This window comes from Anomaloglossus baeobatrachus, chromosome 11 (assembly GCF_048569485.1).
Source record: "Anomaloglossus baeobatrachus isolate aAnoBae1 chromosome 11, aAnoBae1.hap1, whole genome shotgun sequence".
Taxonomy (NCBI): domain Eukaryota; kingdom Metazoa; phylum Chordata; class Amphibia; order Anura; family Aromobatidae; genus Anomaloglossus; species Anomaloglossus baeobatrachus.
This window is the reverse complement of record NC_134363.1, coordinates 103,951,837-104,096,015: the sequence shown is the minus strand read 5'-3', so window position 1 is coordinate 104,096,015 and position 144,179 is coordinate 103,951,837. Positions and strand designations below refer to the sequence as shown.

General features: G+C 49.9%; 2 protein-coding genes across 2 annotated transcripts in view; both read left to right on the top strand.

Moving 5' to 3' along the window:
• Positions 1-26,326: 26,326 nt before the first annotated feature.
• ARCN1 (archain 1 coat protein complex I subunit delta) lies at positions 26,327-96,493 on the top strand. The gene is made up of 10 exons (XM_075328693.1): positions 26,327-26,480; positions 59,269-59,532; positions 60,206-60,385; positions 76,821-77,032; positions 77,142-77,306; positions 77,431-77,596; positions 85,840-85,987; positions 88,594-88,702; positions 93,768-93,972; positions 95,824-96,493. Exons 1-10 carry the CDS (start codon positions 26,478-26,480, stop codon positions 95,911-95,913), a joined length of 1,542 nt encoding a protein of 513 aa, XP_075184808.1. The 5' UTR covers positions 26,327-26,477; the 3' UTR covers positions 95,914-96,493.
• Positions 96,494-120,616: 24,123 nt separating this feature from the next.
• The window catches only part of PHLDB1 (pleckstrin homology like domain family B member 1), a 365,610-nt gene continuing 342,047 nt past the window's right edge, over positions 120,617-144,179 (top strand). The window contains exon 1 of the mRNA XM_075328263.1: positions 120,617-120,692. The gene's annotated coding sequence lies outside the window, so the exon portion shown is untranslated. The remainder of the gene's footprint in view (positions 120,693-144,179) is intronic.

Here is a 144,179-nt window from a genome sequence, read left to right as displayed (position 1 = left end):
CTTTCCGGCTCCTCCTCTACAGGGGCGGGGTTTTGGCCTTCGTGCCTCCACTACTTGAGGAGACGCTCGAGCGGGAATTTTTCGCACCCAAGATGGCGGCATCTCCAATTTTTCGGCCGGACACCTCCGGCGGTAACAAGGCGCACCTCCACCAGACGGCAGAGCGGTAAGATCCTGTTCGTGACGCCAAGTTGTCGCGGGCGGAGGAGGGGACGCTGCGCTCTCCCACTGCTCGGGTCCAGCCGCTGCTGTTGCGGCTGCTGCTGCTCGGTGGTGGCTCGAGCGGTGGGCCGGATCCCGGGGACTCGAGCGGCGCTCCTCCCCCCTGAGTGAAAAGGGTCGGGATTGGATTGTGGGGATTTGGTTATTGTCCGTGACGCCACCCACGGTTGTGGTGAGATTGGTGACACCACCGCTGCTCTGGACGGGGATCCCGGGAGCGATGACAGGGAGCAGCCTGGATGTTAGTTCTCCCCTCCGTGGGTAGGGGGTTGGTTGTCCCGGGGCCCGGTGATGGGGTAGAGATGGATGGCAGGCGGGTTACGGGGCCTGGCGAGGTGCAGGGTCGCGGGGGCAGCGCTGTGCCGCACGGCACGGTGGTACTCACTCAGCCAATGATGAGGACACAGTTCCCGGTAAAACACACGGCTAGATGGACAGGTCCCACAGACGGCTGCGGTGTTTCTCCTCCGGGCAGGTTGATGGTGACTGCCTTTCCCTGCACCTGTGCAACGTGTACGGTTCCAATGGGTTCCCACCGGTAACCCGCTCCCCAGCTTGGATGAGTGCTGAAGGAGCCCCTTTTGCCCGCAGGCTCTGGCCCTGGGAACTTTAACCTTGGCGGTGACTGTGTTTCCCTCTCTCGGTTGGACTGTTGCCTTCTGACGGGACTTGGCTGCTGGGAAACCCAGGAGGTTCTCTTCGCTAACGGATTTGGCAAATTCACGGCGACTCTTAGCCTTGCCGGGGTCCGTAAGCCCCTGCCGGTTGGTGCTGGCTTCTCTTTGCGTACCGGTCCGGTACCGCCGGGCCACCGCCCGTCCACGGTCCTTACGGTTAGCTCCAATAGGCCACTCCTGCAGACAGTCACCACCGTCTGCCAACCTTGCTGATCTGTCCGGGCCACACACCCGGACCAACTTCAGGCTGCTTAACTGCCACTTTCCTCCTTCCACTTTCACCTTCAAAATTAAACTGCCTCTTTTCCTGCCTCCAGGACTGTGAACTACTCGGTGGGCGGGGCCAACTGCCTGGCTCACCCCCCCTGGTGTGAACATCAGCCCCTGGAGGAAGGCAACAAGGGTTTGTGTCTGACTTCGGTGTGCCTGACCGGGAGTGTGGGATGTGTAGGTGTTGTTCTTGTGACGTCCTGGCTTGCCCAGGGCGCCACACCAGCAATGTAGACTATACCTGATGAAGGCTTTTGTTAGCTGAAACGCGTTGTCCGTAATTGTCCGTTTTTTATTGAACTTATTAATAAACCCTTGTTCTTGAAGTTTTTGCAAACTTGCACTGATATCCCATTTATCCTCCGGAAGCGCCGAAAGGGATTTTATCTTTACTCCAAACATGTGCTATAAGAAGAGCTGAAAGAATTGAAAAGCATGTGGTACATTTGGAGTCAGGCAGCCATCTTGGATACTAGAAAGTGAATCTTACTGTGAATAAGTTTTTTAATTTAAAAAGTGTATATGAAGTGAATAAGTGATAAAATGATCGTAATAAATAAATAAATAGTGTAAATGTTTATAGATTTCTAAGTAATATAATAACACTTTCTCAGTTATTTGATGTCACCAACGTTAATGGAGAATGGAAAAACTCGGAGGATAAAGAGCTCTACCTGAGGTAAGTTGAGAATGGAGGCAGGGTTGGTTATTCGATGCTCAAACAAGCTCCTTTGGAATCAATTCATCCAAGAAAACAAATCTGACTATCAATATTTCAAGCTCAAGCCAGCACTTCGCAATCCACACATGATACTGTCTCTGAATCTTTACCCGAGACTCCAAAGCCAACCTCTTCTTCCGCTTCATCTTCTCCTGAACGCACACCGATAATCTGCGACACGGCAGCAGTAAATACTGGTCGTTTGAACGGGATTGTAACGCTGATACAGGATGATGTCTTGAGAAAGGGCTTTCAGAAGCCACAATACATTGGCTGTCAACACCATGTACTCGACCTCCTACTGAAGCACGTCATGAATTTCCTTATTCCAGAGTCAACGAAGAAACCAGAACTCAATTATTTCTTCATTGACAAATTAACAGAAAACTATGCCTCACTTCAGATTGATTACCACCAAGTTGCAACAGATGATGTCAACACAGGCGATAATCCTGGATGGCGAGATGATTTTAAGTTCTTATATGAACTATGTCAGGCATATCGTCATTACAAAACAATATCACGTTGGCCTCGAATCAGTTGGAAGAAACTCCCAAACCTGCACATGGCAAGATGGAACTCGCGAGCTGTATATGCTGTTATAGCATTTTTTCTGATACCAGAGTGGCGCCGCGTCCTCGGTATAGCATGCGACTTCATCTGCTATGAATGGGCAAATGCCTGGTCCCAGTCGCAACACTACAACGAAGCATCTTTCAATGAACTGTTAAACTCACTCACCAAGACAAAGTGCAAGAAGGCAATTAAGTGTTTGAAGGCGCACTGGTTGGTCGAGGAGTCATTAATTGACATTCCCAGATCTAACCAAAATGCTGAACGTGCTGTAAAACTGATAGAGGAACTACATGCGAAATCGAAAAAAATTGAATTTTTGAATCTAAAATTCATAGGAAAAAATAATTTTTAAACACTTCTTCTGTACATACAGTTAGGTCCAGAAATATTTGGACAGTGACACAATTTTCGCGAGTTGGGCTCTGCATGCCACCACATTGGATTTGAAATGAAACCTCTACAACAGAATTCAAGTGCAGATTGTAACATTTAATTTGAAGGTTTGAACAAAAATATCTGATAGAAATTGTAGGAATTGTACACATTTCTTTACAAACACTCCACATTTTAGGAGGTCAAAAGTAATTGGACAAATAAACCAAACCCAAACAAAATATTTTTATTTTCAATATTTTGTTGCGAATCCTTTGGAGGCAATCACTGCCTTAAGTCTGGAACCCATGGACATCACCAAACGCTGGGTTTCCTCCTTCTTAATGCTTTGCCAGGCCTTTACAGCCGCAGCCTTCAGGTCTTGCTTGTTTGTGGGTCTTTCCGTCTTAAGTCTGGATTTGAGCAAGTGAAATGCATGCTTAATTGGGTTAAGATCTGGTGATTGACTTGGCCATTGCAGAATGTTCCACTTTTTTGCACTCATGAACTCCTGGGTAGCTTTGGCTGTATGCTTGGGGTCATTGTCCATCTGTACTATGAAGCGCCGTCCGATCAACTTTGCGGTATTTGGCTGAATCTGGGCTGAAAGTATATCCCTGTACACTTCAGAATTCATCCGGCTACTCTTGTCTGCTGTTATGTCATCAATAAACACAAGTTACACAGTGCCATTGAAAGCCATGCATGCCCATGCCATCACGTTGCCTCCACCATGTTTTACAGAGGATGTGGTGTGCCTTGGATCATGTGCCGTTCCCTTTCTTCTCCAAACTTTTTTCTTCCCATCATTCTGGTACAGGTTGATCTTTGTCTCATCTGTCCATAGAATACTTTTCCAGAACTGAGCTGGCTTCATGAGGTGTTTTTCAGCAAATTTAACTCTGGCCTGTCTATTTTTGGAATTGATGAATGGTTTGCATCTAGATGTGAACCCTTTGTATTTACTTTCATGGAGTCTTCTCTTTACTGTTGACTTAGAGACAGATACACCTACTTCACTGAGAGTGTTCTGGACTTCAGTTGATGTTGTGAACGGGTTCTTCTTCACCAAAGAAAGTATGCGGCGATCATCCACCACTGTTGTCATCCGTGGACGCCCAGGCCTTTTGAATTCCCAAGCTCACCAGTCAATTCCTTTTTTCTCAGAATGTACCCGACTGTTGATTTTGCTACTCCAAGCATGTCTGCTATCTCTCTGATGGATTTTTTCTTTTTTTTCAGCCTCAGGATGTTCTGCTTCACCTCAATTGAGAGTTCCTTAGACCGCATGTTGTCTGGTCACAGCAACAGCTTCCAGATGCAAAACCACACACCTGTAATCAACCCCAGACCTTTTAACTACTTCATTGATTACAGGTTAACGAGGGAGACGCCTTCAGAGTTAATTGCAGCCCTTAGAGTCCCTTGTCCAATTACTTTTGGTCCCTTGAAAAAGAGGAGGCTATGCATTACAGAGCTATGATTCCTAAACCCTTTCTCCGATTTGGATGTGAAAACTCTCATATTGCAGCTGGGAGTGTGCACTTTCAGCCCATATTATATATATAATTGTATTTCTGAACATGTTTTTGTAAACAGCTAAAATAACAAAACTTGTGTCACTGTCCAAATATTTCTGGCCCTGACTGTATATGCAAATTGCCATTAGAAAAACTTAAGCAGTAGACTTTGTAAAAATTAATATTTGTAGCATTCTCAAAACTTTTGGCCATGACTGTACACGTACAGTGGGTTGCCCTCGCCAATGGGGACCGGCCAGGGTCGGGTCACAATAGGGGGTCAGTACATCGGTTGGTTTACAGGACACCACCGCACCAGAGGCACCAGACACCACTGGATCTGGGACTCAGAGTCAGGGAGAAGCAACCACCAGTGGGAGTCAGGAGCACACAGTGGGAAGAGCAGGTTGACCTAGTGAGAGTAGTGAACCAGACGGTGGCAGCAGCTGGGGGCAACAGCTTGGAACACACAACACAACTGCAACAAAAAGAGAACAGCTATAGACACAGAACAGAGCGGCCGTGTCGCAAGGCAGCTCTGTGGGCCAAGGCGTTCAACACGGCTGCTGGGGAGAAGCAGGCGGCTGCTTCCACAGGACCGGAGCTGACAGGGTACAGAACCCTAGGGCAGGCATACTTCACATTTGTCTACCAACTCTGCAAGGGTCGCGGGAACAGCTAGAAAAGTCTCCGGACCTGTCCCACCGAGTCTGGAGCCAAATAGCATATAGGATCTGGGGCTGAGGTCCTCGACTGGTCCCACAACGGAACCGCGCTATCAGCATACAGAACGGGACACTTTACTGACATCGGGATCCCCAAGTGCTTCACGCCACGGGGATCCGATACTTAGTGCATCAAAAGAGGAAGGGCCCATAGGCTGACACACACAGGACTTGACCTTCCACGGATTCAGGATCGGCTGGAGCCTATCGTGGTGGAGACCGGTACTCTGGGGCAGCGCCTCTACTACCTGTTAGTAAAAAACTGGATCCGCAGCCCCTGCCTCTGCCTCTCATTTGCCGTCGCCCAGTACTGCGACACCAACGAGGACTACTACCACCCCCATCTGTCCTCCATCATACTCCCCGAGGTAACCCCGCTCCATCTGTGGGAAGTGACACAATCCCGGCTGCGACCTTTACCATCAGCTCCAGAGAGCAGCAGCGGCCCATCTCTGGCCGCAGACCACAGGTGGCGTCACAATCTAAAAAGACTTTCTTAACTGTAACTACCACCCCCATCCGCCATCCTTCCTCCCGTCCACCACCTACCCTCCCTCCTGTACGTCTTGGGGTCACGAACTGGGCTAGGCCAGCCCGGGACGACGCAGTGGATCTGCACCCCCGGCCCAGCGATGTGTCGGTTAAAACGCCTCGACCCCATGGTGTTACAGGTGCAGAACCCTATGTGGTAGGATCTGCAGAGCCCTATGTGGTGAGGGTGCAGAGCCCTATGTGGTGGGGGTGAAGAACCTTATGTGGTGGGGTCTGCAGAGCCCTATGTGGTGGGGGTGAAGAACCCAATGTGGTGGGGATGCAGAACCCTATGTGGTAGGGTCTGCAGAGTGTAGCACCCAGGGATATGGGGTACTCGGTTCCGGGCAGTGCACGTCTTGGGAATGTCACGATTGTGGCCATTACCCGGTTCCATGCCCTGGGCCCTTTTTGTAATGGGGATATTTACAGGGGATTTGTGTATAAAGTTTATTCGTGACGCCACTTGCGGTGTTGTGGCTAAGTGTAGGGAACTGCCGCTGCTGAATGTCTGTACTGGGGCTGGTGGTATTAGCAACTAGTATGGTAGTCCCTTCCCAAGTAAGGTTTTGCTCCAGCGGGTGTATGGTGCAGTGGGCGTCGGAGGGAGTCCAGACAGGTATTCACTGCAACTGGTTTACTCACTTGGGATGTTAACTGGTTGCCCGAGGCCAGCTGGTTTCGCCTCCAGGTCCCCTTCATCCCAGTGCCAGTCTGGTTCTCAGGTACCTTCTTCTCCTGCACATGACTCTGGTAAGTGGGTCCCCATGGTATGGAACACTGGGGGTCCCCGGTCTGTGGTTTGTCCACTTCTGTCCACCTGATGGTAGCGTGAACCCTGTGGGGTTGGAGTCTCTGTTCCTGTCCCCGGTTCTTACTTTGCTACTCAGTCTTCGGATTCTTTAGGGTCAGCAAGGTCCTTGATGGCCCCCTTAGCTGTGCAGGTGTTAACAGGTCGGCTTGAAGCTCTTTCCTGTCCTAGTTGTCCTGTACCCTGTCATAGCGTAGTTCCGGGAGTCCTCCACCGTACTCCACCGGAAACCACTTCTTCTGGGTACCAGGTCACAGTCAACCCGAGTCAGGCATTGCTCAGTCACACCTCCACACTTCACTGTCAACTCTAGACTGACTGACTCTCCACAGTCTTCCCCTCCCACCTGGTCAACTAGTGGACTGGAGTGGTTCCACATCTGGACAGCCATCCATTGGTCCCACCCTAGCTAAGTACCATTGTATGGGGGAATATTGGGAAAAACAGTGATTACCTGGGATTTTGGTGGTACCGGTGTGACGCCCTGGACTAGTCAGGTCGTCCCAGGTAGTCCCATGCACACACACCCCCTTCCTGAAAAGGTGACAGCAGCCAACCAAGAAACCCTTGTCACCACCCTCCAGGTTTAATGTCCACACCAGGGGGCGGAGCCAAGCAGTTGGCTCCGCCCACCGAGGAGTTCACAGGCCTGGAGGCGGGAAAAAGACACACAAGTTCTAGTGCAGTGTAGAGAGTAGTCTTGACAGTGGAGGGAGGACGAGTTCAAAGCCAGACCTGTGACCTGGCCTGCCAACAGTCTACTCAGGTGGCTGGGTCGGAGCCAAGTCACCTTTGGCAAGGAAGCAGACGGTGGTGGCCGCCTGCAGGAGCTGGGATTACAGCCGGTGGAACCGTAGGGACCGGGGTCGGGCGGTGGCCCGCCGGTACCGAACCGGGGAACCGATTGGAAACCGGAGCACCAGAAGGGGTACTCAGACCCAGTACAAAGCCCCGAACCGACTGGGCCGAGTCAAATCAACTGACTGAGGACTGGACTTAAGGACCTATCCCACACAAGACCCGTTAGAAGACAAAAGCCCAACCATACAGGGTAAAGCCACCGGCAAGGCATAGAGACCCAAGGGGCCAGTGTCTGCGGGCATACAGGGCTCTTCCGACAACCAGCAAGCCGGGGAGCGGACTACCGTTGCTTAGGCATAGGAGTCAAACATTCATATAACAAGGTGCAGGAGAAAGGCGGAACCCACCAACCCGTTCAGGAAAAAGCTGCAGCCGACTGCGGGTTTTTAGGCCACGCCCCTAAACACACCCATTTTACAAACGGCCACACCCATATCCACTCCCCATATACACCCATCCAGCAAACTGAAACTGCAGAAGCTGTCCGTGATCACTCTGAGCCACCACAGATCAGCAATGTGCAGAACAGGCAGGGAGTTAACTACAGGGTGTGCAGGCGGCTAGGACCCAGGAGAAGAGCTGAACAGGGTGTGCAGGCGGCTAGGACCCAGGAGGAGAGCTGAACAGGGTGTGCAGGCAGCTAGGACCCAGGAGGAGAGCTGAACAGGGTGTGCAGGCAGCTAGGACCCAGGAGGAGGACTGAACAGGGTGTGCAGGCAGCTAGGACCCAGGAGGAGAGCTGAACAGGGTGTGCAGGCAGCTAGGACCCAGGAGAAGAGCTGAACAGGGTGTGCAGGCAGCTAGTACCCAGGAGAAGAGCTGAACAGGGTGTGCAGGCGGCTAGGACCTAGGAGGAGAGCTGAACAGGGTGTGCAGGCAGCTAAGACCCAGGAGGAGAGCTGAAAAGGGTGTGCAGGCAGCTAGGACCCAGGAGAAGAGATGAACAGGGTGTGCAGGCAGCTAGGACCCAGGAGAAGAGCTGAACAGGGTGTGCAGGCAGCTAGGACCCAAGAGGAAGGCTGAACAGGGTGTGCAGGCAGCTAGGACCCAGGAGGAGAGCTGAACAGGGTGTGCAGGCAGCTAGGACCCAGGAGGAAAGCTGAAAAGGGTGTGCAGGCAACTAGGACCCAGGAGGAGGGCTGAACAGGGTGTGCAGGCAGCTAGGACCTAGGAGAGCTGAACAGGGTGTGCAGCTAAGGGTATGTTCACACATCAGGTTTTTGCTGTGCGGTACAATCCGGCGCCTTGCGGGAAAAACGCATCTGGTTTTTTTTTTTGCCGCCGGGTGTGGTTTTTCCTTTTGATCCGGTTTTTGCCTGATGCGTCAAAAAACGTCACTCTGGCGGCCGCACAGGACGCAGAGAGGAACGTTTTTTGCCAGCGGCAAAAAAATGCATAGCTCCGGGTGCGGCGCTGTGCGGCATGGTGCATAATGAAAGTCTATGCGAGCCGGATTCGGTGTCATGCTTCAAACGCCGGAAGCATGTACCGTATCCGTATTTTATATAAATTCATTGCTTGTCAGAAAATCAATCAATCACTCTCAAACTCTCTCACTCACTGACTGACTCACTGACTTATTCACTCACTCTCACCCACTCACAGATCACCGGCGCAGGGCTGCACGGCTGTCACACTGCTCCGACGGCTTCTCCTGATTTGAAAATGCCGGCCGCTCATTATTCAATCTCGTATTCCCTGCTTTCCCCACACACCGGCGCCTATGATTAGTTGCAGGCAGACATGCCCCCACGCTGAGTGACAGCTGCCTCACTGCAACCAATCACAGCAGCCGGTGGGCGGGTCTATATTGTGCAGTAAAATAAATAAATAATTAAAAGAAAAACGGCGTGCGGTTCCCCCCCAATTTTGATACCAGCCAAGATAAAGCCACACGGCTGAAGGCTGGTATTCTCAGGATGGGAGCTCTACGTTATGGGGAGCCCCCCAGCCTAAAAATATCAGCCAGCAGCCGCCCGGAATTGCCGCATCCATTAGATGCGACAGTCCAGGGACTCTACCCGGCTCTTCCTGAATTGCCCTGGTGTGGTGGCAATCGGGGTAATAAGGGGTTAATCATGGCAGGCGTCTATGAGACACCCCCAATGATTAACCTGTAAGTGAAAGTAAATAAACACATACACCCAAAAAAATCCTTTATTTGGAATAAAAGACAATAAAACACCCTCTTTCACCATTTTATTAAAATCCCCAAATACCCCTCCAGGTCCGACGTAATCCACAGAGGTCCCGCGACGCTCTCAGCTCTACTACATGAAGCTGACAGGAACGGCAATAGAACACCGCCTCTCTCTATCAGCTCCACGCAGCAACTGAAGGGAGTCGCGCTGTCAGCGGTGACGTCACTGAGGTAATGCCGGGTTGTGTGCGGTGAAGATGTGTGCAGGGTAGTGCCGGCGTGTGCGGTGATAATGCGTGCGGTAGTGCAGGGGTGTGCGGTGATGATGCGTGTGAGGTAGTGCCTGCCTGTGCGGTGATGATGCGTGCTGGGTAGTGCTGGCGTGTGCGGTGATGATGCATGTGAGGTAGTGCCGGTGTTTGTGCAGTGATGATGGGGTCTCGGTCTCTCTCTCAGCATAACAAAAAAAACAAAAAAAAAACAAAAAACGGATCCGTCGCATCAGTTTTTTCACAATCTGAGACGGATCCATTGCATAAGGCACAAACCAGAGTCTGCCTGATTGGAAAAAACTGATGTGTGAACTTAGCCTCAGGCTGCTTTCACACATCCGGTTTTTGCCGTGCGGCACAATATGGCGCTCTGCAGGAAAAACGCAACCGTTTTTTTTTTGCCGCCGGTTGCGGTTTTTCCTGCATAGACTTACATTAGTGCCGTATTGTGCCGCATGGGCTTGCGTTCGGTCCGCTTTTTGCTGCATGCGGCAGATTTAGCCATGCGGCGGCCAGATGGAACGGTGCCTGGCATGTTTTTTTGTCCAACAAAAAAAAACGCATTGCGCCGCATCCGGACGATGCGGCGCGATTTGCAATGCATGCCTTTGGACGCCGCATGCGGTTTTTTCCACTGCGCATGCTCAGTAGCCTGCCGCAAGCGGCAAAAATCGGACGGGCCGCATGTTAAAAACGTATGCAAAAGGATGCGGTTTTGTCGCCGCATCCCTTGCATAGGTTTTAGTGCCAGATTGGCCGGCTCTGCAAAACCGGAGGTGTGAACTTAGCCTAAGATGCAGCAGCTCTGCCAGGCAGGAGATCAGGTGGTCGGTAGCTGATAGAAGCATTGGCAATGCTTCTATCTTTGCATATTACCGGCCAGTGCTGTGCACCTGCAGGAGAGGACACAAGTGGTAAGTACACACTGTCTTCTCCCCAATGTCCTGATCTACCGTGGTGTGCCTGCAGCATTGAGAAGCAAACACTGCACACACGATAGATCAGAGAAACAGCTGGAGGAGCACAGGCTCCGGAGCGGAGGGGAGGGAGGAGGGGGGAGGGAATCAGCTCTGGGGACATTCATTACCTTAGCAGCAGCAGCAGCACAGAGACTAGCGTAGCGTGCTCTGTTCTGTAATGCTCAAGACACGTGTTAGGATGGTAGGAGGGAAAAGCAGCGAGGCAGGGAGAGAGTGGCTGGGCGGAGCCACGGGATAAAGACCTCCCGCCCGTGGCAACGGGACAAAGTCTGCAAAGCGTGATAGTCCCGCTGTATCCGGGACGGTTGGGAGGTATGCTTGTGGGGATGCAGAACCTTGTAGCACCCTGATGGTCTCAGGGGTGCTACACAGAGCCCTATGTGGTGGGGCCTGCAGAGCCCTATGTGGTGGGGCCTGCAGAGCCCTATGTGGTGGGGCCTGCAGAGCCCTATGTGGTGGGGCCTGCAGAGCCCTATGTGGTGGGGCCTGCAGAGCCCTATGTGGTGGGGCCTGCAGAGCCCTATGTGGTGGGGCCTGCAGAGCCCTATGTGGTGGGGCCTGCAGAGCCCTATGTGGTGGGGCCTGCAGAGCCCTATGTGGTGGGGCCTGCAGAGTCCTATGTGGTGGTTGTGCAGAGTCCTATGTGGGGCTGTTATTTCCAATGTTGGAGTGATGAGAGGTTAGTGCTGGGCAGAATACTTACAGGTAATTAATGTGTAGAGGGCGGGTCTGGACAGTGAGGCCAGGCAGTGCCAGCTCTGACTGTGATGTTTGACACAGCAATATGTCATGTTTGGTTGAGCTGCATGTAAACAAAGTGTGTGCAGATAATAAAGGGATAATTCAAGAAGAACAAAAGTTAGAAAACAAAAAAAAAGTGTAGGGGTGTTTTATATGACAATACAGCACAGATTAGAGTAAAAAAAAATTTGAGTTTTTCTCAGACAACTCCTTTAATTGATGAGAGGTGCAATATAATATCTAATAGGTGGGTCGGGTTTTGCTAGTTATTCACGCCCCTGTCTGCCTGCCTATCCTTTCTCCCTCCATCCTCTCCATGTAATAACAGACAGGGAGTGAAGAACAGGCAGGCATACAGGGGCAGGAATAACTAGCAAAACCCGACCCACCTTATGGTATCCTGCCACAACCTTCTCACAATAGTTGGTAGGAATTTGGGCTCATTCCTCCTGACAGAACTGGTATAACTGAGCAATGTTTATAGGTCGCTCTCACCGGCCTTTTCAGATTTGCCCATAAATTTTCAATAGGATTGAGCTCAGGATTTTGTGATGGCCACCACAAAACATTGACCTTGTTATCCTTAAGCCACTTTGTAACCAATTTGGCAGTATGCTTTGGGCATTGTCTATTTGGAAAACCCATTTCTGCCAGGCTTTACGTTCCTGGCTGATTTCTTGAGATGTTGCTTCAGTATTGCCACATAATCGTCTTTCCTGATGATGCCATCTATTTTGTGAAGTGCACCAGTCCCTCCTGCAGCAAAACAACCCCACAACATGATGCTGCCACCCCCATGTTTCACAGTTGGGATGGTGTTCATAGGCTTCAAAGCTTCTCCCTTTTTCCTCCAAACGTAGCAATCGTCATTATGACCAAACAGTTCAATTTTAGTTTCGTCAGCCCACAGGACATGTCTCCAAAAATTAAGGTATTTGTTCCTGTGTGCATTTGCAAACATTATTCTGGCTTTTTTATGTTTCTTTTGGAGTAATGGCTTCTTCCTGGAAGAGTGGCCTTTCAGCTACTCGTTTCACTGAAGATAATGGCACAGTCTTACCAGCTTCCAACAGCATTATCACATGGTCTTTTGCTTTTGTTCTTGGGTTGATATGCTCATGTCTGACCAAAGCACATCATCTCTGGTACATGTGCCTGAGCGGTATGATGGCTGGACATTCCCATCTTGTTTGTACTTGCATATAATTGTTTGCACAGATGAAAGAGGTGCCTTCAGGTATCTGGAAAATTTCACCGATGATGCTAACGACGCCGGATATGCGTCACAAACACCATGACCCCGACGATAAATCGTTAGCGATGTCGCAGCGTGTAAAGCACCCATTAGTGTATGTAAACTTTTGACTTTGCAGAAAGTAATAAAAATGCCTTAAAACATTCTCTCTCTCTCTGTCATTGTTCTAGCATTTGGCAAATATAAATAATTTTGGTTCCTAATTGACCAAAAACGGGGAAGGTTTATTCTGATTTAATGTCAGATAGTGAGAAAAACCTGCAAATGTGTGTGACGCCCCTGGACTATCAGGTCGTCACAGGGTACTGCACAAACTGTCCTTCCGTGCAGTATCCAAGTCCCTCATGGTTCTGGGTCCCCATCTTATTGTGTTGCCTCCAACAGCAAATCAAATCCTAGATACACCCTGCACCACACCCCCCAGACACACGAGTGGACAGCTTAAGCGGAATAGAGTCGCCCACCTGGGGGGTCAGGGAGAGGAGGTGAGGAGTGTAGTGAGTAGTAGTTGTTAGTGAGAGGAGAGAAGTGAAGTCCCCCTCAAGCTGTGAGGAGCTCAGAGGAGGTTGGGAGCGGTGGCTCCCAGGAGAAGCTGTCTAGGTTGCAGACGGTGGCTGGAGCTAGAGGAGTCGGACCCCCAGTCATAGGGAATTGCGTCTAGGTGCCTGGACCTGTCAAGGAGGGCGATCAGCAGCCTGGCACTGTCACTGGTCCGGGGCCGAAGGCACGGCGGGGTACACGGACCCTAGGTCGGGGAGAAGCTTCAGGCAACTCTACAATTAACCTGAGGAGAACGGAGCCTTTATGATCTCTTCCCACCCACTCCAGAATCGGGGCACTAGCGCAACGAGGGGGATAGGGCCTTCCAAACAAGCAGCCCAAGAAAATCCCAAGCGTGAGCCCTGAGAACAGGCTCCCACACTTAGCCACAGTGGGGAGCGGGGCCCGGCATGTTTCAGACTACTGGGCCACTACGTTGAAGTTAAACTTTGTGCCAGGAGGCAGGTCACGGATCACCAGGCAAGGCAACACCATAGGGGATGGGACCCGGACGTGCTCCCCTCTGAGAGACAATGGCAGTCAGAGACTTGGTTTACCCGGTTGTCAGCGTCTGCTTAATGACTGAGTGAGTACCTGAGTGACCCCTGCATTCCACGGCTTCCCACCGAGTCCCGGGTAATTCCCCCCTACCCGTGGAGGGCAACGACACCTTGCTGTCCCGTTCTATCACCCTGGGCACTCCCATCGGCAGCGGCGGTATCCCCTTCCTTACCGTACACCACGGGTGGCGTCACGAACTACAACTCCACTGTAAATAGTTTCCCCCTTTTACATTTAGAGTGGCCCCAAGCCCCCGGGTCCAGAGCCCTTCAAGCCACAAGTGAACACCCCGGATCCGAGCGGTTCGATACGCTGCAGGGGCGGCCCATGTGTCTTTTTAGATAGTGTATATAAACTTCTGGTTTCAACTGTATGTGCACACAACGTATTTTCCAGGTGGGTTCCCAAGTAACCCGCTTGAAAATTCGTTAACTAAACCAGCGAAGGACAGAATACATGCATCGCTATGTAAAGTGTACCTTTTTTGCACATGTTCAGGCTTCTGAGCATTTTTTAACCACTTCAAGCTGGCTAAGATACCAAGAGGTTAAAATAAGTGACGGGTCCATTTTTCTGGGGTTAATAGGAGGCCTGAAAAGATGTCTGGAAGGTGCATCAAGTCTTCTTGAGCATTTTGTCAGCATAACTGCTTTAAAAACTCGTATCAGTTTCTTCATTGTTGAACAGAGTTTGAACAAAAACAACAGCCGGAAAACACTAAAAAAAATCCCTAAAAAATGACAAAAATGGCTAAAAAATCAAAAAGACTTCAGGAAAAAAGAGAGAGGGAGTTTCCTGAAGATTCTCCCTCTATGAAAACTCGCTCACTGGAAAAACATGTGCACTTAAGGCCCCGTCACACACAGAGATAAATCTTTGGCAGATCTGTGGTTGCAGTGAAATCATGGACATATTGTTCCATTTGTACACAGCCCCAAACCTGGCACTGATTGTCCACACTTTCACTGCAACCACAGATCTGCCACAGATCTGCCACAGATCTGCCACAGATCTGCCACAGATCTGCCACAGATTTATCTCTGTGTGTGACAGGGTCTTTAATCTTAGGGGTACTTTGCACACTACGACATCGCAAGCCGATGGTAGCAATGCCGAGCGCGATAGTCCCCGCCCCCGTCGCAGCTGCGATATCTTGTGATAGCTGCCGTAGCGAAAATTATCGCAGCTTCACATGCAGTTACCTGCCCTGCGACGTCGCTCTGGCCAGCGAAACGCCTCCTTCCTAAGGGGGCAGGTCGTGCGGCGTCACAGCGACGTCACACGGCAGGCGGCCAATAGAAGCAGGGGAGCGGAGATGAGCGGAACGTAAACATCCCGCCCACCTCCTTCCTTCCTCATTGTAGTCGGGACGCTGGTAAGGGGATGTTCCTCGCTCCTACGGCTTCACACACAGTGATGTGTGCTGCCGCAGGAACGAAGAACAACATGGTAACATCAGTCCTTCCGTAATTATGGAAATGACCGACGCTACACCGATCATACGATTTAGACGCTTTTGCGCTCGCTAATCGTAGTAAAAACGATTCACATACTCCGATGTCGACAGCGTCACTTTCGATTTAAACCCACCGACATCGCACCTGCGATGTCGTAGTGTGCAAAATATCCCTTAGGCCTCATTCAGTTGTCAGGTTTTTTCAGTGGCCGAGTTTTATCAGTGAATTTCCTCAGTGTCCTCAGCTTTTCTCGGATGAGAAATAAGGGGGAAAAAAATTCTCCGCCTTCTCCTAACAGTCTGTGAAATATGGACAGCACACAGGTGGCATACTGAGGGCTGGCTGATTGTTTTCAAGGAGTCGGACCCATTTGGACCTGGGTCCCCAACAGCATGTTGGTCTAATGGACAATGATACTGTAATAATGTCATCCATATTGGCCCCTATCCTGTAATAATGTCATCCATACTGGCCCCTATCCTGTAATATGTCCTTCATCCTGGCTCCTATCCTGTAATAATGCCCTCCATCAAGGCTCTTATCCTGTAATAATGTCCTCCATCCTGGCGCCTATCCTGTAATAATGTCCTCCATCCTGGCGCCTATCCTGTAATAATGTCCTCCATCCTGGCGCCTATCCTGTAATAATGTCCTCCATCCTGGCACCTACCCTGTAATAATGTCCAATAATGTCCTTCATGCTGGGCCCCTATGCTGTAATAATGTCCTTCATATTGGGCCCCTATCCTGTAATAATGTCCACCATCCTGGCCCCTATCCTATAATAAGGGCCCCCACCCTGTATCCCTTCCAGTAATAATGTCCTCTATCCTGGCCCCTATCCTGTAATAATGTCTCCTGTCCTGTTATAATGTCCCCTATTCTGGGCCCCTATTCTGTAATCTATATATATAATTGCCTTATTCTGTCTGTCTGTCTGTCTGTCTGTCTGTCTGTCTGTCTATCTGTCTGTCTATCTGTCTGTCTGTCATGCTCCGAAATTGTGTCCTTACGGTGACACAAAGCTGATTGGCCGCTGGGCTCGCCATGGCCCCGCCCCCCCACACGGATTGGCCTCTCGCCCCGGCTCTCTGCAGGCCCCGCCCCCCTCACGCAATGCACGCTCGCTCTGGCCTAACTGACACGGGGCTCCGATTCCCAGGTGAGTACACACACACGCATCAGATCACACTCACCTCACACATCACATCCACACATCACATCCACACATCACATCCACACATCACATCCACACATCACATCCACACATCACATCCACACATCACATCCACACATCACATCCACACATCACATCCACACATCACAACATGCTGGGATATCGCTTGCTTCTACACCGGCTCCGTCAGGATCCCGGCAGCGCCACACATAACCTTGCGATGCTGGGATCTTAACGGAGGCCGTGAAAGCTGGTAACCATTATACACATCGGGTAACTAAGGTCCCTTAGTTACCCGATGTGTATCATAGTTACCAGTGTACACCGGCTCACACTCACTCTCACACACACACATCACATCGCATCCACACATCAAGGTCCTGCAGCTGCGGAACATACATAACATAACAGCACACACACATAACAGCACACACACAAATCAGATCACACTCACACATACCTCACACATCACATCGCATCCAAATACTCACAACATCCTGGGATATCGCTTGCTTCTCGGCGGCGATATTGTGCTGTGAGCTTCCAGGACCTGACGGAGGATCACATGGCCAGAAGCATGTGATATCCCCGGATGTTGTGAGTATCAGCGCGTATGTGCAATATCGTCAGTGTCTGTGTGTGTGAGTGTATGCGATCGGGTGTGTGTGAGTGTATGCGATCGGTTGTGTGTGTGAGTGTATGCGATCGGTTGTGTGTGTGAGTGTATGCGATCGGTTGTGTGTGTGAGTGGATGCGATCGGTTGTGTGTGTGAGTGGATGCGATCGGTTGTGTGGGTGAGTGGATGCGATCGGTTGTGTGGGTGAGTGGATGCGATCGGGTGTGGGTGAGTGTCGGCAGAGGAGCACGGCGTGCTGGAGGAGGCTGGGAGCAGAGAGGCTGATCTTGGGGAAGGCTGGGAGGGGGAGGCTGATGCTGAGGGAGGCTGGAAGGAGAGAGGCTGAGCAAACGTGCTCCATCCGCCATACTGCGCACTCCCCATCGTGCTGCATCCCCCATGCTGCGCACTCCCAAACGTGCTCCATCCGCCATGCTGCGCACTCCCCATCGTGCTCTATCCGCCATGCTGCACACTCCCAAACGTGCTCCATCCGCCATGCTGCGCACTCCCAAACGTGCTCCATCCGCCATACTGCGCACTCCCCATCGTGCTCTATCCGCCATGCTGCACACTCCCAAACGTGCTCCATCCCCATGCTGCGCACTCCCAAACGTGCGCCATCCGCCATGCTGCGCACTCCCAAACGTGCTCTATCCGCCATGCTGCACACTCCCAAAAGTGCTCCATCCGCCATGCTGCGCACTCCCAAAAGTGCTCCATCCGCCATGCTGCGCACCCCCCATCATGCTCCATCCGCCATGCTGCGCACTCCCAAACGTGCTCCATCCGCCATGCTGCGCACTCCCAAACGTGCTCCATCCGCCATGCTGCGCACTCCCAAACGTGCTCCATCCGCCATGCTGCGCACTCCCAAACGTGGTCCATCCGCCATGCTGCGCACTCCCAAACGTGGTCCATCCGCCATGCTGCGCACTCCCAAACGTGGTCCATCCGCCATGCTGCGCACTCCCAAACGTGGTCCATCCGCCATGCTGCGCACTCCCAAACGTGGTCCATCCGCCATGCTGCGCACTCCCAAACGTGGTCCATCCGCCATGCTGCGCACTCCCAAACGTGGTCCATCCGCCATGCTGCGCACTCCCAAACGTGCTCCATCCGCCATACTGCGCACTCCCAAACGTGCTCCATCCGCCATACTGCACACTCCCCATCGTGCACCATCCGGCATGCTGCGCACTCCCAAGCGGATGGAGCATGATGGGGGGTGCGCAGCATGGCGGATGGAGCACGTTTGGGAGTGCGCAGCATGGCGGATGGAGCACGTTTGGGAGTGCGCAGCATGACGGATGGAGCACGTTTGGGAGTGCGCAGCATGACGGATGGAGCACGTTTGGGAGTGCGCAGCATGACTGATGGAGCACGTTTGGGAGTGCGCAGTATGCCGGATGGTGCACGATGGGGAGTGCGCAGTATGGCGGATGGAGCACGTTTGGGAGTGCGCAGTATGGCGGATGGAGCACGTTTGGGAGTGCGCAGCATGGCGGATGGAGCACGTTTGGGAGTGCGCAGCATGGCGGATGGAGCACGTTTGGGAGTGCGCAGCATGGCGGATGGAGCACGTTTGGGAGTGCGCAGCATGGCGGATGGAGCACGTTTGGGAGTGCGCAGCATGGCGGATGGAGCACGTTTGGGAGTGCGCAGCATGGCGGATGGAGCACGTTTGGGAGTGCGCAGCATGGCGGATGGAGCACGTTTGGGAGTGCGCAGCATGGCGGATGGAGCACGTTTGGGGAGTGCGCAGCATGCCGGATGGAGCACGTTTGGGAGTGCGCAGCATGGCGGATGGACCACGTTTGGGAGTGCGCAGCATGGCGGATGGAGCACGTTTGGGAGTGCGCAGCATGGGGGATGCAGCACGATGGGGGGTGCGCAGCATGGGGGATGGAGCACGATGCGAGGTGCACACCTCCCCCCAACACACACACACACACACGCGCACTGCACAACACACACACACTAGGAATCACAAACAACGCCCTACACAGACACCCACACACACAGACAACGCTGCACACACAAATATACGCACATACTGCACAACACACACATTGCTCAAAACATACCTCCCCCCAAAACACACCACACACACACAAACCGCACAACACACACACACACACACAACGCTACAGACACACAGCGCTCCACAAACAACGCAACACACGCAACACACATACAACACCGCTCTCACCCCCCGCGACACTCAGAACATGTACAGCGCCTACACAAACACTTGGTAACTACACACAACAACATATATATATATATATATATATATATATAGAACAAAAATCATACATGAACTACACAATACGTAAATTCTAGAATACCCGATGCGTAGAATCGGGCCACCTTCTAGTCTATATATATAATTGCCTTATTCTGTCTGTCTGTCTGTCATGCTCCAAAATTGTGTCCTTACGGTGACATTGTGTCCTTACGGTGACACAAAGCTGATTGGCCGCTGGGCTCGCCATGGCCCCGCCCCCCCACACGGATTGGCCGCTCGCCTTGCCTCGGTTCCTCCCCCCGCACGGATTGGCCGCTCGCCTCGCCTCGGATCCGCCCCCCCCGCACGGATTGGCCGCCACTCAGACTCAGACTCAGACTCAGACTCAGACTCAGACTCAGACTCAGACTCAGACTCAGACTCAGACTCAGACTCAGACGCACACGCACACGCACACGCACTCAGACGCACTCAGACGCACTCAGACTCACACTCAGACTCACACTCAGACTCACACTCAGACTCACACTCAGACTCAGACTCACACTCACACGCACACGCACTCAGACTCACACTCAGACACACTCACACTCACACTCACTCACACTCACACGCACACTCAGACTCAGACTCAGACTCAGACTCACTCACACGCACTCACACGCACACGCACTCACTCACACACTCACTCAGACTCGCACTCACACGCACACTCACTCACTCACACGCACACGCACGCACACTCACTCAGACTCACACTCACACGCACTCAGACTCACACTCAGACTCAGACTCACTCACACGCACTCACACGCACACGCACTCACTCACACACTCACTCAGACTCGCACTCACACGCACACTCACTCACTCACACGCACACGCACGCACACTCACTCAGACTCACACTCACACGCACTCAGACTCACACTCAGACTCACACTCAGACTCACACGCACACTCACTCACACGCACACGCACGCACACTCACTCAGACTCACACGCACACGCACACGCACTCAGACTCACACTCAGACTCACTCACACGCACTCAGACTCACACTCAGACTCACACGCACACTCACACGCACACTCACTCAGACTCACACGCACACTCACACGCACACTCACACGCACACTCACACGCACACAGACTCACACTCACACTCAGACTCACTCACACGCACTCACACGCACACGCACTCACACGCACACTCACACTCACTCACTCAGACTCACACTCACACGCACACAGACTCACACTCAGACTCAGACTCACACGCACTCAGACTCACACGCACACTCACACTCAGACTCACATGCACACTCACACGCACACTCACTCACTCACTCAGACTCACACGCACACTCACACTCACACTCACACGCACACTCACACGCACACTCACTCACACGCACTCACACGCACACGCACTCACACGCACACGCACTCACTCAGACTCACACTCAGACTCAGACTCACACGCACTCAGACTCACACTCAGACTCACATGCACACTCAGACTCAACGCCGCAGACACACAACACCCAACACACAAACACCGCGGCACACACAAATATACGCACATACCGCACAACACACACATTGCACAAAACATACCCCCCCCAAAACACACACACACACACACACACACACCCACACAAACCGCGCAACACACATACACAACGATACAGACACACAGCGCTCCACAAATAACGACACACAACGCAACACACAAACACCGCTCTCACCCCCCGCTACACCCAGACAACACCCAGAACATGTACAGCCCCTACACAAACACTTGGTAACTACACACAACAACATCTATATATATATATATATATATATAATATATATATAAACAAAGATCATACATTAACTACACAATACGTAAATTCTAGAATACCCGATGCGTAGAATCGGGCCACCTTCTAGTAATCTTAATAATAGTCTTCTGGCATGTGCTGCATGTCACTGTCAAAGGCTACCTGTCACCGTCATATGCTGCCTGTCACTGGCATGCACTGCCAATTACTGTCATGTTCTATCCATCGTTGTCATTTGCTGCCTGTCACTGTCATGTGCGGCCCATCGCTGTCATGTGCTGCCTGTCACTGTCATATGCTGCCCGTCACTGGCATGTGCTGACCGTCACTGACTTGTGCTGCCTCTTGCTGTCATGTGCTATCCGTCACTGGCATTTGCTGCAAATCAGTCATGTGCTGTCCGTCACTTAGTCATGTGTCGGTGTCACTGGCATGTGCTGCCCATCGCTGTCATGTATTTTCCGTCACTGGCATGTGCTGCTTATCGCTGTCATGTTCTATCTGTCGCTGTAATTTGCTGCACGCCGCTGTCATGTTCTATCTCTTGCCGTCATGTGCTGTCCATCACTGGCATATTCTATTCGTCGCTGTCATGTGCTGTCCATCACTGGCATGTTCTATTCGTCGCTGTCATGTGCTTTCCGTCACTGTCATGTGCTGTCCATCACTGGCATGTGCTGCCCGTTGTTGTCATGTTCTATCTGTCGCTGTCATGTGCTGTCCATCACTGGCATGTGCTGCCCATAGCTGTCATGTTCTGTCCGTCACTGGCATATTCTGCTTGTCACTGTCATGTTCTATACGTCGCTGTCATGTTCTATCCGTTGCTGTTTTGTGCTGCCCGTCACTGGCATGTTCTATCCGTCACTGGCATGTGCTGCCCGTCAGTCATGTGCTGTTCGTCACTGGCATGCGCCCTCTGTCCATGGAATGTGTTGCCCATCGCTGTAATGTGCTGCCCGTTGCTGTCATGCTCTATCCGTCGCTGTCATGTGCTGTCCGTCAGTGGCATGTGCTGCCCATTGCTCTCATGTTCTATTTGTCACTGTCATGTTCTGTCCACTGCTGTCATGTGCTGACCGTCGCTGTGATGTTCTATCCATCACCGTCATGTGCTGTCCGTCACTATCCTGTTCTAGCCGTTGCCGTCATGTGCTGCCTGTTGCTGTCATGTGCTGCCTGTCACTGTAATGTTCTATCCGTCACCATCATGTGCTGTCCGTCATTTTCATGTTCTATCCATCGCTGTCATGTGCTGCTGTACCGCCCCGCGAGTTCGGCTGCGACCACCGAGCCGCTTGGATCTGTGCTCACACTGCGGGTGGAGGCTCGAGCCTCTCACAGACCCGGGGGTCACGGCGCTCTGCATGGGAGTTGGCGCTACATGCGGGGATGTGGGGTGTTTGGATTTGAGGTGATAGTTCATGACGCCACCCACGGGTTGTGGTGATTGTGGACACCACCGCTGCGGTGAAGGTATGGGGACCCCCGGGAGCGGTGTAGTGGCGCAGCTAGGTGTTGACCCCTCCGTGGGTAGGGGATGTTGGTCCTGGGGTCCGGCGGGCCGAGGCCCGGGTGCAGGGTTGCGGTGCAGCGCGGCGCAGTGCCTGATGGCACTGGTGTACTCACTCTGACACAAGACACTGGAGTCACTGGTAAACCAAACGGAGTGATGAACGGGGCCCGCAGCCGGCTGCAGTTTTCCCAGGTTAGGTTGGTAGTGTCCGCCTTTCTCCTGCACCTCTGTATGTGAATCTTGACTCCTGTGCCTAGGCACCGGTAGTCCGCTCCCCAGAATGTATCTGTCGTAGAAGCCCGTTTGCCCGCAGACGCGGGCCCTTTGGATCTCTGGCCCTTGGCAGTGGCACTTATCCAGAATGGTTGGGCTGTTGTCTTCAATCGGGACTTAGGTGGGAATGAACCCCTGAGGTCCAGACCGCAATCAGTTAATTTGACTATGGTGGTGGCTTCTAGCCTTGTTCGGGGTCTCAGTACCCTGCCTGGTGCTCCGGTGTCCAGTTGGCTCCCCGGTTTGGTTCCGGCGGCCCACTACCCTGTCTCGGTCCCTTACGGTTCCACCGGTCGTATTCCCGGTCTCCTGCAGGCGGCCACTACTGTCTGCCTCCTTGCCAATGGTGACTGGGCTCCGACCCAGCCACCAGAGTAGTCTTTGGCAGGCCTGAGCACAGGTCTGCTTCTGGACACAACCTCCCTCCTTCACTGTTAAAACCACTCTCCTCACTCACTTGACCTTGACTACTGGGTTCCCGCTTCCAGGCCTGTGAACTCCTCGGTGGGTGGAGCCAACCGCCTGGCTCCACCCCCCTGGTGTGGACATCAAACCTGGAGGGTGGTGACAAGGCTTTTAGTTTGACTGCTGTTACCTAACTGGGAAGGGTGTGTGTAGTGTTGTTGTGTCTACCTGGGACGACCTGGATAGTCCAGGGCGTCACACTGCCTGTTGCTGTCATGTGCTGCCTGTCGCTGTCATGTTTTATCCGTCGCTGTCATGTGCTGTCCGTCGCTGCCATGTTTTATCCGTCGCTGTCATGTGCTGTCCGTAGCTATTGTCGCGGGCGGAGGGGCCGCGCTCGCTACCCTCGGGTTCGCGGCTGCTGCTCGGTGGCTCGAGCGATGGGCCGGACCCGGGGACTCGAGCAGCGCTCCTCGCCCACGAGTGAAAAGGGGGTGGTTTGTTTGGGGAGATAGTCCGTGACGCCACCCACGGGTCATGGTGATAATGGGCGCCACCGCTGCTGGTGACGGGGATCCCGGGAGCGATGGCAGGGAGCAGCTAGGATGTTGGTTCCCCCTCCGTGGGTAGGGGTTGGTGATCCCGGGGCCCAGAGGTGGTACGGGGAGGCAGGGTAGCTGGGGTGCAGGATTGCGGAGGCAGCGCGGCGCGGTGCCGGATAGCACTGTTGTACTCACTCAGGCACAGATTCACACAGAGTCTCTCTCTGGTAAACCAAACGGCTGGATGGACGGGTCCCGCAGCCGGCTGCAGTGTCTTTGCTCTCCCCGGACAGGTTGCTGGTGGCTGTCTTTCCCTGCACCTGTGTAGAATGTGTTGACCCCGATGGTTTCCCAATGGTAGTCCGCTCTCCGCTGACTTGCACCACCTCCTGCAGACGGCCACCACCGTCTGCCGACCTTGCTGACAGTGCCTGGGCTCCTACCCAGACACTTGCAGTTTCTCCACTCCAAACTGAACTCCTCACTCCACTTCCACTGAACTCCAAACTCTAACTAACTGCTTTTCCCGCCTCCAGGTCTGTGAACTCCTCGGTGGGTGGGGCCAACTGCCTGGCTCCGCCCCACCTGGTGTGGACATCAGACCCTGGAGGGAGGCAACAAGGATTTTGTTTGACTGATGTAGACTATCCAGGGGAGGGGGTGTGTGTGATGTTGTGTTTGTGACTACCTGGCTAGTCCAGGGCGTCACACTATCATGTTCTATCCATTTCCGTCATGTGCTGCCTGTCGCTGTCATGTTCTAGCCGTTGCCGTCATGTGCTGCCTGTCGCTGTCATGTGCTGCCTATCACTGGCATGTGCTGCCTGTCGCTGTCATGTGCTGCCCGCTGTCATGTGCTGCCTATCACTGGCATGTGCTGCCTGTCGCTGTCATGTGCTGCTTGCTGTCATGTGCAGCCTCTCACCGACATGTGCTGCCCGCTGTTGTGGCGCCCTGGCCTAGCCAGGTCGTCACAAATAACATACAAACACCCCCCACCCCCACTAGACAGGAACACCAGCCAAACAAAAATCCTTGTTGCCTCCCTCCAGTGTCTGATGTCCACACCAGGTGGGGCGGAGTCAAGCGGTTGGCTCTACCCACCGAGGAGTTCACAGGCCTGGAGGCGGGAAAAGTGTCAGATAGAGTTTGAAGTGAGAGGAGTGAGCACTTGGGTGTCTGGGTTTGTGGCCCAGGCACTGACAGCAAGCTTGGCAGACGGTGGTGGCCGTCTGCAGGAGTGGTGGAGCAACGCGGAACCGTAGGACCGGGGAGCGAAGTGAAGCCAGCACATACAGGCAGGGCCATCGGACCTCGACCAGGCTTGGAGCCGCCGACGATAGTCATATCCGAATATGACTGGAACCCCAGGGGTTTCATAACAGCAAACGTCCCGATTGAAGGCAACAGCCCACACCGTGAGGGTATACAGCTACCGCCTAAGGCTAGAAACCCAAGGGCCAGCGTCTGCGGGCAAACGGGCTCCTCCGGTACCCATACACCGGGGAGCGAACTACCGTTGGGAATCCATAGTAGTCAGAAGGAGAACATCAAGGTGCAGGGAAAGACAGCCGCCATCACCTGTCCGGGGAGAGACACATCAGCAGACTGCGGGACCCGTCCATCCAGCTGTTTGGTTTACTGAGGACTTTGTACCTTTCTTGCTGAGTGAGTACACCCATGCCATCCGGCACCGCGCCGCGCTGTCCCTGCACCTCACCAACCCTGCCTCCTTGTCACACCACCGACCCCTACCCACAGAGGGGGAAAACAACATCCCAGCTGCTCCCTACCATCGCTCCCGGGATCCCCGTCACCAGCAGCGATAGTGCCCATCTTCACCACGATCCGTGGTTGGCGTCACAGACTAAATCCCCCAAACCAACCACCCCTTTCAATCACGGGCGAGGAGCGCCGCTCGAGTCCCCGGATCCGGCCCACCGCTCGAGCCACCGAGCAGCCGCAGCAGCGGCGGACCCGAGTGTTAGCGAGAGCGCAGCAGCAACGGCGTCCTCCCCGCCCGCAACACTGTCATGTGCTGCCTATCACTGTCATGTGCTGCCTGTCACTGGCATGTGCTGCCTGTCACTGGCATGTGCTGCCTGTCACTGGCATGCTGCTGTCTGCTACTGTTCTGATTGGCTGGCACTATGTATTGTGGTGCAGTGAGCAGGGTTACCAACTCTAGTTTTGATTTTTTTCTGGACAGCTTATGAAAAATCAAGGACAAATCATGTTTTTACAGATACATTGCAAAACCATAATAAATCCTCATGACTATCAGTGATCGGTATCTACAGCCCATAGATGTGATGTGACGACATCAGCTGCAGTCACTGTGTTTTTTGTGCGTTTGTCCACGTGTGAGATATCGGGGCTGCATCATTCTCTGGCCGGACTCTGCCCCCTCCTCCCGCCGGCGGTGACACATCAGCTTTGGCAGAGGAAGGGCAGATCCCATCACAAAGATGGCAGCTGTCGCCTCCTCCCTCGGACGTGCCGCCGCCTGCCTCCTCCCGGATCTCACGTTGCTTCCTGTTGAAGACGTGGCTCCGGTGCTGCCATATTGAGTGGAGGACCGTCTGAGGCCGATCAGGAGGACAGGCCCGGTACCTGGCACTATCCCCCGCAACCATGGTGAGCGGTACAGGCGGCGGGCACAGTGGCGGAAGAGGGGAAGCGGTGTGTACGGGGGACACGGGTCCGGTGCAGGCGGGCGGCGAGGGGGCGGAAGAGGGGAGATCTGTGGACACTGGGTCGGTGCAGGCGGGCGGCGAGGGGGCGGAAGAGGGGAGATCTGTGGACACGGGTCCGGTGCAGGCGGGCGGCGAGGGGGCGGAAGAGGGGAGATCTGTGGACACTGGGTCGGTGCAGGCGGGCGGCGAGGGGGCGGAAGAGGGGAGATATGTGGACACTGGGTCGGTGCAGGCGGGCGGCGAGGGGGCGGAAGAGGAGATATCTGTGGACACGGGGCCGGTGTGTGCGGGGAACACGGCAGCCCGTGTGTGCGGTGTAACCGGGGGCACGGGGGCCTGTGTTTGCGGTGTAAGCGAGCGGTACGAAGGCCGGTGTGTGCGGACACCGAGGGGAGAGCTGTGGACACGGGGCCGGTCCCTAATGGATCTCCTAGTGCGCCGTTCGCTCCCAGCTGGTCCCCTCGGGACCTTTCCCCCGCAGACCCTTCCCCCATGTCCTATGCTCCCTGTTATATACATAGGAGACGTCTGACTTGCCCCAAGGCTATGGGGTACTCTGTCCCGGGCCGTATATTTACGGTGACAGTTCACTGGGTGGCCGTTGCCCGGTTCCGTGACCCTGGGAGTCGCTTGAATGGGTTTATATACAGGGGAGTATTTGTAAAGTTTATATCGTGACGCCACTTGCGGGTTGCGGTTATGGTGACGGAACCGCCGCTGCACAGTTTCTCACCGCTGGGGCTGATGTTAGTGGCAGCCTGGATGTTGGGCCCCCCGCAAGTAGGGCTGGGGCCCCAGGGGGTAGGTGATGGCGTTGGGCGCGGAAAGAAGGTAGGCCACACAAGGGATTGCAGTGTAACTAGGTCCTTTAGTCACAGCAGTTTGGTGGCTGGTACCCAGAGGAAGGCTGGCTCTCACCAATGGTCCCCTTAGTCCCAGTGCCGGTTTGGTGACCTGGTGGCTTCTTTCCCCTGCACCCTTCTCTTGTTGGTGGGTCCCCGTGGCTTGGAGCATCTGGGGTCCGCTCCTGGTAATCTTTCAGTCTTTAGACCGTACGGCGGGCAGTTTGAACCCTGTAGGGTCGGTTTTCTGTTCCGGTCCCTGGTTCTCCCATCACTGCTGATTCCCCGGACTTTACGGTCAATGAGTTCCTGGATGGTCCCCTCACTGTGCAGATTGTATCAGGTCTGCCTGGAGCGTTTGCCTGACCTAGGGCTCTGTGCCCTGTCGATGCTATGGTTCCGGGAGTACTTCGCCGGCAACCATACGCCTGGGTCCTCAGGTTACTGTCATACTCTCCTATCAGTGTAGTTACGTCCGTCTCCTCTCACTTCCACTTACTGACTCACTGTCCCCTCCCACCCGGTTGTTGTCTAGTGGACTGGATCAGCTCCACCTCTCGGTGGCTAGCCATTAGGTCCAACTCTAGTCTGTCACCAGTCCTTGGGGAAGGAAAACAGGGATTAGATTGTGTTTTGCTGTTACTGGCACTGGTCTTCCAGGTACCTGGGGGTAGGCCCTGCATCTTTGACAGGATGCAGTACCTTGTAGCTCCTGATGGGTTCAGGGGCGCTACATTCCCCCTTGGTTAATTCCAGCACGTCCTCGGGCTGCAAAGGTGACGCAGGTTAACATTTTTTTAATGCAGACTTTTAAACATTACCGTTCTTCCCATGCAGTGGAGGCATATTCTTAAACGTTTCTAAACCTGGAGTACCCTTCCCATCAACCACCACCCAAAGCTCCTGGTCCCAAAACCCCTAGGAGGCATGTCACCAGTTTCCATGGTGACGGGGCCACTGCCGCAGACCCTTCCTGCGACCTTTTCCTCTCCTTACCTGTGGTGTCAAAATCCTTTTTTGTAAGGTTGTACTCTGGTAGTAGGCACAACTGTTGCAACTATTTACAGGCTAAAGTTTTTACTGCTGCCAGTCCTGCAGTTGTGGTCCATCTTTATCAAACATTATTTTTGCGAGAACAGGTTAATGGCAAAAATCAACATTTCTTTGTCGCTCCATTGGGAGACCCAGACAATTGATAATTGGGTGTATAGCTATGCCTCCGGAGGCCACACAAAGTATTACACTAAAAGTGTAAAGCCCCTCCCCTTCTGCCTATACACCCCCCGTGCTCACGGGCTCCTCAGTTTTTATGCTTTGTGCGAAGGAGGCAGACATCCACGCATAGCTCCACAGCTTAGTCAGCAGCAGCTGCTGACTAGGTCGGATGGAAGAAAAGAGGGCCCATAACAGGGCCCCCAGCATGCTCCCTTCTCACCCCACTTTGTCGGCGGTGTTGTTAAGGTTGAGGTACCCATTGCGGGTACGCAGGCAGGAGCCACATGCTGTTTTCCTTCCCCATCCCTTAATGGGCTCTGGGTGAAGTGGGATCCGGATCGGTCTCCAGGCACTGGGACCGTGCTCCCTCCGCAGCCCCTGGGAATCTGCTGGATAGGAGCCGGGTATCGTCAGGGACAAGGCCCTGCTACTGTGAGGTACTCTGTGTCCCCGTGGGGACAGCGCATGGAGCGCTTGTGCCATACACTTTCCAGCACTGCTGGGTGTGTTAGTGCGCCGGGCACTATCGCGCATGGAGCGCTTGTGACATACACTTTCCAGCACTGCTGGGTGTGTTAGTGCGCTGGGGACGATCGCGCATGGAGCGCTTGTGCCATACACTTTCCAGCACTGCTGGGTGTGTTAGTGCGCCGGGCACTATCGCGCATGGAGCGCTTGTGACATACACTTTCCAGCACTGCTGGGTGTGTTAGTGCGCTGGGGACGATCGCGCATGGAGCGCTTGTGACATACACTTTCCAGCACTGCTGGAGGTGTTAGTGCGCCGGGGGACTACCGCGCGGCCGCGCTTATTGCCGGCCGCGCTTATAACTTTAGTCCCCGGCTTCTGCGGCCTAGTGTCGTTTATTCCCGCCCACAGGCCTGCCAGCCAGGGGAAGGGCGGGACGCTGCACAGATCGTCAGCGCCGAGGGCTGGAGCATACATTTAGTATCCTCCTCCCTCCTCACTCAGTACACTGGGGCACTAGATTCCCGCACTTTTCTTGGGCACGCCCACGGTCCCCTCCTCCCCACAGAACGCCGGCAGCCATTCCTGTCAGCGATTCAGACGCTGGAGAGGAGAGACAACACAGGGAGACCCAGGCAGGGAATCTGGTGATCACACAACCGCTCTCAGCGGTCGGTAAGCAGCACCTGTGGTGCTGGCCCCACTGAGTGCCGAAGTGTGTGTATGTATGTGTGTATATATATATATATATATATATATATATATATATATATATATATATATATATATATATATATATATATAATTTATTTTATATATTAATATACTTATAGGCTATACATTTGCACTGTACGGTCGCTCTGTTGTTTTTTGGCTATATACCCTCCTGGTTGTTCTCAAGGAGACAACATGTCATCCGCAAAAAGCAAGGGTGCCAAAGCACAGGCGTACTTTGCAACCTGTACCTCTTGTACAGCTGTCCTACCGGCAGGTTCCACTGACCCTCATTGTGTGCAATGCTCGGCCCCTGTGGCACTTACTCAGCCGGAGCCTCTGCGACTGGTGGCCCAGGTGGAACCACCTGCTACCACTGTCCAGGTGACAGGGACCGGGTTTGCAGCCTTTGCTGACAAACTGTCTGAGAGTATGGATAAATGGTCTGCTAAAATACTAGAAGCATTGCAGTCCAGACCGGTGATTCAGGCCCCGGACACTGTCCAATCCTTGACCCCTGGTCCCCCTCATTTGGAACAGCAAAGTGCCCCTGGGGTAACCCATAGGTCACAGGGTGAGGTCTCTGACACGGACCGCAGTCCCAGGCCGCCCAAGCGGGCTCGCTGGGAAATTCCCTCCACCTCATCACACTGTTCAGGGTCCCAGCAGGGGGACTCTCTGGAGGATGAAGCGGAGGTATCAGATCAGGATTCTGAGCTTGAAGCCGCTCTCAACCTAGATACACCTGAAGGTGACGCAGTAGTGAATGACCTTATTGCGACCATCAATCAGGTGTTGGATATTTCTCCCCCAGCTCCCCCAATTGAGGAGTCTGCTTCTCAGGAGAAATTCCGTTTCAGGTTTCCAAAGCGTACATTAAATATGTTTCTGGATCACCCTGACTTCAGAGAGGCAATCCAGAAAAACCGAGACTGTCCAGACAAGCGTTTTTCCAAGCGCCTTAAGGACACACGTTATCCCTTCCCCCCCGAGGTTGTTAAGGGCTGGACTCAGTGTCCTAAGGTGGATCCTCCAATCTCCAGACTGGCGGCTAGATCCATAGTTGCAGTGGAAGATGGGGCTTCACTCAAAGATGCCACTGACAGACAGATGGAACTATGGTTGAAATCCATCTATGAAGCTATAGGCGCGTCTTTTGCTCCGGCATTTGCAGCCGTATGGGCGCTCCAAGCTATCTCGGCTTGTCAGGCGCAGATTAATGCAGTAACACGTACATCTGCCCCGCAAGTGGTGTCCTTAACCAATCAGGCGTCGGCGTTTGCGTCCTACGCCATTAATGCTATCCTGGACTCTGCGAGCCGTACGGCGGTGGCATCCGCCAATTCGGTGGTACTCCGCAGGGCCATGTGGCTACGTGAATGGAAGGCAGACTCTGCTTCCAAAAAGTTCTTAACCGGTTTGCCATTGTCTGGCGACCGCCTGTTTGGTGAGCGATTGGATGAAATCATTAAACAATCCAAGGGAAAGGATTCATCCTTACCCAAGTCCAAACCAAACAGACCTCAACCACGGAAGGTACAATCGAGGTTTCGGTCCTTTCGGACCGCGGGCAGGTCTCAATTTTCCTCGTCCAAAAGGCCTCAGAAAGGTCAGAGGAACTCCGATGCATGGCGGTCTAAGTCACGTCCTAAAAAGACCGCCGGAGGAACCGCTCCCAAAGCGGCCTCCTCATGACTTTCGGCCTCCTCAAACCGCATCCTCGGTCGGTGGCAGGCTCTCCCGCTTTTGCGACACCTGGCTGCCACAAGTAAAAGACCGATGGGTGAGAGACATTCTATCTCACGGTTACAGGATAGAGTTCAGCTCTCGTCCTCCGATTCGTTTCTTCAGAACATCTCCGCCCCCCGACAGAGCCGAGGCTCTTATGCAGGCGGTGGGCACCCTGAAGGCGGAAGGAGTGGTGATCCCTGTTCCTCTTCAGCAACGGGGTCACGGTTTTTACTCCAACTTGTTCGTGGTGCCAAAAAAGGACGGATCCTTCCGTCCCGTTCTGGACCTAAAACTGCTCAACAAGCATGTGAAAACCAGGCGGTTCCGGATGGAATCGCTCCGTCATCACCTCAATGTCCCAAGGAGATTTCCTGGCATCAATAGACATCAAAGATGCTTATCTCCACGTACCGATTGCACCAGAGCATCAGCGCTTCCTGCGTTTCGTCATAGGGGACGAACACCTTCAGTTCGTGGCACTGCCTTTTGGCCTGGCGACAGCCCCACGGGTCTTCACCAAGGTCATGGCAACAGTGGTGGCAATCCTACACTCTCAGGGACACTCGGTGATCCCTTACTTAGACGATCTCCTTGTTAAGGCACCCTCTCAAGGGGCATGCCAACACAGCCTGAACATTGCTCTGGAAACTCTCCAGAGTTTCGGGTGGATCATCAATTTTCCAAAGTCAAATCTGACACCGGCCCAATCACTGACATATCTTGGCATGGAGTTTCATACTCTCTCAGCGATAGTGAAGCTTCCGCTGAACAAACAGCGTTCACTACAGACAGGGGTGCAATCTCTCCTTCATGGTCAGTCACACCCCCTGAGGCGCCTCATGCACTTCCTAGGGAAGATGGTGGCAGCAATGGAGGCAGTTCCTTTTGCGCAGTTTCATCTGCGCCCACTTCAATGGGACATTCTCCGCAAATGGGACAGGAAGTCGACGTCCCTCGACAGGAACGTCTCCCTTTCTCGGGCAGCCAAAGCTTCCCTTCAGTGGTGGCTCCTCCCCACTTCTCTGTCGAAGGGGAAATCCTTCCTGCCCCCATCCTGGGCGGTGGTCACGACGGACGCGAGCCTGTCAGGGTGGGGAGTGGTCTTTCTCCACCACAGGGCTCAGGGGACTTGGACTCAGACAGAGTCCTCCCTTCAGATCAATGTCCTAGAGATAAGGGCAGTGTATCTTGCCCTAAAGGCGTTCCAGCCGTGGCTGGAAGGCAAGCAGATCCGAATTCAGTCGGACAACTCCACAGCGGTGGCATACATCAGCCACCAAGGCGGGACACGCAGTCGGCAAGCCTTCCAGGAAGTTCGGCGGATTCTGCTGTGGGTGGAAGCCACAGCCTCCACCATATCCGCAGTTCACATCCCGGGCGTAGAAAACTGGGAAGCAGACTTTCTCAGTCGCCAGGGCATGGACGCAGGGGAATGGTCCCTTCACCCGGACGTGTTTCAGGAGATCTGTTGCCGCTGGGGAATGCCGGACGTCGACCTAATGGCGTCCCGGCACAACAACAAGGTCCCGACATTCATGGCACGGTCTCAAGATCACAGAGCTCTGGCGGCAGACGCCTTAGTTCAGGATTGGTCGCAGTTTCAACTCCCTTATGTGTTCCCTCCTCTGGCACTGTTGCCCAGAGTGTTACGCAAGATCAGGGCCGACTGCAGCCGCGCCATCCTCGTTGCCCCAGACTGGCCGAGGAGGTCGTGGTACCCGGATCTGTGGCATCTCACGGTCGGCCAACCGTGGGCACTACCAGACCGACCAGACTTACTGTCTCAAGGGCCGTTTTTCCATCTGAATTCTGCGGCCCTCAACCTGACTGTGTGGCCATTGAGTCCTGGATCCTAGCGTCTTCAGGATTATCTCAAGAGGTCATTGCCACTATGAGACAGGCTAGGAAACCAACGTCCGCCAAGATCTACCACAGGACGTGGAAAATATTCCTGTCGTGGTGCTCTGCTCAGGGTTTTTCTCCCTGGCCGTTTACCTTGCCCACTTTTCTGTCCTTCCTTCAATCCGGATTGGAAAAGGGTTTGTCGCTCGGCTCCCTTAAGGGACAAGTCTCTGCGCTCTGTCTTTTTTCAGAAGCACCTAGCCAGACTTCCACAGGTACGCACGTTCCTGCAGGGGGTTTGTCACATCGTCCCTCCTTACAAGCGTCCGTTAGAACCCTGGGATCTGAACAGGGTGCTGATGGTTCTTCAGAAACCACCGTTCGAGCCAATGAGGGATATCTCTCTCACGCCTTTCGCAGAAGGTGGTTTTCCTAGTAGCAGTCACTTCACTTCGGAGAGTGTCTGAGCTAGCAACGCTGTCATGCAAAGCCCCTTTCCTGGTGTTTCACCAGGACAAGGTGGTTCTGCGTCCGGTTCCGGACTTTCTCCCTAAGGTGGTATCCCCCTTTCATCTCAATCAGGATATCTCCTTACCCTCTTTCTGTCCTCATCCGGTTCACCAATGTGAAAAGGATTTGCACTTGTTAGATCTGGTGAGAGCACTCAGATTCTACATTTCTCGTACGGCGCCCCTGCGCCGCTCGGATGCACTCTTTGTCCTTGTCGCTGGCCAGCGTAAAGGGACACAAGCTTCTAAATCAACCCTGGCTCGGTGGATCAAGGAACCAATTCTCGAGGCTTATCGTTCTTCGGGGCTTCCGGTTCCCTCAGGGCTGAAGGCCCATTCTACCAGAGCCGTGGGTGCGTCCTGGGCTTTGCGGCACCAGGCTACGGCTCAGCAGGTGTCAGGCGGCTACCTGGTCGAGCCTGCACACTTTCACGAAACACTATCAGGTGCATACCTATGCTTCGGCAGATGCCAGCCTAGGTAGGCGAGTCCTTCAGGCGGCGGTTGCCCACCTGTAGGACGGAGCCGGTGGCGGCTCTATTATGAGGTATTATTTACCCACCCAGGGACTGCTTTTGGACGTCCCAATTGTCTGGGTCTCCCAATGGAGCGACAAAGAAGAAGGGAATTTTGTTTACTTACCGTAAATTCCTTTTCTTCTAGCTCCAATTGGGAGACCCAGCACCCGCCCCTGTTTTTTGTGTACACATGTTGTTCATGTTGAATGGTTTCAGTTCTCCGATATTCCTTCGGATTGAATTTACTTTAAACTAATTTATAATTTTTTCCTCCTTCTTGCTTTTGCACCAAAACTGAGGAGCCCGTGAGCACGGAGGGTGTATAGGCAGAAGGGGAGGGGCTTTACACTTTTAGTGTAATACTTTGTGTGGCCTCCGGAGGCATAGCTATACACCCAATTGTCAATTGTCTGGGTCTCCCAATTGGAGCTAGAAGAAAAGGAATTTACGGTAAGTAAACAAAATTCCCTTCTTTTCACACATTAACTTTCAAAGTTTATAACTCTATTTACATAAGTACACCGCCTTATAAATTTTTCTGTTGACACCTATTCTCTGTATCTAAGTGGGGGCTGACCCAAGTTGCTACGGGTTGATCTGCGTAACTCTAGTGTCTCAGCTGATCCCTGTTGTGTTCTGGTGTCTAATGCAAGTGTCTCCCTACTGGTTGTAGGTGGACTAGGCAGTTGTCTGTGTCTTCTTGGTGAACTAATGGATCCACTGTTTGTTTGTAGACTCTTCTGGAACTTGCACTGGTTCTTCCACTTGTGGGAACGTTATAACTGGCACGATTATGGCTCCATTGTACTGAGGCCAATTCTCAGGAAAGTCTTCAAGTATTGTATGTATCACCTTCTCTTTCTTTTCTGGAACTTGAGGTGTACAGGGTACTTCTTGAAGATTCAATTGTTCTGGGCATCTCTTCAAATGATCCCTCGAGGTTGTTGACGAAGTTTTTCCTTTTGTCTTTGCTGATTAAGCAAGTTTTCCTATTGTCAGAATTGGAAGGTATCATAGTGTAAGGTTCTGCTTCCCATTGATCGAGTTTGTGCACTCTTCTTTTCCTTTTCAGAACGACTTCTCCAGGTGTTAAGGAAAGAGCTTGTGCATTTTTGTTGTAATCCTTCTTCTGCTTTTCTCTACTTTGATTTAACCCCTTAACGACCGCCGATACGCCTTTTAACGGCGGTAATTAAGGGTACTTCTTCCGATCCGCCGCTTTTTAACGGCGGTCGGAAAAAAGGGTCTAGCGCCCCCCAGAGTCAGAAAATTTCCGGGGTCTCAGCTGCCGGGGGTAGCTGAGACCCTGGAGATCATGATTCTGGGCGGTTTTTCCGGTCCCCGCTCACCTGATGACCGGTATACACCGTATACCGATGATCAGGTTACAGTAAATGACAGCGCCGGTAAAAAATCATTTATCTCCCATCTGGCATAAACAAACATGTCAGATGGGAGATAAATCTTTTTCCCGGTTCCCTCCGGTCCCCTCGGTATCCCCAAAGTGCCCCCCCGACCCCCAACCCCCTCCCGAAAATCCAAGATGGCCACGCGCACCGCCGATCACAGCAGCGCGCCGGCCACATTCACACTGTTCCTATGGTTTCTGTCGCATGTGCCATCACACATGCGACAGAAACCTGCTCCCCAGGCCCTGCCGAGTCCCCCCCGGTGTTCCCCGGTGTCATACATACCTGTCGGAGCGCTGATCCCCCGTGGCCCCCTCCTCCGGCTCCTTCTCGGCAGACGCCGGTCACATGTGCAGAGCGCAGCTGTCAGCTTCCTGTGTTCAGGACGCTGGCTGCTGCTGCTGCTGCACGGAGTCTGCAGCTGTGACCCGGGGAGGGTGGGTGCAGATTCTTTGCACCCACTCTCCTCAAATGGAGGGTCTGCCCTCCTAGAAAATGGGGGATACGTTCCCTGAACGTGTCCCCCATATTCTAGAAGGTCCAGAGTCGACGTGGGATGTCCAAATGGATTACAGTGGATTTTTTTTTTTTTCTTTTCAATAAATTGGTCAATCGGGGAATGTTTTGGGGAGTGTTTTTTCAAATAAATTTTTTTTTTGTTGTCAATTTTTTTTTTTATTACTGTCAATTAGTTATGTCGGGTATCTGATAGACGCCGTGACATAACTAATTGCTGGGCTTGATGCCAGGTGACATTACACATCTGGTATCAACCCCATTTATTACCCCGTTAGCCAACGCACCAGGGCGCGGGATGAGCTGGGGCGAAGCGCCAGAATTGGCGCATCTAATGGATGCGCCACTTCTGGGGCGGCTGCGGCCTGCTATTTTTAGGCTGGGAAGAGTCCAATAACCATGGCTCTTCCCACCCTGAGAATACCAGACCCCAGCTGTCAGCTTCACCTTGGCTGGTGATCTAATTTGGGGGGACCCTATGTTTGTTTTTTAATTATTTATTTATAAATAATTAAAAAAAAAACCAGCTTGGGGAGCCCTCCAAATTGATCTCCAGCCAAGGTGAAGCTGTCAGCTGTGGTTTGCAGGCTACAGCTGTCTGCTTTACCCTAGCTGGCTATCAAAAATAGGGGGACCCCACGTCATTTATTTTAATTATTTTTTTTTTCTTTTTGGGCTAAATACAAGGCTAGGCACCCTTTAGTGCCACATGAAAGGCACTAAAGGGCGCCAGCTTAGAATATGCAGGGGGGTGGGACGTTTTATATGTTTGACATCTATCCATTGTAGCATTTTAGGCTATGTGCCCACAATCAGGGTTTGCAGCGTTTTGGGCGCAGATTGTTTTCCCTGCGTCCATAACGCTGCGTTGTGCAGTAGAAGCACAGTTGAAGGATTTTTAGAAATCCCGTGCCCACTGTGCTTCTTTTCTCCGCAGCATAAACCGACCTGTGGCGCAGCTTCCCGAGCCTCAGCATGTCAATTTATGCTGCGGAGATGAGTGTGCTCTGCAGGTAGCATAGAGCTCCACAGCAGCCTGAACCCAAATCGTGGGCATGGGCAGCTGCGTTCTCCCATGGACAACACTCACATCTCTGCAGGAAGGCTGACACTGTGTACTGGACGCCGTGTCGCTGGATCATGGCCACATAGCCTAAAAGAGAGAAATTTGTTGCTACAGCATCATTTTTGTGAAGTACCTGTGGATTCAAAATGCTTAGTATACTCCTAAATAAAATCCTTGAGGGGTCCAGTTTCCAAAATGGAGTCACTTGTGGGGGGTTTCTAATGTATAGGTACCCAACAGGCCCTACTAATGTGACATGGTGCGCGCAATTTATTTCAACTTTTCCAAAATTCAAATGGTGCTCCTTCCATTCCAAGCCCTGCCATATATCCAAACAGAGGTTTTTGGCCACATATGGGGTATCCCTGCGATCACAAGAAATTGGATAACAACCTGTGGGGTATACGTTTTGTTGTTGCCTCTTGAAAAAGTGAGAAATGTGATGCTAAAGAAACATTTTTGTTAAAAAAATGAAAATTTTCAATATGGCAACCTAAGCTTATCAAATTCTGTGAAGTATTCGTGGATTCAAAATGTTCAATATACACCTAGATAAAAGCCTTGAGGTTTCTTGATTCCAGAATGGGGTCACTTGTGGGGGGCCTCCACTGTTTAGGCACTTTAGGGGCTTTCCAAATGCGACATAGCGTCCACTAATTATTCCAGCCAAATGTTCAGTCAAATTGCACTCCTTCCCTTCCAAGACCTGCCGTGTGCCCAAACAGTTGATTTCCACCACATATAAGATATCACCAAACTCAGGAGAAATTGCAGAATACATTTCATGGTGATTTTTTTCCTGTTACCCTTGTGAAAAAAAAGCTACCTGGTTGAAGTAACAATTTTGTGGTTAAATTTTATTTTTTTATTTTCATGGCTCAACGTTATAAACTTCTGTGAAACACCTGGGGGTTCAGGGTACTCACCAAACATCTAGATAAATTCCTTGAGAGGCCTAGTTTCCAATATGTGGTCACTTGTGGTGGTTTTTTGCTGTTTACGTACCTTAGGGGTCCTCCAAATGCAACATGGTGCCCGCAATCTTTTTCAGCCAAATTTCCTTTCCAAAATTCAAATATTGCTCCTTTCGTTCCAAGCCCTCCCATTTGTCCAAACAAAGGTTTCAGACTACATGTGAGGTATCACCGCGCTCATAAAAAAGTGGGTAACAAACATTTGGGTCAAATTTTTGGAATTACCTCTTGAAAAAGTGAGAGAATTGATGCTAAAGCAACATTTTTGAGAAAAAAATTACAATTTTCAATATGACAAAGTAACGTTATCAAAATCTGTGAAGTACCTGTGGGTCCAAAATGCTCAGTATACCCCTCAATAGACGCCTTAAGGGGTCTAGTTTCCAAAATGGGGTCACTTGAGGGGGGTTCCTGCTGTTTAGGTACCTTAGGGGATCTGTAAAAGCAACATGGTGCCCGCAATCTGTTTCAGCCAACTTTGCTTTCCAAAATTCAAATATTGCTCCTTTCATTCCGAGCTCTCCCATTTACCCAAAGAAAGGTTTCTGACCACATGTGGGGTATCGGCGCGCTCATAAGAAAGTGGGTAACAAAGTGTGAGGTCCAATTTTTGGTGAAACCTCTTGAAAAAGTAAGAAAATTAGTGCTAAAGTAACATTTTTAGGTAAAATGTTAATTTTTTATTTTTTTTCATTCCACATTACTTTAGTTCCTGTGAAGCACCTGAAGGGTTAATAAACTTCTTGAATGTGGTTTTGAGTACCTTGAGGGGTGCAGGTTTTAGAATGGTGTCACTTTTGGGTATTTTCTGTCACCTAGGCCTCTCAAAGTCACATCAAATGGGATGTGGTCCCTAAAAAATTGGTTTTGTAAATTTTGTTGAAAAAATGGGAAATTGCTGATGAACTTTGAACCCTTCTAACTTCCTAACCCCAAAAAATTTTGTTTCAAAAATTGCGCTGATCTAAAGTAGACAAGTGGGAAATGTTATTTATTAACTATTTTGTGTGACATAACTCTCCGGTTTATGGGCATAAAAATTAAAAGTTTGAAACTTGCAAAATTTTTAATTTTTTTGTCAAATTTCAGATTTTTTCACAAATAAAATAAAAAAATATCATCCTAAATTTACCTCTAACATGAAGCCCAATATGTCACGAAAAAACAATCTCAGAATCACCGGGATCCATTGAAGCGTTCCAGAGTTATAACCTTATAAAGTGACACTGGTCAAAATTGCAAAAAATGGCCTGGGCATTAAGTACAAATCTGGCTTCGTCCTTAAGGGGTTAAGCTTTTTTCAACACATTCTTGTATCCTTTTATACTTGACAATTAGAGTCCCAATCAGCATCAGACGAATCAATTTCTGGAATAACAACTCCCATTTCAAGATCTACTGGCAATCTTCCAGGTCTTGCTCTCATCAGGTATGCTGGTGTGCAGTTTGTGGAACTCACAGGAATGTTATTGTACATGTGCACTAAGTCAGGTAACTTTTCTGGCCACATATTCCTTTTTTCTAATGGCAATGTTTTCAGCAGGCTTATGCCTAGATGATTCATCTTCTCACACATACCGTTAGTTTGTGGATGGGTCATTCCACATCAAGTGGACCAGTTTTAAAAATCGTCCCCACTCGACCTGCTTCGATTTTGGTGAAAATTTATAAGGATGTACATGTATGTTTGAAAAGAGGTTCTGTAGGGCCATATGTCAAATACATTGGGCACTGTTGACCTTTCACTGGAGGTCCCACCAAGCCTGCGGCTTCAGCTAAGAGGATTTTGCAAACTTTGGCACATAGCCATTACAGTTCTATACTGGTTGTTATGCTGAAATTTGGCAAACTAGCTCAACTTTTGCTGCTAAACACGATACAATTACCGGCTATGACAAAACAATATTTCTTCAGCGCTCTATTGGGAGACCCAGACGATTGGGGTATAGCTACTGCCCTCCGGAGGCCACACAAAGCACTACACTAAAAAGTGCAAGGCCCCTCCCCCTCTGGCTATACCCCCCCGTGGTATCACGGGTTCTCCAGTTTTAGCTTTGTGTGCGAAGGAGGTCAGACATCCACGCATAGCTCCACAGATTTTAGTCAGCAGTAGCTGCTGACTATTTCGGATGGAAGAAAAGAGGACACATATAGTGTCCCCAGCATGCTCCCTTCTCACCCCTGGATGGTGTTGTAAGGTTGAGGTACCTATTGCTGGTACGGAGGCTGGAGCCCACATGCTGCTTTCCTTCCACATCCCCCTGAGGGGCTCTGAGGAAGTGGGATCCTGCCGGCCTCAAAGCTCTGACGCCGGGCTCCATCCACAGACCCATTTGAACCTGCTGGATACGGAGCTGGAGTACCGTTCAGGGACATGGCCCTGCACCATTACAGGTACTCTGTGTCCCCGGACACACAGGCACAGCACACTCCAGACTTGCTGGGTGTGCTAGTGCGCCGGGGACAGTAAAGGGTTACAGTCACTGCAGCTTTGCTGAGTGACTTTGTGTTTTGGGAACTACCGCGCCGGACGCTCCGGGAGCGGCGGCGCGGCTGGGACTTGTAGTTCGCCGGGGACTGGGCGCCGACCGCGCTTTTACGGCGGCGCTTATAACTCCAGTCCCCGGCTTCTGCGGCCTAGTGCCGCTTCGTTCCCGCCCCCTCCCTGTCACTCAGGGAAGGGGACAGGCGCTGAGCAATCAGCAGCGCCGAGGGCTGGAGCCTTTTTACATGCTCCAGCCCTCTCACTGCACTCTGTCGGACGCCGGATTCCCGCTCTGCCTTGGGGGCACGCCCACGGCCCGCCCCTACTCACACGAGCTGGGGAAGAAGCCGGCAGCCATTACTGCAGAGCTCGGGGCACCAAGGCAGGACAGTGGCGATCATACACCCGCTTATAGGCGGGCGGTAAGAGGCACACATAGTGCTGACCACGATATAACTGCAGTGTATACATGTGTTGTTTTTAACTACATAGGTCGCTATATGCCCGCTTGGGGAGCGACACATCAGCAGCAGGAAAGCAGGTGTGCTAAAGCACAGGCTTTCTAGGCTGCTTGTTTTGCACGACTGAGGTGTTCATTTGTGTTTATGCTGATATGCTATACATTGCACTGTACAGTCGCTAGTCTTAGCTATATTCTTCTGGAATGGCTAGACTACAGCAGCAGAAAACCAAGGGTGCTGGGGCACAGGTTTTTTTCTATGCTGCTTGTATTGCATGGGCTGCAGTGTGCATTTGTACTTGTGCTTGTATGCTATACATTGCACTGTATGGTCACTCTTCTGGGCTATATTCCCCTAGATGACCAGTCTACAGCAGCAGAAGAGCAGAGGTGCCAGGGCACAGGCTTCTATGCTGCTTGGATTGCATGTGCTGCAGTGTTCATTTGTACTTGTGCTTGTATGCTATACATTGCACTGTAGGGTCACTCTTCTGGGCTATATTCCCCTAGATGACTAGTATACAGCAGCAGAAGAGCAGGGGTGCCAGGGCACAGGCTTCTATGCTGCTTGTATTGCTTGTGCTGCAGTGGTCATTTGTACTTTATGCCTGTATGCTATACATTGCAATGTACGGTCACCAATCTTGGCTATATACTTCTAGATAGCTAGTCGGCAGCGGCAAAAAAGCAACACAGTTTTCAGTGCTGTTTTTACTACATGGGATGCTGTTCATGACACCGTCCCATTGTGTGCATGCTCCCCTGTAGCACGTCGTCTGCCGGGGTCTCTAGCACTTCGTCTGCCGGGGCTCTACTAGTTGTGGCCAAAGAAACCTCCTGTCAACCCTGTCCATGGACAGGGACGGAGTAGTCATAATATAGAGACTTGCACCCATGGGCAATCTACTTGAACAAAAGGCAGCTCTTCAGGGCTTTGATACTGACATCGCTCTCAATCCGGATACACCGGGTGGTAACGCCATACGGAATGATCCTATACCGTCCACCAATGGAAGGTTGGATCTTTCTCCCTCAGCTCCCCCAGTGGACATAGGAGACGAACAGGAGAAGTTCCTTTTCAGTGTCTCACGCAGATATTGAGTATTTTTCTGGCCACGCTGACTTCAGAGAAGCAGTCCAGGAGCACCACGCTTACCAGATAAGCGTCTTCTCCAAACGTTTTTAGGATACACGTTATCCCTTTTTTCCCCTGACGTGGTCAGCGCTGGACCCAGGGTCCAAAGGTGGATTCTCCAATCTCCAGGCTTGCATATAGAGCCATAGTTGCACTGGAGATGGGGCTTCACTTCAAGATGCCATTCACAGACAGATGGACTCTGGTTGAAATCTGTCTAGGAGGCTATCGGCGTGTCGGTTGCTCCGGCATCCACAGCCGTATTGGCAACCTAACCTTTTCTGCTGTTCTTGCGCAGCTGACCTTGAGCAGGGACATCTGTACCGCAGAGGCGTCCGTAACCCCGCAAGTCTGCACTGCGACTTACCCTGTTAATGCTGTCCTAAAAGTACAGTCGAGGTTTCGGTCCTTCCCAAGCTCCGGCAGGTCCCAATTGTCCTCGTGCAAAAGGGCTACAAAACCTCAGACGGGCTCAGATTCCGGCCGGGCTCAATCTCGCCCAAGGAAGGCAGTCGGAGGAACCGCTACCAAGGCGGTCTCCTCAGGACTCTCAGCTCTCTCTCTCTCTCTCCGCATCCGCGGTTGATGGCAGACTCCCCCGCCTTTGGCGACATTTAGCTGCCACAGGTCACAGACCGGTGGGTGACGGACATTGTGCTCACGTGCACAGGACAGTGTTCTGTTCTCGTCCTCCGACTCCATTCTTCAGAACGGCCCCACCTCTCCACCGAGCAGATGCCCTGCTGCAGGCGGTGGACGCTCTAAGAGCAGAAGGAGTGGTGATCCCTGTCCCCCCTCAGGAACGAGGGCGAGGGTTTGTACTCCAATCTCTTTGTGGCTCCAAAAATGGACGGTCCCTTCCGTCCTGTTCTGGTTCTGAAACTGCTCAACGAGCATGCGAACGCCAGGCGGTTCCGGATGGGATCCCTCCGATCCGTCATTGCCTCAATGTCTCGAGGAGACTTCCTTGCCTCAACAGACATCAAAGATGCCTATCTCCACGTGCCAATTGCTACGGAGCACCAACGTTTTCTACGTTTTGTGATAGGAGACGAACATCTTCTGTTCGTAGCTCTGCCATTCAGTCTGGCGACAGCCCCACGGGTGGGCACCAAGGTCATGGCAGCAGTGGTAGCAGTCTTGCACTCTCACGGACACCCGGTGATTCCGTACTTGGACGATCTACTCGTCAAAGCAACCTCCCTCGAGGCATGCCAACGCAGCCTGAATGTTACGCTGGAGACTCTCCAGACTTTCGGGTGGATCATCAATTTGGCAAGGTCAAATCTGTCTCCGACTCAATCACTAACGTATCTCGGCATGGAGTTTCATACTCTATCAGCCATAGTGAAGCTTCCGCTGAACCAGCAGCGTTCACTGCGGACAGAGGTGCAGTCTCTCCTTCAAGGCCAGTCGCACCCCTTAAGGCGCCTCATGCACTTCCTAAGGAAGATGGTGGGAGCCATCGAGGCAGTTCTCTTTGCGCAGTTTCATCTGCGCCAACGGCAATGGGACATTCTCCGCCAATGGGATGGGCAGTCAACCTCCCTGGACGGGAAGTCTCCCTTTCCCTGACGGCCGAGGACTCTCTGCAATAGTGGCTTATTCCCACCTCATTGCCATAGCCCCCATCCTGGGCAGTGGTCACGACAGATACGAGTCTGTCAGGGTGGGGAGCAGTTTGTCTCCGCCACATGGCTCAGGGGACGTGGACTCAGCAGGAGTCCACCCTTCAGTTCGATGTGCTGGAAATCGGGGCAGGGTATCTTACCCTATTAGCTTTCCAAAAGTGGCTAGAAGGGAGCAGATCCGAATCCAGTCGGACATCTCCACAGCGGTGGCATACATCAACCACCAAGGAGGGACACGCAGTCAGCAGCCTTCCAGGAAGTCCGGCGAATCCTCATGTGGGTGGAGGACACAGCATCCACCATATCCGCAGTTCACATCCCGGGCGTAGAAAACTGGGAAGCAGGCTTCCTCAGTCGCCAGGGCATGGACGCGGGGGAATGGTCCCTTCACCCGGACGTGTTTCAGGAAATCTGTTGCCGCTGGGGGGGGGGCCGGACGTCGACCTAATGGCGTCTCGGCACACCAACAAGGTCCCGGCATTTATGGCACGATCGCGCGATCACAGAGCTCTGGCGGCAGACGCCTTAGTGCAAGATTGGTCGCAGTTCCGGCTCACATATGTGTTTCCACCTCTGGCACTCTTGCCCAGAGTACTGCGCAAAAATCAGATCCGATTGCAGCCGCGTCATACTCGTCGCACCAGACTGGCCGAGGAGATCGTGGTACCCGGATCTGTGGCATCTCACGGTCGGCCGACCGGGGTCACTACCAGACCGACCAGACTTACTGTCTCAAGGGCCGTTTTCTCCATCGGAATTCTGCGGCCCTGAACCTGACTGTGTGGCTTGTGTGTCCTGGATCCTAGCGTCTTCAGGATTATCCCAAGGGGTCGTTGCCACCATGAGACAGGCTAGGAAGCCCACGTCTGCTAAGATCTACCACAGAACGTGGAAGGTTTTCTTAATCTGGTGCTCTACTCAGGGAGTGTCTCCCTGGCCATTTGCATTGCCTATCTTTCTTTCCTTCCTACAATAGGAGTTAGAAAAGGGCTTGTCGCTAGACTCCCTCAAAGGGCAAGTCTCAGCACTATCCGTGTTTTTTCAGAAGCGTCTAGCACGTCTTTCTAAGGTGCGCACGTTCCCGCAGGGGGTTTGTCATATCGTACCCCCGTACAAGCGGCCGTTGGATCCATGGGATCTGAACAGGGTTCTAGTTGCTCTCCAGAAGCCGCCTTTCGAGCCTCTGAAGGAAGTTTCCTTTTCTCGCCTGTCACAGAAGGTGGCGTTTCTCGTTGCAATCACATCGCTTCGGCGAGTGTCTGAGCTGGCAGCTCTGTCATCCAAGGCTCCCTTCCTGGTGTTTCACCAGGACAAGGTAGTGCTGCGCATCATTCCGGAGTTTCTCCCTAAGGTAGTATCCTCGTTTCATCTTAATCAGGATATCTCCTTACCGTCCTTTTGCACTCATCCGGTTCACCGGTATGAGAATGATTTACGTTTGCTAGATCTGGTGAGAGCACTCAGAATCTACATTTCACGCACGGCGCCCGTACGCCGTTCCGATGCCCTTGTCGCTGGTACGCGCAAGAGGTTGCAGTCTTCTAAAGCCACCCTGGCTCGATGGATCAAAGAACCAATTCTGGAAGCCTACCGTTTTGCAGGGCTTCCGGTTCTTTCAGGGCTGAAAGCCCATTCAACCAGAGCCGTGAGTGCGTCCTGGGCGCTACGACACCAGGCTTCGGCTCAACAGGTGTGCCAGGCAGCTACCTGGTTGAGTCTGCACACTTTCACCAAACATTATCAGGTGCATACCTATGCTTCGGCGGATGCCAGCTTAGGTAGAAGAGTCCTGCAGGCGGCAGTGACATCCCCGTAGGGGAGGGCTGTTTTGCAGCTCTAACATGAGGTATCTCTTTACCCACCCAGGGACAGCTTTTGGACGTCCCAATCGTCTGGGTCTCCCAATAGAGCGCTGAAGAAGAAGGGAATTTTGTTACTTACCGTAAATTCCTTTTCTTCTAGCTCTTATTGGGAGACCCAGCACCCGCCCTGTTGTCCTTCGGGATTTCTTGGTTGTTTGCGGGTACACATGTTGTTCATGTTGAACGGTTTTTCAGTTCTCCGACGTTATTCGGAGTTAATTTGTTTAAACCAGTTATTGGCTTCCTCCTTCTTGCTTTGGCACTAAAACTGGAGAACCCGTGATACCACGGGGGGGTATAGCCAGAGGGGGAGGGGCCTTGCACTTTTTAGTGTAGTGCTTTGTGTGGCCTCCGGAGGGCAGTAGCTATACCCCAATCGTCTGGGTCTCCCAATAAGAGCTAGAAGAAAAGGAATTTACGGTAAGTAACAAAATTCCCTTCTTCAGCTGCAATTTTGTGTCAAAGTAGCTTGTAAAACGTGTCGCATAAAATTTATCCCTAACTTTGCCCATATATAACTCAAGACCAAAAACCAATAGTAACTGGTGCTTTGCCCTGTACACCAAACATCTACATGACTTTGCATTGCTGCAATATCACGGTCACAGCATATGTATTTGTGGAAAAATTCACACCCACATATGATGACAAACTTAAAAAAGCCGAATTTTACCTATTTTTAGGTCAAATTTCTCAAAAAGGGTACACCTAAAATATATTATTTCAGATATCATTAGAAAGAGCACATTTTTCTCTACAAGGATCATTGTTTTTTGTTTGTTTTTTTTTTTTTTGGAGTCTCTCAGTTTAAGAAAAGAAAAATGCCACTGAACATGGTGTTATTTATTAATACGCAATGAATGGTAACTGCACTATTCAAACCCTTGCGTTGGTCCATGGTGGTTATACCACAACCAATTCCCTAAGAATTGGTCTTATAATCCTATTAAGAATTGTAATAATGCTGTCTTTCGAGAATTGGCAGCCCCATCGCCTAGGAGCCATGGCCGATAGCCGTGCAAGGCCAGCCGCGGGCGGTGTCTTTATCGCAGGTTCCGAAGCCTGAGGGTGGGTGTCTTTGCCTAGGATCCCAAGCCATTTAACTTCACCATTTAACTCCTTGAAGTAAATTACAAATGGGTGTACTGTAGGTTGACTATTTTCCCAGTGGAAACCTTGAATGACATCTTGAACAATAAATGAGTAATTTTCAGCAAAGTCCATAAGGATCACAAGCTATCCAGGTCTCAGATTTGCCTTCAACGATTTCAGATAGCAACTTTGATGCTTGGCGATGTAGTGATGGCTACAAAGTTTAGAAATTTTCAAAACCAATTCTTCAATGAAATCTTCTATAGTCAGTTGTTTGGTGATAAATGCCCGGGTCCTGCAGTTTTAAAAGAATTTCTAGTCAATGTGTTTGTCAACAGTGACCCGGAAGATGTTATTGAGTTCAAACAATGGATTCACACTGATCGAGACACGCTTGATACCAAACAACTGACTATAGAAGATTTCATTGAAGAATTGGATTTGAAAATTTCTAAACTTTGTAGCCATCACTACATCGCCAAGCATCAAAGTTGCTATCTGAAATCGTTGAAGGCAAATCTGAGACCTGGATAGCTTGTGATCCTTATGGACTTTGTTGAAAATTACTCATTTATTGTTCAAGATGTCATTCAAGGTTTCCACTGGGAAAATGGTCAAGCAACAGTACACCCATTTGTAATTTACTTCAAGGAGTTAAATGATGAAGCTAAATGGCTTGGGATCCTAGGTAAAGACACCCACCCTCAGGCTTCGGAACCTGCGATAAAGACACCGCCCGCGGCTGGCCTTGCACGGCTATCGGCCATAGCTCCTAGGCGATGGGGTGCCAATTCTCAAAAGACAGCATTATTACGATTCTTAATAGGATAAGACCAATTCTTAGGGAATTGGTTGTGGTATAACCACCATGGATCCACGCAAGGGTTTGAATAGTGCAGTTACCATTCATTGCGTATTAATAAAACCATGTTCAGTGGCATTTTTCTTTTCTTAAACTGAGAGACTCCAAAAAAAACCCCAATGATCCTTGTAGAGTAAAATGTGCTCTTTCTAATGATATCAGAATTATTATATTTTAGGGGTACCCTTTTTGAGAAATTTGACCTAAAAATAGGTAAAATTAGTTGTTTTTTTTTAAAGTTTGTCATCATATGTGGGTGTGAATATTTCCACAAATACATATGCTGTGACCGTGATATTGCAGCAATGCAAAGTCATGTAGATGTTTGGTGTACAGGGCAAAGCACCAGTTACTAGTGGTTTTTGGTCTTGAGTTATATATGGGCAAAGTTAGGCATAAATTTTATGCAACACGTTTTACAACCTACTTTGACACAAAATTGCGGCCGAAATATTGTTTTGTCATAGCCGGTAATAATTTTATCGTGTTTAGCAGCAAAAGTTGAGCTAGTATGCCAAATTGCAGCAGCATCATAGCCAGTATAGAACTGTAATGGCTATGTGCCAAAGTTTGCAAAATCCTCTTAGCTGAAGCCGCAGGCTTCGTGGGACCTCCAGTGAAAGGGCAACAGTGCCCAATATATTTGAGATCTGGCCCTAAAAATTTACAGAACCTATTTTCAAACATACATGTACAGCCTTATAAATTTTCAGCAAAATCGGAGAAGGTCGAGCAGGGACCACTGGTCCACTTGACATGGAATGACCCGGATGGTAAGGTGTAGTGCGAATCTTTTTACAGCCATGCAGGTTACAGAAGTCTTGAAACATCTCCGCTTCAAAGGCTGGACCTTGATCTGTTAATACCTGCTCTGGGTATCCATGAGGTCTACAAAAGTAAGCCTGGAAGGTTTTTGCTGCAGTTCTTGCTGTAAAGTCCTTCACTGGTACGACCACTAAAAATCTAGAGTAATGATCCACCATTGTGAGAGCATAGGTATAGCCTGTTCGACTCTGGTGTTAACTTCACATGGTCCAGGGCTACAATGTCCAACGGCTGCTTGGTAACAATGGGTCGCAACGATGCTCTTTGGTTGTTAAGATCTTTCCCCCTCAGAGTGCAAGGACCACACAGTTTCTGCACCATTTTTTAGGGTGGGTCCCATTCCAATCCAGTAGAACCGATCCCGCAGTAACTCTCCTAACTTCTTCATCCGAAGTGTTCTGCTCGATCGTGGTACGTTTCTAACACCATCTGGGCGTGGTTTTTAGGTGTTACCACTTGACATACCCTTTTGTGGGTTTTACGATTGGTAATGTTTCTGCACAGTTTACCTTGATGGATGTACAGCCTGCTCCTGTCCTTCCATAGATGTTGAGCTTCTGGTCAGGTCAGGACCTAGGGACGAACCTGGTTGGGTTAACAGTTCTTTGACAAGTCTAACCGCAGGGTCACTGTCCTGTGTTTGTTTCCATCCTTGATGAGGTAGTGGATTCAATGCAGCCTCCTGGTGCTTGCTACAGGACTGCTGGTTTAAAGAAGCACTGTGGTGGTAGAAAGCTGGCAACTCGGATCTCCTCTAGTTCATCTATGTCTTCTCCCTCATTTGATAGGTGAGGTATCCTGGATAACGCATCTGCGTTGGCGTTCTTGAGACCAGCCCGATACTTGATAGTGAAATCGTAGTTCGCTAGCTGAGCCACCCAGCGTTGCTCCAATGCCTTTAGCTTTGCCGTATCCACATGGGTCAGGGGATTATTGTCCATGAAGACCATGAACTTCGCGGCTACCAGATAATGTTTAAACCGCTCGGTGGTGACAGCCCAGAGCAAGGCCAGGAACTCAATCTTGATGGAGCTGTGGTTTTCAGGGTTCCTCTCGGTAGGACGGAGGTCCTGCTTGCATAGGTAATCACTCTTTCTTTGCCATTCTGCACTTGAGATAGCACAGCTCCCAGTCCCACATTGCTGGCATCAGTATACAGCACAAAGGGTAGATTATAGTCAGGATACGCCAAGATCTCGTCACCAGTCAGGGCCCACTTCATCTTTCTGAAGGAATTCTCCTCTACTTCACGCCATTCAAATGGAGGACCAGAAGTCTTGCCCTTTTTGCCTGGCCTACCGGGAGTTCCTGCAAAGGCGCTGCCATCTTCGTATAGCCCCTTATGAACTTCCTGTAGTATCCTACAGGATCAGGAACTGACGTATCTCTTTAACGGTGGTCGGTCTTGGCCAGTTCTTGATAGCTGTAATCTTTTCGGGGTCTAGTGCCACTCCTTCTGCGCTGACCACATGCCCGAGATACTGGACCTTTGGTTTTAACAGATGATGCTTGGACGGTTTCAACGTCGTTCCGTACTTTGACAACACTTCAAATACCTCAGCTAGCCAGATGTTCCTCGTATGTTTTCGAGTACACGATCACATCATGCAGGTAGAGCAGTACTGTCTCAAAGTTGCGGTGTCCCAAGCAGCATTCCATAAATCTTTGGAACGTTCCTGGTGCGTTACACAGTCCAAACGGCATATTATTGAACTCACACAGGCCCATTGGTGTTGCGAATGTAGTCTTCTCCCAATCCTCTTCAGCTACAGAGACCTGCCAATAGCCACTGGTGAGATCTAAGGTAGAGAAGTAGTTAGCAGTCTTCAGTGCAGCCAGCGACTCCTCTATGTGGGGTAGCGGATAAGCATCCTTGTGACTTATTCGATTGATTTGCCTCTAGTCCACACACATGCTTATGGTGCCATCCTTCTTTTTGACTATAACCAGTGGAGCTGCCCAGGGGCTACAACTATCTCTGATAACCCCAGCCTCATTCATGTTCCTCAACATCTTTCGCACACTGATAGTGAGTGGATGGTATGGGCCTGTATATTTCCTTGATAGGTGGATGATCTCCTGTGGGTATATGATGATGTACCCCTTTTATCCTCCCAAAGTCTAGTGGATGCTTACTGAAGACTTGTTTGTATTCCTGCACTACCCAGTAGACTGTGTTTCTGGTGTGAAGGGGTGGAACCTGTACCTACATGCAGTTCCTGACACCAACCCTCTAATTTCTCTTGGGAATGATGGTCTTCTGCCTGTTCTGATAGGGTCAAGGGTTCTACTGCCTGGATAGAATCATCGGTGACAGTGAACAGTTGGTATATGGTGAATGGTAGCGTACCTGGGCAATTTGGTTTCCTCCTCCCCAGAATTTAACACTCGCACGGGCACTCTTCCCTTGCGAACATCAACTACCTCTCTGGCTTTCAAGACGGTAGACCAATTTTCTGAAATATATGGGCTCCACCATTGCCTGGTAATCCTGTTCCTTGAGGCCTGCTGCCGCCCGACACTATATCATCTCACTTTGCGGGGGTATCACAATAGGGCTGGAGTCTATTACCCGTACATTACCAATTTCCCCAACAGATAGGTTTACCTGTTGCCTCTGCAGGAGGGCTCTGATTTCTCTTTGTAGCACCCTCTGCTGCCTAGCACCTGCAGTTTCAGCAATCTGTTGGAGTAAGAACAACACTTACCCCAGACAATTTTCAATTACATTTGTACCCAAAATTATCTTTGGATTCTTATGGGAAGTTGCCGTGTTGCCATTGTACTGTATACACTGTAATGGTGTGCGCCGGAACCGCCAAACCGTCAAAGTCAGATGTGTGAAACTAGACTTATAGAGTACATATGGGATGGTTGTTACATGCGAACCGGTGTCTAACAATGCAGAGGTGGGGATTCCGTTCAGGGTGATGGACAGAAATGGTCGTCCTCCCACTGCCGGTCGCACCAGTCAGATGGGCGTTGTCGTCGTTTTATCCCTGCGGCTTGGCCCTTGACCCCAGGGATGGCCGGTTTAAAGGGGACACTCGTTCAAAATGGCCGGCCTTTCTGCAGCGACGGCAAATGGGTTGTCCAGATGAATCATAGCAATCGCTGCTCCTTCCTCTGAACGATGGGATCCTCCTTCCTCGCATTTATGGGATGTCCTCAGGGCAATCGGATAGCTGGATCTTCTCCGTCGGCTTGGGTTCTGGCTGGAGCTGCATCACTTTTAGGATCATGGCCACATCCTTGCTCAGCTGTTGCACTTGGGAACACAAGTCAGTTGGAGCACCAGAAGGCGCTGCTTGTCTGTTAGCCTCTACCACAGTTAAGGAGGAGGGCTTCTCTTATAGGTGAGGTACTGGCTTGCCAGGACTAAGGGGCAGACTCTGTGTTTGCAGGGGATTGCAGGGCTTTTATGGCTTGGTCCTTTAGAACAACAAAGTCCACATTTGGATGTTCCAGGGCCCACAGGTGCAGCTGCTTGTGGTCCTCCACTGATTGTAACCCCTGTAGGAACTGCTTGATTATCATCTTGTTCCCTTCTCGATCATTGATGGGATCTACAAGTTTCAAGGTCCGCAGCGCTGCTTGTAATCTTAGGGCATAGTCTCTGATGCTGTCCTGTGGCCTCTGCTTGCAATTATAAAATCCCATTCTCAGCTCTGCCTCTGTACGGGTCTCAGACAATTTTTAACTTTTCAAAGATGGTGTTCACTGATTCCCGGTTGTCATCTGACCAGGTCTCTACTTCCAGCTCTGCGGCACTCGTTAACTGTCCCAGCACCACAGACGCTATTTGCTTGCCGATCATCGCATACATGTCCAATACGGTGCAGATTTTCTTTTTAAACTCTATTTAAGGTGTCCAGTTTGCCATCATACTGGGGCAGCCACACCGCTCCTGGGACATACGGAAGGATGATCGGCGCCACCACTCCGGCTCTGGGTGCTGCCGTTTGCACTACCGGAGCAGACCCCGCTGCATTCCCGTCGCCTTGTGCTACCGAAACAGGCCCCGCCGCACTGCCGTCATCTTGCGCCTTTGTTTCCCCCCCCCCCCTAGTTTTTCTCATCACTCTAGCGGCGACTGGAGCAGTTCAGGACCTTCCGAGTTAGGTCACTGCCCCTTCCGCCCGCGCTTGCAGGAGTTGTGGGCGGGATCCCTTTTCGCACCTTTTTCACCACAGCGATGGCGCAGTTGCTTTTTCACACAAAATGGCGACAGTTGCACAAGTCACAAAAACAGTCCATAAGGCGCACGTCACCCGGTTTTTAACGGGTCTAGCCCAATCCTGTTTGTGACGCCAGAAACTGACTCTCCCAGGGCTATTGGGTACTTGGTCCCGGGCCGTATATTTACGGTGACCGTTCACTGGGTGGCCATTGCCTGGTTCTGTGACCTTGGGGGTCGCTTTAAGGGGGTTATTTACAGAGGAGTATTTATAAAGTTTTTATTGTGACGCCACTTGCGAGTTGCGGTTATGGTGATGGAACCGCTGATGTTAGTGGCAGCCTGGATGTTGGGCCCCCCGCAAGTAGGGCCGGGGCCCCAGGGGATAGGTGATGGAGTTAGGCGCGGAAAGAACGTAGCCCACACAAGGGATTACAGTGTAACTGGGTCCTTTACTCATGGCAGTTTGGTGACTGGTACCCGGAGGAAGGCTGGTTCTCACCAATGGTTCCCTTAGTGCCAGGGCCGGTTTGGTGACCTGGTGGCTTCTTTCTGCACCCTTTTCATGTTGGTGGGTCCCCGTGGCCTGGAGCATCTGGGGGACCCCTCCTGTTTAGTCTTTCAGTCTTTAGTCCGTACCAGGGCTGTGGAGTCGGAGTCGTGGAGTCGGAGTCGGAGTCGGAGCTCATTTTGGTGGAGTCGGAGTCGGAGTCGGTATAAAATGCACCGACTCCGACTCCTAAAATATATAATAAATTGGGGACAGGAGTGCAATGCAGAATGTGCTGAATATTTTACTAAATAATAACATTTAGTATAATGCTTATATTTAAGTGAAACATTTATTGTAGTACAATGTGAACATCAGACATTTAATTGTTTTTATGATACAATAATCAAGATATTTGGATAGAACATAAAATATTTATTGGAATACAACTTTAGAACACAAAAAACTAATAAATTGTAAATATGTAATATATATATATATACATATATATATATATATATATATATATATATATATATATATATATATATATATATATATATATATATATATATATATATATATATATATATATATATATATATATATATATATACACACACAGTGTATATACACACACAAGATATATATGTAATCTACTGTATATTACATAGTGTATTACATATTTACAATTTATTACAGTTTTTTGTGTTCTAAAGTTGTATTCCAATAAATATATTTTATGTTCTATCCAAATATCTTGATTATTGTATCATAAAAATTATTAAATGTCTGATGTTCACATACACATATTCATGTACTACAATAAATTTTTCACCTAACTATAAGCAATATATGTAGGAGTCGGAGTCGGAGCCGGAGTCGGAGTCGGTGCAAGAGAATTTGAGGAGTCGGAGTCGGAGTCGAAGGTTTGGCTTACCGACTCCACAGCCCTGGTCCGTACGGCGGCAGTTTGAACCCTGTAGGCTCTGTGTTCTGTTCCGGTACCTGGTTCTCCCATCACTGCTGATGCCCCTGGACTTTAAGGTCAGTGATGTCCTGGATGGTCCCCCCCCCCCCCCCACCACTGTGCAGATTTTATCAGGTGTGCCTGGAGCGTTTGCCTGACCTTGGGCTCTGTGCCCTGTCGGTGCTATGGTTCCGAGAGTACTCCATCGGCAACCACACGCCTGGGCCCTCAGGTCACCGACACACTCTATCAGTGCGGTTACAGAAGTTGTCCAGTTACCAAAAATGATTTTTTTTTTTTTCTGATAAATCTTGCTAATATGTGCCCCTCAACGCATCTATTATGTTTTTTTCAGCAAAATTACCTTTTATTGTGCACTAGCAGCACATGCTCATTGCTGGCTCCAGCTCTGATGGGGTTAATCTCTCCTCTGACTTCGTGTTCAGTTCCTACAAGTCCCAGAATTCTTTGTGGCTCTAGGGCGGTGTCTAGCTTATCTAACACACCCACTGTGTGTAACACCCCCCTCAGCTCTCCACCCAAAGCCTCCTCCCTGCCTCTTCCCTGTGTGGATGCACTGAGAGAAATCACACAGACAGCAGCAGCTCCCAGCTCTGCTCACAACCAGGGGAAGAAAGTGAGTGTGAGTGTACAGAAATTATGATTATTAGCCGGCGCAACATGTGAGAAAAATAATTGGGGAGAAAAAAGTGACGGGGTGATGAGATTGCTTTTTTCCCTCTTGCCTAGTCTGTGTCGTCCGTATCATCCGCAAACCGCATATGACCGGATCCTGTGGATTAAATGTCCAGCGCATGCAACCGTTATTTTACCGGATCCTTCTGCAGCGGGACACAGAATTTTTCTGCCGGCGCTGGAGTCAGCTGACTCCTGATCTCACAGCCCGCACACGCTGCGATGGCTGCAGGTGGGCTCATTCACATGACCGTTCTGTTTGTCCTGGTCAGTTCCTGTTTTTTTGTGGCCCCACAGACAGGACCATCTTTTCAATGTCTTTTGTGTAGGATCGGATGGTACATGGTAGCACTTCCATGTGCATCCGATCCTACAAAAAAAAACACATCGGATCCCGTATGTCCGCTCCGTTATGGAACATGTCCTATTTTGTTCCGTAATAACGAACCGTGACTCAATACAAGTCAATGGGTCCGCAAAATTCCCGGAAGCAACACGGAAGCACTTCCATGTGACTTCTGTTGGGTGCCCGTGCAGTCAGTGTCCCGCTCCAGCCCCGCAGCTGCCCGCTCAGCAGTGTCAGCAGCCGCGGGGATGACAAGCACTACCGTCAGGAGGTTAGTAACTTCATTACATACGGTGATGAAGTCCTGCCCTCCTGACGTCAGCGGTCGTCACTGCCTTCTATGCCCACCGCTTGTCACATCACCTCTCGCTGTCGACCCGAGACTGTGACTAGTGATGACGTCACGGGCCGCTCGCGATACTTTGTTTGTGAAGGCGGCGGTCATTGAACTCGGTGACAGCGCTTCTGTCAGGAGTTCAGCGATCATCGCAGGTAATATACCTCGCTAACCTCCTGATAGCAGCACTCGTCATGCCCTGCAGTGACCTGGGCTGACCTATTGATGTTAGCTCAGGTCACTGCATGGCTCTCCCAGCAAATAGGGAACATTCTGTTCTTCATTGACTGGGATATTGACTATGGTATGGATCATCGTGGGACCCCCTTGTATTACACCAGACCTGGATTTGTTTTTCTTTCTAATAAATTGGTGAAAGAGGGAATGTGTTGGGGAGTGTTTTTTCAAATAAAAATGTGTTTGTTGTCTTTTTTTTTTTTTTATTACTGCCTGGGTTGGTGATGTCGGGTATCTGATACACGCCTGACATCACGAACTCCAGGGCTTGATGCCAGGTGACATTACACATCTGGTATTAACCCCCATATATTACCCTGTTTGCCACCGCACCAGGGCAACGTGATGAGCTGGCGCGAAGCACCAGGACTGGCACATCTAATGGATGCGCTACTTCTGGGGCGGCTGCAGCCTGCTATTTTTAGGCTGGGGAGTGTTCAATAACGGTGAACCTCCCTAGTCTGAGAAGACCAAACCACAGCTGTCCGCTTTACCTTGGCTGGTGATCCAATTTCGGGGGACCCGTGTTTTTTGTGTTAAATTATTTAGTTAATTTAAAATAACAGTGTGGGTGGGCCTCTGTTTTGGATTACCAACCAAGGTGAAGCTGCCAGCTGTGGTTTGCAGGCTGCAGCCGTTTGCTTTACCCTAGCTGGCTACAAAAGATAGGGGGACCACATGTCATTTTTTTTTTTTATTTATTTATTTTTTGGCTAAATACAAGACTAAGCACCTTAGTGCCACATGACAGTCACAAAAGGGTGCCAGCTTAGAATATGCAGGGGGGTAGGACATTATATATGTCTTTCTTATCTATCTATCTATCTATCCAGCCCTCCATTCATTCATTCATCCCTCTATCCCTCTGTCTCTATATCTATCTATCCATCTCTGTATCTACTCATCTGTTTATCTTTCTTGCTGCTTCCGTTTTTTGCGGTCCGCAAAAAAACCCGGAAGGCACGCAGATGTCACACGGATGCCACTAGGATGCATCCGTGAAAAAAGACCGTTTTTTTGTGGCCCGCAAAAACGGAACGGTCATGTGAATGTAGCCTTAACAGCAGTCGCTGCCTGCTGCCGATCACATGTGACCGTGTGCGGGCTGTGTGTACAGGAGTTCAGCTGAGTTCAGTTCAGCTGACTCAAGTGTCGGCCGATCAGGCTGGGGCCACACGGGGATTACTGCGATCCCCTCGCATTACACTCGGCTCACACTCAGTACAGCAGAGCTGAGTGTCATGCGTGTGTCCCTGCGACTGAGGTCCGACTGTGCGAGCAGACCTCAGCTGCGGGGGGCGGTCCGCCACTCGAGGGGTGGGCCAGCACTGAGGAGTGGTGGGAGGGATTTCTCTCCATCTCTCCTCCGTAGTATTCCACGGATGTACCGCAAGTGCAGTGCGATTTTTTTTTTTTTTTTTTTTTTTTTTTTTCTCTCACCACATACACTTGAATGGGTAAAAGAGAGAGTCTCGCATTACAGTTGTAGCATGCTGCGATTGTTTTCTCGGTCCAATTAGGGCGGAGAAAATAATCGCTCATGTGTGCTGACACACAGGCTAATATTGGTCCGAGTGGAATGCGATGTTTTATTGCACTCCACTCGCACTGTTTTTCTCGCCGTGTGGCTTAGACCTTACTTGTTCTATGTCCCCCTGCATCCATCGCAGCGTGTGCAGGCTGGAGTTCAGCTGAGTTCAGATCAGCTGACTCCAGTGCTGGACTGAACTCCGCTGACCTCACAGCCCGTACACGCTGCAATGGATGCAGGAGGACACAGAACAAGTAATAGGCCGACACTGGAGTCACTTGATTACTTGGGATGAATTGAGCAGTAAAATGCTCTAGTGCTCGATGGGCGAAGCCCATGTCGATTTTTTTTTTTTTTTTTTTTTTTTTTTTTTTAATTCATTAAAAATAAAAACAAACAAATCACATTGTTTGTGGGCTCCCGCTGCATTTTCTATTGCTAAGGGTAACCCAAGCAGCTACTGGCTGCTAACCCCCGCTGCTTGGTGTTACTTTCACTGGCAATAGAAATCCAGGGAAGCATTTTTTTTTTATTATTATAAAGGTTTTTGCCTGAAAACGTTTTTAAAAAAAAGGCCCCCAACCCCCAGCTGCCTATTTGTACCCTGCTGGGAACAAAAAATATAGGGAAGCCCTTTTGTTTTTAATTATTTCATGAATTTCATGAAATAGTTATAAAAAAAAAAAAAATTATATGGGCTTCGCCTAATTTTTGAGTCCAGCCAGGTACAACTAGGCAGCTGGGGATTGGAATCCGCAGTGCAGGGTGCCCAAGCTTTCTGGGCACCCCCTCTGCGAATTGCAGTCCGCAGCCACCCCAGAAAATGGCGCTTTCATAGAAGCACCATCTTCTTGCGCTGTATCCAACTCTTCCAGCTGCCCTGGTGGCTTGCTGGGTAAAAATTCATGGGGTCACGCGAATATTAGACATGGCCACCATGAATTTCTAGTAAAGATTAAAAAAACACAACACACAGAAAAATATTTTTGTTAGACATAAAACACAACACAATTAGTGACTCCATCTTTATTGAAATAAAGAACCCCCCCCCCCCGCAGTAATCCTGGGTCAAGGGTCCCGCGCCGTCCAATCCGGATCCAATATCTGATCGGTTTGCTGGAAGGAAAAGCGATCAGATGATGTCAGGTTAAAGGACATGAATCACACGACACAGCAGCTGATTGTATAAAAGCCGGTTATACAATCAGCTGATGCATCAGTGAAAAAAAAAAATACTCACTTATGTGCTGATTACCGACAGCTCCTGGATCGATCGGACGGGAGTCTGATCCCGTCAGATCGCTGCCGGTTATCAGCTGATTAAGTCTCCTGACGGCATCAGCTGATAGCCAGCCGGGCGCTAAAAAGATGGCGTCACCGCGAGACTACGATCAGCTGATGCGTCAGGTGACCGCATCAGGTGATCAGCGCCAGGTCCTGCAGGCATCGGACATGCCCGGAGAGTCTGCACACAGCCGGAGCGGCGGTCCTGGGAGAGGAGCTGGGAGCGGACATGGTACCGGGAGTCTGCAGACAGGTGAGTATGACTTTTTTTTTCTATTGTTCACTTTTGATTTAGCAGCTGCCTCCATCTCCCGCCCGTACATTGCGCCGCATGGGAGCTGACATGGCACCGGACGGGAGATGGAAGCGGTGGTGACGGTACCGGGAGGATTCACGCTTCTGTGTGAGATAAGTTGGGAGTTGGGACTGGAGCATGATGATTCACCTTTAGGACTAGATTGACCTTATTGTCCTGGGCCTTGTTAATCCTTTGTCCTCTTGCAGGTGCTGCTAGCTGCTGCGGTCTGTACGAAGGCCGGGAAGGCCATAGTGTCACGACAGTTCGTGGAGATGACCCGCACTCGCATTGAAGGACTATTGGCCGCTTTCCCCAAATTAATGAACACAGGGAAACAGCACACCTTTGTGGAAACTGAAAGTGTGCGCTATGTATACCAGCCCATGGAGAAACTGTACATGGTGCTCATCACCACCAAGAACAGCAACATCCTGGAGGACCTAGAGACCCTCAGACTTTTCTCCAGAGTGGTATGTATGGTTCTGCAGGTGCACATGGTGTGCAGTCTGATTTTCTGCTGTAATTTATCATGTAGTGTAAGGACCCCCAGTTATATTTTATACCAACAATGTACAGCAGCTCTAGTTTAATTACATTTTAACCCCTTAAGGACCAGTCCTATTTTGGTCTTGCCCTAACTTTTTTTTTTTTTCCCCTTCATTGCATTCAAGGAGCCATATTTTTTTTTATTTTTTATTTTTTAAATTGTCACCACAACTGTATGAGGGCTTGGTCATCTCAAATACTGGGGGGGAGAAATATCAACTGGCGCCATTTTGGTTACATAATTCATTAACCACTATGAACTTTTTATGAGGAGAAATTGCCATTTTATTTTCTTTATCATTCCTCCTCGTCAGCATTCTGCCAGCACTATAGATTCAGGAACTTCCCTTTACACTTTCCAGCATGCAGTGTCCTCACAATTGTCCAGTGGTTGTTCTGCCCGCTTTGAAAGTCCTCCTCTGTTATCCCTTCATTTAGTTTGGGAGCAAATACAAAACTCCATGTCCTGCAAACCAGCGTCTCTGCTGCTCGGGATAATTACACGGGACAGCCGGCAGTGGACAGAAGTGTGATATAGCCGGGGTGCACATCACATGCAGTTATTGAAATGGGTCATTTTCTTTCTTTCCCCCTTAGATTCCTGAATACTGTCGAGCTTTGGAGGAGACTGAGATCTCCGACCACTGTTTTGATCTTATATTTGCATTTGATGAGATTGTGGCTCTGGGATATAGGGAAAATGTTAACCTGGCCCAAATCCGAACATTCACGGAGATGGACTCTCATGAAGAGAAGGTCTTCAGAGCCGTCAGAGAGGTGAGGCTCGGAGCAGACTGCGGTTTTCTGCCTTTTCTTAGTGTTTGTTTTATTTGATTCATGTTTGTATCTAGACTTTTTTTTTCCCTTTCCCTTGAAGTCTCAATGTTTTTTTACCCTGATATGTAATGATGTGTGTAATGTAATCTGTGTACTTAAAGGGCTGGTCCACTATGCATTCGTGGCCTCATCCATGTAACGCTCATAAAGACTGAATTCTCAATAACGTGTGTAGTCAGTTGTGCCTCTGAGCAGCACGATTGCTGTCCGCTCATCCCCATCGCGTGAGATCCGGTGGTGTCACCGAGGCGGGCCGCAGTCTTCCTGAGTGACTGGGATGTGGACTGAGTTTCACTGCTTGTCACAGCCCAGCATCTCGTGCTGCACTCTCCTTCACCGCAGAGCGCTGCACGCAGGAGCGATGCTGGGTTGTGATGTGTGGGGAAACTCCACCCACAGCCCAGTCACTCGGGGAGACTGGACCCGCCTGGGTGATGTCAGGTCAACTGGAAATTGACCTCACGGGATCTCAGAGGTCACCGAGCCTGGGGGGTCACATGATGGGGATGAGCGGACCACAGAAAATGTTTATAACCTTGCTGCAGTCCTTCCCCAGCAAAACCTATGGTAAAAAAAATGCTGTGCGCACACTGCGTTTTTTTTTTCACCAACAGGTTTTGTTGTATGTTTTCTGCAGCAAAAAGAATTGCATGCCACTTCTTTTCTGTAGGTACCTGTGGCTTTTGCCATAGATAATGGTCAAAAACCACAGGGAACAACCTGCGGTAAAACTGCATGCGGTTTTCGTGTGCGGTTTGCTGTGGTTTTTTTACCGCAGGTCCTGTAATTTTTCAAAGAGTGCAGAATTTTGTTTAAAAAATTCAATTTTCTAGTGCGCACAGGGCCTAAAAGTAGTTTTTTTGGCTCCAACAAAGAGGATGGATTTCTAGAAGTCTCCTGCCCACACTGCTTGTTTTTTGCTCAGTGTAATCCGACCAGCGGTGCTTGTTTCATATCCGCAGCATGTACAAATTTCTTTTGGGGACTCAGATTTCTGTGCAGATTTTCCACAATAAACTTGGATTAGATGCAGAAAATCCTCAGGTGAAAAGATACTGACATACCAACAAAGACGTAACCCGCCACATCAAAAACGTGCTAAAAATAAAAGTAAAAAATGCAAGTAAATTACATAAGTGTTGAAATTCTGAGAATCTGCAACATCAAATGCTCATCATAGGAGGTCACTTATGGTGTAACACACTTGCACTACATCCAGGGCTGTGGAGTTGGAGTTTCTGAGTCTGTGTCCATTTTTGTGGAGTTGGAGTCGGTATAACACGGTATATACACTGGCATAGATAACTGGTTCTGTAGAAATACTTCCTTTCTCGCCTTTTCATTAGGGGACACACAGTGGGTATTATGTCTCCAGGGGAGGCGTGACCCTAGATTTGAGTGTTAGCTCCTCCCCCCACAGCATATACCCTAGCTAGGCAGGAAACTAGCTGTTTTTTTCTAGTGTCAGCAGAGAGGCTGACATGTCTGGCCTGAGCCCCAGGCCAGCTTATTTTTTTTATTTTTTATTTTGTTTTTTCCTATTTTTGATTATGGGGCAATACCAGGGTGCCTGCCACCCTCGTTCCCCCCGCTTACGGGCAGAGGAAACCTGGCGTGCACACGCCGTCAGTCTTCCCTCGCGCCCAAGTGGTCGGGTCTGCGTACCCCTCCAGGCTTCCTGGAAGCACCTCACACCAAGGTAGCTCCAGAGGGCTAAGCAGAGCCGAGGACCTGCTTCAGCCTTGAGCCGAAGATGCGTCCCTGAGATCCCCGGACCGACGCGTCTTCAGACGGAACCAGGAGCAGGTAGGGAGACGACGAGTTCTGTCCCCTGCTTCCAAACCGCCGCCTAATAAGGCGCCGGTGGGGCGATGCAGGCCGTGATCCCAGGGAGTCTCATTAATTTAGCCCCCGGCGTCGGCCTGCATTCTAGCAACGCCCCTCTCACTGCTCTGGAAGCCGCTCCCTCAGTCAGCAAATCAGCCTCCGGGGGCCGTCTCTCCCCTCCATGCTGCCAGGAACGTTGGACGCCATCTTCCACGTGGGGAGCAGACACGGGTGAGATCGCCTCCTTGGCTCTGCACTTCTACAGCGCTATATACCGCTCTGCTCAGCGGTATATCGCTGTCTAGCGGTGTGTGCCTGCTGCCTAGCGGTGTATATCAGCTGTTAGCGGTATATACTGACTCTGCCTGCAGGTATATGCCGACCGTTTGACAGTATATACCATTTTGCTATGGGTATATACCGGCTTTGCATAGCAGTCACTTTATAATACTGCTAGTGGCTCCTCACTCATAGTAACAGCGGCATAACCCCACTATAGGACTGTAGGACTGTTGCTGACATGCGTAACCGCAAGGGTCATAAAGCTTCCCAGGCGTCCTCTACGGACCTGTACTATGCTTGTACCACCTGTGGACGCTCGTTTTCTAATGGCCGAAGCTATCCACTATGCCGGGGCTGCGATGCCCCTACTACCGTGTCACAACAGACCCCGTTGCCGGACCAGGAGGCCGTGCAGTCTTTGGATTCTGCTCCGGCCACCAGCCAGGCAGCACCCCCGTCTGATGACGTTATTCCTGCATGGGCTCTTCTAATGTCTAAAAGGTTAGATGACCTTGCCACTCAGATATCCCAGCCTTCCACAGGCTCCCACAGCCTCCCCCCGGCTCAGCTCCCTCAGAGGAGCCTGCCTGCTTCGTCTGGTCTCTCTTTCCCAGAACATAAAAAGGCTGTTTCCAAAAGGCGCCATTGCGACTGCTACGCCTCATCCGTCTCTGACGATGGTCAGTCTGACCCAAGCTCCGTGACTCTTAGTAGTCACGATTCCCAAGACTCTGACTCTGATTCAGATGTCCCTTCTGAGTCTAGGCATATAGAAGACACACTAATTTCGGCTGTCAATCACTCTGTCGATTTCGTATCAGCCTCCGGACCCGATTTCTCAGTCGGCAATCAAGTGGGCCAAGAAGCCTCCTAAGTCCTTTGCCCAGTATCCGGTCTTTCGTCAAATCATATCTAAACGGTGGGATCACCCTTATAGGTTTAATAAAAAACCCTTCACTTCATTCGCTTATCCCTTTCCATCTGAAATGGTTAAGACCTGGTCAGTACCCCCCCGTTGTGGATCCGCCAGTATCCAGGCTGGCTAAACACGGTTATGTCTCTTTCAGACAACGCGTCTATCAAGGACTCGTCCGACCGCGCAGTTGATACTGTGGTCAAATCTATTTTCCAGGCTTCGGACTCCTCTCTTCGCCCCCTGTTTGCCTTGACATGGGTCGCGAGAGCTATTGGTGTGTGGAGTAGGAACCTGCGCAGGATGCTTCGCTCTTGTAATATTCCTCCGGAGGCTTTTGAGATCCTTGATTTGTTCTCTCTAGCCTCTAATTATTTTCTTCACGGCTCCCTAGATGCAGCTAGTTTGTCAGCCCTAACGGCAGCCAATGTGGTCTTTGCCCGCAGAGTCCTGTGGCTAAAGCTATGGAATGCGGACAGTGCCTCCAAGAAATCCCTGACCACACTCCCCTTCCATGGCCTGCGTCTGTTTGGAGAATCCCTGGACAAACTCATATCTGAGACGGGTGGTAAAAGTACCATTCTACCACAAAAGCGGCCTGTATCCAGGAATTTTAAAAAAAATCTTCTTGGCGCAGGCAGTCTTTTCGGCCCGCTCCCCAAAAACCATCAGCACAAGGATCGTCCCAACGCTCAGATCGAGGATCCGGTCCCTCAAGGGGCTCTTCCTGGCGTTCCCACGCCAAGCAATCTAAACCTAAGGGACCTCGCCCTGTACAGGCCCCCTCAGCATGATGCCAGGTATCCCTCAGATCCGACTCCTGTTGGAGGGTGGCTTCTGCTTTTTCGGGATATCTGGCTAGACCACACTCACGATGCTTGGGTTCGAGAAATAGTCACCTTAGGTTACAAGATTGATTTCCATTCCCTGCCGGCCAACAGGTTTCTGCGTTCTCGTCTTCCAAAGTCCAAAACGCAAAGCCAGGCCTTTTCAGGCCATAGCCTCCTTACAGAAAGCAAACGTTATTATTCCAGTGCCCCTGGAACAGCGTGGCAAAGGTTTCTATTCAAACCTTTTTGTCGTTCCCAAAAAAGATGGCTCTGTCAGCCCTATCTTGGACCTCCAAAAGGCTGAACAGATCCGTACGGATTCGGACCTTCCGAATTGAATCATTGAGAGCAGTACTAGCCGCCATGGAACCGGGAGAATTCCTAGCTTCCATAGACATTCAAGATGCTTATTTACACATTCCCATATGTGTATCTCATCAACGGTTCCTTCGTTTTGCCGTAGGACACAGTCCTTTCCAATTCAGGGCCCTCCCTTTTGAACTGGCCACTGCGCCTCGGGTCTTCACAAAGGTCATGGCGGCCGTCATGTCCATTTTACACCCCAGAGGCGTCCAGGTTGTTCCCTATTTGGACGACCTACTTGTCAAGGGGAGCTCTCTTCACGCTTTCTGAGCAAACTTGAAGATTTGCCTAGACATGCTGTCAAGGCTAGGGTGGCTTATCAACTTCAACAAGTCATCCCTCATTCCTCAGCAGCGTCCTGGGTTTTTCTTCCAGAAGACGAGAGGTCTTCCCTGATCCGGGCCGCCCAATTCCTCTGCTCTTGCCGTTAAACATCCCTTCGGAATGGGATGAGCGTGTTAGGCAAGATGGTAGTAGTCATGGAAGCAGGGTCTTTTGCCCAATTCCATCTGCGCCCTCTACAACTGGATCTTCAATCCTCCTGGGACAAGAATCCAGCTTCTCTAGACCGGTCAGTCCGCCTCTCTCGGACTGCGCTCATCTCCCTCGTCTGGTGGACTCAAGCCTCATCCCTATCTCAAGGGAAGTCCTTCCGCCCTGTCCACTGGCAAGTAGTCACGACAGATGCCAGCCTGATAGGCTGGGGGGCGGTGTTTCTCCGCCACTGTTCACGGACGCTGGTCTCCCTCAGAGTGCTCCCTTCACATCAATGTTCTAGAGGTCAGAGCCATATTTTTGGCCCTTCAGAACTTTCAGCCCTTGCTATTGGGCCTCCCTGTTCGGATCCAGTCAGACAATGCCATGGCTGTGGCTTACATCAACAGTCAGGGAGGAACTCGCAGCAGGGCAGCGATGAAGTATCTAGGATTCTTCTTTGGGCAGAGATGCACATTCCCATTATTTCAGCTGTCCATATTCCGGGGGTAGACAACTGGGCCGCAGACTTTCTCAGCAGGCAAGGTCTAGCGGCAGGGGAATGGCCCCTCCCACGATGAAGTGTTCGATCAGATCACTCTTCGTTGGGGACTCCCAGATGTGGACCTCATGGTGTCTCGGTTGAATGCCAAAATTCATCCCTTCATATCCCGGTTGAGAGACCCGCTAGTGCTCGGCTCAGACGCTCTAGTCTTTCCGTGGTCGCAGTTTCGCCTGCCCTACATCTTCCCTTTGTTTCCTCTCATTCCGAGAGTAATCAAGAAAATCCAAAGCGGAGGGAATCCCGGTGATCCTCGTGGCCCCGGACTGGCCCAGGAGAGCCTGGTACCCAGAGCTTCTCCAACTTCTCGGCGACACTCCCTGGCGTCTCCCCGACCGCCCGGATCTTCTGTCGCAAGGTCCAATATTCCACCAGAATACAGCACAGCTGCATTTGACGGCGTGGCGCTTGAATAGTTGATTCTAGCCAAGTTGGGTCTTTCTTCTAGGGTAGTTCATACCATGCTTAATGCTCGGAAGCCCTCCTCTGCCAGTATTTTATCACAGGACCTGGAAGACCTATCTTTCCTGGTGTGACCGCCATAATCGGTAACCCTTTACCTTTCTTCATCGTTCCTTATGGGAGACCCAGACCATGGGTGTATAGCTTCTGCCTCCGGAGGACACACAAAGTACTACACTAAAAAGTGTAGCTCCTCCCTCCTATCATATACACCCCCTGGTAGCCAGTCCTAGCCAGTTCAATGCTTTGTGTTCAGGAGGTCACACATCCACACATGCATCCTCATCTGATTTTTCATTTTAAAGAGTTGGAAGAAAAGCGGGTCCAAGCTGGACCCCCGGCATGTCCCTTCTCACCCCACTGTGTCGGCGGTGTTGTTAAGGTTGATTTCAGGGCTGGAGCCTTACATGCCGCGCTCCTTCACCATCCCTCGGGCTCTGGCTTGAAGTGGGAGCCAGCACGGTTCTCCCTGCCTGGCAGGAGACCGGTCTCAATCCGCAGCCCTTTCAGGACCCTGCTGGACGGAGCACTCATCCCTCATTGACATGGCCCTGCGTCTCACAAGCTAAGTATCTGAGACGTTATTTTCAGGGGGTCCCTTGTACTTTAATGTGGGGGAGAGTGTGCTGTGTATGTATTCTGACATTCCCGGCCGGTTCTCTGGTTTTCACCCGAGAACCGCGCCGATGGTGCCTGTTTGCCGGCCGCATTGTTAAATCTAGGCCCCGGCTTCGCCTGAGGCCTAGTTTCGATTTCACTGCCCCTGCATGTCAGTCATGCAGAGGGACAGTGCGGCTCCGCCCAGCGGCTGTTCGGCACAGGGGACAGACACTCCTCTCTGAGGAAAGATTCCCTCCCCTGTATATCTCCTTGGCCCTCCGGATCCCGCTCTTAGAGTAGGCCCCGCCCCCTCTCCTCGCTCCGGCGCTATTTTTTCAGCGTTCTTATGCCATGTCTGCACAGCGATCGGCGCTGACTGCAGCATCTCTCTGGGGGTCCGGGCTGTGGGATCTGGAGGGCACAGAGACAATGTCAAACGGTCTGGCAAGCCACAACCTCCGGTTGTGGACCTGCTTATATACTGCTTATATACTCTGCTGGGGGTCATTCTGGCTCAGAGCCCCCACTTCAGCAGCATGTCTCACACGAGAAGTAAGGCTTCAAGGCTGCACAATTTGCGCTGCATGTAGGTTCGTACTGCCTGTACCGAGCACATAACCACATTGTGATTCCTGCTCTAACATGGTGGTGCCTCAGCCTGGAGTCCCATCCCCAGTGGTCCCTCCGGCTGCTCCGGCTCCGGTGGCTGAACCCCCGGCTTGGGTAGAATCCTTCTCTCCATGGGACAGCTGTCCCGGACTCTGCTGAGCATGCATTAGCCCCCTTCTCAGGGCGCCTCTGCTGCTACGGCTCGCTCAGCAAGGCCCACAGAGGATTCTTCTTCTGGTCTCAGACCCCGTCCTCCTCACAGGAGACGCAGGGTCCCCTCTCCTTCCTCGTCCAGCGGCTCTGATTCACGAGCTGACTCGCAGGACGAGGAGGATCCCTTTACTGGGGGCTCGGACGCTTCCATGTCCCCCATTGCCGAGGGTGATGCAGATATTTAGTGTTTCGATTGCGTACATAAATTCTGTACTGGACCTCAATCTGCCAGTATCAGAGGAGCAACCCTCTCTGGCAAAAGAGCACAGTTTACCTTGCCTAAGAGAACAAGGAGTGTGTTCCTTAACCACTCCAGTTTTCAGGTCACTGTGACCAAGCCCAGGGTCTGCCCTGACAAACGCTTCCCAAAGCGGGGTTCTGATGACAGTTTTCCCTTTCCACCAGAAGTGGTCAAGGAGTGGGCTCATTCACCAAAGGTGGACCCTCCGGTGTCTAGACTCTCAGCCCGGACAGTTGTATCTGTGGCTGATGGCACCTCTCTCAAGGATTCCACTGACCGTCAGATTGACCTTTTGGCCAAATCTGTATGTGAGGCGGCAGGGGCCTTGTTCTCCCCATCTTTTGCAGCAGTGCGGGCTCTCTAAGCCATCTCTGCTTCTCTAGAGGAGATGCATTCCCTCACCAGGGACTCTATGCCCGAAATGGTTGCCTTAACTTCCAGGCTTCAGTCTTTTCATCCTATGCCATGTCTGCCATGCTGGAGGCTTCTCACCGCACTGCGGTGGCCCCGGCTAATTCCCTCGCTATCCGCAGGCTCCTGTGGCTTCGAGAGTGGAAGGCAGATGCTTCTAAAAAAAGTACCTTGCTGGGCTCCCTTTTGCTGGGACCAGACTATTCGGTGGACAACTGGATGAAATGATTAAGGAAGCTTTTGGCAGGAAGAGTACTTCCATGCCACAAACCAAAACCAGGAAACCTGTCCAGGGCAGGAACCAGTCGAGGTTTCGTTCCTTTAGTTCCTCCAACTGGTCGTCCTCTAAGCCCTCGGCCTCGTCCACTAACTCAGCCAAGGACCAAAAACCCAACTGGCGCACGAAGCCGCGTCCTCAGAAGACCGCAGGAGCTGCTGCCACTAAGGCAGCCTCCTCCTGACTATCTGGCCGCGCCAGCAACGTCCTCGGTCGGTGGCAGGCTCTCCCACTTTGGCGACGTGTGGTTTCAACACGTCTCCGATCAGTGGGTGCGGGATACCATCTCCCACGGCTACAGGATAGAATTCTATCCAGCCCGCCAAACAGATTTTTTTCTGTCAACTCCCCCCTGCTCCAAGGCCGCCGCCTTCTCACAGGCCGTGGCATTCTTGCAGGCCAATGGAGTAATTGTACCGGTTCCCGACTGGGAACGGTTCTGAGATTTCTACTCAAATCTCTTCCTAGTCCCCGAAAAGGACGGTGCCTTTCCGACCTGGATCTCAAGCTTCTCATCAAGCATGTTCAGGTGCGGCATTTTCGCATGGAGTCTCTGCGATCAGTCAATGACCCAAGGAGATTTCCTAGAATCCAGCGTTGGCTACGTTTTGCAATCGGAGTGGAACATTTTCAATTCGTGGCTCTTCCCTTGGGGTTAGCCACGGCCCCTCGAGTATTCTCAAGGTCATGGCAGCAGTGATTGCGGTCCTGCACCTCCAGCGGTTGGCAGTGATCCTTTTGTCCTGGACGACCTTCTAGTCAGGGCTTCATCCAGTGCAGACTGTTAGCGGAGTGCCTTGCTCACTCTCGCCACTCTAGCCAATTCGGGTGGCTTGTCATTCTGTCCAAGTCCACTCTGACTCCGACCCAGAAGCTCACGTACCCAGGGACGCAATTCGAGACTCTGCCGGCACTTGTGAAGCTGCCATTAGTCAAACAGCAGTCCCTCCTCTGGCGGTGCGCCCTTTGCTGAGGCCCCGACGTCGTTCCATCAGGCACCTAATGCAGGTGCTGGGTCAGATGGTGGCGTCAATGGAAGCGATTCCCTTGCCCAGTTCCATCTGCGTCCTCTGCAACTGGACATTTTCCGCTGTTGGAACAAGCGGACTTCCTCCTTCCACGGGTTGGTGGCTTCGCCACAGACCAGGGGCTCCTTTCAGTGGTGGCTTCGGCCCCTCTCTCTTCAGGGACGCTCCTTCCTGGCCCCGTCCCGGGTGATCCTCACCACGGATGCTAGTCTATCCGGCTGGGGAGCAGTATATCTCCACCATGGAGCGCAGGGCACTTGGACTCCGTCCAAAACAGCCCTCTAGATCAATGTGCTGGAAATCAGAGCTGTGCTTCTAGCTCTCTTAGCCTTTCACCATCTGTTGGCGGCCAGGCACATTCGAGTCCAGTCAGACAACGCGACAGCGTTTGCCTACATCAACCGCCAGGGCGGGACAGTCAGCCGCCTGGCAATGTTGGAGGTTCAACGCATCCTTCAGTGGACGGAGGACTCCAAGTCCATCATATCCGCAGTCCACATCCCAGACGTGGAAAACTGGGAGGCAGATTATCTCAGCCGTCAAACGTGGACAGCGGCGAGTGGGATCTGCATCCGGCAGTGTTTCAGTCAATCTGCCGCAAGTAGGGCTCTCCGGATGTGGATCTTCGCTCCACGATCCTCAGGCTTTTGCAGCAGACGCACTGGTTCAAGATTGGTCCCAGCTTCGTCTGTCTTGCGTGTTTCACCCTCTAGCTCTTGCCCAGAGTCCTGCGCAAGATCAGAATGGAGGGCCGTCGGGTCATTCTCATTGCTCCAGACTGACCCAGGCGAGCTCGGTACCCTGACCTGCTCCATCTGTCCGTAGAGGTGCCATGGCATCTCCCGGACTGTCCGGACCTTCTCTCACAAGGTCCGTCTTTCCGCCAGAATCCTGTGGCTCTCAGATTGACGGCGTGGCTTTTGAGTCCTGGATCTTGACGACTTCTGGTATCCCTCCTGAAGTCATCTCCACTGTGACTCGGGCTCGGAAGTAGCCTTTGGCCTTTTTGCTTTGCCGATCCTCCTGTCCTTTCTACAGTCCGGTCTGCAGCTAGGACTATCCCTCAATTCCCTCAAGGGACAGGTCTCTGCTCTCAGTGTTGTTCCAGCGGCGTATCGCCCGGCTGGCTCAGGTGCGCTCCTTCATGCAGGGCGCATCTCACATCATTCCGCCTTACCGGCGGCCTTTGGAGCCCTGGGACCTTAATCCGGTCCTCACGGCTTCCGGAAACCCCCCTTTTGAGCCTCTTGGGGAGGTTTCTTTGTCTCGTCTTTCACAGGAAGTGGTCTTTCTAGTGGCCATAACTTCCCTCAAGAGAGTCTCTGATTTGGCTGCACTCTCTTCGGAGTCACCCTTTTTTGGTTTTTCATCAAGACAAGGTGGTTCTCCGTCCGACTCCGGACTTTCTCCCTAAGGTGGTTTCTGCTTCCACCTTAACCGGGACATTTCCCTGCCTTCCTTTTGTCCGGCTCCTGTTCATCGCTTTGAAAAGGCGTTGCATACTCTGGATCTGGTGCGGGCGCTCCGGATCTATGTGTCTCGCACCGCTGTTCTTAGGCGGTGCACCTCTCTTTGTGCTGACCACTGGTCAGCGTAAGGGCCTCTCGGCATCCAAGCCGACCCTAGCTCGTTGGATTAGGTCGGCCATTTCCGATACCTATCGGTGTACTCAAGTGCCTCTCCCTCCGGGGATCAAGGCACACGTGACCAGAGCTGTCGGTGCCTCTTAGGCTTTCAGGCACCAGGCTACGGCTCAGCAGGTCTGTCAGACTGCCACTTGGACTAGTCTGCATACCTTTTCGAAGCACTACCAAGTGCATGCTCATGCTTCGGCAGATGCGAGCTTGGGCAGACGCATCCTTCAGGCGGCTGTCGCCCATTTGTGAAGTGAGGTTTCGCCTACTTCTCAGTTTTTCTGTTTATTCCCACCCATGGACTGCTTTGAGACGTCCCATGGTCTGGGTCTCCCATAAGGAACGATGAAGAAAAAGAGAATTTTGTTTACTTACCGTAAATTCTTTTTCTTATAGTTCCGACATGGGAGACCCAGCACCCTCCCTGTTGCCTGTTGGCAGTTTTCTTGTTCTGTGTTTTCACCGGCTGTTGTTGTAGACAGAGGCTCCGGTTGTTCCGGGTTTTGCTCTATCTCTACTTGTGGGTGGATGTCCTCCTTCAGCTTTTGCACTAAACTGGCTAGGACTGGCTACCAGGGGGTGTATATGCTAGGAGGGAGGAGCTACACTTTTTAGTGTAGTACTTTGTGTGTCCTCCGGAGGCAGAAGCTATACACCCATGGTCTGGGTCTCCCATGTCGGAACTATAAGAAAGAATTTACGGTAAGTAAACAAAATTCTCTTTTTTTCAATCCCTAATATTCTTGCCTTTCTGCAAGACGGTCTGGACTCGGGACTAGCTCTCAGTACCCTTAAAGGACAAGTTTCTGCCTTGTCAATATTTTTCCAGAAGCAGCTGGCTTCTCTCCCTCAGATCCGTACCTTTCTTCAAGGGGTAGCGCATTTGGTCCCTCCTTATCGCCACCCCTTAGATCCCTGGGATCTGAATCTGGTTCTCGGAGCTCTTCAGCTTCCTCCTTTCGAACCTCTGAGAGAAATCTCTCTTCAACGACTGTCTTGGAAAGTTGCCTTTTTAGTCGCTATTACCTCTATCAGGCGAGTGTCCGAACTGGCAGCCTTTTTCTGTCGCTCACCTTACCTGATATTCCATCATGATAAGGTGGTCCTTCGGCCTTCCCCCGCCTTTCTTCCGAAGGTCGTATCTTCTTTCCACTTAAACGTGGACATTGTGTTGCCGTCGTTCTGCCCGGTCCACTCCTTTGAAAAAGCCCTTCACACTCTAGATCTCGTCAGGGCTCTGCGGATCTACATCTCCAGAACAGCGCCGTTGCGCAAGTCCAATGCCCTCTTCGTCCTCAGAAGGACACAAAAAGGGCAACCAGCCTTCTAAATCCACGATTTCTCGATGGATCAGGACTGCCATCTGTGAGGCATACAAAGAAAGAGGTTTTGTTTCCCCTCAATCTGTGCGGGCCCACTCTACGCGAGCAGTGGGTGCTTCCTGGGCTATCCGCCATCAGGCTTCGGATAGCACACGTTTACAAAATTCTACAGAGTGCATACGCATGCCTCCACGGATGCTGCTCTTGGAAGACGAGTCATTCAGGTGGCAGTGGCCCATTTATAAGTGGCCACTGCTCGGTTTTCTGACAGTGTTTTGATATGTGTTCACTGCAGTTGTTAGTCAGCTCTTAGTCTGATGTTATACACTGTTAATAGTTCAGTTCCCACCCAGGGACTGCTTTGGGACGTCCCACTGTCTGTGTCCCCCAATGAAAAGGCGAGAAAGGAAATTACATTTTTGTGTACTCACCGTAAAGTGTCTTCCTTGGAGCCTTTCATTGGGGGACACAGCTCCCACCCTTGTGGTTTTGGTTGTCCTTCTCCTACTGCTTTTACGCCAAACTGAGCTAGTTTCCTGCCTAGCTAGGGTATATGCTGTGGGAGGAGGAGCTAACACTTTTTCAAATCTAGTGTCACGCCTCCCCTGGAGACATCATAATACCCACTGTCTGTGTCCCCCAATGAAAGGCTCCAAGGAAGACATTTTACGGTGAGTACACAAAAATGACATATCTTTTCTATCGTGTGCTAATGAGTGCGAGACTAGTCTCAAGGGCGTTAGTTCCCTTGTCTAGTCAGCCACATTAGCATGTTAGGACGCCCACGGGGGTGTACTAACATGCTGATAAATGCGCAGCGTCAGGGGATGATCTCATTCGCCTCTCCGAAGCCATCGCAGCCCGACGCTGCATTTGGGCTCAGTGTGCATGTCCCCGCACATTCGGTCATGAGCACTACTTCAGTTTGAAGGCAGGACGCGTACACCCGGCTTCAGAGTGTGCGTGATCGAAACTCCGGGGTCATGCGGACTGAGCCGAAATCCAGTGTTTTGCGGAGATGGCAGCCGAGAGGTGAGTGAGATCATCCTCTGACGCTGCACATTAATTAGCATGATGGCACACACACAGGGGCGTACTAACATGCTAATGGAGCAGACTAGCCAGGGGAACTAACGGCCAGGGGACTAGTCCCTGCGCTCATTAGGATACGATAAAAGATCTTTAGAAATACTTTTTCTAAAGATCCCTTTATCTATGCCAGTTTATACAGGAACGGTTAGGCAGGGATTAGCAATATGCACCCAGGACTGCCCATGGTTCTGGGTGCATATTGGACCTGACAGGTTCCCTTTAAGGATAACAAAGTCAATGTTTTGGAGTGGCCATCACAAAACCCTGATCTCAATCCTATTGAAAATTTATGGGCAAAGCTGAAAAGGCCGGTGTGAGCAAGGCGAGCTACAAACAAGGCTCAGTTACACCAGTTCTGTCAGGTGCAATGGGCCCAAAGCCGTACCAACTATTGAGACGCTTGTGGAAGGAGATCAAAAATGTTTGACCCAAGTCATACAGTGAAAGGGCAATGGTACCAAATAGTAATGAAATGGATGGAAACTTTTGACTTTGTAGAAAGTAATTAAAATTGCCTTTAAAACATTCTCACGCTCTCATTATTCTAGCATTTGGAAAATTAAAATTTTGTTTTTTTAATTGACCTAAAACTGGAAAGGTTTAAGCTATGTGTGCACGCTGCATTTTTTAATTAACCACAAAGATGCAGCGTTTTTATCTTCGTGGTGACTACTTTGAGCAGCGTTTTTGGCTTAAATGCAGGAGTCCTCCGCCTGTCAGGCCTCTACTGAAGAGAGCCGCAGGATTAGCGCTGACGTCACTCAGGTGACACCGCACATCACCTGACTGAAGTCACCGCTGATCTCACGGTTCACTTCAGCCGCGGCCTGATATGCGGTCACAAGTGGAGGACTCCAGTCAGGTAATGTGCGGTGACAGCTGAAGTCCCCGCTGATCCCGTGCAGCTCACTTCACTTGTGGCCTGACCCTCACAGTGGTTGTGCTCTATAGCCGCTCGCTGTGATTGTCAGATGTAGCAGAGCTGGATGTGTCGTGGGATCTCGTTTGGATTACGTTGGACCTGGAGGGGTGTCTTAGGGATTAATAAAGTGGTAAAAAAGGGGGTTTCTTTTGTGTTTTATTTCAAATAAAGGATTTTTTGGGTCATTGTGTTTTACTTTCACTTACAACATAGTGATGTGGGGATGTCTCATAGACTCCTGCCATCACTAAGCTAGGACTTAGTGGCAGCTATGGGCTACTGACGTTAACTCCTTATTACCCCGATTGCCACTGCATCAGGGCAATCGGGATGAGCCTGGAAAAGTACCAGAACTGTCACATATAATGGATGTGGCAATTCTGGGCGACAGCTGGCTGATATATTTAGATTTGAAGGGCTCCCAATAACGTCGGTCTCCCCAGCCTGAGAATACCAGCCCCCAGCTGTGAGACTTTATTTTGACTGGTTATCAAAATTGAGGGGATGTTTATTTTGTTTTTTATTTAATTTACTGTACTATATAGACCCGCTCACCTGTGTCTGTGATTGGCTGTAGTCAGACATCTGTCACTCAGTATGGGGGCGGGTCTGAGTGCAACCAATCGCAGCCATCAGTGAGCAGGGAAGGAGTATGTTTGTTATGAGCCTAATGAACAGCCGGCTCTGTAAGATAAAAGAGCTGCCGCGGCAGCAGAGTGACAGCCGCCCAGTGATTGGTGAGTATGACGCGTTTGCTCCTACCCCTTTGCGCCCGATTCTGGTCCCCACAGACTTTATATGGGGAGCAGTATCTGGCCAAATACCAGCCCTCCCAAAACACAAAATGAATTGACATGCTGCAGTGATCACCATAAAAACGCAGCTAAAAAAAACTGCAATGTGCGGACAGCAAACATGAAATCTCAGTCTTTGCTTGGGAAGGAAATTCATGCAGTTTTTAGAACAAAAACGCGACAAAAAACGCAGCATGTGCATATAGCCTTATTGTGATTTCATGTCAGATGGTGAGAACATGCAGATGTGCCTTTATAGAGAGGGGATAGAAACCTCTGGTTTCAAGTGTATGAGGGAGTCGGGGTCATGGAGTCGGAGGTTTGGTTTACCGACTCCACAGCCCTGACTACATCACATCCAGAATTGGGAGGGTTTAGTGGAAAAGAAATGACAAAGACTTCATCTGGAGTAATTCATTTTTATATATATTTTCCACATAAATATTTGTGAAAATAAGCTGATTACAGTTTCTCATCAGAGAAATCTGCTTCTTTCTCCTCCTGCATGGTGTTTCACTCAGTTCAGAGGTAAGGTCTGTGTCCAGTGAGTACAGCCTCCTTTTACTGATCTAGATGGCAGTTGGTGCTTGGAAAGTTCTATGGGGAAGTGTAACTATCAGCACCAACTGCCACCTCCTATCTCAGAGATGGGAAAATCAGTATTCACTGAAGACACATTATCCAGGGTTTGAGAACGAATGATCGATAAAGGAGACAGAAGCAGATTTCTCTGTTACAATGTATCAACTTTGCAATTTATCTCATTACACATTTACATTGATTTCTAGCAGCGCCTGACACAACCATGCAAATGAACAATAAGAAACGGAACATGGAGCTTTGGTGAAACGCAAAGATTTTTGTTTTTTTTTGTACCCCTATTCTCTATTATGGATCCTCGGTACCTCCGCAGTGGGCACCACCACATTTCACTGACATGAGCCACCTGGGAACATAATATCTCTGCGGTATTGGGGGCCTCCTGTGTGCTCCACAGATCTCTCAAACGCCCTGCCTGGGATGGCTGATGGCACCGCAGGTGTAGCAGAGGGGAAATTTAGGCATATTTAGTAATTTTGATCAATCTTTTACTCATTATCAAACAATGGCAACAATTAAACTCAGAAATTTAGGTCTGTTATAGTGAATGGTGATAAAGTATGAATGCCACATTCTGCTATATGCAATGTATTGTTAATTGTACTGTGCACTTTGGGTTTTCACATATAAGATTGGGATGTCATAAGACCCCATTATAAACCACCGCTACTAAGAATGGGCATTTCTGGAGAACACGCCGTCTGCTTTGTGTATGCAGTTGAATAAAACTTTATTATATATTTTAAGAAGGGAGACTTCATGAGACCACTCAGCAGAACTAGGGGCAGACCTCTGTAATGCTATTCAGCATACACCCGATTCCTTTTGCAGTATAATAAAGATTAACCCATTTATCTCGACATTGTGTGGCAATAAGATGCCTTCATTTTTTTTTTTTATTTTTATTTTTTTTATACAGACCCAGGAACGAGAGGCAAAGGCAGAGATGAGACGCAAAGCAAAGGAGTTGCAGCAGGCGAGGAGAGATGCCGAGCGTCAGGGCAAGAAGGCGCCGGGGTTCGGAGGTTTTGGAAGTTCTGGCAGTTCCTCTATGTCCAGCAGTGCTGCAGCATTAATCACAGAAAACATCATGGAGCCAGAAAAGACAAAGTCTGCTCCTATGCCAATCAGGTAAACGTACCTCTTGGGATCGCATTTCTTTGCAGTGCTTTTTTTTTTCCTTTCCTAACCTATTCTAACTGCTGTTAAAACCTTTTTTTTTTTTTTTTTTTTTTTTCAGGCCTTCTGGTTCCAACAAAGCCCTAAAACTTGGGGCCAAGGGAAAAGAAGTGGATAACTTTGTGGACAAGCTGAAATCGGAAGGAGAGACCATTGTTACCCCAGCTGCTGGCAAGAGACCATCTGAAGTGGCAAAAGTCCTACCTCCCCCGGTCAATGTTGAGAGGTCAGTGAGGAGTTGGCTCTTTACACATCCATAGATTGCACATTTATTCTTGTATTTAGCAGTAGGTTTCAGTAATTGCTTCCCAAATACTATGAACTCTGAGTAATGGATATTGTTTTTTCAGCATTCATTTGAAGATTGAAGAGAAGATATCTTTAACCTGCAGCAGGGACGGTGGTCTGCAAAACATGGAAGTCCACGGCCTCATTATGCTGAGAGTGTCGGATGATAAGTTTGGAAGGATTCGTGTGCATGTTGATAATGAAGACAAGAAAGGGGTACAACTGCAGGTGAGGGGCCATCAGGGCTGTGGTGACCGTTTTCTTACACTATGCCTGGCTCAGTTATTAAATCTATAGCCTCATCCCAATGTATTACCACTTTTAATTTGATCGTTATGTCCTAAACTGAGCCGTGTAGTTCTACTTTATAACAGTAAACAATGTCATGGATTCTCACTGTTTTGGATATTTGTAGGGCTTGTACCATGTTTTGAAGTTCTCCCATATTGGGGCTCTGCAGAGCTCCATGTGCTGTGAGCGAAGGTTGAGCACCGTCCTTCCATTCATTCTCTATAGGACCACAAGAGATAGCTGAGCGCTGTAATTGGCTATTTTTGACAGTCCCATAGAGCAGAGGTTCCCAACTCCAGTCCTCAAGGCACACCAACAGTGCATGTTTTCAGGATTTCCTTAGTATTGCACAGGTGATAATTTAATCACCTGCAAAGGTGCTGAATCCAACACCCATGCAATTTTGATACCCAGCCAAGATGAAGCCCACAGTCAGGGACTGGTATTCTCAGGCTGGAGGGAGCCAGCCTAAAAATATCAGCCTGCAGCCACCCATGATTGTCACATTCATTAGATGTGACAATACCAGCACTTTACCCGGCTCTTCCCGAATTGCCCTGGTGCGGTGGCAATCGGGATAATATCTGGCTAATAGCAGCCCACAGCTGCGACTAAAGGCTGCTTTACATGCATCGACATCGCTAGCAATGTCGCTAACGAAAGCACCCGCCCCAGTCGTTTGTGCGTCACGAGCAAGTCGTTGCCCGTGGCGAGCAATATCGCTAGGACGTGTAAACCGGACTTGCCTTCCTAGCGACATCGCTGTGGGCAGCGAACAACCCCTTTTTTAAGGGGGAGGTTCGTGCGCTGTCACAGCGACGTCACACAGCGGCCCGCCAATAGAAGCGGAGGGACTGAGACCAGCCGCATTAACGACACGCCCACCTCGTTGCCAGAAGATGCAGGAACGGTGGTATTCATCGTTCCCAGGGTGTCACGCGTAGTAATGTGTGCTGCCTCAGAAACGACTAACAACCTGCATCCAGCAACGATATTTTGAAACTTGAACACGTGTCAACCATCAACGATTAGGTAAGTATTTTTGATAGTTAGCGGTCGCTCGTAGGTGTCACATGCAACAACGTCGCTAACTAGGCTGGATGTGTGTCACGAATTCCGTGACCCCAGCGATATCTCGTTAGTGATGTCACTGTGTGTAACGGGGCCTTGAGCCCTCAATTAGCAATGGTAGGCATATGAACCCAACCCCCCGCCCCCCACACCAAATCACCAATCTGTAATAAGTGAGAAGAAATGAACACGAACATCAAAAAATCCTTTATTTGAAGTAAAACACAAAAGCCCCCTCTTTCACCACTTTATTAACCCCATAATCACACCCCTGCAGGTCCAACGTAATCCACACAAGGTCCCACGACGATTCAGCTCTGCTACATGTGGACAGCACATAAACAGAGGAACGATCCAAAGTACTATAGCAGGGCATATCATATTGTAAAACAAATAGGTAAATAACCCACCACAGGCATAATTCAGCAAGAAAAAACAGAGAATTGTGGTTTAAGGGATAACAATAAATATTTTATTAGCTGGCAAATACCATATTATAACACTCATAATTTGCATATGGAGAGCAGGGGTCAAAAAGGGTATCCAGGTATTCAGTATATAGTTAATTAAATCACAAGGAAGTACATGTCCACAGAGGATACAGGGAATAAAGTGTCATGTGCAATACAATTACTATTGCCACAGAAACAGGGGGATTACATAAACATTGCACACAGTCCCATATAAAGTGCTATGTATATCCTAGTGGATCAGACAAGAGTTTTAGCAGCACATATATAACAAATCAAGTAACAGTCATGTGTATACCAGTACCCAGAGGTGGAAGGGATGCACACCAAGCCTAAGAACGCACGTTTTCTTTGTCGCTCCATTGGGAGACCCAGACAATTGGGGTGTATAGCTTCTGCCTCCGGAGGCCACACAAAGTATTACACTTAAAAGTGTAAACCCCTCCCCTCTGCTATACACCCTCCCGTGCATCACGGGCTCCTCAGTTTTTCATGCTTTGTGCGAAGGAGGCTGACATCCACGCATAGCTCCACATCTTAGTCAGCAGCAGCTGCTGACTAGGTCGGATGGAAGAAAAGAGGGCCCATATTGGGCCCCCAGCATGCTCCCTTCTCACCCCACTCTGGTCGGCGGTGTTGTTGAGGTACTCATTGCGAGTACATAGGCAGGAGCCACATGCTGTTTTCCTTCCCCATCCCTATAGGGCTCTGGGTGAAGTGGGATCCTAATCGGTCTCCAGGCACTGGGACCGTGCTCCCTCCGCAGCCCCTGGGGAATCTGCTGGATAGGAGCCGAGTATCATCAGGGACAAGGCCCTGCTACTGTGAGGTACTCTGTGTCCCCGTGGGGACCGCGCATGGAGCGCTTGTGCCATACACACTGCAGCACTGCTGGGTGTGTTAGTGCGCCGGGGACTACCGCGCCGGCCGCGCTTATATGCCGGCCGCGCTTATAACTTTAGTCCCCGGCTTTTGCGGCCTAGTTTCGCTTATTCCCGCCCACAGGCCTGCCAGTCAGGGGAAGGGCGGGACGCTGCACAGGACGGCAGCACTGAGGGCTGGAGCATACTCTGTATCCTCCTCCCCCCTCACTCAGCACAGTGGGGCACTAGATTCCCGCACTTTCTAGGGCACGCCCACGGCCCCCTCCTCCCCACAGAACGCCGGCAGCCATTCCTGTCAGCAATTCTGACGCTGGAGAGGAGAGACAACACTGGGAGGCCTAGGCAGGGAATCTGGTGATCACACAATATATATATATATATATATATAATTATATATAATTTGATTTACACTGTATGGTCGCACTGTGCATTTTTGGCTACTACTGGAGAAGCCGTACAGTACAGGCTGGTGATTCAGCCCGGGCACTGTTCAATCATTAAACCGCCCCCGGACCTGCCAGTCAGGGGGAAGGGCGACACAGTCGGGCTGACGCCGACAGTGAGGGCCGGAGCACACTTCGCTGTCCTCCGCCCCCCTCACTAAGCACGCTGATCCCCGCAAGTTACTCAGTGGCCCCTTGGGGACGGTGCAGAGAGCACCTTGGCCTCAGACTTGGCGACCACCGCGCCTGCTTGCCGGCCGCGGTCTGTAACTTTAGCTCCCGGCTCTTGCGGCCTAGCGCCCTAAACTCCTGTCCCTGGCCCTGCCAGTCAGGGGGAAGGGCGGGACGGTCAGTCGGAGGCTAGCAGTGAGGGCTGGAGCACACTTGGTGTCCTCCGCCCCCCTCACTTTTCACTCAGGGTACCAGAGGGGGTTATGCCCACGGCTCCCCCCTCCACTGTATATGCCGACAGCCATATTTTCAGCAGCACATACTGCTTCAGGGTCGGTTCACCAGGGGGTTTCTTCTCGATGCTGGGCCCCCTAGAGTGATGAACTGTATATGTGATGAACTGTATATATGGATATATAATGTTTGTATGCAGTTTCATAGTTCGGCTGTACATATGTATCCTCAGTGGTCACGGTGAACATTGCTCGGGCCATGTGGCACTCGCTCAGCCGGAGACGGGGGCACTGGTTGAGCTCCGCCGGCGTTCCCTGTCCAGGCGGCAGGGACAGAGTTGCAGTTTTTGCTGAGAAACTCTCTGGGCCATTTTCACTATCCATGTCTCAGGCTATGGACAAATGGTCGGCTAAGAGACTAGGAGTTTGCAGTCCAGACCGGCCCCTTACACAGGCCCCGGGCACTGCGGGATCGCCCCAGGCCTCTATCGGTCTGCGACGAAGCGTGTTCCTGGGGTGGCCTCTAGTTATTACGTGGGAACTCCAGCACGAACCGCAGTCCCAATCCGGCTAAGCTGCCTTGCTTGGAATCTTCCCCGACTTCTCCAAGGGTCTCAGCTTGAGGACCCTCTAGAGGATGGTGCGGAGGCCGCAACCCAGGACTCTGTCCGGACGTGGCTCTTAAGGCTTCACAGATACTGTCCAGAAGCACACCTTCCCGGACAAGCGTTTTACTGAACGCCTTATAACACACGTTGTCCCTTCCCCTCTGATGTTGTTAAGGCTTGGGCTCAGTGTCATAAGGTGCCCTCCAGCCTCTTGACTGGCGGCTAGATCAGTAGTAGCAGTGGCTGGCGAGTCCACGCTCAAGAATGCCACGGACAGACAGATAGAACTCCTAATGAGATCCATCTATGAAGCCATAGGCGCGTCCGTTGCCCCAGCCTTTACAGGGGTGGGCACTCCAGGCTATCTCAGCTGCTCTGTCTGAGATCAATGCGGTCTTCCGGTGCTCCGCAATTAGCGTCTTTGACGTTTCAGGCGGTGGTATTTTCATCATCCGCCGTGCACAGAGAACCTTTTCTGCATCCAGGTCAGGGGAGTGGTCCCCACATGGCCAAGACCGATGTAGGAGGCATTCTGTCTTACGGTCACAGGATAGAGCTCAGTTCTCGTCCTCCGACTCGTTGCTTCAGAGCATCTCCGTCCCCCGAGCGAGCCGAGGCACGTTTCCAGGCGGTGAACACTCCAAAAGCAAGGAGGAGTTGCGATCCTCGTTCCCCTTCAAGAACGTAGTCGCGGCTTTTTACTCCAGCTTGTTCGTGGTACCAGATAGGACGGATCACTCCGGCCCGTTCTGGACTTCACACTGCTCAACGGACAGGGAACCTGACGGTTCCGGATGGAATTTCTCCGCTTGCCATCGCCCTTGATGGCCCAAGGAGGCTTCTTAGCGTCAATCGACATCAGGGATACTTATCTCCACGTGCCGATTGTACCAGAATATCAGCGCTTCCTGCGCTGCGCCTAGCGGTCCTACTATCTCAGGCAATGTACTGGTCAAGGCACCCTCTCGGGTGGCATGGCATCACAGCCTGAACATTGTTCATACTCTATCAGCGATAGTGAAGCTTCCGCTGGACAAACAGCGTTCACTACAGACAGGGGTGCAACCGCTCCTTCGAGCCCAGTCACACCCTTTGAGGCGCCTCATGCATTTCCTAGAGAAGTTGGTGGCAGCAATGGAGGCAGCTCCGTTTGCGCAGATTCATCTGCGCCCACTTCAATGGGACTTTCTCCACAAATGGGACAGCGTCCCTCGACAGGAACGTTGCTCCTTCTCGGGCAGCCAAGGCCTTCCTTCAGTGGCGGCTTCTTCCTACTTCTTCTCGAAGGAAAAGTCCTTCCTGCCCACATCCTGGGCTGTGGTCACGGCGGACGCGAGTCTGTCAGGGGGTCTTCCTCCACCACAGGGCTCAGGGTACATGTACTCAGCAGAGTCCTCCCTACAGATCAATGTTCTGGAGGGAAGGGCAGTGTCTAGCCCTATAAGCGTTCCAGCCAGGGCTGGAAGATAGGCAGATCCGAATTCAGTCGGACTACGCCACGGCGGTGGCATACATCAACCGCCAAGGCGGCACAAGCAGTCGGCAAGCCTTCCAGCAAGTCCGGCGGATTCTGCTGTGGGTGGAAGCCACAGCCTCCATCATCTCCGCAGCTCACATCCCGGGCGTAGAAAACTGGGAAGCAGACTTTCTCAGTCGCCAGTGCATGGACACAGGGAATGGTCTCTTCGACCGGACGTGTTTCAGAGATTTGTTGCCGCTGGGGAAGCTGGACGTCGACCTATTGACGTTCCGGCACAACAACAAGGTCCCGGCATTCATGGCACGTTCTCAAGATCACAGAGCTATGGCGGCAGACGCATTAGTTCAGGATTGGTCGCAGTTTCCACTGCCTCACGTATTTCCCCCTCTGGCGATGCTGCCCAGAGTGTTACGCAAGATCAGATCCGACTGCCGCCGCGCCATCCTCGCTGGCCGAGGAGGTCGTGGTACCCGGACCTGTGGCATCTCACGGTAGGCTAACCGTGGACACTACCAGACCGGCCAGACTTGCTGTCTCAAGGGCCGTTTTTTCCATCTGAATTCTGCGGCCCTCAACCTGACTGCGTAGCCATTGAATCCTGGATCCTAGCGTCTTCAGAGTTATCTCAAGAGGTCATTGCCACTATGAAGACAGGCCAGGAAACCAACGTCCGCCAAGATCTACCACAGGACGTGGAAGATTTTCTTATCCTGGTGCTCTGATCAGAGTTTTACTCTCTGGCCATTCACCTTGCCCACTTTCTGTCCTTCCTTCAATCCGGAATGGAAAAGGGGTTGTCTCTCCTTACAAGCGTCGGCTAGAACCCTGGGATCGGAACAGGGTGATACCGGCTCTTCGGAAACCACCCTTCGAGCCAATGAGGGATATTCTTTCACGCCTTTCGCAGAAGGTGGTCTTCCTAGTGGCAGTCACGTCACTCCGCAGAGTGTCTGACATAGCAGCGCTGTCATGCAAAGCCCCCCTTCCTGGTGTTTCACCAGGACAAGGTGGTTCTGCGTCCGGTTCCGGAATTTCCCCCGAAGGTGGTATCCTCTGTTCATCTCAATCAGGATATCTTCTTACCTTCTTTTTGTCCTCATCCGGTTCACCAACGTGAAAAGGATTGGCACTTGTCAGGTCTGGTGAGAGCACTCAGACTCTACATTTCCCGTACGGCGCCCCTGCGCCGCTCGGATGCACTCTTTGTCCTTGTCGCTGGCCAGCGTAAAGGGTCACAAGCTCCCAAGTCAACTTGGCTCGGTGGATCAAGGAACCAATTCTTGAAGCCTACCGTTCTGCTGGCCTTCCGGTTCCTTCGGGGCTGAAGGCCCATTCTGCCAGAGCCGTGGGTGCGTCCTGGGCGTTGCTGCACCAGGCTACGGCTCAGCAGGTGTGTCAGACGACTACCTGGTTGAGTCTGCACACTTTCACGAAGCACTATCTAGTGCATACCTACGCTCGGCAGATGCCAGCTTAGGTAGGCGAGTCCTTCAGGCGGCGGTTGCCCACCTGTAGGAAGGAGCCGTTTTACGTCTCTTTTTACCGAGGTATTCTTTTACCCACCCAGGGACTGCTTTTGGACATCCCAATTGTCTGGGTCTCCCAATGGAGCGACAAAGAAGAAGGGAATTTTGTTTACTTACCGTAAATTCCTTTTCTTCTAGCTCCAATTGGGAGACCCAGCACCCGCCCCTGTTCCCTTCGGGCTGTTAGTTCTTTGTGTACACATGTTGTTCAGATTGAATTGTTCTTGGTTATGGTTTCAGTTCTCCGAACATCCTTCGGATTGAAGTTACCTTAGACCAATTTATAAGTTTCCTCCTTCCTGCTTTTGCACCAAAACTGAGGAGCCCGTGATGCACGGGGGGGTGTATAGGCAGAGGGGAGGGGTTTACACTTTTAAGTGTAATACTTTGTGTGGCCTCCGGAGGCAGAAGCTATACACCCCAATTGTCTGGGTCTCCCAATTGGAGCTAGAAGAAAAGGAATTTACGGTAAGTAAACAAAATTCCCTTCTTCGCGGGTAGCTTTATCAACCAGGCAAGGTAAGGATGGCCATCCAGACTGGGTCTGTGATTGGTTGCAGTCAGACGCGCCCCCATCACAGATGAAAGCAGTGAATGTCATGAAGGTAATGAGCGGCCTCGGAAGTGGAGGAGCCGCGGGAGCGTACAGCCACGCCAGTGATTCAGTAAATATAGCGCATCGACTCCAATCCCCCTATCCCCACCACCATTTAAGTGCCGACCAGATACCCTGGATCAGCGGGTCTAACCGTGTTAATAAAAAACCCGGTTCCAGCTAGGAATTGATCCAGGGTATCTGTGAGTCCACCTGTCACCTGCAGCAAAACCGGAGGTGATTGACAAAACTGTCAGGAAAATCCTGGAGGTGACTTGTGTGTGCACGAGATTTCAGAAATCTTATAGACTTTGCTGGGACTGTAAAAAGCAGTGCATTATTAGCATGGATTGCATAAAACCAAAGCAAATACGTAGCTAAAATACGCTCAGTGTGAACATAGCCTTAGACTCCTGGTGGAAATTATGGTAAATCCAACCATTGAATTGCATTTTGCTGACTCGCTGCCTATTGTGATGCATTGGTGAATGAATTCATCAATTTTTCTTTTGGTGTCTTCTTGAGAATCACAGATAAATTGATTCTCCCGATGTATTCTGTGGACCAGCGAGTAGGACGGGCAGAATTCCACCAGGTGTGAGCGCGAGGCTCCTCTTGGTCACCCGGATACTGTGTAGAATCATCTCTCCTCGCACATAAGACCATATTTCTGTGTGTAATTATTGTCTTTTTCTACAGACTCATCCAAATGTGGACAAAAAATTGTTCACATCGGACTCCTTGATTGGTTTGAAAAATCCAGAGAAGTCTTTTCCCCTTAATAGTGACGTTGGTGTCTTAAAATGGCGACTTCAGACCACGGATGAGGCCTTGATACCGCTAACAAGTGAGTCTATTAAATGTTCTCCATTGTTCCTATATGGCAGATGTGCAAGGAGCCGTCCACGTTACTGTGTATCACATGTCTGTGTATGAGGATGCAGACAATTCTCATTTTTAACGTTTTTTTTTCTCTTTCAAATGGCAAAGATTTTTTTTTTTTTGTGAACAGAGGTATAAGGGCTTTTTTATTTTTTTTTATTTTTTTTTTTTTTTGCAGGATGATGCACCATCTTGGGAAGCATGCTAGCTAGTTTTGTTAAATGTTAAACTTTGATAGTTGAGTTTTCTGTGTGCAGTAATACCACATTTTTTTTTCCCACAAAAGGAGGAGGTTGAACTTGTCTAGCGCCCGTTGCGTGGCACTTCAGACCAGCGCCTTTCCTTTGTAATAGAAGCTGATGTACAGTGCCCGGCAGCCGCTGCGGCACAATAATAAGCTGCAGAGAGCAAAACCAAAACTGCACATTTCAGTCTGTCGGCAGAGTACAGTAGCCCTGTACATTGGTAGCCAAGTTCTGCGGTACATTCACTTCAATGGGAGGTAAAGAGCAGTACTTTGCAGCAGCCCAGTAATGTGCGGGCTGCCATGTTCCTACTCATGTATGTCTTATATCCGGTTGATCACTTGGGTTGTCAGACTTTTACTGGAAAAGAGGCAAAAAATTCCAAGTGTGATGAGATGGTGAACCCCCCCCACAATTGCACCAAAATTTTTTATTTTCCATACATTATGATCTGTCGCTAGAAACTGTTTGGCCACACGGCAGGGTTAACCCCTTCACGACCATGGACGGATTCTTCTGGAATAGTTTGTGTGCTCCCATACATTGCCCAGCTCCTGCTTCTGTAGACACGCACTCTATAATTTACTACTTTTTCATACCATTTTTTTAACATACAACTTTACTTTTTTTTTTTTTTTCTCTCTCTCATTTTTGTCCGTATGATGAAAAGGCGCTTTTTTTTTTTTTTTTTTTCTCAAAGCATTCAACATACGGAATAAAGTTTTATATGTAGGTTATGATCACTGCATTACCAATTGTGTGTGCTTTTTTTATTTTTTTAGACAGAGTACTCTTCACCCCCCCCCACTTATGTACTCCTCTTCTCTTCTTGGGGTACGTGCATATAACGTCTTTTTCAGACAGGTGTACCCTAGAAAGGAGGAGGACGTCAGCACACCAATAATACAGGCATTTGCAATGTGTTGCAGTACTGAGGGGGCTTCTGTGGAAGGCTCTGTTCACACCTGCATATTAATTTATTTGCTCTACTGTGAACATGCAGTCAGTCAGGTCTCCACAACATGCAGAACTTTGTCCTGTAAAAAAAAAAGTAAATCACAAACTATGTAGGCCCCATTATAGGCAGCACAGTACTTTTTTTTCATTTTTTTCCCTTGATTTAAAAGGCAATTATTTGCATTCTAACATCTCACTATTTTTTATTTTTGACTGTTGTAACACAATGTTACGGAGTCCGAGATACATACACTAGTAAAAGATCTGGGGAGTAGAGAAGTTTGGGGTTTTTTTGTTCCCATTTCGGGTGCTTGATTGCAACTAAACCTCAAAATCTGCAATCTTTTGTGGATTCGACATGCCAGAGGCTTTTGTTTTCCGCTGTAGAACTTTTTCACAACTAATTTTGGCATGTGTCAATCTTCTCCACGAACAACTCAGGTACACATTTCTATTAATGTCTGTAAAATGGTCAGCCTGTTTTGGTAACAGGGTTCAGGACTTGTCTTTGTGGTGGTTCGTGGAGTGCATAGAACTGAGGCGAAAAGCCAATAATTGCACATGGAAGTAGCACTGTGAGAAGGTTGTCTCTTACCTCGGCTACTGCACAGCACCAACAACAACCGAGAGAAAAAACATACACAATCTTGATGCAGAAGAAGACTTAAGGGTTAACACTCCCACACAGAAAAGGTAGAGGAACAAGACTGGTGACCAGAAAGGAGGAGGCAGAAAACCATCCTAGGAGAGAGCTGATCAGATGCATGTTCTTCCCCTTGGGATCACGATGCTGAAAATGTATTTCCCACAAATATTGGATCAATACAAACTCCAATATTCATTACTGACCACCTGTCCCAAAAAGTCTACAAAACTTTCCTTTGGAAATATTTCTCTGCCTCTGAATATACAGACCCCAGATTGTGTATGTTTCCCAGCAGATAACCAGTTTAAATACCTGCCAACACCAGGCGGTCCTAGCTGAACAGGGGCCAGCTGTAGTGTTAGCTTTTCTCTTTATTCCTCAGTGACATTCTCATATGTTCAATGTGGGGGTGTTTATGTCCCCTCTCCAGAGACGGATGTATTTTATGGATTTTACAATTTTCCTCTGACAGTTGCCCAGAATTGCTATACATTCATGATGATGTCATGTAAAATTGTGATCTAGAAGTACACAGGGATGGATATATTATGATGGAGGCTCAGGGCTTTGCGGTCAGTAGCATTTCTATGTTCCTCGGCTTCCTGGCTTCTGAGCGTATCCCATTGTGTGATAATGTACATATCTGTGTATAATGTAGCTCGCCCCCGGCAGGAGTTCTGTTCATCGTGTAATAAGCTTCAAAATCCTTCTCTCTTTCTCTAGTTAATTGTTGGCCTTCAGAAAGTGGAAATGGCTGCGATGTAAATATAGAGTATGAACTACAGGAAGACAAACTAGAGCTGAACGATGTGGTCATCACCATCCCATTGCCGTAAGTAGCCGCTCTAAGATTGCGCTTTGTGGTTTCACTTTCTTTCTATCCTTCAGACTGGATTATTATATATTAGTGTTCTTTATTTATCAAGGCAGGAAGCTAATCATACACTGTTCAATTCCCTTTCCTTGAAGAATTAGGGGGGTAATGATGCTAAATTCTTACTGCAAGATTCTCTCCCAATGTGCAGATATTATGGGATGTCTGCAGATCCAATTATGTTCTGGATAGTGTTTAGTAATCTCACAAAGAAGCATTGGCTTTGTGTAGTTGATGTCCTCATCTCAAAATTTGTTACTTGTCCTACTGGATGTCCTGGCTCTTCTATTTGCAGATTGGCTTACATGAATAGGGATTCATGCTTGCTGATCTTTTACTAATCTGTGTACACAGGGCTTTCCAGCTTCAGACATGCACTGAACGATCAGTAGTGGGTCTGTAATTGTTCAGTGTGCACAGGCTGCGTTGTTCCCGGTAGCACAGGTCCAGTTAGGGTATGTGCACACGTTGCTTTTTATTTAATGTACCAAATTAAAAAAAAAAAATTCTTCATCATTCCTGCATCTCTTGGCAGGATAAACATGATTTTATTGCCACATTTTTGGTGCAGATTTTTCCCAGTCACTAGTATGACTGAAATCTGCAGCAAAAACTCTGAAAGAATTGACATTCTGCAGATCTAAGTCTGCATGGAGAAAACAAGCAACGTGTGCCTAAGGCCTTGTGCGCACACTGCGTTTTTACCCACGGTTTTGCTGCAGAAATTTCTTGAGAAATGTTTGTAACCTTTCTGCAGACATTTCCCAGCAAAACCTATGGGTCATTCCATGTCAAGTGGACCAGTGGTCCCCGCTCGACCTTCTCCGATTTTTGTTGAAAATTTATAAGGATGTACATGTATGTTTGAAAAGGGGTTCTGTAAATTTTTAGGGCCAGATCTCAAATACATTGGGCACTGTTGACCTTTCACTGGAGGTCCCACCAAGCCTGCGGCTTCAGCTAAGAGGATTTTGCAAACTTTGGCACATAGCCATTACAGTTCTATACTGGCTATGATGCTGAAATTTGGCAAACTAGCTCAACTTTTGCTGCTAAACACGATAAAATTATTACCGGCTATGACAAAACAATATTTCGGCCACAATTTTGTGTCAAATAGCTTGTAAAACGCCTCGCATAAAGTAAAGCCTAACTTTGCCCATATATAACTCAAGACCAAAAACCACTAGTAACTGGTGCTTTGCCCTGTACACCAAACATCTACATGACTTTGCATTGCTGCAATATCACGGTCACAGCATATGTATTTGTGGAAATAGTCACACCCACATATGAAAAACTTAAAAAAGACACATTTTACCTATTTTTAGGTCAAATTTCTCAAAAAGGGTATCCCTAAAATATATTCTGATATCATTAGAGCATATTTTTCTCTCCAAGGATCATTGGGGTTACTTATTTGGAGTCTCTTAGTTTAAGAAAAGAAAAATGCCACTGAACATGGTGTTACTTATTAATACGCAATGAATGGTAACTGCACTATTCAAACCCTTGCGTTGGTCCATGGTGGGTATACCACAACCAATTCCCTAAGAATTGGTCTTATAATCCTAATAAGAATTGTAATAATGCTGTCTTTCGAGAATTGGCAGCCCCATCGCCTAGGAGCCATGGCCATCAATTGTCACAAACTGGTGATTTTGTCTTGTTCCAACAATTGTATGTCCATCTTCGAACCTTTCCTCTTGAACTACCCGTATTTCGTCAATTTTTTTCTTTTGGAACAAAAAAAACTTGATTCCGTGCAGTTGCAAAAGTTGAATAAATTCACCGTGGTCAGTATTTATTTGGTTTTCAGTTGGGCGTTGAAGACTGGCACGAGCTGCCAACCTCTTTGCTGTCCCCCCAATCCCATCACAGGGCGACTTTCCATGACTGGTACCAAAAAAATTCCATTCAGCGCTGATAATGAAATCAGCATTGTGGTGGCACAAGTTGGGAAAATTTTTGTGATCCATCGCTGAAGCAACAATTCCAGACCACTTAGACTGAACATTATGGCTTGGGATCCTAGGCAAAGACACCCACCCTCAGGCTTCGGAACCTTCGATAAAGACACCGCCCGCGGCTGGCCTTGCACGGCTATCGGCCATGGCTCCTAGGCGATGGGGCTTCCAATTCTCGAAAGACAGCATTATTACAATTCTTAATAGGATTATAAGACCAATTCTTAGGGAATTGGTTGTGGTATAACCACCATGGATCAACGCAAGGGTTTGAATAGTGCAGTTACCATTCATTGCGTATTAATAAATAACACCAAGTTCAGTGGCATTTTCTTTTCTTAAACTGAGAGACTCCAAAAAAAAAAACAATGATCCTTTTAGAGAAAAATGTGCTCTTTCTAATGATATCAGAATTAATATATATTAGGTGTACCCTTTTTGAGAAATTTGACCTAAAAATAGGTAAAATTTGTTTGTTTTTTTTAAAGTTTGTCATCATATGTGGGTGTGAATATTTCCACAAATACATATGCTTTGACCGTGATATTGCAGCAATGCAAAGTCATGTAGAGGTTTGGTGTACAGGGCAAAGCACCAGTTACTATTGGTTTTTGGTCTTGAGTTATATATGGGCAAAGTTAGGCATAAATTTTATGCGAGGCGTTTTACAAGCTACTTTGACACAAAATTGCGGCCGAAATATTATTTTGTCATAGCCGGTAATAATTTTATCGTGTTTAGCAGCAAAAGTTGAGCTAGTATGCCAAATTTCAGCATCATAGCCAGTATAGAACTCTAATGGCTATGTGCCAAAGTTTGCAAAATCCTCTTAGCTGAAGCCGCAGGCTTGGTGGAACCTCCAGTGAAAGGTCAACAGTGCCCAATGTATTTGACATATGGCCCTAAAAATTTACAGAACCTCTTTTCAAACATACATGTACATCCTTATACATTTTCAGCAAAATCGGAGAAGGTCGAGTGGGGACGATTTTTAAAACTGGTCCACTTGATGTGGAATGACCCCTGTGGGAAAAAAATTAGCTGTGCGCACACTGCATTTTTTTTTTCTCAAGAACATTCTTTCTGCAGAATTTCTTGAGAAAATTTCTTGAGAAAATGTGCATGTCACTTCTTTTCCGCAGGTACCTGCAGTTTTTGCAATAGATAATGGTAAAAACCGCGGGGACCAACTTGCGGAAAATCCGCAGCAAAACTGCGGCAAATCGTGGCATAAACGCGGGTGCCGTTTTACCGTGGGTGCAGGATTCTTTCAGGGGGTCTGTTTTGTTTTTTTTTTTGTTTTTTTTTTTTTTTCTCTCAAGAAAAATGCACTTTCTAGTGCGCACATAGCCTAAGACTTCAGGATATTCTCATACGCTATGCTGGCATCAGGAAATTGTGACATGTGTGGGGAAAAAAGTGACAAATCTGCAATGTGTGCGCAGGCCCTTAAAGGACAATGTGCTGCCGAGAAGGATTACCTTTTAGAATAGCACAAATGAGCGTTTTACTTATTTCTCAGTCAACCAACAGGCTGTGTCTCAAACTATAATTGTAAAGGGTAAATGGTCTTTAACCCCTTCAGCCCCCGGGCACTTTCCGTTTTTGCGTTTTTGTTTTTTGCTCCCCTTCTTCCGAGAGGCGTAACTTTTTTATTTTTCCATCAATCTTGCCATATGAGGGCTTGTTTTTTGCGGGACGAGTTGTACTTTTAAATGAAACCATAAGTTTTACCATATAGTGTACTGGAAAACGGCAAAAAAATTCCAAGTGCGGAAAAATTGCAAAAAAAGTGGGATTGTACAATAGTTTTTGGGATATTTTATTCACCGTGTTCACTATATGGTAAAACCGATGTGTGGGTATGATGCCTCAGGTCGGTGCGAGTTTATAGACACCAAACATGTATAGGTTTACTTGTATGTAAGGGGTTAAAAAAAATTCACAAGCTTGTCCGAAAAACGTGGCGCACGTTTTGCGCCATTTTCCAAAACCCGTAGCGTTCTCATTTTTCAGGATCTGAGGCTCAGTGATGGCTTATTTTTTGTGTCTCGACCTGACGTTCTTAACGGTACCATTTTTGCGCAGATGCTAAGTTTTGATCGCCTGTTATTGCATTTTGCGCAAAATTTGCGGCGACCAAAAAACGTAATTTTGGCGTTTGGAATTTTTTTGCCGCTACGCCGTTTACTGATCAGATTCATTGATTTTATATTTTGATCGGGCATTTCTGAACGTGGCGATACCAAATATGTGTGTATTTTTTATTTTTTTAACCCTTTAATTTTCAATGGGGTGAAAGGGGGGTGATTTGAACTTTTAGGTTTTTTTATTTTTTTTAATTTTTTTTTACTTTTTTTTTTTTATTTTACTAGTCCCCCTAGGAGGCTATTGCGATCAGCAATCCAATCGCTCTGCACTATCTGCAGATCTCAGCTACAGAGCTGAGAACTGCAGATTTGCTGCTTCACTTTCAATGCCGGCTGTATTCCGGCATTGAGAGGAAGTGACTCATGTTAGCCACAGGCGTCATCACATGACCCTGTGCTACCATGGCAACCGCCGAAAGTCACGTGATCATGTCACGTGACTTCCGGCGGGGGCGGGGTAAGTCACTGTCATGGCGGCGCCCATATACATATCGCTGCCAAGACTTTGGCAGCGAAATGTAAGGGGTTAATGGCCGCGGGTGGAAGCGATTCCACCCGCGGCTAGCAGGCACACATATCAGCTGTTGATAACAGCTGATATGTGCGCGTCTCGCCGCCGCCGACCGGCGGCAGGGGGCGGGGCTTACGGCACACGATCCATGACGTATCTAGTACGTCATGGGTCGTTAAGGGGTTAAGATTGCCTTTTGCCAAAGAATAAGATAGGAAAAAAATAATTGATGGGTCCTCCTTGTGTTAGGTCTGCTGTCACCCCATCCCTGAGTAAGACGTGTCACTTCCCAGACTCTTGAACTCTCAAGGAGACAATATAAAGGGGAAAATCTGCTGAAAGTATTTTAATCTTGTAAGCTGCACATTTGTAATTCTACTACCTCCATAACACAGGGCCGGAGTCGGGGCTCCAGTGATTGGAGACATTGATGGAGACTACCACCATGACGGTCGAAGAAATACACTTGAGTGGACTCTGCCTGTTATTGACTCCAAAAACAAGACTGGAAGCCTGGAGTTTAGCATTGCTGGACACCCCAATGATTTCTTTCCTGTGACCGTGTCCTTTGTATCCAAGAAGAACTACTGCAACCTACAGGTAGGAACAATGGCGCCTGTTTACTCCATTCAGGCGTGTATGTTGTATTATGTAATGTCTAGTGTAGAGGTGTTTTATGGATTAAAGGGGGAATGTGTGCGGAGAAACCAGACAATGTGATAAATCGGATCATAGAGGCCCTGCCAGTGGGACATTCTTTGCAATGGTCATACATGAATGGGGTGGTACTGCCGTATGTGATAGCATAGCTGACCGCTGTTCTTGGCGTTCTCCATGGGCCTGTAGTCACTATAAGCAGCAGCAGCAGCTCTCTCGCATGGTTGTGCCGCTCCATTCAGTTACACCCAAAGTCTGGAGAGCAAGGGATATCGGGATCCTTGTTCTAGGTCAGGTTCAAATGTTGGGGCTCCCAGGAACAAGACATCAGTGAATGTCTTTTTCAGGAATGCCCATTACACTGGCCATAGACCTAAGGATGATCTTCAGCGATCCAAGCATTGGAGGGTTAATTGATCATTGAGTGCTATCTGGAGGGTCTCGAGTGTATGGTGTGTGACCGCCATGAATGATTTCTTGTATAGCATTGCATCCCTCCCGGCATCTGCTGGGTGTGGGGTTCAGTTCTGCACTCCTCTGTGAATGAATTGGTTACCGTATTTTTCGGACTATAAGACACACTTTTTTTCCTACAAATTTGGGAGGAAAGTGTGGGGGTGCGTCTTATAGTCCGAGTGTCAAAGCGGTACTTGCGGGGTAGGGAGCTGTGGGGAGTCAGCGCTATGCAGTGGGATCACAGGAGGCAGGGAGGGTCGCTGCTGCAGGAAGCCGGCGGCTGGAGAAACCACGTGTGCCCGTTGCTTAAAGTTAACCAATATTCATTAGCTGCTCCCCGCCCACCTCTCTCTGCAGTCAGTGACTAGAAGCGGGTGTGAGGAGCAGCAAATCAATACTTGTTTAATGTAAACAGCGGACACACGTGGGAGCTCCCGCCGCCGGCTTCCTGCAGAGGCTGGGGAGACTGTGTGTCCGCTGTTTAGGAGGCAGGAGCAGGGTGCCGCTGCAGTCATGTCTGGCCCAGAGGAAGTGCAGATCACTGCAGTGTCCGGGCCAGAGCACGGCATACCATCACAGCACAGCCGCAGTCTCTGTGCTGAGGGCTCACATTGCTTTCACTTTGCTCCTGCTGCCTCTGCACTAGAAACAAGTCTCCCGTAGCTGACAAGGAACTGCAGTGATGTAAGGAAGAGGCGGGGCCAGAACAGCACAGTGCCCGCCTCTTCATTACACCACTGCAGGTCCTCGAGATATGGGAGACTTTGTTTCTAGTGCCAGGACCGAACTGAAGCATGGTGAGCATCACGTGTAAAAGTAAGGCAATAAATATAGTATATAAAGGCATTACTGTACACCTGGATGGGGTTGGAATATATATATATGTATGTGTATGTGTATGTGTATGTGTATGTGTGTGTGTGTGTGTGTATGTATATATATGTATATATATGTATGTATATGTATATATATGTATGTATGTATGTATATATGTATGTATGTATATGTATGTATGTATGTATATATATGTATGTATATATATGTATGTATGTATATATGTGTATGTATGTATATATGTATATGTATGTATATATATGTATGTATATATATATACATATATATAATAAGTGTCATGACCACATTTTTTACTTTAATTTTTTTTCCTCCTCTAAAACAAGGGTGCGTCTTATAGTCCAAAAAATACGGTACATGAAGTGCTCTTTATTCTCATGGCCTGGTTCATAGTAGCCTGAAGTTCTTGCTCTCATTTCTCAGGGGATGTCTCGTACTCCGTGCCATATTTTACAAATATATAAATAATTTTTCTGTCTCCTGTAGGTGGCCAAAGTGACTCATGTGGACGGCAACAGCCCTGTGAGGTATTCTACCGAGACTTCGTTTCTTGTGGACAAATATGAAATCCTGTAACCGGCTCACCGAACGAGGGTCTCTCCTGGGAATCATTTTCTGTAAAATTTCTGATTAGAAGCAACCAAAGGGGTTTTCTCTATGCCTTGCACTTTTCAGGCGGCGTACAGAAAATCCCACAAAATACTGTCCTGCAGATCTTATTCACTCCTTCCATGGAAAGGAAAACCAGATTTTGTTCCATGTACTATTTTTATTTCCTACTTGCAGAAGGGGCAATACAAATGATTGTCCTGCAGGAAAAGTGTTCCTGTGCACTTCCCAATATTGAGGGAAAATTCTATTTCAAAGAAGAATAATTTATATATCTGTCCTGTTAGCAACACGTTTCTTTTCATTCTCTGGAATATTCTAATTTTTATGGTTTGGTTGTCATTTTTAGCCAATCATTTTCTGGAGAAAAACCTGAGGATTTTTTGTGGGCTAATAGAAGACGGGGGCATGTGTAATCTTGTAAGAGAATGGCAAAGAGGAATGACGGGACGTGTTTTTTGTAACCCTGTATAATTACATAAAGAATACACACATTCCATAACGCAGAAATATTGTTCTGTAACCCAATAAAAAAAGAAAAATCTGAGTTTGATTTATTGTTAAAGCTCTGCTCCCTAGGGTCTGCTCATAAAAAGGCAACTAGAACAGAACCATTGTAACATTTCACACTCATTCATGCCTTGTTTTCTAAGTTATAAATAATATAAAAATAACAGAGGAATAAATATCCTCCAAAAATTAAGCATTACTTACAGCAAAGATAGGGCTGCAGTTGTAAAGTGCCCAGGCCAAAAACTAGTACTCTAGCAGGATACAGCTAAGCACCCACTAAGTGGAGGCATCACAGGTGCAGGAGGAGCAAATCACACACTTCCAAAAAAAATGGAGGGGGCGGTTGCTGGATGATAAAACTGCTAGTACTAGTTTTTGGCCTGAGTGCTTTACAACTGCAGCCCTATCTTTGCTGTAAGTAACAAATAATGAATACTTTCTTTGGAGATCTTTTGCGTAAAGAGGGAAGACAATGTTTCCATTTGCTAGCACTGATCATAGCCATTAAAAGGGGTTGTCCACTACTCGGACAACCCCTTCTAAATCCCTATATTTCACCCTGGTAAAAAAAAAGACAGCTATACTTGGAGCTGACACCATTCCAGTGGTGTCAGCACTGACTCTTCCAGGGATTGTGTGACATAATGTCATGCAATCCCTATGGCTGAAAAATAGTCTTCAGTCTTCTCTCTTTCAGACAAAAACATCTGGAGGAAGCTAGACTTGCAGCTGCACTCTCCCTTACTCCAGATGTCAATTATGTCCGTAGAAGAGAAAAGCAAAGCCAGCACTGATTGGCCTCAGGGACTGCGTGGCATAGCAATGTCACATGATGCTTGGGAGAGTTAGTGCCGACACCACTGAAATTAAGTTGGCACCGGAGGGGACTGTCGCTGTTTATTTTGCTGGGGTAAAACATAGGGATTGAAAAGGGGTTGTCAGAGTAGTGCACGATCCCTTTAACAAATTAGATGCTTTGGCCAATATAGAACACACCATCTAAACGGTGAGTGAGGGGAAGGGTCTCTGTACCTTTTTGGTACCCCATTTGATGGCATGGTTCTGGTGCTTGCCATAGCAGCTGGAGACCAAATGATGACCTGGGTACACCATCTATTGAAGCCTAGTAGACCCTAGAAGCAGGGTCTAACAGGCTGGTTGTCCATGTAAAACTGACAAGTAAAAGTAACTGCAATACAGAAGCATTGGATACCAGTGGTCAGACCACAATGTCCAGAACCCAAAAGTACAAAAAATAAAACTAAAACCTTAACACAAAATAGATTAAAAATACATTTATAGATTACTTCACTAGAAAAACATGCAAAAAAAAAAATTACCACCACCCCAGCTATAAAATTATCAAATTATTTATCTCGGGAGTAAATTCTATTTAAAAGATAAATTGCTGTTTGTTCTCACCTCCTTTTTGAATAAAAGATGTATGTGCACTAAAAGATGTATGTGCCCTAAATAGTACGATTAGAAACCACAACTCATGCTGCAAAACAGCTCTATTAGAGGGAAAAATAATGTTTATGGCTGATATAATGGTGACACAAAAAATTATGGGAAAAAGTAAATTTACAGTGAAGATGTGGTAATACGCAACTATACAGAACTTAGCAGAGTCAGAAATGTAGCAACCTGCAAAAGTTAGGCCCTGTGCGCACTTGCCGTTTTTTGCTGCGGTTTTGCTGCATGTTTCGCTGCATGTTATGTTCAGAACATCTCTGCAGTGATTCACCAGCAAAACCTATGGGAAAAAAAGATTTTGACAGCTGCATGTTTTGCTGCGGGATTTCCGCAGCAAAAACAATTCCATGTCACTTCTTTTCCGCACGTCACTGTGGGATTTCACTCTATTGACTGCAATGTAATCGTGAAATCCCGCAGGCAGCAAATTCTGTGCGGTTCATTGCGTTTTCCTGCGGTATTTCGCGGTTTCGGGACATAATGTTCATCACTGCCTGCGGTTTGCAGCGAAGTGATGTCATTATGACAGGAAGAAGCAGCCGTGCAAAGAGTAAACACACATAACAGACATATAGAACACACACAGATCACACTCACACGCAGACATAGAATACACATACAAATCAAACGGACATATAGAAAAAAAAAACGTGGGCTCCGCCGTATGTTTCCCGTCCAGCCAGGTAAACACACAGCAGAGGCCCGGTATTCTGAGGCTGGGGAGGGCGAGGGGCAGGGTTAATGCTTTCCTCCCGTAGCTGAGAATATCAGCCCGCAGCTGCCCTGGGACTGTCGCATCCATTATGCGACAGTACCGGTGTGTCACTGGCTCTTCCAGATTGCCGTGATGCGGTGGCAATCCAGGTAATAACGTTAATGGCATGCAGCACATAGCTGCCACTAAGTCCAGGCTTGATCATGGTAGCGTCTATGAGACAGCTGACATGATCAACCTGTAAGTATAGTGAATAAACACACACACCGAAAAATCCTTTATTTTAAATAAAACACAAAAAAGCCCCTGTTTCACCCCTTTTATTAACTCCTCCCAAACACACAGCTCCAATGTAATTCAGGAGGCCCCACGACGCATCCAGCCACGACTGACACACAGTGCTGAATGCAGCCTCGCAACGAGACAGACTGCAGAGAGGTCATTTCCCACGGCCGGTAGTGTGTTCACATTACCGGCCGTGAGAACTGAAGAGTGTCGATAGAGGACAGATCAATCAACAATCTCAGAAGGAAATGACCGCCCCCCCCCCAATCCCATGTGCTGTGTTGTATTGAATGCATTAGAACACATGTACCAACCCGCACGCAGCAATACTGTGACAAACCACATGCGGTTTTTGGTTGCGGTTTGCCGCGGGTTGTTTTTTTTTACCGCGAGTGCGGTAATCTTTCAGACCCTGCGGAATTTTCTTAAGAAAATTCCGTTTTCGAGTGCGCACAGGGCCTTAGTGTTATTTATGCCTTTTAAGAATGAAACTAAAAAAATGGAGTGTTAAGTGATTAAAAAGTCAAAATGAGACTAAAGAAAACGCAACTAATCCAACACAAACAAGCCCTGCTCTTCCATGTCACACACTCCCAGAAATCTGCTTCTTTTCTCATTCCACTTCAAAGCCTCTGCCATTGTGGAAACCCCTAAATTAGACTGTAATGGTGTCCTTGTCCTTTTGTGGCCCCAGGCACAAGATTAGGGCCACATGATGGGTGTTCCTAAAACCAGGAAATACTGGGGAAAAAAAACTTACAGATCCATGGGAGTATTGGGATTTGTAAGTTACACCAGGCAGTGTACAATATATTTGTGGAAAACCCCTCGAAGGTGAAGATGATTGCTGCACCCCTGGCTGAATTTGAGGTGTTGTTTTTGACAGTGTTGATGCTCTGGGGGTTTTTTTTATTTTAACTGAATAGTGCAAGAAAATCATTCCAGCACAATTTGTGCTCCAAAAAAAACCAACAAATGGTGCTGCTTCCTTTCTGGACTCAGTCCTGTTGGATGCTAAAACAACATTTTATATGGAAAAAAATTGAAGTCGTCATTTCACAGCCCAACTGTGTGAAACAATTGTGGGGGGCAAAAAGCTCATTACATCCCTATATCAATTCCTTACTGTCAGGTTTGAGGGGTTTTGGCATTTCCGGAACATTTAATAGCTCTGCCAATGGGACATGGTGTCCACACACCGCTCCTCCAGACAGATGTTCTCTCTCGAGGCCTGCCATGTTTCTGGTCACATATGGGGTATTGCCATACTCGGGCGCAGTCACTTCACAAATTGCGCAGTGCTTTTCTGGTTAACCCTTGTGAAAAAGTGAAGTGTGAAGAATACAAAAAGGTGAGTTGTGCAGTCATTAAAATGTGGTGGATTACAAGGTGATTTTAAAGGGAAGGTATCGTCAAAAAAAAAATAACTGAAAAAATGTAAAGTAATGTTTAAATGTTTTGTTTAAATATTATTTTTTTTTTAATTGTGCAAAATATAAAAAAAAATTAAAGTGATATTTTCCACTGTTAAACAATAGGGGGAGCAGCTTCTGAAATCCTACTGAATTTCCACTGTATAAAAAGCTCAGATTACAGCCTGCCGTAAAGTGGGCGGAGTCTGCTCGCCTGTGTGTGATTGCATGCCTCCCCTCTCCTAATCTGAGTGTTTACAACAGATAACAGAGAATGACATGTAGGGACACAATGCACAGCCATTTTCCTGGTGACCAGAAATGTCTAAAGTGTCACCAAGGACAGCAGGAGTATCACACAGGATAGGATTAGATACACGGCTCAGCAGATAGTATCACACAGGAGTATTAAATACACGGCTAAGCAGACAGTATCACACTGGACATGATTAGATACACAGCTCAGCAGACAGTATGACACGATAGGATTGGATACACGGCTCTGCAGACACGGCTCTGCAGACAGTATCACACAGGAGAGGATTAGATACACAGCTCTGCAGACAGTATCACACAGGAGAGGATTAGATACACAGCTCAGCAGACAGTATCACACAGGATATGATTAGATACACAGCTGTGCAGACAGTATCACAGAATAGGATTAGATACACAGCTGTGCAGACAGTATCACAGGATAGGATTAGATACACTGCTCAGCAGATAGTATCACACAGGAGTATTAAATACACGGCTAAGCAGACAGTATCACACCGGACATGATTAGATACACAGCTCAGCAGACAGTATGACACGATAGGATTGGATACACGGCACTGCAGACAGTATCACACAGGATAGGATTAGATGCACAGCTCAGCAGACAGAATCACACAGGATAGGATTAGATACACAGCTCAGCAGACAGAATCACACAGGATAGGATTAGATACACAGCTCAGCAGACAGAATCACACAGCATAGGATTAGATACACAGCTCAGCAGACAGTATCACACAGGATAGGATTAGATACACAGCTCAGCAGACAGAATCACAAAGGATAGGATTAGATACAGAGCTCTGCAGACAGTATCACACAGGAGTATTAGATACACGGCTCTGCAGACAGTATCACACAGGAGTATTAGATACACGGCTCTGCAGACAGTATCACACAGGATAGGATTAGATACACAGCCGTGCAGACATCACACAGGATAGGATTAGATACATAGCTGAGCAGACAGTATCACACAGGATATGATTAGATACACAGCTGTGCAGACAGTATCACAGAATAGGATTAGATACACAGCTGTGCAGACAGTATCACAGGATAGGATTAGATACACTGCTCAGCAGATAGTATCACACAGGAGTATTAAATACACGGCTAAGCAGACAGTATCACACAGGATAGGATTAGATACACTGCTCAGCAGATAGTATCACACAGGAGTATTAGATACACGGCTCAGCAGACAGTATGACACCGGACATGATTAGATACACAGCTCAGCAGACAGTATGACACGATAGGATTGGATACACGGCTCTGCAGACAGTATCACACAGGATAAGATTAGATACACGGCTCAGCAGATAGTATCACACAGGAGTATTAGATACACGGCTCTGCAGACAGTATCACACAGGAGTATTAGATACACGGCTCTGCAGACAGTATCACACAGGATAGGATTAGATACACAGCCGTGCAGACATCACACAGGATAGGATTAGATACATAGCTGAGCAGACAGTATCACACAATAGGATTAGATACACAACCCTGCAGACAGTATCACACGATAGGATTAGATACACAACCCTGCAGACAGTATTACACGATAGGATTAAATACACAGCTCAGCAGACCGTATCACACAGGAGAGGATTAGATACACAGCCCTACAGGCAGTATCAGACAACATAGGATTAGATACACGGCTCAGCAGCCAGTATCACACGACAGGATTAGATACACAGCCGTACAGACAGTATCACTGGTACACACAGGTACTCACATGCAGTGGCGCGCGTGTGTACACACACACACACACACACACACACACACACACCCCTGATGGGGACCTTGTGCCACACACACACACACACACAATCACCCCTGATGGGGACCTTGTGCTACACACACACACACACACACAATCACCCCTTGTGCCACACACACACACACACAATCACCCCTTGTGCCACACACACACACACAATCACCCCTGATGGGGACCTTGTGCTACACATATGTCACGGGCGGAGGAGGGGACGCTGCGCTCACCCACTGCTCGGGTCCGGCTGCTCTGCTGCTGCTGGTCGGTGGCTCGAGCGGTGGGCCGGATCTTGGGGACTCGAGTGGCGTTCCTCGCCCGTGAGTGAAAGGGGGGGGGGGTTTGTTGGTTTAGGGATATTGTCCGTGACACCACCCACGGTTGTGGTGAGGTTGTGACACCACCGCTGCTCTGGACGGGGATCCCGGGAGCGATGACAGGGAGCAGCTTGGATGTTGTTTCTCCCCTCCGTGGGAAGGGGGGTTGGTTGTCCCGGGGCCCGGTGAGGGGTAGGGATGGATGGCGGGTTACGGGGCCTGATGAGGTGCAGGGTCACGGGGGCAGCGCGATTGCTCACTCAGCCAATGACGAATGCAAAGTCTCCGGTAAAACAAACGGCTGGATGGACGGGTCCCACAGACGGCTGCGGTGTTTTTCCCCTGACCCCAGGTTGGTAGTGTAAGTCCTTTCCTGCACCTTCGTGTACGCTCTTCCTGCGCTCCGGTTTACAGCTGGCTCCCCGGTTCGGTACCGGATGGGCCACTAACCTGTCCCAGCTACCTACGGTTCCACCAAGACTGTCTTCCCGGCTCCTGCAGACGGCCACTACCGTCTGCCTCACTGGCTACACGAGGGACCTAGGCTCCAACCTAGGCCCCAGTCTGCCTCTCTGCAGACCTCCTCTCTTCCTCTGCCTGGACTTGTCTGAGCTGGTTTTTGCCTCAGGCCAGCTAGACTCCTCGGTGGGCGTGCCTATCTGCCTGACTCCGCCCACCTGGTGTGTCTGAACCCAAGGGAAGAAATCAGGTCTCACTGGGGATGACTGCTGTGAACGGGGGTGTGTGTGTGTGTGTGTGTGTTGTTACCTGTGGCCCCTGGCTTGTCCAGGGCGCCACACACACACACACACACACAATCACCCCTGATGGGGACCTTGTGCTACACACACGCACACAATCACCCCTGATGGGGACCTTGTGCCACACACACACACCTTTCACATCATTCCTCTCTGTGACCTCCGGTGGGTGCTCCAGGCAGCTGTGCTGCATGCCATCCTCCCCTGCGTCCGGCCGACATTTCACACATCCGATCGCATACACTCACACATCCGTTCGCATACACTCACACACACTCATGATATCGCACATACCTGTACAAACGCGCGCACAAACTCACAATATCCAGAGATAGCACATGCTTCCCATGTGATCCTCTCGCAGGTCCTGGAAGCTCACTGCACAGCGTCGCAACCGCCGACACACACTCACAATCACCCCTGATGGGGACCTTGTGACACACACACACACACACTCACACACAGCAGCGGCGGGCAGAGCTGGGGCAGCTGCGGCAGCGGGCAGAGTGGGGACTTGGAAGAACGGAGGGAGGGGGGTGTCATTGGAGACGGTAACGGAGGGGCAGCGGCAGTAGCTGGGGCAGAGCAGGGGCTGGGGAGAACGGAGGGATGCGGTCATCGGAGACAGTAACGAGGGGAGGGGAGGCGGCCCGTACTCACACATCCCGGTGGGTGACAGGGGTAAAGTGGAGCAAACAGCACACGCTGTGAGCTCCACAATAATGGCGCTGAACTCCTCCCTCTGTTGTGTTCTGGACAGCCCAGGGGGCGCGTCCAGGTCACAGCAGATGCCCACTGTAACGTACGTCATGGGGTTGGACCCCGACTATCAGAATCTATGCACAGGGGCTGCCATAAAGGAAGGAGTTACTGTCGTTACACACACGGCAAATCCAGCATGGCAGCCCCCAGTGCCTCCAGTAAAATTAGAATTACATAAAAACTAAATAAGCAGCGATTTTCATTTTGTATTAGAAATACTTGATTTCATAATCACTATTTTTAATACAAAAATAAAAAACCGCGACACCTTCCCTTTAAGGTGGTCACTTGCAAGTTGTTCTATTTGAATCTCCTATGAAGAGTGGCATCATGGACTTCTCAAAACAACTCTCAAATGATCTGAAAACAAAGATTATTCAACATAGTTGTTCAGGGGAAAGATACAAAAAGTTGTCTCAGAGATTTAAACTGTCAGTTTCCATTGTGAGGAACATAGTAAGAAAATGGAAGAACACAGGTACAGTTCTTGTTAAGCCCAGAAGTGGCAGGCCAAGAAAGCACTTGCTACCCACAGTAAAATTTGGTGGAGGTACCATCATGCTTTGGGGCTGTGTGGCCAATGCCAGCATCGGGAATCTTGTTAAAGTTGAGGGTCGCATGGATTCAACTCAGTATCAGCAGATTCTTGACAATAATGTGCAAGAATCAGTGACGAAGTTGAAGTTACGCAGGGGATGGATATTTCAGCAAGACAATGACCCAAAACACCGCTCCAAATCTACTCAGGCATTCATGCAGAGGAACAATTACAATGTTCTGGAATGGCCATCCCAGTCCCCAGACCTGAATATCATTGAAAATCTGTGGGATGATTTGAAGCATGCTGTCCATGCTCGGCGACCATCAAACTTAACTGAACTGGAATTGTTTTGTAAACAGGAATGGTCAAATATACCTTCATCCAGGATCTCATTAAAAGCTACAGGAAGCGACTAGAGGATGTTATTTTTGCAAAAGGAGGATCTATAAAATATTAATGTCACTTTTATGTTGAGGTGCCCATACTTTTGCACCGGTCAAATTTTGTTTAAATGCGGATTGCACATTTTCTGTTAGTACAATAAACCTCATTTCAATCCAGAAATATTACTGAGTCCATCTGTTATTAGATATGAAACTGAAATAGCTATTGCAAAAACCCAAATTGTTATAAAGAAAAAAGGTTAACATTAATAGGGGTGCCCAAACTTTTTCATATGACTGTATATTATTATTATTATTATAGATAGATGGATAGATAGACAGGCAGACCGATGTCAAACACATAATGTCCCACCTCCCTGCATATTCTAAGCTGGCAAGCTTTAGTGACTTTCATGTGGCACTAAAGGGTGCCTAGCCTTGTATTTAGCCAAAAAAAAAAAAATAATTTAAAAAAAAAAAAGCAACGTGGGGTCCCCCACATTTTTGATAGCCAGCTAGGGTAAAGCAGATGTGTGCAGCCTATAGACCACAGCTGGCAGCTTTACCTTGGCTGGGGATCCAATTTGGAGGGGCCCCAGATTCTTTTTTTATAATTATTTATAGATAGTTTAAAAAAAAAGTGCGGTTCCCTCCAAATTGCTTCACCAGCCAAGGTAAAGCAGAGCGCTGTGGTCTGGTATTCTCAGGGTGGGAAGATCCATAGTCATTGGCCTTTCCCAGCCTAAAAATAGCAGGCCGCAGCCGCCCCAGAAGTGGCGCATCCATTAGATGCGCCAATCCTGGCGCTTCACCCCAGCTCATCCCTTTGCCCTGGTGCGGTGGCAAACTGGGTAATAAATGGGGTTGATACCAGATGTGTAATGTCACCTGACATCAAGTCCAGCAGTTTGTGATGTCATGGCGTCTATCAGATACCCGACATCACCAACTGTCTAATACAAATAGAAAAAAAAATAGACGACAAAAAAAATATTTGAAATAACACTCCCCAACCATTCCCTCTTTCACCAATTTATTATAAAGGAAAAAAATCCCCTGTAATGGAAGTCCCACGACGACTCTGGACCTTCTAGAATATGGGGGGCACACTCGGTTAACGTATCCTCTATTTTCCAGGAGTGCAGACCCTCCATGTGAGGAGTGTGGGTGCAAAGAATCTGCACCTACCCTCCCCGGGTCACAGCAGCAGAGTGCATGCAGCCAGCACAGCCGTTCTCACCGAACACAGGAAGCTGAGCTCACAGCCGCGCTCTGCGCATGAGCCCAGCGTTTATTGTGCAGGAGGAGGGACGCGGGGGATCAACATGGTAAAAACACCGGGGGAACACCGGGAGATGGGGGAGGAGTATGGGGGGTGACTTAGCTGGACCTGGGGAGGAGTTTTCTGTTGCATGTGTCATGGTACATGCGACAGAAATCAGAGGAAGAGGGTGAATGCGGGCGGCGCGTTGGTGTGCGCCCTGCCATCTTGGATGAATCGGTAGGGGGAAAGGTACTCCAAAGTACCATAGAAGGTAGAGAGTGGGTCCAGATTCTGCTGGAGCCCCACACAATTAGCACAAACTCAATAGCATAGCATGGAAAAGAGAACATGAGTTTTTAAAGTGCAAAAAGTACAAATTTTTATTAGACAAAGTAGGGGTGAACATCCAATATATCAATAAAAACACATTAAAATTAATGACGGGTTAATCTCATACATGATAATCACATAGGCAATGGTGTACAAATACAAGACACATCAATATAGCACTGTCAGTTTTACAGGGAAAACACGTGGGCATTGTATGTCAATAAGCTGTCTCTCCAAGCATCAAACAGCCCATAAGCATTATAGCATAGTATTAAACATAGCCCATATTAGGTTAATGGCCCCGCTGAGACCCCTGCACAGGCAGACATAAACAGTACCTATGGTGGAAGTGGACACCAATTATAAGCCAAAGAGTGTAGAAATGAGGGGAACACCGTCAGCGAAGAGCCTCAAGATAACCTACGTAAGTTTCGATTTTGGTTAGTGGTAATCTTCATCAGGGGGGAGGCGTCCCGTGCCGCTCACTCCCGATAGCAGGCTTTAAATGTATGATGGTAATCATCACGGACCCGGAAGTCTCGCTACCGGCGATCGCGCCAGTGGGCCGGGCGGAGTCACGCGAGACGCCGGCCGTCACGTCACACTCGCGCATGTGCGGGAGCGAGGACGCGTCTCCAAGGCTCCCGCGCATGCGCACGACACTTAGACGGCCGCAGCTGCGCGCGCACGACCCTGGCACCAAGCGCGATCGCATGGAGACAGCCGTACGTCACAGCAACAGAGGTAATTACAGTCATCGGTCCCTATACATGTTATAAGCATCTTGTGATGTTCAGTGTTCATGAAGCATGTCAACGTCATGTAAAATAGTCCATCCTTTGATTTCTTTATGGGATAGAAAGATCTTAATTTTTCAGATGGCGGATCGTGTAGTTAATTTCTATGTCCTATTAACAAAAGGACATATAAGAATTACATACGCCTGAACTTCAGGGGGAGATGCACGAGCACATAATTAAAAGGTTAAAAGCCTTAAAAAGACAAAGGATGCAGGTAACGAAAGGATGGCAAATTCACAGAGTCTTCATATCATACAATTGAGTATCAGATATAATAAGATATGCATAGATGTGATTACATAGACCTGGCCTCTTCCTGGGCTATTGGGAGAAGCTAGTCTTTGCTGACGAGGGCTCCGGGCTTAGCGCCCATGTGCAGTGCTGGCTAAGATATATCGATGACATTTTGTTTGTGTGGCAGGGCACGATCGAGCAGCTCGACCAGTTCATGGGGCAGTTAAACATCAATAACTTTAATATCAAGCTCACTCACAAAAGTAGCAGATGTAGGGTAGATTTCCTTGATATCATGATCAAGGTGGATCAGGAGGGATCGATTCAGATGGATGTTTTCCGTAAGGAGACGTCCGTCAACGCATTATTACATGCCTCATCTGCCCATAACCCCTCAACGATTCGCGCCATCCCGACCGGTCAGTATTTGAGAATGAAACAGATTTGCTCTTCCAACAGTAGTTTTGAGGCTCAGTCGGCTGATCTCAGGGATCGATTCCGTGAAAGAGGCTACAGCGGCAGACGTATCAGGGCGGGCTACAATCGGGCCAAGAGGACCCCCCGGCTGCAGCTGCTCACGGATAACTCAAATAAACAGGCACAACGTAATGTCGCGGTGAGGTTCATTGGAGCATACAACCAGGAGTGGGAGACTATGCGCCACATTATGAAGAGGCACTGGCCGGTCCTTATGACTGATCCGACGCTAACTGAAATACTTGCCCCGAACGCTTCAATGACCTCTAGGAGAGCAAGAAATCTGAAGGACCTTTTGGTCCAGAGTCACTATGTTCCACCTCGAGCGAATCCATTTGGGTCTCGCGGACCTCCACATGGATGTTTTCCATGTGGTCACTGTGTGGCCTGCAGCAATGTCCTTCGGAGCAATATATTCAGTTCATCTGATGGATGGAAGCAATTCAACATCAAGCATTACATCACATGTGGAACCACATATGTGGTGTATTTCGCTACCTGCACGTGCCCCCTGACATACATAGGACTCACCTCCCGGGAGCTCTGCGTCAGGGTCAGGGAGCACGTGAGGGACATTGCTGCGGCCAAAACAGAGACAGATCCGACAATACTCAAAACACTGCCCAGGCACTTTAGGTCACACCACGCCTGTGATCCCTCTAAATTAAAGATAAGGGGAATTGATGTAGTAACGGGGGGGGGGGGGGGGATCAGGGGTGGTGATCTTAAGAAATGCCTGGTGCAGTGTGAGACCAAATGGATAGTGACTCTGGACACACTGATCCCTAAGGGTCTCAATGAATCAGTGAGCTATGCTCCGTTTTTATAAACATAACATGATACGGATTTTATATATATTGTGAGACTGTGACCGGGGTTATCTATGACGGCCGGTATGTCTCGCCCCGGTTGTGCTCACTCCATGATAGAAAGTAAATCCACTCTAGGGTTAATGCTGTTTCCCTACAGGCTGAAGGAAGGGTTAAATGAAAACAGGAACAAGGGCAGGTGTGCCGGGTGTGAGGGAGTGAACAGAACTCCCTGAGCTCTCTGCTGGAGAGGCACATGTATATTGTTGTGGACTTTTGTTTGGACATTAAACCGTGTGCTGTGAACCTTAATGCCTGGATCCCGTGTCTTCTGCTGCGCAGCCGACCACGCTACCTCACATATGGTGGAGAATCGGCGGGCATGCCAGCCCGGGGAGGTGTAGCTTCCATTTCTGGTGACCCGGTAGCACATGTCCTGGATTCAAGCGGCTATACTACAGCCCAAACCCGGCAACGCCATGGAGGACATACTAAAGCAGCTGGCTCAGGCTACTGCACAGCAACAACAGATGAATACACACCTGCTCCGGACGTTGGATCATCAGCAGCAACAGCACCAGCAATCCTTGAAATTGCAGGAACAGAGGCACCAAGAACAGATGGTCCTCCTGGCCAAGTCGATCCGTGCCGGACCGGCAGCAACAACCCCGGGACCGGGTGACGACGGCAGCGTCCGGAAAGCGGTGAGACAAGCGTTGCAAAAGATGACCCCGGGGGATGATGTGGAAGCGTTCCTGGCGGTGTTTGAGCGGGTGGCCGAGCGGGAAAAGCTGCCGACCCCCCAGTGGGCTGAGGTATTGTCGCCCTATCTGACGGGGGAACCCCAAAAAGCGTACCTGGACCTCTGTACCGAGGACGCCATTGACTATGTGACCCTGAAAGCCGAAATACTGGCTCGGTTGGGGGTGAATACCTATGTACGGGCTCAGCGGGTAAATCAGTGGTTCTATGAGGAAGCCAAACCCGTATGCTCCCAGGCCTATGACTTATTGCATCTTGTAAAAAAGTGGTTGCAGCCTGACACTCTGAGCCCGGCGCAAATGGTGGAAAGGGTAGTAGTGGATCGTTTTGTGCGCACTTTACCCGTCACCGTTCAACGGTGGGTAGGACAGGGTGACCCGAGTACCCTGGACCAATTAGTGTCCCTGGTAGAGCGGCATGTGGCTACGCAGGACTTGATACGGGACACTGAGACTTTGCGTACCGCCCGTCGGTCCGGCCCCTCCAAGCCTAGGGCCAAGGACCCACCGCTGACAACGGTGCAGGAGTCCCCTACCGTCCCGTCAGAGGCCGCGCCCGCCATTCCTGAGGTCCGGAAGGTTCTGTACCCTAAACGACAACCCGTCAAGGGGGTTTCCGTCCCCATTAGATGTTGGCGGTGCCAGCGGGTGGGACATATGGAAGCCCAGTGTCCACTCACCACGGAGCCCATGGATTGTGGGGTTACCCGGCGGGGTTCAATGTATGCTCAGGTGGTGTGTACCGCTGACCTGGTCTCCCCAAAGATGGAGCCCCACTTGTGCCAAATACAGGTGAATGGATGTCCGGTTACAGGATTGTTGGATTCCGGGAGCTTAGTGACCCTTGTGCGATCCACCTTGAGGGCTAAAGTAAAAGCCACAGGACGTACCGTGGGGGTGGTTTGCATACATGGGGACTGCCGAGACTATCCCACGGGGATTGTCACCATCACAGCACCTTGCGGTCAGGTGCAACATGAGGTGGGACTTCTTAACACTCTTCCTTATGATGTGATCCTAGGAAGGGATCTGCCCTATTTTTGGACTTTATGGAGGGGACCCCCTAAGTCCCCTCAGATATTGGTCAGTCCGGGACCTGAGCCCTACAATCCTGAATCCGGGACGCCTGCCGTAGGGGTCACCATGATAGGGACAGAGTGTGAACCCGATAGGTCACCCCTAGAGGTATTGGCAGGAGAGGCTGAAATGGTCGAGCCCATCCCGGAGTTGGAGGCGTCCCCGGATACGTTTGGGACAGCCCAACTCCAGGACCCTACGTTAATACATGCCCGGAGTCGGGTGACAGTAGTTGACGGGGTGGCACAGCTGCCCGGTGCCCAGGTAAGGTACCCCCATTTCGCTCTTAAGCAGGACTTACTCTACCGGGTAGATGAAATACGGGGCGTGGGGGTAGAACAGTTGGTGGTGCCCCAGCCGTATCGCTGGCGGGTCCTCGACTTGGCTCATAAACACCTGATGAGTGGCCACCTAGGGGTCAAGAAAACGCAGGAGCGAATATTGCAAAGGTTCTATTGGCCCGGGGTTTTTGGGGAGGTAAAACGGTTCTGCGAAACCTGCCCGGAGTGTCAGCTTACCGCACCCCTGACCCATTTTCGCAGTCCGTTGGTACCGTTACCCATTATAGAAGTCCCTTTTGAACGGATAGGGATGGATCTGGTGGGGCCCCTCGTAAAGTCCGCTCGAGGGCACCAACACATCCTAGTGATCGTTGACTATGCCACCCGGAATCCCGAGGCAATACCTCTCAGACATACTGCAGCAAAGCTTATAGCTCGGGAGTTGTTTTCTGTGTTCTGCCGGGTGGGGTTGCCCAAGGAGATCCTTACGGATCAGGGGACCCCATTCATGTCTAAAGTGACCAAAGAGCTATGCCGGCTACTCCAGATCAAGCAGTTGCGTACGTCTGTGTATCATCCTCAAACGGACGGTTTAGTCGAGCGTTTCAATAAAACCCTGAAAACCATGCTCAAAAGGGTGATTTCAAAAGACGGGAAAGACTGGGATATGATGCTTCCCTATTTGATGTTTGCCATCCGTGAGGTGCCACAGGCATCCACGGGGTTTTCGCCTTTTGAATTGTTATACGGGCGACATCCCCGGGGATTGTTGGACCTGGCAAAGGAAACATGGGAGCAAGAGCCCACCCCCCATAAAAGTGTGATTGAACACATTTTAGGAATGCAGAACCGCATAAGCGCGGTCATGCCAATTGTGAAGGAGCATTTACAGGAGGCTCAGGCCGCGCAAAGCGGCCGCTACAATAGACAAGCCACCGTGCGGACCTTTAAACCCGGGGATCGGGTGTTGGTATTAATCCCCACGGCGGAGAGTAAATTCCTGGCTCAGTGGCAAGGCCCCTACGAGATAAAGGAAAGAGTCGGGGTGGTCAACTATAAGGTATTGCAGCCCGGTAGGCGGAAACCTGAACAAATATACCATGTCAACCTATTAAAACCTTGGCAGGAACGGGAAAGCCTGATGGCTGTTTTTTCCCCATCTCCCTCCTCTTCGGGTCGTTCACCTCCGGCTCCAGCGACCTCCGGAGAGGACGAACCGGAAGTAAGGATTGGAGAAGCCCTCAACAAGACTCAGAGGCGAGAGGCCAGACGGTTGGTTCAGCAGAACCCCGATGTCTTCTCCGAGCTGCCCGGTAGGACCAGTCTGATACGACATGATATTGTCACCGAGCCCCACCTGAAGGTACGCCTGAAGTCATACCGGGTACCGGAGACTCGACGACAAGCCATATCGGAGGAAGTAAAGACAATGTTACGCCTGGGGGTCATCAAAAAATCCCGGAGTGAATGGGCTAGTCCGATTGTCCTAATACCAAAACCCGATGGCTCCTTAAGGTTCTGCAATGACTTTAGGAGATTGAACGAAATATCCAAGTTCGATCTCTACCCCATGCCCCGGGTGGATGAGCTGATTGATAGGCTGGGACAGGCGCGATATTTTACCACGCTCGACCTGACCAAGGGGTACTGGCAGGTGCCACTGACGGAGTCCGCCAAGGAGAAAACCGCTTTTGTTACGCCGGAGGGTCTCTTCCACTATGTTGTCTTGCCTTTTGGGTTGCATGGCGCTCCGGCCACGTTCCAGAGGTTGATGGACTTAGTGCTGGAACCCCACCAGGCGTATGCATCAGCGTACCTTGATGACATCATTATTTACAGCTCCGATTGGCAGACCCACTTGGAACAGGTACAAGCGGTGGTGGACGCGCTTCGAACAGCCGGATTGACAGCCAATCCCAAGAAATGTGCGTTGGGACTCACGGAAGCCCGCTACTTGGGCTACGTGATAGGCCAAGGAGTGATTAAGCCCCAAATTAACAAGGTTGAGGCGATCCAGAAGTGGCCTAGACCCCTGACCACGAAGCAGGTTAGGGCCTTCCTGGGTATCGTGGGGTACTACAGGAGGTTTGTAAAGGATTTTGCGGGACTATCAGCCCCCTTGACGGACCTTCTCAAAGGCAAGAAGTCCGTCATGGTGCGCTGGACTCCGCAGGCCGAGGACTCCTTCCGGGCCCTGAAGGGGGTCCTGTGCGGACAGCCCGTTCTCGTACACCCTGATTTCCGGAAGGAGTTCATAGTACAGACTGACGCCTCAGAGGTCGGCCTGGGGGCAGTGTTGTCTCAGGTGGTTCAGGGGGAGGAACACCCCGTCACCTTCTTAAGTAGGAAGCTCACCCCTCCCGAGCGGAATTATAGCGTAGTGGAGAAGGAGTGCCTGGCGATCAAGTGGGCCTTGGAGTCCCTACGCTATTACCTGCTGGGACGGCAGTTTCACTTGGTGACGGATCACTCTCCACTGGTCTGGATGAGGTCCGCCAAGGAACGGAATGCCCGGGTTACCCGGTGGTTCCTTTCTCTGCAGAACTTCCGGTTTACGGTTGAACATAGGGCCGGTGGGTTGCAGGGCAACGCCGATGCCTTGTCCCGCGGCCCGTGTTTGATGGCGGGAGTTCAACCCCGCACGCTTGAACTGAGGGGGGGGGTATGTGAGACTGTGACCGGGGTTATCTATGACGGCCGGTATGTCTCGCCCCGGTTGTGCTCACTCCATGATAGAAAGTAAATCCACTCTAGGGTTAATGCTGTTTCCCTACAGGCTGAAGGAAGGGTTAAATGGAAACAGGAACAAGGGCAGGTGTGCCGGGTGTGAGGGAGTGAACAGAACTCCCTGAGCTCTCTGCTGGAGAGGCACATGTATATTGTTGTGGACTTTTGTTTGGACATTAAACCGTGTGCTGTGAACCTTAATGCCTGGATCCCGTGTCTTCTGCTGCGCAGCCGACCACGCTACCTCACAATATATATCTATATATATAATTGCCTTATTCTGTCTGTCTGTCTGTCATGCTCCAAAATTGTGTCACCGTGACATGTCCTTACGGTGACACAAAGCTGATTGGCCGCTGGGTTCACCATGGCCCCGCCCCCCCCACACGGATTGGCCTCTCGCCCCGGCTGCGCCCCCACACGGATTGGCCAGCCGCTCGCCCAGGCTCTGCCCCCCCCACAGATTGGCCTCTCGCCCCGGCACCCTGCAGGCATTGGCAACGCGCCCACGCCACGCCCCGCCCCCCTCACGCAATAGACGTTAGCTCTCGCCCCCCCCCCCCCCGCATTGCCCGAACTGACACGGTCACGGAGCCACGAATCCCAGGTGAGTACTGTACTCCCCCCCCCTTTCCCCCCTCACCAACGGGAGCCCACATCAGCGTACGCCGCCGCCTTATGCTGGTGTTGGCTCCCGTGCGAGCGGGGGACGTGTTGCGCTGGTAACCATGCTTGCATAGTTACCAGTAAATCAAGGTCCTGCAGCGGCGGGACTTCCACACGCACAAACATAACAGCACACACACACGCATACACACACACATCAGATCGCACTCACTCTCACACACACCTCACACACACCTCACACACACCTCACACACACCTCACACACACCTCACACACACATCGCATCCACATACTCACAGCATCCGGCGATATCGCTTGCTTCTCGGCCTCGATACTGTGCTGTTGTGATCTTCCAGGACCTGACGGAGGATCACATGGCCAGAGGCATGTGGTATGTCCGGATGTTGTGAGTATCAGCGCGTATGTGCAATATCGTCAGTGTCTGTGTGTGTGAGTGGATGCGATCGGGTGTGTGTGAGTGGATGCGATCGGGTGTGTGTGAGTGGACGCGATCGGATGTGTGTGAGTGGATGCGATCGGGTGTGTGTGAGTGGATGCGATCGGGTGTGTGAGTGTCGGCAGAGGAGCACGGCGTGCTGGAGGAGGCTGGGAGCAGAGAGGCTGATGATGGGGGAGGCTGGGAGGGGGAGGCTGATGCTGGGGGAGGCTGGGACGAGGGAGGCTGATGCTGGTGGAGGCTGATGCTTGGGGAGGCTGATGCTGGGGGAGGCTGGAAGGAGAGAGGCTAATGCTGGTGGAGGCTGATGCTTGGGGAGGCTGATGCTGGGGGAGACTGGGAGGGGAAGGCTGATGCTGAGGGAGGCTGGGAGGAAGGAGGCTGGGAGGAGAGAGGCTGATCCTGGGGAAGGCTGGGAACGGGAGGCTGATGCTGATGGAGGCTGGAAGGAGTGAGGCTGATGCTGGGGGAGGCTGGAAGGAAAGAGGCTGATGCTGGTGGAGGCTGATGCTTGGGGAGGCTGATGCTGGGGGAGACTGGGAGCGGAAGGCTGATGCTGAGGGAGGCTGGGAGGGGGAGGCTGGGAGGAAGGAGGCTGGGAGGAAGGAGGCTGGGAGGAGAGAGGCTGAACCTGGGGAAGGCTGGGAAGGGGAGGCTGATGCTGGGGGAGGCTGGAAGGAGAGAGGCTGATGCTGGTGGAGGCTGATGCTTGGGGAGGCTGATGCTGGGGGAGACTGGGAGCGGAAGGCTGATGCTGAGGGAGGCTGGGAGGAAGGAGGCTGGGAGGAGAGAGGCTGATCCTCGGGAAGGCTGGGAAGGGGAGGCTGATGCTGAGGGAAGCTGGAAGGAGAGAGGCTGATGCTGGGGGAGGCTGGAAGGAGAGAGGCTGAGGCTGGGAGGAGAGACGCTGATGCTGGGGAAGGCTGATGCTGAGGGAGGCTGGGAGGGGAAAGCTGATGCTGGGGAAGGCTGGGAGGACGGAGGCTGGGAGGAGAGAGGCTGATCCTGGGGAAGGCTGGGAGAGGGAGGCTGATGCTGGAGGAGGCTGGAAGGAAAGAGGCTGATGCTGGCGGAGGCTGATGCTGGGGGAGGCTGGAAGGAGAGAGTCTGATGCTGGTGGAGGCTGATGCTTGGGGAGGCTGGGAGAGGGAGGCTGATGCTGAGGGAGGCTGGGAGGAGGGAGGCTGGGAGAGGTAGGCTGAGAGAAGAGAAGCTGATGCTGGGGGAGGCTGATGCTGGGGGAGGCTGGGAGAGGGAGGCTGATGCTGGGGGAGGGTGGGAGGAGGGAGGCTGGGAGGAGAGAGGCTGATGCTGGGGAAGGCTGGGAGGAGAGAGGCTGATGCTGGGGACAGAGAGGAGAGGCTCATGCTAGGATGAGAGAGGCTGATGCTGGGAGGAGAGAGGCTGATGCTGGGAGGAGAGAGGCTGATGCTGGGGGCAGAGAAGCTGATGCTGGGGGCAGAGAGGCTGATGCTGGTGCAGCATGGGGGATGGAGCACGATGGGGGGTGCGCAGCATCGGGGATGGAGCATGATGGGGGGGTGCGCAGCATCGGGGATGGAGCACGATGGGGAGTTCACAGCATGGGGGATGGAGCACGTTTGGGAGTGCGCAGCATGGCGGGTGGAGCACGTTTGGGAGTGCGCAGCATGGGAGATGGAGCACGATAGGGGGTGCGCAGCATAGGGGATGGAGCACGATGGGGAGTGCGCTGCATGGGGGATGGAGCACGATGGGGAGTGCGGAGTATGGCGGATGGAGCACGTTTGGGAGTGCGCAGCATGGCGGATGGAGCACGTTTGGGAGTGCGCAGCATGGCGGATGGAGCACGTTTGGGAGTGCGCAGCATGGGAGATGGAGCACGATGGGGGGTGCGCAGCATAGGGGATGGAGCACGATGGGGAGTGCGCTGCATGGGGGGATGGAGCACGATGGGGAGTGCGCTGCATGGGGGATGGAGCACGTTTGGGAGTGCGCACCTCCCCCCAAAACACACACACACACACACGCACACGCGCACTGGACAACACACCACACACCACACATCACACACACACACACACACTGGGAACCACAAACAACTGCCCTACACAGACACCCACACACACAGACAACGCTGCGCACACACAGCACCCAACACACAAACACCGCGGCACACACAAATATACGCACATACCGCACAACACACACATTGCACAAAACATACCTCCCCCCAAAACACACCACACACACACAAACCGCGCAACACACACACAACGCTACAGACACAGCGCTCCACAAACAACGCAACACACGCAACACACATACAACACCGCTCTCACCCCCCGTCACACCCAGACAACACCCAGAACATGTACAGCCCCTACACAAACACTTGGTAACTACACACAACAACATCTATATATATATATATATATATATATATATATATAACAAAAATCATACATGAACTACACAATACGTAAATTCTAGAATACCCGATGCGTAGAATCGGGCCACCTTCTAGTATATATATATATATATATATATATATATATATATATATATATATACATATATATGTATATGTACACTTGCTCTCCTGGAGACCATTGACCTCCACAGTATCTGGTCTATGTAATCATATCTATGCATATCTTATTATATGTGATACTCAATTGTATGATATGAAGACTCTGTGAATTTGACATCCTTTCGTTCCCTGCATCCTTTGTCTTTTTAAGTCTTTTAACCTTTTAATTATGTGCTCGTGCATCTCCCCCTGAAGTTCAGGCGTATGTAATTCTTACATGTCCTTTTGTTAATAGGACATAGAAATACACGATCCGCCATCTGAAAAATTAAGATCTTTCTGTCCCATAAAGAAATCCAAGGATGGACTATTTTACATGACGTTGTCATGCTTCATGAACACTGAACATCACAAGATGCTTATTACATGTATAGGGACCGATGACTGTAATTATCTCTGTTGCTGTGACGTACGGCTGTCACCGTGCGATCGCATTTGGTGCCAGGGTCGTGCGCGCGCAGCCATGGCCGTCTAAGTGTCGCGCGGGAGCCTTGGAAACGCGTCCTCGCTCCCGCGCATGCGCGAGTGTGACGTGACGGCCGACGTCTCGCGTGACTCCGCCCGGCGCACTGGCGCGATCGCCGGTAGCGAGACTTCCGGGTCCGTGATGGGCTATGTTTAATACTATGCTATAATGCTTATGGGCTGTTTGATGCTTGGAGAGACAGCTTATTGACATACAATGCCCACGTGTTTTCCCTGTAAAACTGACAGTGCTATATTGATGTGTCTTGTATTTGTACACCATTGCCTATGTGATTATCATGTATGAGATTAACCCGTCATTAATTTTAATGTGTTTTTATTGATATATTGGATGTTCACCCCTACTTTGTCTAATAACAATTTGTACTTTTTGCACTTTAAAAACTCATGTTCTCTTTTCCATGCTATGAATCGGGAGGGGGCAGAAATGCAGTCAGGCACCTTCTTCAGGCTGTGTCCATACTGTTTCTGCCTTTTCCCATCCATTTCAGCCTCTTCCTCAGTCACCACAGCTCACCGACGGGTCCAACATGAAATTATTCTGGTTTCCCTTAGACTTGCATTGGGGGTCGAATATTCGCCAATACTCGAATAGCGGACAGGTATTCGCCGGATATTCGATGAAGTGAATAATAGGGTATTCGATCATCCCTAATTATTACCATTTTACAGTTCAAAAGTGGAAGCAAAAAATGTCTTGATATCAGAAGTATGGGCTGCAAACGGGTATCACTAAAATATCCACTAAAGTCCCAATGATTTGTTATGGTTTTCCACTCTGTCTGCAAAAAATGTCAACCCCCTGTGATTTTTTTTTTTACAAGTTGTCCAGAAAGAAAAAAATCAAATTGACAACCGTGCTTTAGTGACTTGGAAATATCTTTCCTCTGCTGCATGTATGCACTTGTAATGATCTGACATATTTCTGGTGCAGTCGTCTGGCATACTTTAAACATTGTTTTTCAGAGTGGAACAGGGAAGAGTGAATGGCCCAGATAACATCTGCAGACGACTTGTGTAACTTCCATAGTAACATTTCTGCTTACCAGAATCCAGAACATAAAGTGTATTGCAGAATGTTACCAAGTCTTTGGGTTTTTTTTTTTGAGAATTTGCATTGCTCTCTTCATTCATAGCACACAAATGACTAAAATATACTTGATAGTGTGTTGTTATAATGTCTTTTGAGATATTTCTATAGACAGAGGTGGATCAGTCACTGGCGATGGATAACAAGTCTGAAGATCTGAAGATGCGCAAATGTTTCACCAACTATAAGAAAGCTGCTGATAGCTGTCATTTCATTAAAGAGTAAAAAGTATGCTAAAGCTTAAAGAAAATAACAATGTATTGTAGAACTGCCTAATGTAAATCATATAAGCACAAGAGAAACATCTACTTCTCTATAACCCGGGCTCTGGCAGCCTGGTGGCTTAGTGGTTAGTAGTACTACTGCCTAACAGTGCTGGGGTCCTAAGGACCTCATTGTGATGGTCCATACATGTGACCATATTACGTCTCCGCACTGTTTACAGCCATATTGTGATATATATATAGAGAGGTTAGTGGGGCCCCACTTCACATCTGATTACTCATAATGGCATACAAGTACAAAGTTTTTATTTGTAGGAATCCAAAAATAATAAGTAAACAGTGACGTTGTATAGAGGTGTTCTCCAGTATTGGGCACACATGGAGCGTTATGGTATGTTCATGTATAATAATTATTGAATGTTCTCAGTGAGAGGAACAAAATTATAATCTTGTGATACCTTTTAATGGCTAACTAAAATAAAATAAAGTGATGTTACAAAGCAAGCTTTCGAGACATCTCAGGTCCCTTCATATGACATGGTATGACAAAATATCTGAAGAAACACAAATATATACACAAACAGAGCAGAGGGATGGCAGAAAAAAAGACATTTAAATAAACAAACACAGCTTAGAAAGTGAATCCTTAATTAGCTTTGATTAGTGGTGTGAGAGTTTTATTGTCCCAATATCCATGTAGGATCAGAGGTCTGATGAGTCTCTGGAATGACTCCTCAGATTTTGTAATGGGCCATGAATCCTCCTGACAGATTGAGTCCTGTAGTCAATATACTGGTCCAAAATGGTGTTGCGGCAAGGAGGAGGTGTCCAGTCAGATAATATATAGATAGTATAATAATATAACCTAAATGGACCTTCCTGTATAAGGCCGACTTCTTCTTCTATTCTGTGACCTCTCAGGACAGTGGGTCCACTTTTGACCCCTCGATAAATGTATATTTTCATGTAGACCCTACTATAACAGACATTTAGACTATACACCAGCATTTTCCATCTTACGGCAGGAAGGACAGTGAATATTTATGTTCTGACTCCAGAATAAACTGCTCCTTGTTCTTGGACTGCGGAGGGATGAGGGCGGCCTCATAGCCCAGGCTTCAGGCTTGTTATTGGTGAAGCCAGCGCAGCCAGCTGTAGGAGGGCCGAGCCCCCCATCCCAGATGGGACAGTAAGTCTTCTGTCTGCTCACAGCTGCCTGCATCCCACACTGCATTCTGTGTAGACGTGGTACAGGGAGGGGAGAGCACAGAAAGGGCTGCATGTCTGTGGATACAAGGTAAAGGGCAATGCTTCACATCTGGGGTGCACCTACAAGGTGGGCAGGAGACATCAATAGGGGGAACTTTGTCTTTTCACCACTAGGTCATAATGAGAAGTTTTCCCCTCTTCGCTGTTGTTATACACTTGTAATCATACAGCCAGATATGACCATACAGGTATCCGCACCTCCCAGCCCCCACGTCATACTGTACAATGGGGTGTGAGACATTGTCGCTTTATTCCCCACTGATTCCTCATGGTGAGGGTGTGCATATTCCAGCATGGTGGGCTCCCACAGCTCCGGTTAGTGTGGCGGGTGGAATACAGCTATCCCTTTTATAATGACGCACAGTATAACTTTACATTCCTTTGTACTTTGTGCCACGTTAGCTGCTTCCTCCACCCAAATTCCTGCTAAACTTCCCTTCCTGCAAAGTCTGTCATTAATCGAACAGGTTGGTTAATATTTTCAAGAGTAAATCTACCAGAAAAGAACCACAGTACAGCAAATGGCCATTTAAGCTAAAAAACAACTGGGATAAACAGGAGACGGGCATTAGTCATTTTTTTTATGAGCAATAAGTGATCCATAAAGCAATCAGACTTTGTATTTTAGGTCTCGTTAAGTGTATGGTATTGTCTTCTGTTTCTTATGAATATCACTTAAGTCTAGCTCCATGAAGAGACTTCTTAATCCATTGTGGTCTTTCAGTTTGTCCTCATCGCTTCTGACTATATAAACCGAAGTTTGTCCAGAAAGTGGCGTCTTGTGACGCAGTCTTCAGTTTAACTTACACACGGTTCATGTTTGCGTTTGTTAGCGCTTGAGACCCTCACCATAGACTATGGCTGAGAAATAATTGGATGTGAGGACGGAGTTGTGTGGATGGCTCTCCTAATGTGATTTCCATTTCATGTTATCTCCTGATGTTCCTTCTTTATGAGTTTTCCTCCTACACATGAAGAAATATCTGTCATGTACTGACCAAACAGGGTCATAGCTATTTTACAATACAGAGATGACACCGTTATGTCGCTTTCAGTAGGTTTTTATAGAGAGATGCTACAGGGAATATTTCAGGCATCAGGAATTGATACATGAAATCTGAGTAAATAAGGTTCAATATTTACACTGTGAGGCTACAGTTATAACCCCACGCCATGACTTCTGGTTCTGAATGCATCTTGTAGACACAAAGTCAGCGGGTCAGAATCCTCTGGTAATGCTGTATTTCCAATGGACAAAACAATCACTGATCTCGGGGAGACCAGCCAGAAAAACACTGCCGGCAGCCATCAAAGGCGCTCAATACAGTGAAATCCTAGGTGCATTTGTCGCGGGCGGCGGGGCGCTGCGCTCACCACGCTTGGGTCCGGCGCTGCTGCTACTGCTGCTCGGTGGCTCGAGCGGTGGGCCGGATCCGGGGACTCGAGCGGCGCTCCTCACCCGTGAGTGAAAGGGGTGGTTTGTTGGTGTATGGGATGTCGGTTTGTGATGCCACCCACGGTGTGTGGAGAGGTTGGGGCACCACTGCTGCTCTGTACGGGGATCCCGGGAGCGATGACAGGGAGCAGCTGGGATGTTTCTCTCCCCTCCGTGGGTAGGGGGATTTTGGCAGTCGCGGGGCCCGGAGTTGTTGTCTGTTTGGTGGAATGCGGGGCTTGGCCAGGTGCAGGGTCGCGGGGCAGCACAGTGCCAGATGGCACGGTGGTACTTACTCAGCCAGTAACGCACACGGAGTCTCTGGTAAAACAAACGGCTGGATGGACGAGTCCCACAGACGGCTGCGACGGTCACTCCTGGTAGGCTGGCGGTAACTGTCTCTCCCTGCACCGGTGTTATGTTCTCGGCCCCGATGGCTTCCCACCGGTAACCCGCTCCCCCGCGGTATGTTGGCTAAGGGAGACCCTTTTTGCCCGCAGGCTCTGGCCCTGGGAGCTCTAGCTCTGGCGGTAGCTTTATCTCCCTCACGGTTTGGACGGTTGCCTTCAGTCGGGTCTTTATTGCTGGGAAACCCCGGAGGTTCCCGTCGCTGACGGATTTGACCGGTTTTACGGCGACTCCTAGCCTGGTCGGGGTCCGTAGGCCGTGCCGGATGGTGCTGGCTTCTCTTCGCTCCCCGATCCGGTACCCGCGGGCCACCGCCCGTCCCCAGTCCTTACGGTTGTGCGTCAATCGGCCTCTCCTGCAGACGGTCACCACCGTCTGCCAACCTTGCTGTTTCTGTGCCCGGGCCACGTACCCGGACACGGCCAGTCAGTTCCTCCACTACTACTTCCCTCACTCTCCTCTAAACTGTTCTCTTCTCAATTCCTTTCCTTTTCCCGCCCCCAGGACTGTGAACTCCTCGGTGGGAGGAGCCAACCACCTGGCTCCGCCCCACCTGGTGTGGACATCAGCCCCTGGAGGGAGGCAACAAGGATTTGTGTCTGACTTAGATGTTCCTAACCTGGGTGTGGTGTGTGTTGTTGCAGTACCTGTGACGTCCTGGCTTGTCCAGGGCGCCACACATTGCCCCCACCTAACCAGAATCCTACTCCACACTGATGAGGGGCAATACCCCGAAACAGCTGTCAGTGGAGGGATACCTGGCCTTGGTATTTCCCTTGTCATATCTTTAAACTCGTCAAAGAGTTGGATATTGACTAAAAGGGCCACTTAATATGGTGGTTATAGTGGTCTCCTTAAAAAGAGCCACTCCTTGGCTAGGTCCTTCCCAGAGGGATATCTGGCTATTTTTCTGAGTCGAGACTCCTAACAGAGGCTCCACGGACCTTTTTTTATTTGCGTATTTCCAATGGAGCCACACCATGCGGCTATATCAGGGTCCATGAATTGGGAGAGACCTAAAGTCAAACAGCCCTGTCCCCAGCCCGATGTCCACCCCCTTCTGTACTTATATGTTCACTCGTGACGTTTTTGCTGTGTATTTGGGGTGTATAATACACAGCATTTTACATTACCAACATAATCAATTAGATTTCTGAAATCTCGTGCACACGCTCTGCGTATTTTGACTTTTGCTGTGTTTTTTGCCAAGAGGCAGTATGTCAATTCTTTTAGCGTTTTTACAGCACATTTTGCTCCTTAAAATTGATGGGTGAAAAAAGCCACTAAAAATGTGACAAAAAAATGCTCATGTTGTACACAACGTTTTTCCTGCCACCGTTTTGTCTTCTGGTGAAGCTGCAAAAACGCAATGTGTGAACATACCAATCTCAAGTCCTAGGCTAATTAATACTAATTAGGTATCTCTTGTGGACAGAAACATCAGGGAATGCAGCTGGTCAATAACAGAGAGACCTTCTGCCCAACCCCTTCTGCTCGATGCCTGTGTCCCTGCCACTACTGCCTCCAATACTCCTGTGAATGGCTGATACTGCAGAAGATGCAGCCTCAGCTCAGCCTGATCTACCTTAGTTTCTTATTACCCGTCAATGAATACATGTTTTACAGATGAAAATGTTACAACCTAGCTATAATATTTGGTTGGTTTCCTTTTCCTGATCAAACTCTTTCTTGAACAATTTTTTAAAATACCGTATATTTGCCTGGTCTTATGTATGAGCAGGCGAGCACCATGAGCAGGCGTGCACCATGAGCAGGCATGCACCATGAGCAGGCATGCACCATGAGCAGGCGAGCACCATGAGCAGGCGTGCACCATGGGCAGGCGTGCACCATGAGCAGGCAGGCGTGTACCGTGAGCAGGCGTGCACCATGAGCAGGCAGGCGTGCACCGTGAGCAGGCGTGCACTGTGAGCAGTCAGGCGTGCACTGTGAGCAGGCGTGCACCGTGAGCAGGCCGTGCCCCATAAACAGGCCGTGCACCGTGAGCACCATGAACAGGGCGTGCTTATTTATTTTGTCCACAGTAATTATTTTTATTTTTTGAAACGGGGGGGGAACAAGTTGGACTTTTACTATGGGACCCAATAATTGGTATGCAGATCACTATTCATTGGACTTTTTCTCTTATTTTATGTCTTAAATTTGATCTTAATCAAGGAGGTAGTCCCGGCACACAGTGTATGAAAAAATTAGGACAAGTCCAGGTATGATATGCTTGAACAAGGTTTCTTTATTTTTCACCAAAAATACTGTACTGCCCGCCCAACGTTGCGGCTCACACAGGAGCCTTCACCAGGGGCCAAGAGTACTAAGACAAACATGGTATGAGAAAGAAAACAAACAGAAATTTTTTTTTACAATTTGCATCATGACATTGCATCAGGGGAAAACATGAAAATAATAAACCTATTTGGGAATGAGAAAGTAATGGGAGACAATTGTCGTGGTGTGGGGTGTGGAACAAAAGGATATAACCGCTAGGGATAAAAAAGAGGAAGATCTAAAGATAAAAGGAAAAGAAAAAGAAAACAGGGACAAAGAAGGAACAAAGAAAGAGAAAGGAAGGAGGGGAAAGACTAGAAGAGAGGAGAGGGAAGCATAGGAAAAAGAGAAAGGTATGAAGTAGTCAAGAGGCAAAAACTCTTAGGGGACATACCCGAGGTAAATGGTTGTGATAAGAGATCTTATAGGTGCATCAGGACCTGAAAACAGGAGGGAAAATCTGGGAAGAGGAAGAGAAGAAAAGGAAATACACTAAATGTAACAAGGTGTAAACAGGGGAGGAAAAAGGGAGCATAGTAGTCGGACCATGATTGACTTACTTAGAAGAGTCAGCTTAAGGAATACTCCGGTAAGAAGAAATTGTTGCTACATGTGAAGCAGACAAGGGGAGCGCCTAGTGTGGAGACATATGGATAGTATAAGCGGAATGAGTTAGAGAGATAACAGTGATGAGAAAAAAAGGGGGGGGTTATAGATAATGGATACATACCAATAAGGGGCTAGCATACAATGTGAAGGGGCTCACATGGTAGGTTGGGGTACAAGATGATTGCTGCCAATTGAAACATGTGTCAGTAAAGGGTAATATAGTGTAAAGATATAGCAGGAATGCGGGGATGGAGAGTGAAAAATACATACCAATAAGACACTGTCATATATGTACTAGAATTATTGATCATATGTGGTATGGTAAATAGATTGCCAGGATGACATCAGTGGTACTAGAGGAGGAAAATAATAATGAGTGTAATGGTATGTAGGTGACAAAAAGAAACAAGGAGAGGATAGGAACATACCTAAAAGCACTAGGATAAAGGTGAGAGCACCAGGGGAATACCTGCAATGTCATCAAGATATAGAGTAAGTCATATGGAAGAATGAGCAAAGAGATCGTTAAATTTGATCTTATTGAAAACTATGATAAATAAAAAACATAAGTGATATGTTTTGCTTGTTCATCGGTTGATCGGCAGCATGTTCAGGGTTTATTAATTAATTAATCTTTTTTAGAACAAAATTGTCCATTTTTTTAATTGGAAAATGCCTCCAGAAACTTCTTTTTTTTATATATACTGTACATACATTTTTTTTATATATATATATTTATTTATATATATATATATATATATATATATACTAGAAGGTGGCCCGATTCTACGCATCGGGTATTCTAGAATTTACGTATTGTGTAGTTCAGTATGATTTTTGTTATATATATATATAGATGTTGTTGTGTGTAGTTACCAAGTGTTTGTGTAGGGCGCTGTACATGTTCTGGGTGTTGTCTGGGTGTGACGGGGGTGAGAGCGGTGTTGTATGTGTGTTGCGTGTGTTGCGTTGTTTGTGGAGCGCTGTGTGTCTGTAGCGTTGTGTGTGTTGCGCGGTTTGTGTGTGTGTGGTGTGTTTTGGGGGGAGGTATGTTTTGTGCAATGTGTGTGTTGTGCGGTATGTGCGTATATTTGTGTGTGCAGCGTTGTCTGTGTGTGTGGGTGTCTGTGTAGGGCAGTTGTTTGTGGTTCCCAGTGTGTGTGTGTGTGGTGTGTTGTGCAGTGCGCGCGCGTGTGTGTGTGTTGGGGGGAGGTGTGCACTTCCCATCGTGCTCCATCCCCCATGCAGCGCACTCCCCATCGTGCTCCATCCCCCATGCAGCGCACTCCCCATCGTGCTCCATCCCCTAAGCTGCGCACCCCCCATCGTGCTCCATCTCCCATGCTGCGCACTCCCAAACGTGCTCCATCCGCCATGCTGCGCACTCCCAAACGTGCTCCATCCGCCATGCTGCGCACTCCCAAACGTGCTCCATCCGCCATACTCCGCACTCCCCATCGTGCTCCATCCCCCATGCAGCGCACTACCCATCGTGCTCCATCCCCTATGCTGCGCACCCCCCATCGTGCTCCATCTCCCATGCTGCGCACTCCCAAACGTGCTCCATCCGCCATGCTGCGCACTCCCAAACGTGCTCCATCCGCCATACTCCGCACTCCCCATCGTGCTGCATCCCCCATGCTGCGCACTCCCAAACGTGCTCCATCCGCCATGCTGCGCACTCCCAAACGTGCTCCATCCGCCATGCTGCGCACTCCCAAACGTGCTCCATCCGCCATGCTGCTCACTCCCAAACGTGGTCCATCCGCCATGCTGCGCACTCCCAAACGTGCTCCATCCGCCATACTCCGCACTCCCCATCGTGCTGCATCCCCCATGCTGCGCACTCCCAAACGTGCTCCATCCGCCATGCTGCGCACTCCCAAACGTGCTCCATCCGCCATGCTGCGCACTCCCAAACGTGCTCCATCCGCCATGCTGCTCACTCCCAAACGTGGTCCATCCGCCATGCTGCACACTCCCAAACGTGCTCCATCCGCCATGCTGTGCACTCCCAAACGTGCTGCATCCGCCATACTGCGCACTCCCCAACGTGGTCCATCCGCCATGCTGCACACTCCCAAACGTGCTCCATGCGCCATGCTGCGCACTCCCAAACGTGCTCTATCCCCCATGCTGCCCACCCCCCATCGTGCTCCATCCCCCATGCTGCACCAGCATCAGCCTCTCTACCTGCAGCATCAGCCTCTCTGCCCGCAGCATCAGCCTCTCTCCTCCCAGCATCAGCCTCTCTACCCGCAGCATCAGCCTCTCTCATCCCAGCATCAGCCTCTCTGTCCCCAGCATCAGCCTCTCTCCTCCCAGCATCAGCCTCTCTCCTCCCAGCATCAGCCTCTCTCCTCCCAGCATCAGCCTCTCTGTCCCCAGCATCAGCCTCTCTGTCCCCAGCATCAGCCTCTCTCATCCCAGCATCAGCCTCTCTCATCCCAGCATCAGCCTCTCTCCTCCCAGCATCAGCCTCTCTCTTCCCAGCATCAGCCTCTCTCCTCCCAGCCTACCCCAGCCTCAGCCTCCCCCAGCATCAGTCTCTCTCCTCCCAGCATCAGCCTCTCTCCTCCCAGCATCAGCCTCTCTCCTCCCAGCCTTCCCCAGCCTCAGCCTCCCCCAGCATCAGCCTCTCTCCTCCCAGCATCAGCCTTTTCGGTCCCCAGCATCAGCCTCTCTCCTCCCAGCCTACCCCAGCCTCAGCCTCCCCCAGCATCAGCCTCTCTTCTCTCAGCCTCCCCATCCCAGCCTTCCCCAGGATCAGCCTCTCTTCTCCCAGCCTCCTCCAGCACGCCGTGCTCCTCTGCCGACACTCACACACCCGATTGCATACACTCACGCACACCCGATCGCATACACTCACGCACACCCGATCGCATACACTCACGCACACACACATTGAGGATATCACACATACGCGCTTATACTCAAGACATCCGGAGATACCACATGCTTCTGGCCATGTGATCCTCCGGCAGGTCCTGGAAGCTCACAGCACAGTATCGCCGCCGAGAAGCAAGCGATATCTCCGGATGCTGTGAGTATGTGGATGCGATGTGATGTGTGTGTGAGGTGTGTGTGTGTGAGGTGTGTGTGTGTGTGTGTGAGAGCGAGTGTGATCTGATGTGTGTGTGTGTGCTATGTGTGTGCGTGTGTGTATTTTCCGCCGCTGCAGGACCTTGATGTGCTGGTAACTATGCTACCATGGTTACCAGCGTATCTCGTCCCCCGCTCGCACGGGAGCCCACACCAGCATACGCCGGCCAGCCCCAGCAATGCGAGGGTATGTGTCGGCTGGTTTGGCGGCGTACGCTGATGTGGGCTCCCAGGGGTACAGTACTCACCTGGTAGTCGTGGCCAATCTGTGGGGGGGCTGAGCCTGGGCAAGCGGCTGGCCAATCCGTGTGGGGGCGCAGCCTGGGAGAGCGGCCAATCCGTGCGGGGGGGCGGGGCCATGGCGAGCCCAGCGGCCAATCAGCTTTGTGTCACCGTAAGGACACAATTTTGGAGCAAGACAGACAGATAGACAGACAGACAGACAGACAGAATAAGGCAATTATATATATAGATATATATATATTCCAAGCTTTTTTGTAACTCCATTCAACTATGAACCAACTGATAGTGGCTTTGGATTAAAAGAAATGTTGACAAAATGCTCAAAAATATGGAAATCTGAAGTGGTTTAGAGATGCTGAGAACTTGAGCCTTTAAAATGTCTTTACTAGCAAAAGATAGCCTCGGCACACTAAAACTCCCCAAATTGAGTCAAAAAGTCACAAATGTATGGTGATAAAAAACACTCTTTATTGGTCCATAATTTGAAAAGATACTTTTTAAGGCATATATGTTTTCTGTCCAAGTTTAGTAGCTAATTGACGTTTCGGCCTGAGCCTTCGTCAGTTTGGACTTATCAAGAACACATATAGTCTTGATAGGTATATCAAACAAGAGGACCGGACAACGTGAAGCACTTATATTGTTGTGCGTATCTCTGTTGCTTAGTGACCGTTACAAGGTAGCATGAATCAAAAAGCACCTATCAGGTGCTGCAGCTAATCAGCATAGGAGTGCTGGGAAAGACACAATAGGAGCGTCTAATATGGATCAAGCTGTACGTCAGCCTTATTAGTGTAGCACTGTCGCAGGAGCTGTATAATGTTCCTGGGACGTTTCCCACAGATAATGCCTTATGGTAAATTTGTTATGAAATAGAGGTACCTCTAAGTGAAAGGCCCAGTATTAGTACTGCCGGTAGCACCGGGAAGGGGGGTTTTATTTGGCCAAGGTCCTCGCCGCTGGTAGACGTGCGTTCAGTACTCGCGCGCTCCAGTGCAGTCTGATAGGTGCTTTTTGATTCATGCTACCTTGTAACGGTCACTAAGCAACAGAGATACGCACAACAATATAAGTGCTTCACGTTGTCCGGTCCTCTTGTTTGATATACCTATCAAGACTATATGTGTTCTTGATAAGTCCAAACTGACGAAGGCTCAGGCCGAAACGTCAATTAGCTACTAAACTTGGACAGAAAACATATATGCCTTAAAAAGTATCTTTTCAAATTATGGACCAATAAAGAGTGTTTTTTATCACCATACATTTGTGACTTTTTGACTCAATTTGGGGAGTTTTAGTGTGCCGAGGCTATCTTTTGCTAGTATCTATTATTTACCTCTGAGCACCTATATACCAGTGGAGCAGAGCTTCCTCTATAGTGCCTTTAAAATGTCTTTATGCTTTATTACATAGAAATGCATATGACTATTCTTCTGAGCTCTTTTTCAGGTGGCTAATAGAGCAAGCTCAGTTTAAATCCATCTTTAAAAACATCATGTGAATATGCCCTAAAAAGACCAGACAGTCTGAGGTATCCTTCACACATCTGTGTCTTTGTACCGCCCCTTTGCCACTCAGGTCACTACAAGGAATTGCATCCTCTACGGCAGACCTGGGCAAGGGGCGGCCCGCGGGCCACATCCGGCCCGCCTACTATCTGTGACCGGCCCGCCCGTTAGATCAGAGTTGGAGACGTGGTGCTGCTTTTCCTGCCGGGCAGGAACTTTTCAAATGACACATGCGCGCTGTACTGACGACATCAGGGCACGCGTGTGTCACAGAAAACGCTGCCGGACAGGGAACAGAGGACAGATTTCTGCGTTACGCTGCTACACTGTGCGGAGCTTCAGGATCGGTCCTCTGTTTCCTGCGGCAGCTTTCTCTGTGACACACTGATGTCGGCAGTACAGCACGTGTGTGTCATTTGAAAAGTTCCCGCCCGGCAGGAGAAGCTGCACCAGCCGCTGCCTGGACAGAGAGACGCAGCGGCGGGGGCAGTGGCCGTACAAGAACAACAGCGGCGCAGCCAGGGCCCATACCATGGAAGAAGCAGCTCAGCGGGGGACCCGTTCGGAGATGCCTGAGGAGATAGAGGTGAGTGGTCACTAATAACCGGAGGGGTAGGGGAAGGGGGAGGGGGGGGTAACTGGTGTAATATTTGGGTGTAGTGATGTAGTATATGGGAATGTAATGATGCAGTGTTACAGGGGCAGTATATAGTGCTGTAATGCATTACAGGGGCAGTGTATAGTGCTGTAATGCATTACAGGGGCAGTATATAGTGCTGTAATGCATTACAGGGGTAGTATATAGTGCTGTAATGCATTACAGGGGCAGTATATAGTGCTGTAATGTATTACAGGGGCAGTATATAGTGCTGTAATGTATTACAGGGGCAGTATATAGTGCTGTAATGCATTACAGGGGTAGTATATAGTGCTGTAATGCATTACAGGTGCAGTATATAGTGCTGTAATGTATTACAGGGGCAGTATATAGTGATGTAATGTATTACAGGGGCAGTATATAGTGCTGTAATGTATTACAGGGGCAGTATATAGTGCTGTAATGCATTACAGGGGCAGTATATAGTGCTGTAATGCATTACAGGTGCAGTATATAGTGCTGTAATGCATTACAGGTGCAGTATATAGTGCTGTAATGCATCACAGGGGCAGTATATAGTGCTGTAATGCATTACAGGGGCAGTATATAGTGCTGCAATGCATTACAGGGGCAGTATATAGTGCTGTAATGTATTACAGGGGCAGTATATAGTGATGTAATGTATTACAGGTGCAGCATATAGTGATGTAGTGTGTGTGTGTATATATATATTTATATATGTATGTTTGTGTGTATATATATATAAATATATATATATATATATATATATATATATATATATATAGTATTGGGTAGAATTGAGTTAAGTATATCAGTCCGGCCCTCTAAAAGGATCCCAAGTTCTCATGCGGCCCCATGAGAAATTTAATTGCCCACCCCTGCTCTAGGGGATGCAGGACCTACCCCCTGGGACCTGGAGTACCAGTGCCGATACCACCAAAGCACAACCAAAATCCTAGTTCTCCACTCCACACTGGGAATACAGGGTTAATCATGTAAGGGGATGGTCGCCTAGAGGTAGGAACGAGTCCCGGGATTAGCCAGCCTGGTGGGAGGGGACAGTCAGTCGAGAGTCTAGTGGCACACAGAGAGGTGTGCGGACGTGCCTGAGCTGAGTCCGTGTAACGGTGACCCCGGGGGCACAGGAGAGAGGTTGCCAGGGTGGGTACGGACTGGTACCGCTGGGACCGGAGCACGCACGGGGCACAGGGTCCTAGATCAGGCACCAGGTCTACACGGCTTGATAATCACCTGCACGGTGAGGACACCTTCATGGACTTCACCAAACCAAATAATCCGGGGGCATCAGCAGTAAACTAGGATCGGGGTTCGGACACTTACCTCCCCAGAGGGTCCGCACTGCCCGCCGTACGGAGAAGGAGACTGTTACCTCAAAAGGGACAGTCGGGCCCCAAACGCTCCACGCTACGGGGAGCCAACCAACAGAGAGTGCCGGGGACAGAGCAACCTGGCTCACTACATTGGCACTTATACTCCATGGGACCTGAACCAGTAATCCACGGGTCTGAGTGAGTAGGGACTGTTCATTACAACCTTGTGTGGTCTCCATTATTGCCCTTCACATCTCCCAGGCACGGCTCTACCTGCGGAGGGCCTAACACAATTTCTGCAACCACCAGCAGCTCTGGGAGTACACGCTGTCACTGGATCCCGCGGTGGCCGCGGGTAACCTCAGTGACAGCTCAGCCGATCGCGCGGCTGTCTTCAGTTGCTGTGTGGAGGTGACCGGAGCGGCTGTGTCTGCTGCAGCTCCGGTCACCTCCATGCAGCAGCGCTGGATGCGACGCTGGACCATCTTGGATTACGCCGGACATGGAGGGCTTTTTGGGGCTGATTAAAGTGGTTAACCAGGGTATATGTTTGTGTTTTTTATTTCTAATAAAGGATTTTTCAGGTGTGTGTGTTTATTTACTGTAATTTACAGATTAATCATGGAAGGTATCTCGGGGAGACGCCTGACATGATTAATCTAGGACTTATTGGCAGCTTTGGGCTGCCAATAACTCCTTATTACCCCGATTTGCCAACGCACCAGGGTAAATCGGGAAGAGCCGGGTACAGTCCCAGAACTGTCGCATATAATGTATGCGGCAATTCTGGGCGGCTGCTGACTGATATTGTTAGGCTGGGGGGCTCCCCATAACGTGGGGCTCCCCATCCTGAGAATACCAGCCTTCAGCCGTATGGCTTTATCTAGCTGGTATTAAAATTGGGGGGGACCGCACGCCGTTTTTTTTAATTATTTATTTTACTGAACAGTATAGACACGCCCACCGGCTGCTGTGATTGGGTGCAGTGTGACACCTGTCACTCAGCGTGGGGGCGTGTCTCACTGTAACCAATCATAGGCGCCGGTGGGCGGGGAAAGCAGGGAATACGAGATTGTTTAATGGGCGGCCGGCTTTTTCAAAATAGTAAAAGCCGCCGGAGCAGTGTGAATGCCGTGCAGAGCCGGGGATCGGTGAGTATATGAGAGAGGGCTGCTCAATTCAGTCACTCAGGAGTTTAGCGGTCACCGGTGAGTCCTTCACAGGTGACCGCTAATCTGGGCGCGACACAGACAGAGCCGCAGCATGACAATGAAGTCGGGTGAAGTTAACCCGAGTTCATTCTGATCGTGCGGCTCTTTCTGTGTCTGCTGTCATCTGCCATTCAGCTCTGCTACATGGCTGTCTGTGTCTGCTGTCAGCGGCCATGTAGCAGAGCTGAATGGCAGATGACATAGTAAAAACGCATCCCTACACATTACACACGCTTGGCAAGTCAATAAATAAAAAAAAAAAAGGTGCCCAATGCATACGTCACAGAACACATGATCTAAAGGATCGCACACAAAATTGATCAATTTAACATAGACTACTAACGCTCGTGTGACAGCAAATGAACGACCTACGTGCAATCTCATTCAATCGCATATGCAACCTGGGCGTGTCACATCGCATACGAGATCGCACACCTAATTGTAAGGTGTAAAGCAGGCTTAAGATGAATTATTGCACAATAGATGGTGTGAAAATGCCATCTTACTACAGGGCAAATGCTCTGGCAAAAATACCCCTCCTTCATTAGCCAGAAAAGATCCCAAGCTGCAAAGCCAATACTTTGTCCAGGTGATTTGTGCCCTTTTTGGATTGTGAGTGGACCGCGGTGTCTCTAATTAGATCTCTCCCTCCTCACATATCCTTTTTCTCAGTTATACCAGCCCCAGGCAAAGGTCTTCTGGGATTCTTTGGGTCACCTTTATATCTGCTTTGCAGGTTGAGATCTTTTCTGGCTAATGACTGAGTGGTATTTTTGCCTGTACATTTGCCCTGTAGTAAGAGGATGACATCCCGCAGCTGGTGGATGATAGAGACCTTGGATCCTCCATCTTCCGTTTGAGGAGGCCCCACAGATGTTCCATAGGGTTTAGGTCTGGAGATGCTCGGCTGGTCCAGCACATTCCCCTTAGTTTCCTTAGTAGGGCAGTGGTGGTCTTCGATGTGTTTGGGGTCGTTATCATGATGGAATATGAAGGGAGGGGATCATGGTCTGCTTCAGTGTCACAGTACATGTTGTCATTCATGGTTCCCTCAATGATCTATAGCTCCTATAGCCGGCAACACTCATGCAGCCCCAAACCATGACTCTCCTCCACCATGCCTGACTGTAGGCAGGACACACTTGTCTTTGTCCTCCTCACCTGGAGCCGCCACACATGCTGACACCATCTGAACCAAATAAGTTTATTTTGGTCTCATCAGACCACAAGACATGGGAAAGATACAGACAGAGACAGACAAAGAGACATACAAAGGCAGATAGGCAAAGAGACAGCCAGACATGGAAAGAGACAGACAGAAAGACAAAGAGACCGACAGGGAAAGCGACAGAAACAGAGAGTGGGACAGTGGGACAGTGGGAGAGAGACAGTTGCTATCCCGAGCAACACTGGGTACTACAGCTAGTATTTATATAATGTGCAAATACATTCAGTCATATGAAAAAGTTTGGGCACCCCTATTAATGTTAACCTTTTTTCTTTATAACAATTTGGGGTTTTGCAACAGCTATTTCAGTTTCATATATCTAATAACTGATGGACTCAGTAATATTTCTGGATTGAAATGAGGTTTATTGTACTAACAGAAAATGTGCAATCCGCATTTAAACAAATTTGACCGGTGCAAAAGTATGGGCACCCTTATCAATTTCTTGATTTGAACACTCCTAACTACTTTTTACTGACTTACTAAAGCACTAAATTGGTTTCGTAACCTCATTGAGAAAAGATATTTAAGGTGGCCACTTGCAAGTTGCTCTCCTATTTGAATCTCCTATGAAGAGTCGCATCATGGGCTCCTCAAAACAACTCTCAAATGACCTGAAAACAAAGATTATTCAACATAGTTGTTCAGGGGAAGGATACAAAAAGTTGTCTCACAGATTTAAACTGTCAGTTTCCACTGTGAGGAACATAGTAAGGAAATGGAAGAACACAGGTACAGTTCTTGTTAAGACCAGAAGTGGCAGGCCAAGAAAAATATCAGAAAGGCAGAGAAGAGGAATGGTGACAACAGTCAAGGACAATCCACAGGCCACCTCCAAAGACCTGCAGCATCATCTTGCTGCAGATGGTGTCAATGTGCATCGGTCAACAATACAGCGCACTTTGCACAAGGAGAAGCTGTATGGGAGAGTGATGCGAAAGAAGCCGTTTCTGCAAGCACGCCACAAACAGAGTCGCCTGAGGTATGCAAAAGCACATTTGGACAAGGCAGTTACATTTTGGAAGAAGGTCTGGTGGACTGATGAAACAAAGATTGAGTTGTTTGGTCATACAAAAAGGCGTTATGCATAGTGTGAGGTAGCGCGGTCGGCTGCGCAGCAGAAGACACGGGATCCAGGCATATAGGTTCACAGCACACGGTGTTTAATGTCCAAACAAAAATCCACAGCAATATACATGTCTCTCCAGCAGAGACTCAGGGAGTTGTGATCACTCCCTCACACCCGGCACACCTGCCCCTCGTTCCTGTTTCCATTTAACCCTTCCTTCAGCCTGTAGGGAAACAGCATTAACCCTAGAGTGGATCCACTTTCTATCATGGAGTGAGCACAACCGGGGCGAGACATACCGGCCGTCATAGATAACCCCGGTCACAGTCTCACATACCCCCCCCCTCAGTTCAAGCGTGCGGGGTTGAACTCCCGCCATCAAACACGGGCCGCGGGACAAGGCATCGGCGTTGACCTGCAACCTACCGGCCCGGTGTTCAACCGTAAACCGGAAGTTCTGCAGAGAAAGGAACCACCGGGTAACCCGGGCATTCCGTTCCTTGGCGGACCTCATCCAGACCAGCGGAGAGTGATCAGTCACCAAGCGAAACTGCCGTCCCAGCAGGTAATAGCGTAGGGACTCCAAGGCCCATTTAATCGCCAGGCACTCCTTCTCCACTACGCTATAATTCCGCTCGGGAGGGGTGAGCTTCCTACTCAAGAAGGTGACGGGGTGTTCCTCCCCCTGAACCACCTGAGACAGCACTGCCCCCAGGCCGACCTCAGAGGCGTCAGTCTGTACTATGAACTCCTTCCGGAAATCAGGGTTGACCAGAACGGGTTGTCCGCACAGGACCCCCTTCAGGGCCCGGAAGGAGTCCTCGGCCTGCGGAGTCCAGCGCACCATGACGGACTTCTTGCCTTTGAGAAGGTCCGTCAAGGGGGCTGATAGTCCCGCAAAATCTCTTACAAACCTCCTGTAGTACCCCACGATACCCAGGAAGGCCCTAACCTGCTTTGTGGTCAGGGGTCTAGGCCACTTCTGGATCGCCTCAACCTTGTTAATTTGGGGCTTTATCACTCCTTGGCCTATCACGTAGCCCAAGTAGCGGGCTTCCGTGAGTCCCAACGCACATTTCTTGGGATTGGCTGTCAATCCGGCTGTTCGAAGCGCGTCCACCACCGCTTGTACCTGTTCCAAGTGGGTCTGCCAATCGGGGCTGTAAATAATGATGTCATCAAGGTACGCTGATGCATACGCCTGGTGGGGTTCCAGCACTAAGTCCATCAACCTCTGGAACGTGGCCGGAGCGCCATGTAACCCAAAAGGCAAGACAACATAGTGGAAGAGACCCTTCGGCGTAACAAAAGCGGTTTTCTCCTTGGCGGACTCCGTCAGTGGCACCTGCCAGTACCCCTTGATCAGGTCGAGCGTGGTAAAATATCGCGCCTGTCCCAGCCTATCAATCAGCTCATCCACCCGGGGCATGGGGTAGAGATCGAACTTGGATATTTCGTTCAATCTCCGGAAGTCATTGCAGAACCTTAAGGAGCCATCGGGTTTTGGTATTAGGACAATGGGACTAGCCCATTCACTCCGGGATTTTTCGATGACCCCCAGGCGTAGCATTGTCTTCACTTCTTCTGATATGGCTTGTCTTCGAGCCTCCGGCACGCGGTATGACTTCAGGCGTACCTTCAGGTGGGGCTCGGTGACAATGTCATGTCGTATCAGACTGGTCCTACCCGGCAACTCGGAGAAGACATCGGGGTTCTGCTGAACCAGCCGTCTGGCCTCTCGCCTCTGTTGCTTGGTGAGGGCTTCTCCGATCCTTACTTCCGGTTCGTCCTCTCCGGAGGTCGCTGAAGCCGGGAGTGAACGACCCGAAGAGGAGGGAGATGGGGGAAACTCAACCATCAGGCTTTCCCGTTCCTGCCACGGTTTTAATAGGTTGACATGGTATATTTGTTCAGGTTTCCGCCTACCGGGCTGCAATACTTTATAGTTGACCACCCCGACTTTTTCCTTTATCTCGTAGGGGCCTTGCCACTGAGCCAGGAATTTACTCTCCGCCGTGGGGATTAATACCAACACCCGATCCCCGGGTTTAAAGGTCCGCACGGTGGCTTGTCTATTATAGCGGCCGCTTTGCGCGGCCTGAGCCTCCTGTAAATGCTCCTTCACAATTGGCATGACCGCGCTTATGCGGTTCTGCATTCCTAAAATGTGTTCAATCACACTTTTATGGGGGGTGGGCTCTTGCTCCCATGTTTCCTTTGCCAGGTCCAACAATCCCCGGGGATGTCTCCCGTATAACAATTCAAAAGGCGAAAACCCCGTGGATGCCTGTGGCACCTCTCGGATGGCAAACATCAAATAGGGAAGCATCATATCCCAGTCCTTCCCGTCTTTGGAGATCACCCTTTTTAGCATGGTTTTCAGGGTTTTATTGAATCGTTCTACTAACCCATCCGTCTGAGGATGATACACAGACGTACGCAACTGCTTGATCTGGAGTAGCCGGCATAGTTCTTTGGTCACTTTAGACATGAATGGGGTCCCCTGATCCGTAAGGATCTCCTTGGGCAACCCCACCCGGCAGAACACAGAAAACAACTCCCGAGCTATAAGCTTCGCCGCAGTATGTCTGAGAGGTATCGCCTCTGGATACCGGGTGGCATAGTCAACGATCACTAGGATGTGTTGGTGCCCTCGAGCAGACTTTACGAGGGGCCCCACCAGATCCATCCCTATCCGTTCAAAAGGGACTTCTATAATGGGTAACGGCACCAACGGACTGCGAAAGTGGACCAGTGGTGCGGTAAGCTGACACTCCGGGCAGGTTTCGCAGAACCGTTTTACCTCCCCAAAGACCCCGGGCCAATAGAACCTTTGCAATATTCGCTCCTGCGTTTTCTTGACCCCTAGGTGGCCACTCATCAGATGTTTATGAGCCAAGTCGAGGACCCGCCGGCGATACGGCTGGGGCACCACCAACTGCTCCACCCCCACGCCCCGTATTTCATCTACCCGGTAGAGTAAATCCTGTTTAAGAGCGAAATGGGGGTACCTTACCTGGGCACCGGGCAGCTGGGCCACCCCGTCAATTACTAACACCCTATTCCGGGCATGTATTAACGTAGGGTCCTGGAGTTGGGCTGTCCCAAACGCATCCGGGGATGCCTCCAAGTCCGGGATGGGCTCGACCGTCTCAGCCTCTCCTGCCAATACCTCTAGGGGCGACCTATCGGGTTCACATTCTGTCCCTATCATGGGGACCCCTACGGCAGGTGTCCCGGATTCAGGATTATAGGGCTCAGGCCCAGGACTGACCAATATCGGAGGGGACCTAGGGGTTCCCTTCCATAAAGTCCAAAAATAGGGCAGATCCCGTCCTAGGATCACGTCATAAGGAAGAGTGTTAAGCAGTCCCACCTCATGTTGCACCTGACCGCAAGGTGCTGTGATGGTGACAATCCCCGTGGGATAGTCTCGGCGGTCCCCATGTATGCAAACCACCCCCACGGTACGTCCTGTGGCCTTTACTTTAGCCCTCAAGGTGGATCGCACAAGGGTCACTAAGCTTCCGGAATCCAACAATCCTGTAACCGGACATCCATTCACCTGTATTTGGCACAAGTGGGGCTCAGTCTCTGGGGGAACCAGGTCAGCGGTACACACCACCTGAGCATACATTGAACCCCGCCGGGTAACCCCACAATCCATGGGCTCCGTGGTCAGGGGACACTGGGCTTCCATATGTCCCACCCGCTGGCACCGCCAACATCTAATAGGGAAGGAAACCCCCTTGACAAGTTGTCGTTTAGGGTACATGGCCTTCCGGACCTCAGGAACGGCGGGCGCGGCCTCAGCCAGGATGGTAGCGGACTCCTGTACCGGTGTCGGCGGTGGGTCCTTGGCCCTAGGCTTGGAGGGGCCGGACCGACGGGCGGTACGCAAAGTCTCAGTGTCCCGTATCAAGTCCTGCGTAGCCACATGCCGCTCTACCAGGGACACTAATTGGTCCAGGGTACTCGGGTCACCCAGTCCTACCCACCGTTGAACGGTGACGGGTAAAGTGCGCACAAAACGATCCACTACTACCCTTTCCACCATTTGCGCCGGGCTCAGAGTGTCAGGCTGCAACCACTTTTTTACAAGATGTAATAAGTCATAGGCCTGGGAGCGTACGGGTTTGGCTTCCTCATAGAACCACTGATTTACCCGCTGAGCCCGTACATAGGTATTCACCCCCAACCGAGCCAGTATTTCGGCTTTCAGGGTCACATAGTCAATGGCGTCCTCGGTACCGAGGTCCAGGTACGCTTTTTGGGGTTCCCCCGTCAGATAGGGCGACAATACCTCAGCCCACTGGGGGGTCGGCAGCTTTTCCCGCTCGGCCACCCGCTCAAACACTGCCAGGAACGCTTCCACATCATCCCCCGGGGTCATCTTTTGCAACACTTGTCTCACCGCTTTCCGGACGCTGCCGTCGTCACCCGGTCCCGGGGTTGTTGCTGCCGGTCCGGCACGGATTGACTTGGCCAGGAGAACCATCTGTTCTTGGTGCCTTTTTTCCTGCAATTTCAAGGATTGCTGGTGCTGTTGCTGCTGTTGCTCCAACGTCCGGAGCAGGTGGGTATTCACCTGTTGTTGCTGTGCATTAGCCTCTTGTTGTTGTGCATTAGCCTGCTGCTGCTGTGCATTAGCCTGAGCCAAATGCCTTAGTATGTCCTCCATGGCGTCGCTGGGTTTGGGCCGTAGTATAGCTGCTTGAATCCAGGACATGTGCTACCGGATCACCAGAAAAGGAAGTACACCTCACCGGGCTGGCATGCCCGCATTCTCCACCATATGTGAGGTAGCGCGGTCGGCTGCGCAGCAGACGACACGGGATCCAGGCATATAGGTTCACAGCACACGGTGTTTAATGTCCAAACAAAAATCCACAGCAATATACATGTCTCTCCAGCAGAGACTCAGGGAGTTGTGATCACTCCCTCACACCCGGCACACCTGCCCCTCGTTCCTGTTTCCATTTAACCCTTCCTTCAGCCTGTAGGGAAACAGCATTAACCCTAGAGTGGATCCACTTTCTATCATGGAGTGAGCACAACCGGGGCGAGACATACCGGCCGTCATAGATAACCCCGGTCACAGTCTCACAATAGAGGCAAAAAAACATGGCATTCCAAGAAAAGCACTTGCTACTCACAGTTAAATTTGGTGGAGGTTCTATCATGCTTTGGGGCTGTGTAGCCAATGCCGGCAGTTGAGGGTCGCATGGATTCAATTCAGTATCAGCAGATTCTTGACAATAATGTGCAAGAATCAGTGACGAAGTTGAAGTTACGCAGGGGATGGATATTTCAGCAAGACAATGATCCAAAACACCGCTCCAAATCTACTCAGGCATTCATGCAGAGGAACAATTACAATGTTCTGGAATGGCCATCCCAGTCCCCAGACCTGAATATCATTGAACATCTGTGGGATGATTTGAAGCGTGCTGTCCATGCTCGGCGACCATCAAACTTAACGGAACTGGAATTATTTTGTAAACAGGAATGGTCAAATATACCTTCATCCAGGATCCAGGAACTCATTAAAAGCTACAAGAAGCGACTAGAGGCTGTTATTTTTGCAAAAGGAGGATCTATAAAATATTAATGTCACTTTTATGTTGAGGTGCCCATACTTTTGCACCGGTCAAATTTTGTTTAAATGCGGATTGCATATTTTCTGTTAGTACAATAAACAGTTAGTACAATAAACCTCATTTCAATACAGAAATATTACTCAGTCCATCAGTTATTAGATACTATATACTATTCTACACATCGGGTATTCTAGAATTTACGTATTGTGTAGTTAATGTATGATTTTTGTTATATATATATATATATATATATATATATATAAATATATATATATATATATATATATAGATATAGATATAGATGTTGTTGTGTGTAGTTACCAAGTGTTTGTGTAGGGGCTGTACATGTTCTGGGTGTTGTCTGCGTGTGGCGGGGGGTGAGAGCGGTGTTGTTTGTGTGTTGCGTTGTGTGTCGTTATTTGTGGAGCGCTGTGTGTGTATCGTTGTGTATGTGTGTTGCGCGGTTTGTATGGGTGTGTATGTGTGTGTGTTTTGGGGGGAGGTATGTTTTGTGCAATGTGTGTGTTGTGCGGTATGTGCGTATATTTGTGTGTGCTGCGGTGTTTGTGTGTTGGGTGTTGTGTGTGTGCGGCGTTGTCTGTGTGTGTGGGTGTCTGTGTAGGGCAGTGTTTGTGGTTCCCAGTGTGTGTGTGGTGTGTTGTGCAGTGCGTGTGTGGCAGTGTGTGTGTGTGTTTTGGTGGGGAGGTGTGCACCCCCCATCGTGCTCCATCCCCCATGCTGTGCACCCCCCATCGTGCTCCATCCCCACTCCCCATTGTGCTCCATCCCCCATGCTGCGCATTCCCCATCGTGCTCCATCCCCCATGCTGCGCATTCCCCATCGTGCTCCATCCCCTATGCTGCGCACTCCCAAACGTGCTCCATCCCCCATGCTGCGCACTCCCCATCGTGCTCCATCCCCCATGCTGCGCACTCCCCATTGTGCTCCATCTCCCATGCTGCGCACTCCCCATCGTGCTCCATCCCCCATGCTGCGCACTCCCCATCGTGCTCCATCCCCCATGCTGCGCACCCCCCATCGTGCTCCATCCCCCATGCTGCGCACTCCCCATCGTGCTCCATCCCCAATGCTGCGCATCCCCCATGCTGCGCACTCCCAAACGTGCTCCATCACCCATGCTGCGCACTCCCCATCGTGCTCCATCCCCCATGCTGCGCACCCCCCATCGTGCTCCATCCCCCATGCTGCACACTCCCAATCGTGCTCCATCCCCCATGCTGTGCACTCCCCATCGTGCTCCACAGTCACACATCAGACAGTAAACACGCACACATCTGATCGCATACACTCACACACACCCCACTTCTCCCTGTGCCCACCGGTGGGCGGTCCCAGCAGCTGTGTTGCACGCCGTGCTCCTCTGCCGACACTCACAGATCCGATCGCATACACTCACACACACACACTCACACACATCCGATCGCATACACTCACACTCACACACTCACAGACATCCAATCGCATACACTCACACACACACACTCACACACATCCGATCGCATACACTCACACACACACACTCACACACATCCGATCGCATACACTCGCACACATCCGATCGCATACACTCACACTCACACACATCCGATCGCATACACTCACACACACACACACTCACACACATCCGATCGCATACACTCACACACACACACACACTCACACACATCCGATTGCATACACTCACACACACACTGACGATATCGCACATACGCGCTGACACAATCACAACATCCGGAGATACCACATGCTTCCGGCCATGTGATCCTCCGGCAGGTCCTGGAAGATCACTGCACAGTATCGCCGCCGAGAAGCAAGCGATATTACGGGATGTTGTGAGTATGTGGATGTGATCTGATGTGTGTGTGAGGTGTGTGTGAGAGTGAGTGTGATCTGATGTGTGTGTGTGTGTGTGTGTGTGTGTCTGTTCTTATGTGTGTGCGTGTGTGTGTGTGTGTTCCGCCGCTGCAGGACGTGGATGCGATATGATGTGTGTGTGAGGTGTGTGTGAGAGTGAGGCTATGTGCGCACGTTGCGTAAATACATGCAGCGTAACTGCATGCGTCCTGCGTCCCCTGCACAGTCTATGGAGATTGTGCAGGGGACGTGCGCACGTGGCGTCTTAGAGCGCAGCGCTTTGGCTGCTGCCCGAAGCGCTGCGTTCTAAGAAGTGACATGTCACTTCTTCCGTGCGCTTTGCCGGCAGCTCCTGCTCTGTCTATGGCAGGAGCTGCAGGCAGAGCGCATGGAATCGGCTGTGATCTTATGTGTGTGTGTGTGTGTCTGTTCTTATGTGCGTGCGTGTGTGTGTGTTCCGCCGCTGCAGGACCTTGATGCGATCACCTCGGGGCGAGAAGCCATTCCGTGTGGGGGGCGGAGCCTGGGCGAGCGGCCAATCCATGCAGGGGGCGGAGCCAAGGCGAGGAGAGCGGCCAATCCGTGCGGGGGGGGGCGGAGGCGAGGCGAGCGGCCAATCCGTGCGGGGGGCGGGGCCATGGCGAGGCCAGCGGCCAATCCGCTGTTTGTCACCGTAAGGACATGTCACGGTAAGGACACAATTTTGGAGCAAGACAGACAGACAGACAGAATAAGGCAATTATATATATAGATATGAAACTGAAATAGCTGTTGCAAAAACCCAAATTGTTATAAAGAAAAAAGGTTAACATTAATAGGGGTGCCCAAACTTTTTCATATGACTGTATATATATGATTAATATGAGGTATTGGTCGATATTTTGGCCAAAAAACACAACCTTGCAACCCATGCCAAGGGAACTCATTGTTTTGTGAGTCCCTTTGCTAAAAGTAAAAGCCACAGAATAAGGAATTAAAATTCCCCAAAATTTC

Bases quoted from the DNA above. Each gene is read 5' to 3' on its own strand.
- ARCN1 (XM_075328693.1), top strand. The intron at 60,386-76,820 runs GTGAGGCTCGGA...TTTTTTATACAG, and splicing joins TCTTCAGAGCCGTCAGAGAG to ACCCAGGAACGAGAGGCAAA. The intron at 77,597-85,839 runs GTGAGGGGCCAT...CTTTTTCTACAG, and splicing joins AGAAAGGGGTACAACTGCAG to ACTCATCCAAATGTGGACAA.